This window comes from Diospyros lotus, chromosome 14 (assembly GCF_014633365.1).
Source record: "Diospyros lotus cultivar Yz01 chromosome 14, ASM1463336v1, whole genome shotgun sequence".
NCBI classification, from domain to species: Eukaryota; Viridiplantae; Streptophyta; class Magnoliopsida; order Ericales; family Ebenaceae; genus Diospyros; species Diospyros lotus.
This window is the reverse complement of record NC_068351.1, coordinates 12,603,053-12,706,771: the sequence shown is the minus strand read 5'-3', so window position 1 is coordinate 12,706,771 and position 103,719 is coordinate 12,603,053. Positions and strand designations below refer to the sequence as shown.

General features: G+C 34.3%; 8 protein-coding genes and 2 non-coding genes across 12 annotated transcripts; 5 read left to right on the top strand and 5 right to left on the bottom strand.

Annotated features, from left to right (window-relative positions):
• The first annotated feature begins 2,995 nt into the window (after positions 1 to 2,995).
• On the top strand, positions 2,996 to 23,958 carry LOC127790103 (homogentisate solanesyltransferase, chloroplastic). Its single transcript, XM_052319390.1, has 10 exons — positions 2,996 to 3,353; positions 5,220 to 5,341; positions 5,645 to 5,791; positions 6,135 to 6,360; positions 19,557 to 19,630; positions 19,988 to 20,080; positions 20,495 to 20,612; positions 20,776 to 20,838; positions 21,894 to 21,926; positions 23,713 to 23,958. The coding sequence occupies exons 1-10, from the start codon at positions 3,135 to 3,137 to the stop codon at positions 23,785 to 23,787; spliced, it is 1,170 nt and encodes a 389-aa protein (XP_052175350.1). The 5' UTR covers positions 2,996 to 3,134; the 3' UTR covers positions 23,788 to 23,958.
• LOC127790104 (uncharacterized) lies at positions 8,162 to 12,107 on the top strand. The gene is made up of 2 exons (XM_052319391.1): positions 8,162 to 11,659; positions 11,989 to 12,107. Exons 1-2 carry the CDS (start codon positions 11,056 to 11,058, stop codon positions 12,021 to 12,023), a joined length of 639 nt encoding a protein of 212 aa, XP_052175351.1. The 5' UTR covers positions 8,162 to 11,055; the 3' UTR covers positions 12,024 to 12,107.
• A 934-nt stretch (positions 23,959 to 24,892) lies between the features above and the next one.
• Positions 24,893 to 26,363, top strand: LOC127789745 (NADPH-dependent aldehyde reductase-like protein, chloroplastic). The gene is made up of 2 exons (XM_052318702.1): positions 24,893 to 25,254; positions 25,698 to 26,363. Exons 1-2 carry the CDS (start codon positions 24,997 to 24,999, stop codon positions 26,247 to 26,249), a joined length of 810 nt encoding a protein of 269 aa, XP_052174662.1. The 5' UTR covers positions 24,893 to 24,996; the 3' UTR covers positions 26,250 to 26,363.
• A 2,282-nt stretch (positions 26,364 to 28,645) lies between these two features.
• On the bottom strand, positions 28,646 to 48,287 carry LOC127790590 (eukaryotic translation initiation factor NCBP). Its single transcript, XM_052320161.1, has 6 exons — positions 48,035 to 48,287; positions 38,660 to 38,755; positions 38,408 to 38,512; positions 38,110 to 38,187; positions 29,412 to 29,531; positions 28,646 to 29,319 (listed from the first exon to the last, which is right to left on the bottom strand). Exons 1-6 carry the CDS (start codon positions 48,194 to 48,196, stop codon positions 29,188 to 29,190), a joined length of 693 nt encoding a protein of 230 aa, XP_052176121.1. The 5' UTR covers positions 48,197 to 48,287; the 3' UTR covers positions 28,646 to 29,187.
• Positions 48,288 to 58,312: 10,025 nt separating this feature from the next.
• Positions 58,313 to 60,348, top strand: LOC127789601 (uncharacterized). The gene is made up of 2 exons (XM_052318536.1): positions 58,313 to 59,093; positions 59,967 to 60,348. Exons 1-2 carry the CDS (start codon positions 58,491 to 58,493, stop codon positions 60,081 to 60,083), a joined length of 720 nt encoding a protein of 239 aa, XP_052174496.1. The 5' UTR covers positions 58,313 to 58,490; the 3' UTR covers positions 60,084 to 60,348.
• Positions 60,349 to 66,854: 6,506 nt separating this feature from the next.
• Positions 66,855 to 67,016, bottom strand: LOC127791247 (small nucleolar RNA snoR138). Its single transcript, XR_008020890.1, has one exon. It is a non-coding gene; the product is annotated as a small nucleolar RNA snoR138 (small nucleolar RNA).
• A 67-nt stretch (positions 67,017 to 67,083) lies between these two features.
• Positions 67,084 to 67,203, bottom strand: LOC127791279 (small nucleolar RNA U19). The gene has a single exon (XR_008020916.1). It is a non-coding gene; the product is annotated as a small nucleolar RNA U19 (small nucleolar RNA).
• Positions 67,204 to 70,972: 3,769 nt separating this feature from the next.
• LOC127790999 (glutamyl-tRNA reductase-binding protein, chloroplastic-like) lies at positions 70,973 to 78,063 on the bottom strand. Of its 3 annotated transcripts, none has more exons than XM_052320736.1 (13): positions 77,694 to 78,063; positions 77,477 to 77,545; positions 77,283 to 77,369; positions 76,839 to 76,937; positions 75,964 to 76,059; positions 75,793 to 75,858; positions 75,608 to 75,698; positions 75,266 to 75,333; positions 75,077 to 75,142; positions 74,049 to 74,099; positions 73,613 to 73,677; positions 72,415 to 72,495; positions 70,973 to 71,610 (listed from the first exon to the last, which is right to left on the bottom strand). In XM_052320736.1, the coding sequence occupies exons 1-12, from the start codon at positions 78,048 to 78,050 to the stop codon at positions 72,438 to 72,440; spliced, it is 1,173 nt and encodes a 390-aa protein (XP_052176696.1). In that variant the 5' UTR covers positions 78,051 to 78,063; the 3' UTR covers positions 70,973 to 71,610; positions 72,415 to 72,437. The 3 variants fall into 3 exon arrangements, with proteins under 3 accessions (XP_052176696.1, XP_052176697.1, XP_052176695.1); XM_052320737.1 differs by lacking the exon at positions 70,973 to 71,610 and adding an exon at positions 71,802 to 72,276; XM_052320735.1 differs by lacking the exon at positions 70,973 to 71,610 and having other exon boundaries at positions 71,802 to 72,495.
• A 7,094-nt stretch (positions 78,064 to 85,157) lies between these two features.
• Positions 85,158 to 93,901, top strand: LOC127790684 (uncharacterized). The gene is made up of 3 exons (XM_052320287.1): positions 85,158 to 85,503; positions 89,319 to 89,387; positions 93,091 to 93,901. Exons 1-3 carry the CDS (start codon positions 85,273 to 85,275, stop codon positions 93,706 to 93,708), a joined length of 918 nt encoding a protein of 305 aa, XP_052176247.1. The 5' UTR covers positions 85,158 to 85,272; the 3' UTR covers positions 93,709 to 93,901.
• A 249-nt stretch (positions 93,902 to 94,150) lies between these two features.
• LOC127790685 (uncharacterized) lies at positions 94,151 to 94,993 on the bottom strand. The gene is made up of 2 exons (XM_052320288.1): positions 94,573 to 94,993; positions 94,151 to 94,452 (listed from the first exon to the last, which is right to left on the bottom strand). Exons 1-2 carry the CDS (start codon positions 94,738 to 94,740, stop codon positions 94,357 to 94,359), a joined length of 264 nt encoding a protein of 87 aa, XP_052176248.1. The 5' UTR covers positions 94,741 to 94,993; the 3' UTR covers positions 94,151 to 94,356.
• Between the last annotated feature and the right edge of the window lie 8,726 nt (positions 94,994 to 103,719).

The following is a 103,719-nucleotide window of genomic DNA, read 5'->3' as shown; positions in this document are numbered from 1 at the left end:
TAGTTATACTTTACTTGCTCCATAGCTATTTTTTGAATGATCATCCTTGTCGGCCCTCGTCGCTCGTGTCTTCAATTTTAATAAATCGTATGTAGAGATTTTACTTTATTGCGCAGGACAAGAAATTAAACCCATGATCTACAGGTGCAAATCCTAACTTATCGTGATCCAATCACTCCATCTGTACCAAAAGAGTTGCTCCATTGCTATTCTTGCTCGTTTGGCACAATGGTCAATGCTCTCGTTGTGTCCTTTTTAAACAAAGTTCTAAAATAAAAAATGAAAGAGAAAGTATATGAGAGAGGATGATAGATATATGATAAAATAATAATTTTATATATTTTTTAATAGGGTAAATTGCAGGTGCGGATTTAAGGGGGGCAGGCATGGGTTGCAGCCCCTCCCCCAGATTCAGCCTTTCCCAAAAATTGCAAGATAGATCTAGTTCATTTGGGGGAATGAGAGTTGAAATATTCATAGAACTGAGGGCAGCCTTCCCCTTGTGTCTGCTCTTAGATCCACCATTGGTAAATAGCAAGAAAAATCTAAATTTTGTTGTCTCTTTATAATTTTATTCAAATGTTTTAATTTTAACAATTGTATCCCAAATAATTCGATTTTGTGTAATTTTATCTAAAATTTAAAATTAATTTAAAAGGTGTGTCATTATTGACGTAACACACCATTTATTATTAAAAAATATATGAGCGTACCTCACATGTATACATGTGAAAAAAAATACAAAATAAAATGATTAATTGGTCATCTCTTCTCTATTGTCAACTTTCATAATTGTTGCTTCCAACAGAACGCCCACTGCCTCCAACCTAACCCCATTGCTTAGATCTCTTCATTTGGCACAATGTATGTATATATATATATATATAATATAACATATATAGATAGTATATAGAGAAAGAGATAAGGAAAGGCATGGGATGAAATGACAATAACAATGCTAAACTAAAAGTGACAATAAAAGAGATGACGACATTGGACTGGAAAGTGGCAACCAATCTAGAAGTAGGAAACAACGATGGACGAGACGAAATAGGAGATCCAAGCAACAATGACGATGCTGGGCTAGAAGTGATGATAATGAAAGTTGAAATTGACGAGAGATGACTAATTAATTATTTTATTATTATTATTATTTTTGCATGTGTACATATAAGGCTCACTCATATAATTTTTTTATGATAGATGGCATGCCATGTTAGCAATGAGACACGCTTTTCAAATTAATTTTAAGTTTTAGATAAAATTATACTCTCTCAGTGCAATTGAAATACAATTGTCAAAATTGAAACATTTAGCTAAAATTATGAAAACACGTAAAGAATTAGATTTTTCATAGTATTTTCCCTTTTTAATAATAAGATAAGTTTATATAATTTTTCCTAAATTATGTCTTCAAAGTTTGTATAAATTAGGTTGAAGTTTTGGGGTAAATTGCACTAAAATATTTTACGATTTTGATCATTTGTACAAAAATCTCTAGTAGATTATAAATAGTTGTTGAGGGCTATGTGAATTGTATTTTTTGTTCATAAACCCTTTCCATTATTAATGACATTATTACTTAAGTCATAATTAAACAAAAAAAATTATTATTAGGTAATTTATTTTTATAAAAAGAATAGAAAGTAATTGCCACTTAAATCAATTGCTCCTTCTTATTGTCAATAGTGTTGTTGGCAATGGATCCTTATATTATTTTTCATCTCTATCAAATAAAAAATAACAATGATCTATCGTTAATGCTAGTGGGAAACAAAAATAATAGTAGCAATTAGTTTTTTCTTTTTCACTTTTTATTTTTGTTAAATTTAATTTAATTACAATTTCAATACATTTAAAAAAATTAATAAACAATTTGATAAAAATTTTGAAATGATTATTAGTCTTATATTGACTATTCCATATATTAGTTCAAAAAGTATTTAAATTTTATTTTGATATAATTTTATTTTACTCATTTTAACAAATATTATCCTAATAAATTGGTCAGATTAATAATTTATTAATCTATTTATTTTTTTAGTTTAGCAATGGCTAAATTACCTTTGAACTAGATAAAGAAATATCAAAAAATTAAGTAAATTCAACCCCACGGGCATAGTTTGACAGTTGAGACCGTACATGCGTTGATACTAAGAAGTTCTGGATTTAGCTGTTATATAGCTGGTGTTGGTCCTGTGTTCGAATCCTATCGTTGGATTTTGTAATTTAACTACCTTACAGAAATATTGGGATTGAGTTGTGGGGCTCATGGGATGAGGGATTTCATCGACACCAAAAAATAAGTGAATTCATACTAGTTTCTCATAAGAGGATAAAAAATAAATATGGAGAAAAAATATAAATATATTTTTATTATTTTAAATTTGTAACACATGTGAATTGACAATATGATAAAAATTATAAATAGAGTTATAAAATTAAAAAAAATCTTTGTTATTTCTCAATGTTACAAGTATATTTGTTTTTTACTAAATATAATATTTCTAAGCGTCAATTGATATTTCTATAAAAACAATTAAATTGTTTATAATAATATATACAACCAATCTTACGCTATGTATTAAAAAAATGTGAGATAAATAATGAATGATTACATAATATAACATAACATAAAGGGTAAATTAAGTAACATAAAATTTTCTATATTTTTATTATTTGAAAAAATAAAGAATAAATAAATAAAATATTATTTTACTTTGCATGGATAAAAAATAAAAAGAAACACAATAGTTAAAAATAAGATTACAATTATATAATTTTACTCGAAAATAAATAAGTAAATATAAAAATAAAATAATAAAATTAATAGTTATATTTATAAATATATATATATTTTTCTCATATGACATATAAATTAAAATATAAATAAAATAGAGATATAAAAAGAAAAGGAGAGAGTGGCATTTGCCCTCTCATTTTCATTATAAAATATTAATCCAAATAAAAAAGAAGTCACCCTTCAGTTCCCACACTCTCCACGTCCCTCGTCCAAGCACAGGCTTAAAAGGGATGGAAGAATTCTGTATATGCGTTGAGCGGCCATCACTCTTCACTGATTATCCATGGAATAGTTCCAAAACCTCTCTCCCCCTCTCTCTCGTTCGCTGAGGATGGAGCTCTCGCTCTCAACCTGCTCTTCCGTTCGAATTTCAGCTAAATCTCCTCCTGGAAGGTCTCGTGGCTACACAAGAATTCCCACTAAGCCTGCTTACCTGTCTTCCGATTTCTTGCCCAAATGCTCCGACTTCTTCCCTTCACCTGGACTGTACGCTCCCAGAAGATGCAGAACGGCTACTTCAAAGAGGCAACAGAAGCGTATTTCCATCTGGGTATGTCTAACTACTTCAGTTTTTGTTGGCACCTGAAAATTTTATATCATTTTGTGGGAATTTTGTTGGGTGGTATTACACTCATTCGGCAAGTGGTCAAGCTTGTTTTGAATAATTCAATTTCAATCATTAATCAGTTGAATATGTTTCTTCAGCTGGGTAGTTTCATTTATTCTCTTCACCTATCTTATACTTCTTGTCCTTTCCAGTTGCCTTTATGCAATGGGTACTTCTATCTGTAAGCGGATTGCATATTTTTATGATGATTTATTGAATGGACCAATCGAATTGCTAATCAACTGGTTGATTCTGGGGTCATTGTCTGACCCGGCCTCTGCATTTCTTCTCCTAAATCAAACTACAGGCTGTTACTACTCCCAACCAATCATGCATTTGCAATGCTCATCTAGAGATTCTGAACCAATGATAAGCAGCTCACCTTGCTATTTGACCTGTTTATAGAATTTGTTTTGTAGCCCCCTTCCACGCCCGCTTTGTCGCTTTATTTAGGTGGGGAACTGGTATTTTGGCTAACTCACAAACTGTTTGACCGACTTGAATAGAGTGATGACAAAGCCTTGTAGGACTATAAATATAATCTTTTGAAGGTTCTCAAGAGGAGAAAAAAAAAATTGTGTTTGGTATTTTGGGTGTGAAAAACATTCAGAAGTTTTTGGGAAACGCCTTGTGGGCTTAGGGTATTTCTTGTTCTGCAGGATTCTAGAGGGGTGACAGAATATCCTCTCAATTTACGCGAGTGGGGAATACAAGAAATTATGGGGTTTTTGGGTTGGTATTAACTCAAGAGAACTTACAATTTTCTTGTGTTGTATTTTGTTCTGGCAAGGTAAAGAAATGGTATCTCTCTGCGAACATAGGGAAATAAGTATCAAACTGGGTAAATCTTGTGTGCACATATTTTTCTGGATTTGTATTTGTGTTCTGCTAACTGGTATCAGAATGAGATTCAGTTAAAATTCAACATGCACGTTGAATAGTTTCGCGCACTCCATAGTTGAGAAGTTTGAATGAAGGTAATTGATATCGTGAACACTTTGTAGATGATCTTGTACAACATGGAAACACAACATTTTATGTTTACTTAAGTGCCTAGACTCAAAACTAATTGTAAGTCGTAAAATTTAAATCAAATGAAACTTGCTTCCCAAGTATTTTGGATTGATTGTTTGGTTTCATGTCAGTTTTACTCAATCCTATCTTCTAGGCTACACATAAAACTTCATGTTTATTTACAAAAAAAATGTCATTATCTTAAATGAAAATCAGTAATAAATTGATTTTAGTATCCTGACTTCAACGCCATCTAGTGGGATTAGGGTTTCTGATTGTTGTTGTAACTTAGCTTGTTGTTCTAATTTAAACTTGTAATTTCTCTTGTTGGCACTACTGAGATTTTGTTTTGAAAATTTAATTCCTCAAGATTGAATATATTAATAGCAACCATGAAAAACAAATGAGTATAATATTGAACTATTATAATTATGCAGTATGGGTATAGAGTGTACACCATAAACCCTGCCTCAGGTGAAAGTTAACAGAAATGTGTTAGCTGGGAAGACTTTGACAGCTAGCCATCATAGAACTTCAGATCAGGCTGATTGACAAGCCTAGTCTAGTTTCTATACAATTATCTTTCAACTTGTTATCAAAATGCTGCATAGAACATAGAAATATTGTCTCTTGCATAAAATCTTAGATGCTGCCCACTTCTTTTAGCTACAATCATTTCTTGCCAGTGCTGTGTTTCCTTTTACATGATTTAATATGGTTGATGTATTAGCTGACATGGTCTTTTGAGTAAAAAGATTTAATTTATGGCATTTATGTAAAAGTGGGTCCTTCCAGGCCTGTGCACAAGTTGGTGCAGCTGGATCTGATCCAGTTCCGAAGAAGGTTTTTGAGTTCAAAAATGCATTCTGGAGATTTTTAAGGCCCCACACCATACGTGGAACAACACTAGGGTCAATGTAAGTAATTGTCCATGCTAATGGTTTACTTCTAATTGTTTTTTGTTTAGTTATTGAGCTATTATTATTTTGGTTGAGGGTGAGCCTTGCGTAGTAATGGTAGTTGCTTTGTTGCTCCATTGTGACTACAAGGTCTCAGGTTTGACTTGTGAAATAACCTCAACGTAAGGTAAGCCTGCATAAAAAAATGACCCTCCCCCAACCCTTACAAAGTGGGGAGCGTACCTCGTGCACTAGGGATGCCTTAATTTGTTCAATTGAATTACTTCCATATTGACTATTCTATCTTCTTTGCTGTTGCAGTTCTTTAGTAGCAAGAGCTCTGATTGAGAACACAAATCTGATAAGATGGTCATTATTGTTTAAGGCCTTTGCTGGTCTTCTTGCTCTAATTTGTGGAAATGGATATATTGTTGGCATCAATCAGATATATGATATTGGAATTGACAAGTAAGTTATAACACTATGTCTTGATTGCTTTTCTGACTATACCTTAGTACTTGGAAAATCTTGAATAGTACCCTTAAGTAAGATATGAATTTCCATGAAATTTCATTCATCTAGATACAGAGATGGTTCCTTTGGTATCTGAAGGATTGGTGGTTTAATGAAATGGGATGTTCTTAATGTACTTCATTCAAAAGGGTTTCCCACTTGCCATTTACCTATTTATTGAACTCACATTCAATATTTTTTTTTCCAATACCACTTAATGCCTCCACCTAGTGGATTGAGGCTTGCTATTATTGTTGCTGTAATACTGCAAATGAATGCTCTTCTATTCCAATTGCAGGGTAAACAAACCTTATTTACCCATAGCAGCTGGAGATCTTTCAGTTAAGTCTGCATGGTTCTTAGTGTTGCTGTTTGCAGTGGCTGGCCTTTTGATTGTTGCAATGAACTTCGGACAATTTATCACTGGCCTATACAGTCTTGGTCTATTTCTTGGAACCATCTATTCTGTTCCCCCATTTCGAATGAAAAGGTTTCCTGTTGTAGCATTTCTTATTATAGCCACGGTATTTTTCTGATCTCCCCACCTCTTTTTTCTTCTTCATTATAGTGTATTGTCTTCATTTGTCTTCTTCTCTGCCAATACAGTGTGTGACAACTCTTGGAGTTTGGATAATGCTTTATCAATTGGTCTACCATCTTCAGACTCCATTTGAAGTATGAAATGGATTAAAACAATCATGAAGAAAGAGACAAAATCATCAATATTGCATGGAAAAAGCAAAAACATGGGGTGAATCTTCATAAATAGATTGCTTGAAAAACATTCTTCTTCGTGATATTAAAATATCTACCATCTTTCTTTCTTTTAAAGCAAATAATATCTTCATACCAGAAACAAAAAGAACAAGAATCGCAAGCCTTAATCTCCCACTAGGTGGGTATCTTTCAAATTATATAAAAAAATTGAGAAGAAATTTCTTAGTCATGTACCTATTAATGATTTTTAGCAGTAGGTAGTGCACAGAAATTTTAGTAGTAAACCTATTCATGATTTTTCATCATAAGTAGTGGACATATTTCTGAAATCTTTTTTATTGGCCAATTGAATAAGAAAGATTGAAGTTTCTCATCCTAAATCAAGGAGAAAGCACGAGAACCTTAACAAGGTTGTAGTGTTAATTGCTAAGCAATAGACAACTAGTCTAGTGATACAATGATTTTTAAATGCTTATGTGGAGAACTCCAAACATAACTAAGTAATAAACAACTCCAGCTAGCACTGTCCGCCACTAGTTTTGTCCCCATCGTTGGCCATCCTCACGTGCATCGTTAAGATTGTGTGGTCGGTCTTGTCAGTGGCCAGTCATCCTCACCGGTGTCGTGACCCTAGAGTTTCAACAGAGAATTAGAGCCAATTTTTGGAAGAATTAGGGTAGAATTGGAGAAAGAGAGGGAAAAATGGGAGAGAAGAGAGGAAGAATTAGAGAGAATAAGAAAGGAAAAGATAGGAAGAGAAGCCAAGGGAAAGAGGATATAGGACTGAGAGGGAGGGAGAATTTGGGAGAGAATAGAACAAATGTTTCAATTGATATTTTCTGGATAACCCCAACTACAACAGCCTAATATAGCTACTACAAATTACAAGATAACTACCTAACCACCTAACTGCCCCACAACTGTTTAACTCCTACCTAACAACCTACTATTATTTGTTACAACTATAGCTAACAACCTAATCCCACTGTTACAAGCCCCTAACCATACTGTAGAGTCCTGACAACCAGTTGCCAGTCGCCTCGCCAGTTACCGCCACCCAGTCAGATTGTTGGTTGTCAGTCATCCTCACTGGATTTGAGTCGCTGTTGCTATAACCAACCAGCCTTGATCGAGCAACTAGTTTGATCGAGCTTGTCATCCTATCAAGCCAAATATGTTGACCCATATCTAACCCAAATTGGACTCAAATCCTGTTGTCTTGTGAAATATCCTCATCATTGTCTATCTTTCACGCATCTTAGATCTTATCTCCATCCATGGCAGCCAAGGTCAACGATACCCCAGTCACTGAGATCCTAGTCACTGTCAATGTCTCACATTTTACTAGGACACCTATTATTACCATAGAAAAACTAAATTGCCATAATTGCTCCACTTCGTCTTTCATTATAGATATCTAGTTTGTTGGTCAAAGACTCGAGGATCACTTGACCAAGATGGTTGTTGATATTCCTACGAACCATCAACCAACATCGAAGAAAGTGGATGCCCAATTATTATGCTTTTTGTGGCAGACAACTGAACCCACCTTAATGCTTATTTTTTCCCCTTTTCGTGCATGCAGTGCCCTCTGGAATCATGCCCGTGAGTTGTATATGAGTGACATAACTCGTATATACGATATTCTTAGTGCACAATTTCGTTTGCAACATAACAAGTCAGACATGACGACATATTTGGGTAAGTTTCAGGCAACGATTATTGAATTCAATGAGCTTATGCCATTTGATGCAGATATCAAAAAACAACAAGAGTAGTGGGATCGAATGTTTACCATTCTCTGCCTTCGAGGTGTTTTTTTAGAGCTTGAGCAGATTCTAGGTAATACTTATCTTTCGCCCTTGACGAAGGTCTTTGCTAGATTACTTAGCACTTTATCCTCTGCTATTGATCGTGGTGGTTCAGTCCCTGGAGAATAGTATGCCCTTGCCACAACTCAAACTAGATCTCGTTCTAATCATGGAGGTAATGGAGGGGGCCGTTGTAGTGGTCTTCGTGGTCAATCTCAGTCCCAATGTACCTATTGTAATCGTATTAGCCACACCAGGGAGACTTGTTACGACTTTCATGGTTGCCCACCTCACACGACCAATACAACTCAAGTTGTTAGTGATTGTTTAGAGATCTAGGATTCTACCAATAGTGCCTGTGATAATACCAGTGGCTCCCCTTCAATGACTATCTTAGAAGGAGAGTATGCTCAATTCCTTCAATTCCATGTTGCACAACAAGCTACTTTATCTGTTGCATTGTTTGCCCACACTAGTAATCCCATAGTTTGTTTTGCCCAATCCTCTTCTCTTGGCCCATGGATTTTTGATTTAGGTGCTACTAATCACATATCTGGTAATAATTCTTTGTTCTCTCATATCCATAGCTTGGGGTCTTTACATATTGTTACACTGGTTGATGGTTCACAAGCCTCAATCATGGGTATCAAGAGTGTAAAACCCCTTCCTACATTGCCCTTGTCAACTATTTTACATTTATCACAATGTCCCTTAAATTTACTTTTTGTTAGACAACTTACTTGCAACCTAGACTACTCTATAACCCTTTTGTCTGATTTTGTATTTGTCTACTATTGGAGGATCGAACAGACGATTGGCATGGGGTGTGAGTATCGAGGATTATACCACTCGTCTCCAACCCACTTGTGATTTACACTACTACTACTTACATTGCTACAGGTTCATTGTTATCTAAGGCACCCATCTTTGGTCAATTTGAAGCATATGGTACCATATTTGTCCAATCTTTCATCATTAGAGTGTGAGCCATGTCAACTTGGGAAACACAGTTGTAGTCCGTTTCCCAATTGAGTCAATCAATGTGCCAACCCTGCTTTCTTACTTGTTCATTTTGATGTTTGGGAACTTAGTCGTATCTCTTCAAAACAAGGGTTTCATTATTTTGGTACCTTTATTGGTGATTTTTCACACACACTACTTGGGTATATGTAATGAAAAATCGATTCGAGTTATTTTCCATCTTCACTATTTTTTGTGTTGAAATTTCCACCTAATTTACTTTGACCATTTGTACTAATTCGTAATGATAATGTACTTGAATACCTATTGCCCATTTCAATCTTACATGTCATCTAAAGGGATTCTTCACCAAACTTCTTGCCTTGGCGCCCCCCCCCCCCCCCCAACAAAATAAGGTTGTTGAACGGAAGAATCATTATCTCATTGAGACTGGATGCACACTTCTTCTGCAGATACATGTTCCCCTTCAATATTAGGCTGATGTTGTTTTGACAAGATGTGATAAAATATATTATCTATTCTCCTTATTTATCTTGTATTTTATCTATCTTGTACTTTATCTTTATCTTATTTCTTTCTTGATTAGGTTTATTTGTATTTTTCTTTGTTGTAATCTAGTCCTATAAAATATGAATGTAATCTCTAAAATCTAGGAGAATTCTGAGGAAACTCTTGTATAAATATTTTTCATTCATATCAATAAAATACACGGGAATACGGCTTCCCTTCCTCCTTTTCTACATTACATGGTATCAGAGCCTCGTTAATAGGCTAATACAGTAAACCCTAGTGCCTTCATTGCACAGCTTCAAGTGCCTTCATTGCACCGTCATTGTTCATAGTCACTGTTCACGTAGAAACGCTTCTGTCTGGTCACTGCCTTCCAGCACCGCCACCACTATTAGGTTTGCTGTCATTAGATCGGCCGACCACTGGAGAACCATTGCCATCGGAGTCCACACGCACCCCCACGTGCCTCCCCACGCGTCGCTGTCAGTTCGCTTCCGACTCCACACGTCGGCGCGTGAAGGAGCATCTATAGCCCTTTCACCTTCGGCTGCTCTAGATCTGATCTCTAGCGTCTCTCTAGCCCATCCCTGGTGTCAAAATCTTCCTTTGCTGAGTGCTTCCATTGCTGTCAGTTCGCTTCTTCCATTGCTGGTTTCAAACTGCCGATGCTATTGCTGTCTTATTTTTCTTTCTACCGATATTGTTGCTGAGTCTTCACCATGACAGACATTTCTGAGACAAAGAATGGTGCTTCATCTGACATGCCAATGGGGAGTTTGTCTAACAGTGACCTTCCAGGGTTACATCAGTCTTATAGGCTTGATGGAAGGAACTACTTACAATGGGCGCAGCTTGTGCGAACTTTCTTGAAAGGAAGAGGAAAGATGGCCCATCTGACTGAGCCTAGTCCAGATGCTAAAGACCCTAATTTTGCTGCATGGAAAGTAGAGGATTCCTTGATAATGTCTTGGCTGCGGGGCTCAATGCACCTTGAGGTAAGTAAAAATTGCATGTTCTTGTCTACGGCTAAGGAGATTTGGGACACTACAAAGCATACTTATTCTAAAGTGCAAGATGCCTTGGTTATTTTTGATATCAAGATAAAAATAAGTGGTACTAAATAGGGTTCTCTAACTGTCACCGAATACTATAATAAAAAATGGATATTGGCTTGAGTTGGATCATTATCAAGATATCAAGATGAAATGTAGTGAAGATGTAGCCACCATAACTGCAATATTTGAAAGAGATAGGGTAGTTGAATTTTTAGTAGACCTTAATGCTGATTTTGATCAAGTAAGGGTGCAGGTCCTTGGGAAAGACAAAATTCCTTCTTTAAATGAAGTCTTTACTATTGTTCGTAGTGAGGAGTATAGGAGAATAGCTATGCTAAATGAGACTTCTCTTGAGGGATCTGCAATGGCAATTAACAAGAAAGATGCTTCTTGGTTTAGGTCACAACAAGGTGAGAATGTTTTTAATCCTAAAGCTCAAAATAAAGATGGTTTATGGTGTTCTTTTTGTAAGAAACCCAGGCATACCAGGGAGACCTGTTTTAGACTCCATGGGAAAGAAGCGATGCTAAATAAGGTAGGAGGAATGGAGAATCTTCAGAATTTTCAACCCCGACGGCAAATTCAAGCCTATCAAGCTACCAAAGAGGAAGAGACTGCATTGGAGAAGACAGATTCAGTTACAACCGATTCATCTATCATGACCGAACAACTTAATGCTGAAGAAATCAGCAAGCTTAAAAGCTTCCTAAAGACTATTCAAGGTGATTCTTGTTCCATGGCCCAAACAGGTATTTGCTTGAATTCTAAATCTAGTATTGCCTCACATACTATTAGGAATAATCTATGGATTCTGGATTCGGGGGCTACTGATCATATGGCCTTTGATATAAATGTCTTTGATTCCTATACCCTACTAAGTAGCTCCAAAAAAATAACGGTGGCCAATGGTAATACAATTCCTATAACTAGACATGGTTATGTAAATCTTAATTTCTCATTGCCTATGCAACATGTTCTTCATGTCCCAAATCTTTCTAGCAACTTGATTTCTATTCATAAGCTAACCAATGATCTAAATTGTTGTGTTGTCTTTTTCCCAAACAAATGTGAATTTCAGGCACTGGACACGGGGAAGAAGATTGGAGTTGGTGAGGAATGGAATGGGTTGTATTTTCTGAAGACATGCAATGCTGATCTTAAGGGGGAGAAACCTTCAGCCTACTCTTCTCAGTCAGCTTCAGCTTCTTTGATTCCTATTCAACCAGCTGTTTCGATTCATGATTTTTGGCTTCAACATTGTTGTTTAGGGCACCCTGCCATTAGTACTATGCAATCTATGTTTCCAACTATGCTTAGAAATTTAGATATTTCTAATCTTCATTGTGATGTGTGTAAACTTTCTAAACATCATAGAGTTTCATATCCTGTGAGTAACAATTTATTTTCTCTTCCATTTACTTTGATTCATTCGGATGTGTGGGGACCATCTAAAATTCTTAATTTTTCTGGGGCTAGGTGATTTATTACCTTTATTGATGATTGTACAAGAACAACTTGGGTTTATCTCTTAAAGAATAAGGTTGCTATTAGTTCTATCTTGTCTATTTTCTATAAGATGATATCTACTCAATTTGGGTCTCAAATTAAAAAATTCCGAATTGATAATGCAAGAGACTACTTCAATCATCACTTGCATAACTTCTTCTAGCAAAAAGGTATAATTCATGAGTCTTCATGTGTTGATACTCCTCAACAGAATGGTGTAGCAGAAAGAAAAATGAGACATTTGCTCAATGTTACTGGAGCTCTCTTACTACATCATTCTGTCCCTAAGTCTTTCTGGGGGGAGGCAGTTTTGACTGCTGCCTACCTAATTAACCAAGTTCCTTCTACTCTTCTAAAACACCAAAGCCCAATTCAATGCTTGTCCTCCTATTTTCCAGCAATGTTTTCTCATACTCCTCTTCCTTTGAGAGTCTTTGGTTGTGTTGCTTTTGTCCATGTATCCAAACATCATAGGGATAAATTGGACCCTCAAGCCCTCAAATGTGTGTTTCTTGGTTATTCACCCACTCAAAAAGGGTACAAGTGTTATCACCCTACTACTAAAAAATTTTATGTGACCAAAGATGTTACTTTTGTTGAAAATAAGTCATTCTTTGGTCCTCCTAGTGCTGATATTCAAGATACACACATATCTTAGGCTGATATAAATAATGATCTTCCCATTTTGGAAACCTCTCATGATTTGCAGATTCATGCTCCATCTAACTCTTTCTTAGATGAACAGAACCAGCCGAAACCTCCAGAAGAATAGCTGCCATCCACTCCAATTCGATTCAAAGGATCTCCCAATGTCTTTAAGAGGAGAACACAGCAACAGCAGCCCATTCCAGAACCTCTTCCAGCTCTAGTTTCCTCTCCTAATCCAGGTAATGAAACCTCACGTTGTTGTCCCTCTGATTCTTAGCCCAATTCTGCCACATCTAATTCGCTACCTGCATCAATTATTAATGATATTGATCTACCAATTGCCCTTCGCAAAGGGAGCAGAAGCTGCACCCAACACCCTTTGGCCAATTATATGTCCTATCATCGCTTATCTCCAAATCATAAGGCTTTTTTGACTTCCTTAGACACAATTCCTATTCCTAAGACAGTTAATGAGGCTTTCCAAGATCAGAATTGGGTTCAAGCAATGCAGGAGGAGATGAGGGCCTTAGAAAAAAATCAGACATGGGACATTGTCCCTAAGCCAAAGGGAGTTAAGCCCGTAGGCTGCCAGTGGGTTTTTAACCTCAAATATAATGCAGATGGGTCCCTAGAAAGGTATAAGGCAAGGCTAGTTGTTAAGGGATACACACAAACTTATGGTATTGATGACCTAGAAACTTTTGCTCTTGTAGCCAAAATGTCAACTATGCGTATCCTATTAGCCCTGGCAGCTCACTATGGCTAGAAGTTGCACCAATTTGATGTAAAGAATGCTTTCTTGCATGGAGATTTAGAGGAAGAGGTGTTCATGGAACCCCCTCCCGGCTTTGATAAAGGGTTGTTCGGACAGATATGCAAATTAAGGAAAGCTCTTTATGGCCTTAAACAATCTCTTCGAGCCTGGTTTGATCGTTTTTCTAAAGCCATGAGGCATATGGGTTATTCTCAAAGTAGGGGTGATCATACTCTTTTCTTTAAGCATTCTTGTGGGGGAATGGTACTAGCTCTTTTGATTTATGTGGATGATATTATTGTCACTGGAAATGATTGTGAGGAGCAGGTACAACTTAAGGATAATCTGTCCAGGACTTTTGAAATTAAAGATCTTGGCATTTTGAAGTATTTTTTGGGTATAGAGGTAGCTTATTCCAAAGCAGGTATCTTCTTATCTCAAAGAAAATATATTCTTGATCTATTGCATGAGACAAGTTTGCTAGGTGGTAAAGGTGCAAGTACTCCGGTGGAATTTAATGTTAAACTATGTGATCAAGGTCAATCGGTGGATAAAGAGAGGTATCAATGATTGGTCGGCAGACTAATCTACTTATCTCACACCAGAGCAGATATTGCCTTCGTAGTAAGTTTGGTTAGTTAGTTCATGCATTGTCCTACAGAAGATCATATGCAAGTTGTACGAAGAATTCTATGCTATTTAAAGACAACTCCAGGTAAAGGAATCTTATTTAAAGCTGGGACAGATTTGGATATTACAGGATACACTGATGTAGACTATGGAGGGTCTTTGGTTGATAGACGTTCTACCATAGGTTATTGTGTCTTCTTAGGTGGAAAATTGGTTTCTTGGAGGAGTAAAAAGCAAGGGGTAGTAGCGCGATCAAGTGCTGAAACTGAATTTTTGGCACTAGCAATGGGTCTATGTGAGTTGCTGTGGTTGCGAATTATTTTGGAAGATTTGAGGATTTTCAGCCATGGGCCAATCAAGTTGTGTTGTGATAATAAGTCAGCTATAAGTATAGCACATAATCCTGTGCAACATGATCAGACCAAACATGTGGAGATAGATAAACATTTTATTAAGGAAAAATTGGAAGCTGGTTTGATTTGCATTCCATATGTGTCTTCGAAAGAATAGCTGGCTGATTGTTTGACCAAAGGGCTGCCTCCTAAACGGTTTGAAGACTTGGTGTGCAAGCTAGGGATGGTTGATATCCATTCCCCAGCTTGAGGGGGAGTGATAAAATATATTCTCTATTCTCCTTATTTATCTTGTACTTTATCTTTATCTTATTTCTTTCTTGATTAGGTTTATTTATATTTTTCTTTGTTGTAATCTAGTCCTGTAAAATAGGAATGTAATCTCTAAAATCTAGGAGAATTCTTAGGAAACTCTTGTATAAATATTTTTCATTCATATCAATAAAATACCGCTTCCCTTCCTCCTTTTCTACAAGATGTTATCTCAATAATCGGATTCCATCCTCTATCCTTGTAGACCAAGTCCCTCATTCTATCCTTTTTCCTTCGTTTGACTTATATTCTCTTCCACCATGTATATTTGGGTGCACTTGTTTTATCAGTTTGCTCCTAACCTTGATAAAATGTCTACTTAGTCTCTCAAATGTGTTTTCCTTACTTATTCTCGTCTTCAAAAAGGATTCGATGCTATTCCCTTGAGTTGTCTCGACATTTTATCTCTACTAATTTCACCTTCTTTGAGTCCACCCTTACTTCCCTTAGTCCACTACATTGTCTGGGTCAGTGTTCGTTAGTTTACCATTGCCTATTCCCCTATTTGATCTCTTATCTCCATCTTCCTCATCCTCTCAACTTGATCACCCAGATCTTCAAACATACTAGCGTCATCCTCATCTTGTGGACCCACCACGTAGAGCCAATAGTAGATGCATCCATGGAGATTGTAACTAATCTTAATGGACCATTGCCTTCACCCTCTATGTTGATTAGTTTGCCCTCTCCTGGTTCTTATCTTGATCTTGACTTGCCCATTGCCCTTTGTAAAGGTACTTGTCGTTGTATTACCTAGCATCCCATCTCAAACTTTGTTAGTTATCATTCATTGTCCCCTGGGTATCATGTCTTTGTTTCTTTTTTGTCTTTGATTTCTTTTTCTAACAATGTTACAGAGGCTCTTTCTCATCCTAGGTAGCGCAATGCAATGGTTGAAGAAATGTTTGCCTTACATTCTAATGGGACTTGGGACTTAGTGCCTTTTCCTCAGAGTAAGTCCACTATTGGTTGTTGCTAGATTTATCCTATCAAGGTTGGACCCGACAACTGTGTTGTTTGTCTCTAAGGCTTGACTCGTTGCTAAAGGTTACACTTAAATTTTTGAACTTGACTATGGGTATACCTTTTCTTGTGTGGCCAAAATCTCATTTGTTTGGTTGTTCCTGTCTTTGGTTGTTATGTACAACTGGCCTCTCCATCAACTTGATATCAAGAATTCATTTCTTCACAATGACTTACAAGATAAGGTTTATATGGAGCAATTGCCTGGCTTTGTTGCTTAGGGGGAGTCTAGACAGCTAAGTTGTCTACAAAAATCCTTTAATGGCCTTAAACAATCTCCTCGGGCTTATTTTAGAAGGTTTAGTTCAATTGTCATGAGGGTTTGGTTAAGTTAGAGTGGAGTTGATCATTTAGTTTTTTTTTCACTCTAAATCTGGTCATCACATTCTTTTGTTGGTGTATGTGGACGACATTGTTATTACTGGGGATGATGATGTGGGCATAATTGAGTTAACGCATCTCTAAAAGCACTTTCAAACCAAGGATTTGGATCACTTGAAATTTTTTTGGGTATTAAAGTGGCATGATCAAAGACTAGTATCTATATCTCCCAAAGAAAATATGCGTTGGATATGCTTAAAGAAACAGCGATGCTAGGATGCAAGCTATTAGATGCTCCTATAGATCCAAATATCAAGTTATTATCAAGACAGGGGGAGCCTATTTTTAACCCTGGGCGCTATCATTGGTTAGTTGTCAAACTTAACTACTTTACAGTCACTCATCTTGATATTTCATTTGTTGTTAGTATAGTAAGTCAATTTCTGGATTTTCCTTGTGACAGCCACTGGGATGTAGTAATCTGCATCCTTTGGTAAATTAAAGGTGCCCTTGGTCGTGGTATATTGTATAAAGATCATGCACATAGTCAGATTGTGGGATAAACTGACGCTGATTGGACATGCTCTTCTAGTGACAAGCAGTCCACATTTGTATATTGTTTATTTGTTGGTGGCAACCTCATTTCTTGAAAAATAAGAAACAAAGCGTTGTTGCCAGATCTAGCGCAAAAGCTAAATATAGAACTATGACCCTAACAATGTGTGAGTTGATATGATTGAAACAACTAGTTGGGGAGTTGGGAGTAATTTAGATCAAGTCTATGCAGTTAATGTTCGACAATCAAGCTACTTTCATGGAACATAGGGTCAGAGGCAATATGCATATTGCCTCTGACCCTATGTTCCATGAAAGAATCACACATTGAAATTGACTGTCACTTTATTAGAGAAAAGTTGCTTTATGGAGATATTATCACAACATTTTTGGGTTCTCACGACCAGTTAGCTAATCTGTTCACTGTCTCTTAGAGGTCCTTGTGTGAGCTACATATGTACCAAACTAGGCATATTCAACATCTATGCTCCACCTTGAGGGGGTGTGTATATGATTTGTTTATAGTATTTCTACAGTACAATAACCGTATATTTTGTTAAGATATGATTTGAATATAGTGTCTTTACATTATAGTAATCATGTATCTTGAGATATATAGAATAGATATAGGATATAGAGAATATATGTAGGATATTTCCTTTTTTAGTAGTCTAAGTTCATGTATATAAATTTTCAGGAAAAAAAGTTCATGTATATAAAGACTATGCACACCATTCAATGGTAAAAGGGAAAAAATACATTGGATGATCTATCACAAAATCCATATGGGATGTGACATTCTCCCCTAGCCAACACTGGATGATCTTGTCATGCTAGCTCCCACATTTCCAAGGAATAGAGGGGCCTAGCTTGGCTTGAGTCTACCTTGACTCCGAATCTCCAATAGAGCCAACAATGATTGATAATAGAGGAATGACACTCATCTTACTCTAATACCATTTTTTCATGAGCTCACATCCTAAAAGCAATTGTTGCTAGGTGTGGCTCACCTAGGAATATAATACCCATGCAACCTTCCATCTCTAATTGATGTGAGTCGTGACACAAAGCTGTTAATGCTGATCAATTAAGAAACCATTAAACTGATGTAATGCATTATTAATAAATCATTATGTCTGTCAGCTGGGGAGAAAGAGGGTTCAGTGCCATGAGATAAGAGATGGATAAATAGATAAAGCAACATGTTGGAAGGGTGGAAAGTGTGGGAGATGGGGTCAGCATTAAGAGAAAATGCATCTACTACTGGAAGACCACCATGTATATGATTTTGAAGGGCTTGATTCACATGCATCATTTTGGTGCAAATATCTTATCACTACAATTGTACATCATTACACTGGCCTTCCACAGGAGTGTGCTGGAGTCATCATAGCTAGCTGGCATTCCTCAAAGATGCTGTGATAGAATTTGTCATGTCCTGTCTGTCATGCTGTTGGAGCAACTTCAATCTTCTTCATTGTTGGCGATATCCTGTCTGTCATGTCATGTCCTGTCTGGCATTCCTCAAGTTAGAACATCAAATTCATACCTTATTAATCTTAATCCTAAGCAAAATTGTTCTTGAATTCATTATTATTATCATATTGTTTACTAGTCTTTATGAAAATCTTGAGTTCACAGTGTTACAAGAAAAAAAAAAAAAAAACACACATATACCTAATTGAATCATGAATTGGCATGCATATTTGAAATATGTTACACTTCCACACCATAAAAATGAATTCAAAACTTTGTGTATTTTTTTTCCTTAAATTTTTTTTTGCACAGGGGACTCCCTTTGAAAGTTTTCTTTCGAAGAGAGAAGTAAGATATAATTAACTGAAATCTTGTGACAGTGGAGATGACAATATATGGGAAGAAAGGGTGCTAATATTTGAAGGATGTGTTTTTATATGATTAATTTGAAGAGAAGTTGGATTCATTTTTTTTATGTTTAAATGTTCAAATAAATTGACCTTAGAAGTGCCTTAGACTCTAGTGGTTATCCATACAAGGGCACCACAGTTTTACCTTACTTTAGAGCATGTAACCGCTGACCTACCATGCTTCTGATCCTGCTGCACGTAGTGGAATGACTATATTGTAGGTAAAATAGTCAACGAATGAGTTTCCTTTTCTTGTAGAACCAGGGACCATGCTATTTAAAGAAGGTAATTAACCAAAAATTTATTCCATCACCAGCAAAACTTGATTCATGAATAAAGTACTAGCTGTCAGTGATGTTCCTAGCAGTCTTACAAAAAAATGAACAGCTAAATTTTGTCTGTGGCATTCTGATGTCTGTGACGAATTACCATGCACAAGTAATTATCATATATGGGAATATGGCAATATTCTTGAAAGCCTAGAGCTCTGCTAATTTTAACTGTTGTTGGATTTTTGGATTGGAAGAATAGTTATATTGATAACATAGCTGCAATAATGCATTAACTGTGCCTTTGGTAAATAATAATTGGTCAGCTTTCTGTTCATGTGCCTGCACTAAACATGTGATGTAAAGTTTGACATAGTTAACCTCCACAGGTCCGAGGTTTCCTTCTTAATTTTGGTGTATATTATGCCACAAGAGCTGCCCTGGGTCTCACTTTTGAGTGGAGGTGAGTTGCCACTTACTAGTTCTTGGTTCATGCTGGCTTTTGTACCTTTGAGAAAGAAGACATATTGAAAAGTTAAACTCACACTAGCACACAGAAAAGTGGAATTATATCTTGGGGTTCAATAATGCCTCTGTGTATTACTTTCTACCATTTCTATTGCTAGACCACCTCCAGGATGTGAATGATGTTGAAGTAATACTTCTACTTTGTGCTTCTTTAATACAACCTGGAATATGCTTGTCAGTTCCATTTGAAGTACCTATTCTTGTGTTGCTGGAAGGCATGCTGTTTTAATTTTTCACTTATCCACTATGTTAAGAATTTTTCTCATTTGCCTGCTATTAAATTCTACTGCAGCTTACCCGTGGCTTTCATCACAACTTTTGTAACATTGTTTGCTCTGGTCATTGCCATAACTAAAGATCTTCCAGATGTAGAGGGGGATAGAAAGTAAGCTGCCAGGCCTATTTTCACAAAATTTCTGCTGCTTAATTATTTCTGTGGATTCTTTTTTTTTTTTAACTCTTAATCAAGTGTTAATACTTTTTCTCTCTTCTATATATTTGTTTTGAGGACATGTATTAATTAACACTCAAATTAAACTGAATTAAATATAGAATGACATTCTAACTATATTTCTGCCAACGTTTTTCTTAGAAGACTTGAGTTACTATATTTAGTCACCCATTCCTTGAATATTTGCTTCTTACATATTCAAACCTAACACTAAATACAGTGTTAAGGCTAAACTAATTTACTTGCCTATTCCTTGATTATATGCTTTCCTCTTATTAACTAAGACTATCATACTGAAGTATTGCTGAATTCTTTTTTTGCTTTGTTGTTTATATAACTTTTTCCTAGGTTTCAAATATCTACTTTGGCAACAAAACTTGGTGTTAGAAACATTGCATTCCTTGGTTCTGGCCTTTTGTTGTTAAACTATATTGGTGCTGTGGTAGCAGCGGTGTTCATGCCACAGGTGAGTATATCTTTCTGGAGTTATACTTACTAATTCTTTCCTGGTTTATTTTTGACATAAAATGCATGTTTTTACTAGCATAAGATGAGCATTTTTTTTTTAAATATTTAAATGTTGCTGTAACAACTGCTCCTCATCTATATCTTGTTTGCATGAATTGCAGGTTTTCAAACGCAACGTAATGATACCTGCACATGCCATCTTGGCATTGTGTTTAATTTTCCAGGTTTACTTCAAATTCTAACTTTTCTCACCATAATTACTAACATGAAGCTTCCTGATAATTTTTTGTTGGCTTTTATGTTGTCTTAATTTCATAGAAAAATGTATGTCCACTTTTTGTATGAATATGCTATTGTTATATATAAATATATATTAATATTATCTAATAATAATAACATTGGTAGTTTCTTGTGATTTTTGAAGTGGTTGTTATGAAAGTCGACTTTTAGAGAGTGGAAGTCGACTGTCATTGAATAGGAGTCAATTGTCTGAAAATGGTTCTCGGTCGGATCGACTATGTATAAAATGCTCTCGGCTAGGTCAACTAAAGCTATGTTGAAGTCAACTCTTGCTTCTCTGGGAGTCGTCTCCTGCACACTGGAAGTCGACTTTCACTACAGAAAGTCGACTCCCAATCCAAACGTTTGAGTTATAACGTTCCAAATTTGCAATAGTTTAATATGGTTTTTAAATTTTAAAGTCATGTCTTTAATTTGAAGTGTTGTGACCTTTCCAAAGGACAAGTCTATTTTCAAAAGACATGATCTTTCAATAGGTTGTGTTCTTTTGTTTATGTGTCTATTGGTAAGCACTCTTTTGTTGTCTATAAATAGTTTGGACAATGGGGGTGTAAAGTGTGTGAAAATATCAACACTTCTTCATTCTTTTGCTGTCAGCCATCTCTATATTTACTCTCAATTGTTGGGTTTGAGTTCTTGGTGGTAGAAAAAATCAAAAAGTGCAATTTTGATTTCTTAAGTTAGGCATTGTATCATGGGGTTAGAATTTCCATAAACCATTGCACCTAGTGGGGAAATTACTATCCTAAAGATAGTTTCCTGGAAATGCCTTGCCTAATACATTCCTCTCCTTATTTTTCATTTTGTCTTTCCTCAGTTGTATTCTATCATTTTTCTTATATTACTACAACAGCTGTACCTTCTCCTAGTCTTGGGATCATATCTATCTCAAAGTTTGTCTTTGATATTTACTTTTATTATGATAGTCTCTCTTCTAGATGGGTTATATCACCTAATGTTTCATTTCATGTTGTTTCAGGCATGGTTTTTGGAAAAAGCAAATTATACCAAGGTACCATCTGTTTCTACTTCTATGAATTGTTTTAGTAATATCTTGAAATTTGGTAAATTTGGTGGTTCATATTGCCCCCTTACTAATAAGTCTCTACTCTCTAGTTCAATATGTGACAGCATTTGAAGCACTTCATGAACATTAGTGCTGTTATATGTTGTTTTCAGGGAAGATTTATGTACTGCTCTTGTTCTTGGTCCATTTTAATTCTCATTATTCTTGCCATTACTGTAACCATTACTCCCAGGGTTAGATTATGGCACCTACCTGTGACTTTGTACCACCATTGAGGCGAGCTCTTTGGCTTTGCAAAGCTCTATAGCTTTCAAGTTGCTCCATAGTTATTGAAAGAATCCCATCTTGCGAATTATTGAAAACTTTTGACACTGCCCAAACTCTTGTCTAACTAATTAGTTCAACCACACACCTGTTGTTTACGAAACATATCACAAATCAGCATATAAATGGAGGGAAGTAAAGAATCATGCATGATTTGTCATGCTAGGAAACCCTGTTGCATAAACTCAACAGTGTGAAAACCTTAACTCTGATATGAGGACCAACCAAGACCAAGCACTGAAAAAAAAATGGTTGATAGATGCACAATTTCAACCATTACTTAACTCTGATATGAGGACCAACCAAGACCAATCACTGAAAAAAAATGGTTGATAGATGTACAATTTCATCCATTAGCCAAATTGAACTTTCAACTTTTGTCTAGTATCTATCCGTGTTGAGATGACCTCAATGGAGTGGTGCCAAGTCACTTGGAGAGTTGGAGTAATGGCAAAGTCTTGGAGGACCATAGACATAGTCTTTTGGAGGTTCTCATGAGGGGGAGAAAGGTTTTTGACTGCTGATTATTTTTGGGCGTGAAGCGCATTTAAGGGCTTTGGGAAACTCCTTGTGAGCTTCTTGTATTTCTTGTTCTCTAGGAATTCTGGAGGGGTGCGAAAGTATCCTTTCAGTTTGTGTGAGTGGGTATACAAGAAATTGTGCATTTTTGGGTTTGGATGAACTCAAGAGAAAGTTACAATTTTCTGGTATTTGTTCTCACATAGAGAACACTTGGCATCTCTCCGTGGACAGAATTAAGTGTTGGACCACATAAATCTTGCGTGCACTTATTTTTTTCCTGGATTTTGTATTATTGTGGAAATTGCAAAAGCTAACCATGTCTCAATTTTTTTTTTTTTTTTTAGCCACTTTTCTAGAAAAATGTTTTCAGTCACTCAAACAAATTAATTACACTCTATAGTCACTTTACCAGTTTGTCAACTAATTTTGCAAGTCCGTCATTTTTTTTTAAGTTTTAATCTAGCTAGTTTTGAGCATGTCACATTTCCAGTTAAGTACAGTTTTTGAAAAAAAATGAAAAGAAAATGACTATAGAGTGTAGTTAATTTGTTTGAGTGATTATAGAATGTAATTAGTTTGTTTGAGTGGCTGAAAATGTTTTTTTATTTTAAAAATGGTGAAAAACGATTGTGTGCATTTATTTTGTGTTAGTTATGAATTCTTTATGATGTGCCAGGGGTTTCCTCCCAACAATTTGAGATGTTGACATACTGTTATTGCCTGGTATCTTCCATAGTCTAGGTCATAATAATTCTCGAATCAAGTTCTTAAAGTTCCCTAAGTTCTCACCATGCATCTTTGATTTCATCAAGCTCCATCTGTAAATCACTGGAAGAAAAAGATAAGATAAGAAAAGAAAAACAAAGAAAAGAACATACAAATATGCTTTTGTGCGTCTCATAATTCTTTCCCTTCCATGTTTCAGGAAGCAATCTCAGAGTTTTATCGGTTCATATGGAATCTCTTCTATTGTGAGTATATCATGTTCCCTTTCATCTAACAAAGTATGAAATCCAGAAAAATGTTAGCCAGAGTGTAAAGGTATTTCTTGTGCCTGTCTGTCTGCGTCTGTCTGTCTGTCTTGTAAAGATGAATTGCTGCTTGTACTTCAACCAGACATTTTTCATTAACACAAAAGTATCTTAATAGAGTTTTAAGGACTGTTTCTTCAGTTCCTCTGGCTCTGGCCTCTGGGTGAATGTCATGCCATGCAATGCAACATGAAATGGTGGATTCTCTGTACCTGTTGGTTGGTTGGTTGGTTGGTTTTATTACCTTCTCATCTGTATTCATTTCATCAATCGGTGTTCAATTTTTTTTATTTTTTTTAATGAAAGTCTCTTCCGACTTCCATTCAAGAGAAGTGGCCCTATGATTATGACTTTCAACAATAATTTTTCTATTCGTATTTAAAAACTAAGAAGCTTGAGAAGCGAACCACACTGTAAATTTGTTTTAGAAATTATTTTCATTAATATTTTGAGAACCAACCAACAAAAGAACTTGCTTATTTATTAAGAAATTAAAAATATTAATAAGGTTTTGGTCAAAAAAGATTGTTTGCTAGGTAATTAAACAAAAACAAATGGACATAATTGTTTTTAATCCTTTTATATATAAAAAAAGTATTTTAATCTCATCAAATAAATTAATTATACTGTATAGTCACTCAAATAAATTAATTACATTGTTCAGTCATTTTTTTATGTCAATTTCGATTGTAATTGCGAGGATAACATATTAAGATAAATTTAAATTAAAAATTATGTGAAAGAATCAAAATTGAAAGTTCACTCTAATCGTATTTAATTACTTAATGATATTACATTGATAAAAGTGATTATAAAGTATAAATAATTTATTTAAAGGAGTAAAAATATTTATTTTAAAAAATTAAAAAAAATAAAATTACACTATAAAATGTAATTAATTTATTTTATTTAATTTTTTATTTAAAAAAGTTGTTAACTTTTGCAATTTCCACATTAATTGGGGCGGCTCTTTCTCTGTCTGCTTGTTTACGTATACGCTGACCTCCTCCTCTGCTCTGCCACTGCATATAATGATAAATTAAATGGTATAAATATTATAAATTAAATCAACTCGCCATCATTGAAGTCGATCACCTCTCTCTCTCTCTCTCTCTCTCTCTCTCTCTCACACGCGCGCGCGCAACATCTCCGAAAGTTACGGGCTCTCCCTCTTCACCATGGCCGGAGAAATAGCCGACGTCCAGCCGTCCAATTCCCTTCCTCTGGACGGCCAGGTGGCCATAGTCACCGGCGGCTCTCGCGGCATCGGCCGGGCCATTACTCTCCACCTCCGAGCCCTCGGCGCCAGGGTTGTGATCAACTACAGCTCCAGCTCCAACCACGCGGATCTCCTCGCCTCCGAGCTCAACTCCGCGGCCGGTTCGTCCGGGTCCGTGGCGATTCCAGTTCGGGCTGACGTCTCGGAACCGGATCAGGTGCTGCTCTGAAGCTCTCTTCAAATCCTATTAATAGTCCACAATCAAAATATAAGATAAAAATGTGTTTGTGAAATAAAAATATGGGTAGGAATAAGAAAGCTTAATTCTATTAGATTAGATGTTAAGTGTATAATTAATAAAACTACTAGTTTTCAGTATAGTTTGTTGAAAGCTTGCATCTTATTGCTCTAAGCGTAAGCGATGATGCTTTCAAGTTGCTTATCTTATCTATAGACGACTCCATGAATAGTGATCAATTATTTAAAATTATGATGATTTCAAGCTTTTTTCAATTTTATTAATTAAGTTAGGAGATGGGTTTGTGGTTGGTTGCATTCCCTCCCGTTAATAAAAAAGCCTTCCTGCTAATGCTAATAGTAGAGAGAATTATGATTTTTTTACCCACTCCAATTCGTTCTTCAATTATAATTCTGTCACAGGTGAAGGCTCTGTTTGAGCGGGCCGAGGAAGAATTCGGGTGCCAGCCCCATATCCTGGTGAACTGCGCCGGAGTTCTAGACCCAAAATACCCCGCGTTGGCCAACACGACGGTGGAGGACTGGGACAGAACGTTCGCCGTCAACACCAGAGGCGCGTTCCTGTGCAGCCGGGAGGCGGCTAACCGCCTCAGGCGGGGCGGCGGCGGGAGAATCATCACCATATCGTCGTCGCTCGTCGGGAGCCTGCTGCCGGGATACGCGGCTTACGCGGCGTCCAAGGCGGCGGCGGAGACGATGACGAAGATCGTGGCGAAGGAGTTGAAGGGCACGGGGATCACGGCCAACTGCGTTGCGCCGGGTCCGGTGGCGTCGGAGCTGTTCTTTGCCGGGAAGACGGAGGAGATGGTGCAGAGGTTCGTGGATGCCTGCCCTCTGGGTCGGCTGGGCCAGGCCGGCGATGTGTCTCAGGTCGTCGGATTCTTGGCCGGAGATGCCGGCGAGTGGATAAATGGTCAAGTCATTCGGGTCAACGGTGGATCTGTTGTTGTTTGAGTGGTCTACGAGTTTCATGGAAACGAAAATAAATAAATTGTCTCCATTTATGTTGACTAATACTATTTATTTATGTAGATTCGATCTTTTAGTTTATATAAATAATATTATTAATTTATGATTCTACAAATAATATTATTTAATTTAATTTATAATTTATGTTGTTATTTGTGTTAGATAACATAAAAATAATTAAGAAGACATGGACAAGTCCTTATAAGTTCGTATTGAGCAACAGTATATCGTCAGACGGGAATAACATATTAGCCCTATTCTATTATATAAGTAAATAAAATAATTTGATGTTATAATAAACTTATCAAATATAGTTGATTTTTAAAATAAATACCCTTCTATCATTTAAAATCTTTTATTTATGAAAAATTATACAAGATGTTTAGAATAATTATAAAAATTATCTTTAATATTTGAAAAATACATTAAATATCCTTGAAATTTAATGCTAGTCACAATTTTTTATGTCATTAGTTGATCCTCTTTAAATTTTTAAAAAATAATTAAGATCTCTTTATATTTAAATACATTATATATTTTTTCATTTTTTTGTTGAGTTTTTGTTCATGGTGTTTGTTCAATGAAGATGATGGAAATTGCATTCATTGTAGATCTACATGAATGATTGAATATAACGTCAATAATGAACCCTTGAGATTTATTTTTTTTTTAATATATATTTCTCTTTTTCATTAGGAACGACTAAAATTAGGGTTAAATTAAAATAATTAAATCGAATCAAAGCGAATGAAATTGACATTTTGGTTTGGTTTGATTTGTAGACCGATTTAGTTCAATTTCTAAAATTTGATTTTTTCAATTATTTTACTTCGATTTAATTTCCTTATTGAAAAAAATCAAAATAAATGAATTGACTAAAATATCAAAAACTGTCATTTTTGAAGAAATTATTCTTAATTGAGTAATATCGTATCTAGTCGAGTAACTAAATGTTTTAATCAATTAATAATTATTGGACCATAGTATTAATCAACTTAGAGAAACTTTTTAATCAAATAATATTTTTAAGTTGAAATTTGCTCACAAATGTTAATCAAGTAAAAATTATTGTTAATTGAGTAATATTTTTAAACTGAAATCTGCTCATAAAACTTAATTAAATAAAAATTATTCTTAATTGAATAATATTTTTTATTTAAGTAACACTTATTATTTATATTTTTTTTAATTTAAATAACTATTCAACCAATTTGATTTAATTTTCGAAAAAGGTTGAATCCGTACCCTCTTGGGTGTAGTAGCCTTCAGGTAGCATTGAAGATTGGTCGTTACAGCGATGGTCAGGAATATGCTCTCTTTCTCACCAACTCCCTTCTCACTAACTCCCTGCTATATAAGGCTTGTGAGCCATATAAGTATAACCTAGTGATCGAGACCGTAAACGTATTGGTCCTACAGTACCATAAATTCGCTGTGCCATTGAATTCTGTGATTTAATCCCCTTACAGAAATTTTAGAACTGAACTGTGAAACCCTCACGAGGGATTTCACCTTTTGATATTTTAATTTTATCGCAATATGTTTTTCATTTAGATATTTAAATTTTTTATTATTTTAAAATATTCTTAAATTTATAATTTTGAGTCAATTACCCCCTAGAATTTTTTTATTATTTTAAGTATACTCCTTAAACCATGTAATTTAGGTCAACTACACAACTTAACAAATTTGTTGAGAATAATAATTCAATGATGTAATTAAAATAATAAAAAAATTAAAAATACAATTAACTCAAAATTATATAACTCAGTAATGTTCTTAAAATAATAAAAAAATAAATATTTAAATCAAAATAAACATGTAACTAAGGATTAAAATATGTACTTTAACCCAAACTTGCAATAAGAGTAGATTTGCCTTCATGGTAGATTTATGATGAATTCTTTGCACAAACATAGATCTGCATTCATTATTGGGTGAACCCATTTGGTTTACCCTTCCCTTTTTGTAGCTGTTCATATAACGGTGACAATGGTAGCAGCTATGACGATGGTGGCGTGGACATTTGTTCTCTCTCTCTCTCTCTCTCTCATCAGAAATCTGCAATAAGATCGAATCTGCCTTCATTGCAAATTTTCCATGAATTTATCACACAAATGCAAATCCGCATTATCGCTAGCTAAACCCTAAATCCTAAAATCACTAGGTTTATCTTCTCTCTCTTTGTAACAACAAAAATAATTCATCACGATAATAGGGGCCTCTCTCTAGCAAATTTGTGATGACGAGCCTTTATGGTAGATCTACATTTGTAACAAATCCTAGGGGTTTATCATCTTTTATTTCCAATAGTGGTTGCCAGGCATTGGCCATCATCGGTTTCTATTTTTTTTTTTCTAAAATTAGAAGAGAAAAAGAAAGAAAATGAAGGGTAAAATGATCTTAATAGCAGAAAAGATTATTGCTATTTCAAAACATAAAGGATATTCCTGCAATTAGGACAAACCTTAAAGGTGGTAATTGCAATTTACCATCCTACATTATACATCATTAGGGTATGTGTGTCAGGCCTCGGCCACATGTATTGGCAAATGCTCACATGTAGTAGAAGGCTGGAAACTACAGCTTAGAAATACTTGTGAAAATCAACCATAATAGGCAGGATATGGAAGGAGTTATACCAGTTGAAACAAAGATAAACCCAGTAAATGGTCCCAAAAACAAAATGTTTAACATGACGATAACACGAACTTGATTATATCTTGGAAAGAATAGCATCGCCGATACATACCAGAGAGTTGCTAGGTCCTTTACAGGGTTAACTGGTTGTGATCCACGATCTTCAAGTGAAGCAAGAGCAAGCAACCCACCGTAGAGACAACACAAGAACTTGCTTGTCTTTGCAACCTCTGCTGCTATATTACCAAGGCTGCAAAATGAGAGAATACGCTGGGTGTCCTTCCTATCCTCTCAACCAAGTGTTTCTATACGAAGAGTTGTCACGCACAGAAGCATCATGGGGTTTATACTCCATCACATAGCTAGGGGGAAGCTTTAAGTGCCGCTTTATTGAATCTCTTAAAGCCATCACTGCCTGGTTAAGCCCAACACATTACTACTTTCTTCACTTGCATATATGGAAACAAACAAGCAGCAACAGCAGAATGATCAATAGCAGAAACTAACCTGATTATCAGATGCATTGTGGTTCCACACACTCAATATGTCTTCATTGAACCGAATGCTAAGTACCACACCACAGATGTTGTCACCATAATCAAGTTGGTCACCAACTAATGCTAGAACCTACATTATATCCAAAATGAAATAAGTTATTTTCAGTTTCAAAATATTCAGGGAACAGGAAAACTTAATTTTTCAGCTGTCGATGGCGTAGGTAGAATCTCAAATGACCTGTGTTCAGTCTTAACTATTCTATGCACAAAGATAGATTTCCAGCACCTAGAAATGAATCAAAATAATAGATTTCCATGGCTCGCTGATGAAAGTAATGATTCTTGACAAGCATAACATGAAGAACTTTCAGGTGTGGTAGAAGGCATGGGATTTGCCTTTTAGTACAAGGAAAACATATGTGGAGGCAACCTCACGTAAGATCTCCTCCCAAGTAAGAAATCAACATCTAAACAGGAGCAATAGGAGGACCACCAGCACGTGTTCATGAATCAAACCCCAAAAAGATTAGAAACACGTGGGTCTGGCCATAAAGATTTCATTGAAGATAAGATAGACCTTCCACAATCCCCCCAATGCAGAGACTGCTTGTGAAAAAAGGAGCAGTTTGTCCAGATCTTCCTAAGATAAAAGGTTACGCAATTCTAGAATAAAGGAAATATGAATTCATGAAATATCTCTCAACAAGGAATAACAGCACATTCAAGTCTTAGAATTTACTCTTTTTTTTTTTGGGGGGGGGGGGGGGGGGGGGGGGCGGCGGTGTAAATATCTTCTCCTTTTTGAACTGCTTATACAACAAGAATTTACATAGCCATGGGCCCATGGCATGAGATATAATACTCTTATAGGAAATACAAAGCATGGAAAGGGATGATTAGAAACCTAGAATATATGTAGCCGACCTTTCCTAGTGGGATTAAGATTTTGATGATAATAGGGAAGAATATAGCAAAATAATATCTATATGCTTTTTCAAGTGACTTATGATTGCATATGTCAGTATCACATCATTTTATATGAATTTCATTTGCCATTGTTATCTGTCTCTCTAAAACAAATAGCTTTAGTCACTTATTAACAAAGGCTGGATACTTTATTCCTTTTTCTTCGTAAGCTAGATATACATTCCACTTTGCTCAATCAATACAAGTAGTCTATGCCTCCATGGCATGATGACAGACATTTCAGACAAAATAAAACAATCCATCTTCAAATAAGTGGAAATATTAACTTGGATTGAAATAATGAGAATTGCGGTTGAACCAGAACTATGACATTTCATAAAGTGAAAATGGAAAGAGGATCTCATGCAAAGACAATAAACAGTTGGAAGAAAGGCTTAGATGAGCTGAGTTCAGTTTTGAGGTGTCACCCTGCTGGGCGACCACTAATGATTGAAAGGGGAATCAAGAGAATTTTTGAATGTAGTGCAAATATTAAAATATTTTTGATCCATAAACTCATCTGTAAAGGTGAACATGCACGCACGTGCACATTATATGTACATTCAGGGACCAGAAGATCTTGGCAGGCTAAATAAAACGGAGATAACATAATGTTGAAACATGCTAAGGCTTCATTTCAGGGACCACAGAGCCATGCAGTCTATACAAAAGTAGACCCCTAGTCAAAAGCAGTCAAGTTCAACATCCCATTCACAGCAGGATGCTTTGAAGGCCGTAACTTTGGGGATGGGAGGATATTCACCATCATCATCAACAACTGCACCTTATCCTAACCAAGAGGTAGGCTCATCATTCCCCAAGCTCATCAACCAAGGAGTCAGCTTCTCAAAGCGGACAATGATTCTCGATCAAACAGTAAGATCGAGATGATGAAAGAAATAGAGAGAGAGAGAGAGAGAGAGAGAATGCAGAAATAAGGGAGATAAATGAGAGAGAAAGAGATCAAAATATTCTTAGATTTTTCATATCCCGAGGAAGAGAATTCAGCACTATATATAGCGGGATTCTTAACCTCCCATGTGTTGTAACCACCTACATGTGCATGAGAATGTACCAGCTACTAAAGCAGCAACTAACTAAGGACAACCCTTACAGCTAGCTTACCATTATACTGTTTTCACCCCTTTACTATCTCTAATTACAGCAAGCTCCCCTTACCAGTTAATACATGACAAATACCCCCCCCCCCCCAAAAAAAAAAAAATTTCTTGTCCTCAAGAAATACTAAGAAGGCTTGCCACTCGCAGGAATTGATTGAGTAAATCTGGGAGGTATTCCCAGGTATTATTGTCTGAGTGTAGACCTGACCATTGGACTAAGACTTGAGTAATGGGAGCCCCATGCTTGTATATCACTCTTTTATCCAGAATAGCCCGAGGTTCTTTTAGGCTGGACTCCACCTTGTAGAGAATTAGGCAGTGTGGGACTTACTTCTTGTTCGGCTACCGACTTCTTGAGAAGCGAAACATGAAACACCAGGTGAATGTTGGAGTTCTCCGGAAGTTGTAGTTTGTAAGCCACACTTCCCACCCTTGCAGTTATGAGGAATGGACCATAAAATTTTGGCTGCAACTTTGAAATAGGTCCTTGAGATAGGGATCTTATATGCCTCGGGTGTAGCTTCAAATATACACTTTCCCCTTCTTGAAACTCCCTGTCACTCCTCTTTCTATCTGCAAACTGCTTCATTCCGTTCCTTGAATTGGCCAACTCAGTTTTGATCACTTGTAGAGCCTGCTGCCTTTGCTGGAGATAGGTGTCTAGGACTGCTACTGATGATGTCTCTCCAACTGCCGGAAGTAAGGGTGGTTTGTAACCATAAAAGGCTTCAAAAGATGACCTTTTGATGGCAATATGGTGGCTGGAATTGTACCACCATTGAGCTGTGGCCAGCCACTTGTGCCAGGATTTTGGTTGCAAGAAGCATAGACACCTCAAGTACATCTCTAGACTTTGATTAACCCTTTCTATTTGCCCATCAGATTCAGGATGGTAGGTAATTGACATATTCAGCTTGACCCTCAATAATCGCATCAACTCCTTCCAAAGTAGGCTAGTAAAAATCTTATCTCTATCCGATATTATAGCCTTGGGTACCCGTTGCAATGTTACTATATGATCCATGAAGATCTTAGCAACTTCTCCGGCAGTATAAGGATGAGATAGCCCAACAAAGTGACTGTACTTGGTGAATCGGTCCACAATCACCATAGTACAATCCTTCCCTTCTGACCTTGGAAGTCCTTCAATAAAGTCCATGAAGATGCTCTCCCAAGGCCCCCCTAGAATGTCTAATGGTTGTAATAATCGGGGATAAGCTACATTTTCTGTTTTGCACCTCTTGCAAATGTCACACCCCATCACAAACTCCATAACATCCTTCTTTAATCTCGGCCATTGAAAAAGTCGTCTCACCTTATGATAAGTATTGACAATTCCAGAATGCCCTCCCATGGGTGAATTATGCATATGCAAAGCTTCAATCACCTTGCATTTGAGCCTTCCATCATTTCCCAACACCATCCTTCCTTGGTACCTGATGATACCATTTACCAAAGTATACCCTGGTTTAGCCATCGGGCTGACCACTAACTATTGCAATAGCTCTTTAGCTGCCCGTCTGCTTCATAACTTGAACTAATTTCTTGGCACCAATCTGGAATCACCATAGTTAATGTAGCTGCTTGGCCCCCTTCGAAACACTGCGACAAAGCATCTGTTGCCTTGTTCTCCTTCCCCTTCCTATACTGTATAGAATAGTCCAGCCCCATTAATTTTGTCATACCCTTTTGCTGCAAGTGAGTATGTAGCCGTTATTGCAACAAAAATTTCACTCTCATGGTCTGTTTTAATCACAAATGTACCTCCTTCCAAATAGTGGCGCCATTTATCCATAGCCATCAATACAACCAGCAATTCTTTCTCATATATACTTAATCCTAGGTGCTTAGGTGACAATGTTTGGCTCAAGAAGGCTAGCACTTGCATCCGTTTCCAATATGAAGGGTTTGCTGAAATCCGGCAGGCCTAGCATTGGAACTTTGCTGACAGCTTCCTTAAGTTCAGCAAATGCCTGTTCTGCCTCCTGTTCTGCCTCCTGACCCCAATGGAACCCATCATTCTTCAATAATTTGGTTAAAGGCCGGCTGATAATACCATAATTTTTGACAAATCGGCGGTAGTAACCCGTTGACTTTAGAAATCCCCTAAGCCCCTTCACACTGGTGGGTCGCAGCCAGTCCAACATGGCTGCCACTTTGCTAGGATCCGTGCTTACCCCTGTTTTAGATATAATGTGGCCCAAGTACTCCACTTGCTCTTGAGCAAATGCACATTTTGACTCTTTAATATACAATTGATTGAATCTAAAGACCTCAAAAGTGGTTTTTAGGTGGTGAATGTGCTGATCAAAGGAAGGGTTGTAGATTAAAATGTCATCAAAGAACACCAAAATGAATTGGCAGAGGTATGGTTCAAAGATCCGATTCATCAAGGACTAAAAAGTAGCTGGGGCATTAATCAAACCGAAGGGCATTACAAGAAATTCATAATGTCCTTGATGGGTCTTGAAGACTGTTTTATGGATATCTTCGGGTTTTATCCGAATTTGATGATAACCCGACCTAAGATCTAACTTGGTAAAAATAGTGGCATACTTAAGCTCATCAAGTAGGTCTAATACTATAGGTATTGGAAACTTGTCTTGGATGGTTATGGAGTTTACGGTAGTCAATACAAAATCTCCATGAGCCATCTTTCTTTTTAACAAGCAAAACAGGCGAAGCAGAAGGACTGTTGTTGGGTTGAATGAGTGATTTGCTTAACATATCTCTGATAAGTTGTTCAATCTCAGTTTTCTGTTTAGGGGGGTATCGATATGATCTTAGGTTTATAGGCTCAACTTGGGGTTTCAGGTTAATCGAGTGATCAAAAGTTCTTTTGGGTGGAAGGGAGTGGGGTTCTGCAAATAGGTCCTTGTACTCAATCAAAAGTAGATTAAGAAAGTCAAGTTCTTGTACCTTTCTTTGGATGAAGGGTTGGCTACCACCACATGTAACTCTCCTTCTTGTCTAGTGGTTTCTTCAGCACATTCCACTGCATGGAGGGAGAAGAGTTGAGCCACCTTTGGAAATCGACTCCTAAACATTCTTTGCAGCCTCTTACCCGAGATGATCTTACACTCTCCCACCTTTGGATTGCCCGTTAGGACCTTCTTGTTGCCCTCTTTTTTGAAAGTCACCTCCATTTTATTGAAATCAAAACTGATTGGACTAACTCCCTTCATTCAATCCACTCCCAACACTACATCACAACCCCCCAACTTGAGCAACTTTAGATCAGTTGAAAATTTTTCTCCATTCATCTCCCACCAAAAACCCTTATAGGACGACTAGCCTTCTTGCCACAGCTTCATCCAAGAAGCTGTGAGTACTCCCACTATCTATGAGAACTATGATCAGTTGACTGCTTACTCTTCCTTCCACCTTGATAACCTTACTATTGTTCACCCCCTTCAAGGCATGTAATGAAATCTCCCCTTGATCCTCCCTCTCATTTTCAGATAATTCTTCTCCTTCCTCAATGTCCTCATCTTCTCTTTCCAACAGTAGTACTTGTCTCTTACACTTGTGGCCCACAAAATACCTATCCCCACATTTGTAGCATAGACCAGCTACTCTCCTTTGCTCCATCAATTTACCTCCAGCGGTGGGAATAGGGTTGGTGGAAGGTAAGGCCAGGACGGCTCTACCTTGGGACCCTCCTCCTCTTGGTGCCAATCTATTACCAGCCTGCCACCCTCCTGTGATCACTCCTGCCTGATTCCTTTGTTTTTTAATCATTGCCTCAATAATCATCTCCTATAACCTTGCGTTTTCTGCAGCCTGCTTCATCGTGTGGGGCTATATCATCTTCACCATAGGTCTCACCTCATCCCTTAGGCCACTAATGAAGCTCAAAACATAGTACTCCTCGGATAACTGGGAATTATGCACCATCATCAACGATCTCAGCTCTTCGAATTTCTGCTGATAAACCTGAACCGTCCCCTCTTGTTTGAGTTTGTTAAACTCTTCGATTATGTCTCCCATGCTTTTATCCTCAAACCTCACACATAGGTCTTCTACAAACACACTTCAAGGGCTTCCCTCCTTAAGCGCGAGCCACCCTTGATACCAAGCATCTCCCATATCATTCAAGTAAGCAAAAGCCATGGTGATCTTCTACGGTTCCAAAATTTGATATAGGGAGAATACTCGTTCACATCTTCTCGTCCACCACCTCGAATTCTCTCCTTCAAACAATGGAATCTCGAGCTTTGGCATGGGGTAATTTGGGTGGTGTCGATTAATCGGAGCTCCCTGCCTCCTTTCTCTTGCATTCTCCCCCATCGTATCCGTATCAAACTCAAACTCTGTGTCATGACCCTATGAGTAATAAAAGGGTATTATTGTAATAGCGTAGAATAGTTTGTTAGGGATATTCTAGCAATTAGTTAGGTGCACATGGCAGTATGTGCAAGGCTGTTAGGGGACAAATATGCCTATATAAGGCTGATGTAAATGGAGGGGATGTATGCTGAAAATTATTGATATTGAATCTCTATTTTCCTCTCTACATTTCTCTCCAATTCTCCCTCTCGTTTCTCTCTATTACTCTCTCCCTTTCTACTGATTTCTTCCCCCATTTCTGCCCCATTTCTCCTCCTACAATTCTGATTTCATTCCCCAATTCCTCTTCTAACCCATCATGAACCCTAGGTTCGTGACACTCTGTTGTTCCCACCAGTCGAGGTTCTACTCCCACTTCGAGAAAAATGGGCTCCATTCAATCTCTCGAAGGAAACTCGAGAGAGAGCCTTATTGGTTGTTGATTGGCAAACATTCGTGCAATCAACTACATTTGCTCCATCATCTATTCTTGAAGCAGGGTGCCCTGCTCACGAATCTCCATCCTCCAACGTTCCATTGCTTGGTCAATCCGAGAACCGACTCCACCTCCAATAGAGAGTTCGAGCGTTCCCACTCGGTTCTGCACCTCTGCTATTGTTGTCGTCACTTGTTGTAGCTGAGACTCCATTTGTTTCATTCTTGTTCTGTTAGCCATGGTTATAATTCTCGTGAGTATCGATCGACACCCAAGAGCGTTGCTCTGATACCAGGATTGTCAACTTCTCAAAGCGGACAATGATTCTCAATCAAATAGTAAGATCGAGATGATGAGAGAAATTGAGAGAGAGAGAGAGAGAATGCAGAAATAAGGGAGAGAAATGAGAGAACAAGATCAAAATATTCTTAGATTTTTCATATCCTGTGGAAGAGAATTCAACACTATATATAGCTGGATTCTTAACCTCTCATGTTCTGTAACCACCTACATGTGCATGAGAATGTACCAGCTGCTAATGCAAAAACTAACTAAGTACACAACTAACTAAGAACAACCCTTACAGCTAGCTTACCATTATACTGTTTTCACCCCTTTACTATCTCTAATTACAGCAAGCTCCCCTTACCAGTTAATACATGACACAAGGTTAAAAACCTAGATCTCCCATCCCTAGGTCATAGATGGCATCCACTGAACACCTAAAACACAGTCACCCTTGGTTTCACCAAAGATTCAATTCAAGGAACTTGAACCCAAGTTAACATCCTAGAGATGTCACCAACAAAGTGAAATGAAAGGAAGTAGGCATTATCACGTAACATCAAACAAGCAAGGGCCTGTTATGATCTGTGTGATCTTATTTTCATAATTTTTGTTGTTTGTAAAACCACAAAGGAATAAAATTTTAGAAATGCCATTATTTCCACACACATGCCATTTTTTGTAAGAGAGCAAATTTCATAAACAAACAAAATATCATATTTATTTTGTTTTCTAATATTATAGTATTTTAAGACAAATTTCTTAACAGTTCTCTGCCCCTCAAAAAGTGGGAGCCTCACACACTAGGGACACCCTCTTCAGTTCCCCACATCCACTCACTATATGTGTTCTTCTCTATTTCTTTTGTTCCCAAGCTAGAAAAGTCACGACCTCTAAAGCCTACTTTATTAAAATTGTATGAGAATGACCGTGAAACACCTTATATGCTAACTAGGTGTTTGTTAGGGAGCAATTGAGTTCATTGTGGTTTAGTGCTATATGGCCTAGGAGTATACCAATAGGTAACTTTCTTTACTAGCTAAAGCTAGCAGCAGAGTCCATAACAAGCTAAACCCATGTTCTGAGTTTCTGGCTGAAATTTAGGTATAATTAATAATATTTTTTTAATGTAACACCTCCTTCAGGTTGCCATATGTCCAGGACAGAAAACAAATTTTCTTCATTATTTTCCTAGCTCTAAGTCAACATAACCAGATCAGAGACACCAAGCCCCCCTAGTGGACCAGAATTGATATTTCCCAAACACAAAGATTTACACTTTAGCTAGAATGAGACCAAGACAACAAAGTTTATTTTATTATCAATTCTGCACAAGTATTTCTAATCTTAGAAACCAGACCAAAAATTGATTTTGAAAGACAGTTTCTAATTAGGCACTAGGTAAAAAAAATGTAAGATCTGTGAACTGGACAGAGTTGAGGCATGTCATCAATACTTCACAATTTGCCATCGTGATAAATGATATCAACAATAATCATTGGAATTGAAAAGATTAACTAAAGACACTAAATACACCGTGCTAAAGAAAATTATAAGTGACTTTTACTTACCAAATCCTCCCAAAAACGACCTGAGACAGCCTTTTTGAATCGTATTATCCACTTGCCACCATTGCAGTTAGCAGAATCCTGATCAACAAATGCAATCCAGCCAATGCAGAGAATTATGTAGGCAACACACTTGTTCGTTTGATTATTTTTACTTGTTATTTATTTATTCTACTTTTTCTTTAGGAGAAAAGGGAAATCAAAAGAGGGCAGGAATATATATATATGTATATTTGGCTAATAAACTTCACTCAAAATTAATTAGCAAAAGTAAATGCATTATCATCATATCTAATCTTACCTCCCATAGCGGGCGAATTCCCTCCTTGAAAATATGCAAATCAGTTGGGACTGGCAAAGATGATGGACGAGCCAAATGGCAATAGCAGACCCAAAAACCTTCAACCTACAAAAAATTAAAAGGTTGATAAACAAAGATGAGAAATCAAGTCTAGGCAATGCCTAACAATTCTTTATTAGACAAAGTAAAGCAAGCAAATTAAGGCAAAGCCTTTTACTTTGCATTCCTATAATGTTCAAATCCAAATCTTACCGTACTAAAGTCCACTATTTTCTTTATGTTGTCTTCATATGATGTTTGACTTCGAACACCGGGCGTCCGACGAGTGTACCAGAAAACAAACTTGTGCTGGTAAAATAAAGATTGAAATGAAGTGAGAGACAGAGTAAGCATGCTATCATAAAATGGAGGAAAATTATAAGAAAATGTAAAATTGATGAAGATCCATTAAACTACCAACTATGATAATATCATGCAGGTGAAAAATGCAGTCGCTTGATTCATCATTCACAACAACAATAACAAATATTAATTCCACTAGGTGGAGTTGTTAGATGAATTCTAGGCCTCTAACCATTTCTATCCACAACCATATCCTTTATCAACTTAAGTAAACCAATAGGAGCTTAATAATGGCTCCTACTGAAATTTGACTGCATGAAATGAGGCATAGGGTCCAAAAATTAGATTTTCTTGTCCCTCCAATCCATTCAAACACTTGATTATCCTTCATCCATGCAAATTGATCAATGCAAAAAATAGAAGTACTTCCAGAAAACACCTTGCAGGAAATTGTTTAGAAGGCTCAAAAATTTTTAAAAAAAAAAGAACGGTGACCCTGATTGATCTTTTTATTCAGGTTTTTAGGCCAAGCCATAGAATAAAGTGCATTAGTAAAGCCATCCCATGGTTTACTGTGTAATAGTCCAAATAGTATATTGCTGCAATATGTTTTCCGGATGCACTTCCATTTTTTGCATCGGTCCATTTATTTGTTGCTGTTTGAAGGATGATCAAGTGTTTGTATAAATTAAAGGAACAAGAAATTAAGGTTTTTTGGACCCTATACCTCATTTCATACTGTTGAGTTTCAATACCCATTGTTAAGTTCCTATGGCCCGTTTGGTATCCAAATTAATTATTAAACAGTGATGGGATTAAATAACATTGTTGCACATTGGTAAAGCAGGTAATACCTGAAGTTACTATAACTATTCCATGTTTGGTATGTCACATTGTGGATGAGGAGTTACTAGTCATTAATTGTCAAATGACCAATTTGCCCAAATATATTATAATTATAGAAAATATATTACAAAAATATGATTAGAAAGTCTAATTTTGCAAGAAAGCTTCATCAATAATAAAGCCTCCGTATCCAAAATCCAGAAATGGCCAAGCAATTTCACAGCAAAAGAAGCTAGCATTCATGCAATTAGAGATAACACTCAACCACTGGAGCACATCCGAACCTCAATCAACAAATGATTACACAGCTACCACAATAGATATAAATATTATTTTTATATATAGATATATTATATTTATATAAAAATCTAGAAAATAAAATTTGAAAGCAGCAAATCAGAAGAGCAGAACTGGAAATCAACTGGAAATAGAATTGAGGAGGAGGTGCCAGTGACTCCTTGGGGCTTCTCTCAATCGTCAGCAACTGCCATGGTTGCCAGAAAAGTGGAGATTTGTAACATTGAAGATCACACATCTGGAAAATCACAGGAAGAAGAAGAAAATTGCAGATCTGGAAATCATCGGAGGAAGAAGAAAAAGAAGAAAAGATGGCATCTCATTGCAAATCTAGAAATTGTACGAAGAAGAAGAAAGAGATGGTGGTGATGACTGTTCAGTCTGTTTTGAAGAAGAGACAAAAAAATATGTTGAATATTTTATTCACATGTTAGGTATATATACAACTCTACTAGGTACAACTTAGGAAAGCACTATGTACAAGGCTAAGCATATACAATACCATAAAGCTAATACTCCCCCTCAAGCAAGCACATATACATCATATGTGCCTGGCTTGGTGCAAATGTTGTCAAGCTGTGGGCCCCATAATGCCTTTGTAAGATCACCCAGCCAATCATTAGAGCCAACAAAGGAAGTACAAATTCCTCCAGAAATTAACTTATGTCTCACAAAGTGACAGTCTATCTCTATGTGTTTGGTTCGTTAATAAAAAACTAGATTAGAGGAAATATGAAACGCTGCCTAATTATCACAAAAAAGTTGTATAGGCCCTAAGTCTCCAAATCTCAACTCCTTGAGAAGTAGCTTGAACAAACCAACTCACGTATGGCTAAAGCCATGGCTAGATACATGATTTTGCGCTAAATCTAGCCACAACATTTTGCTTCTTATATGTGGCTAAAGCCATGAAAACTATCTCCATGTGTTTAGCGCAAAAGCAGAGTATTAGGCCATGGCTTTAACCATATGTGAGTTGGTTTGGCTCAAGCAACTTCTTAAGGAGTTGAGATTTGGAGATTCAAAGTCTATGCAAACCAACTCAAATGTGGCTACAGCCATGGCATGATACTCTGCTTTTGCACTAGATCTAGCCACAATTCACATGTGGCTAAAGCCATGACTCATCTTCTATCTCACAAAGTGACAACCTATCTCTATGTGTTTAGTTTGATCATGGAAAACTAGATTAGAGATAATATGAAGGCTGCCTGATTATCATAAATAAACTGCATATGCCTTGAATCTCCAAATCTCAATTCCTTAAGAAGTAGCTAGAGCCTAACAACCTCACATGTGGTTAAAGCCATGGCTGATCTTCTTGCTCACAAAGAGATAATTTATCTCTCTATGTTTAGTTCACTCATAAAAAAACTGAATTAGAGGTAATATGGAGGGTTGCCTAATTATCACAAATAAGCCACATAAGTCCCAATCTCCAAATCTCAACTCATTAAGTAGTCACTTGAGCCTGACCAACTCACATATGGCTAAAACTATGGAGCAATACTTTACTTTTGCGCTAGATCTAACCACAACTTTTCATAGGGTATGTACCAATCTAGATTTCCCCTGAGCAACGAACACAGGTGGTTGCTCCATATAAACCTCCTCTTAAAAGTCACCATGAAGAAAAGCATTCTTGATGTCAAGCTGAAAAAAGGACCATTGTTGAATAGTTGTTATACAAAGAAAGACACAAACATAAGCAATCTTAGCCACTGGAGTGAATGTATTACCATAATTAAGACAAAAAAATCTAGTATAGCCCTTGGCAACCAACTGGGCTTTCAAAAGATCAATAGGGTCATTCGGACCAACCTTGATGGTAAGCACCCACCAACAACCAACAATAGACTTTCCTAGAAGAAGAGGAACAAGATCCCATGTCCCATTAGCCAGCAAGGCAAGCATCCCCTCCTCCACAGCATGGCACCACCCAGGGTGGGCCAAAGCCTTTACATCAGACTTAAGAAAAGAAACAAAAGAAAGAGCAAAGACAAAAGCAGAATAAACAAGTGATAAACGATGATAACACACAAAAGTATAAATGGGATGAGGATTTCGAGCGAAATGTGTATCGTGGCGAATAAGAGCATGGGGAGAACTAGAGGGTGAGTGAGGAATGGCACCATCTAGAGAAACATTATCATCTATAATAAGTGGTGGTGAACGGACAACAGGAGGGGTATAGAAGGTAGCTTAGGAAGATGATAATAAGTTTGAAGAGGAACAAGAACAATAAGAATAGGAATAGAAGGGGGACCAAAGCAGGAAAAGATGGGACAGGAAGAACCTCATGAAGAGAGGAGGAAGAGACATTGGATGAAAATGACCAAAAAAAAGGGGTAGACTTAAAAAGGTGACATTAGAAGAGAGAGAGTCTACCGAGATCAGGGAAGTAGCACTTGAAACCCTTTTAAAGTTTATAGTAGCCTAAAAACACACATTTGATGGAGCAAAGAAACAATTTGTCAAGACTAGGGGAAAGAATATGGACAAAACAAGTTGAGCCAAAGACGCCGGGGGGGGGGGGGGGGTAGATGTGATCACTAGGAAAAAGTAAAATATGTGGAATGACTCCAATCAAAATAGAGGATGGAATATAGTTGATCAAATAACTAGAGGTGAGAATAGCTGCATCCCATAAGGAAACAAGAACATGCATGTAAAGAAGAAGTGTTTGAGCAATCTCAATGAGATGACGAATTTTATGTCTTGCCATCCCACTTTGTTACAAGGTATAAGGACAAAAGACCTGATGAATAATATCCCAAGATCAGAGAAAAGCCTAAAATTTAGTAGAACAATATTCCTTAGCATTATCACTTCGAAGAATTTGAGATGGACAATTGAGTAGAAATTCCATTACAGTAAGAAGTGAACGACGATTGCAATTCAGTATGATCTTTCATTAAGTAAAGCCAAGTACAATGAGAGTGATGATTATCAATGAATGTGAAAATAGGACAAGCCCTGTTTAGACTTGACTCTACTAGGACCCCAAATATCAATGTATAAGATAAAAAAATGCCTAAGCTTGTTTATTAAGACGACCTGAATAAGAAGTATAAGAATGTTTTCCTAATTGACAAGAGTCGCATTCTAGAATGATCAGGGAGGACAATGAAGGGACCATCTTGCGTAAAATGGATAGGTAAGGATGACTAAGGTGGGAATGAATCTGGAGAGGAGAGGCCCCCCATAATAGAACAAGCAAATGTTATAGGTGATGGCAGAGTCCCTCAAACTCACGTTCGATGCCAATCATTTGTCCTATACATCGGTCCTACACAATAACATAATTAGAATCAAAGATGACACGAGAATTTAAAGATCAAGTGAGGTGGCGAATAGAGATGATACTTTATGGACAACTAGGACGATGAAAAATAGAATTAAGAGAAATAGATGAGAGCAAATCAACCCTACTGGTACTAATTGGAATGGTTTTAGAACCATAGGCCATTGTGATAGACAAAAGGGAGGCAAATAAATCAAAATGAGAAAAATAAAGATTTATTACCAAAAGTATCATTTGAAGCGACAAAATCAAGTGGAGCATAAGTAAGGCACATAAGAGGATTACAAATAGATAACCAAGTAGAAGGAAAAGATGCCTAGCCAACAAAAGCTATAGGAGAAGATGCTTGTCAAGCCGCTTGCAACTAACGATGCTCTACTAACTCCTCGACAGAGATCGTGTATATAGGAGTCAATCTCATAGTATGAGAAGAAGTATCAAGTATCACTGTTTGCACTTTTGCACATGAAGAACTGCAAGATTGGCCTTAAAAGCCTGACCACGGAGTACATAACAAATTCCCTTATACTAGGGCGACAACAATAGTCGCAATAGGGTCGCTTACCAACCTAACCACACCCAATGTCCTTACCACAACCACTTCCATGTCTAATCTCAGAAAAAGGTCGTCCATGAGTCTTAGAGGCAACTATGGATCGCTTTCCACTCAAAACATCAGAAAAAGTTAGTGTGCTAGATAGAATTCAAGCAAACACCTTTTCCATAGTAGGTATAGTGGTATTACTCAAAATTTGGGTACGAAAACCCTCCATATCAACCCTAAGGCATGCTAAAGTAACCACCATAAACAGTTTATGCCTTTGTTTCTTTTGCTCTATAAGATCAATTGTAACAAAGAGCATTATATCAAAATATGCCACAACGGATTGAATACAACCCAAGTATGCAACCACATCTGAATCTCCCTTCTGAAGATAGAATAAATTACTGATCATATTGTATAAGCATACAATATCATTAGTATACAGCTATTGGGCATGGAACCAAATATCAAAACAATTCTCATAGACACAAAATAATGAGATCAACTCAACATCTATCAACTACCACAACAAAGTAACCAATTATGCATCCACGTGTTCCCATACGAACCTATTAGACTCAACTATGTCAAAGAGTTTCATAGACAGATGGTCACTCACACCGTGTCCTCGACACCACATGCAAACAAAGGTTGATCATGATAAATAGTTGTTGCCATTCAATTTTTCAATATAATGGTAGGAATACCAAAAATGATGACATAATCATAAGAATAGTCCGTCAGCACCTTAGAGCTGACAAGGGCGGTTTCAAATATTGATAGAAAAATTATGAAGGATTCAAAGAAGAAGAAGAGAGAGAGAGAATCAGATTCTTTCATTCCATGATTTGGGCTAATGCCTCAATACAAATATAACCCTTAGCTGTATCTTTTAGAATGTACTCCAAGAGATGCCTAGTTGATAACCGTCTGGGTACATCCCCTAATAGCTTGCAAAATTATATGGACTATTCTACCCTTAGGAATGTGACATAGTCGTAAGTGAAAATGAACTCACCACTCCAAGATTTGACGCACTAGGATTAAATGATGCCACATTTCACAAATCGAAGCAACAATAACAATCACCCAAACCAACCATAAACAAACCCAAACCAAATTCGAAGGAAATATCAACCTAAGACCACAACTGACAAAGACAAATTTGAAGATCGCAGATGGAGAAGGAACAAAATTGAAGGTCATAGGTTGCAAATATGAAGATCACAAATTTGGCCGCTAGGTAGGTCACTGGATAATAGAGAAAAGAGGGTCGTCGAACAAGTCACCATCGTAGATAGCCTTCATTGTTGTAGGTAGGTGGCACTAGATAGCTTACTATCACTATCACAGGTAGTGACGCATGATGAAGAGAGACACGACAAAGAGAAAACTACCATCGATGGATAGGTGATAGGCCGTAGAAGGCAAAGTTAGGGTTTGGTTGCCGACGACAACGACTGGTTAAGAATTAGGGTTAGGGTTTTTGTGGCTTTAATGGCTTTGATACCATGTTTTGAAGAAGAGACAAAAAAATATGTTGAATTTTTTATTCATGTGTTAGGTATACATACAACTCTACTAGGTACAACTTAAGAAAGCACTGTGGACAAAGTAAAACTTAGGAAAGAACTATGTACAAGGCTAAGCATGTACAAAACTATAAAGCTAACAATCGATGGAGAAGGGCAAAGACAACGAAGTGATGCATACGAGGAGAGAGAATATAGAATGATATTTATAGCAAGGACAAAATGGTCAAAAGGATCCACAATTTTGAAATACCTCTTTACCTTTTGTACCAAATTGTCAATCCCTTGAATTAGGGCTAGCAATTTCAAAAATTACAAAATGTAAGAATGAGGGAGAGAGATAGAAACAGAGAGAAAAGAGAGAGATAGGAAGATGGAACGAGAAAGAGAGAATAATGACCAGTATTATTCATTCCATCCCCTTCCATCTCGTCAAAGGTCTCTATTATAGACCCTCTAGCTATTATCAATCCTCTAACTAACCTAATAGCCATGCTAGCTGTTGTACAAGTTAGTTCTTCTCTTTTCCTACCTAACATCTTAAACCTTTTCCGTTAGCCCTCCTAACAGCTGATACCTAAACTAATTTCCCCAATTACAAACATACCCCTAGGGTCATGACACAAACAAGGTATAACTCAAACACAAGGTAATACCACCTTGTTATCCGTCAAACAAAACGGGCTATAAATGATACATTGAGGAAAAAGTTGACAAGAGGTGATAGGATTAGGAGCTCTTAGAAACTCACTTCAATACTCTTAGTTTGCCAATCTCTCTCCACTCCTCACCCAGAACAAAGGCTGCCAGTGCTCCCAATTATAACAAGAGGATATGCCCATGGGTAGAGATGTAGAATTCGTCTAAGGTTTGTGAAAACCAATGACTACATTTATCACCTGCATGATGTTAATCATATTTGGTAGTTTAATGGATCTTCAATTTGGCATTTTCTTATATTTTTCCTCTATTTTAATATGGTTATGTTGCCTCTCATTTCTCAACAATCTATGTTTTACCAGCACACCAGCACAAGTTTGTTTTCTGGTACACTTGTTGACATCAGAAAGAACACAGTTGAGTTCGAAGTAAAACATCATATGAAGAAAATATTAAGAAAATGGTTGAGCTTAGTATAGTAAGATTGGATTTGAATGTTACACGGCTCCCATGAACAAGTAAAAGGCTTTGCCTTAGTTTGATTTCTTTGCTTTATAAATATATAATGTTGATAAATTTAGATAGGAAATCAAATTCAGGCAGTGCCTACTAATTCTTCAATAGACAAAGTAAATAAATCAAATTAAGGAAAAAACTTCTACTCAGTCATTGCAGCCCAATAATATTCAAATCTAATTTGTACCATACTAAACTCAATTATTTTCTTTATATTGTTATCATATGATGTCTGACTTTGAACTCTAGGCATTTGATGAGTGTACCAAAAAACAAACTTGTGTTGGTAAAATAAAAATTGTAATGAAATGAGAGACAACATTGTTATAAATTGAGAGCACTGGCAGCCTTTAAACCCTCCAAGAAACCGATCAAACAACCCTCCAAACACTCCTAACTCACTGGCAACACACAACCAACACAACAGTCTATAAAAGAACAGAATTTAAGTGCAAGAACAAAACAAGAAAGAAAATATTCAAACCATATAAGAAGACAGAATTTATCCTGGTTCGTGCCAATTGAATTGGCACTATATCCAGCCTTCAAACCACCACCGAGCGCAGCCTTCTTTATTGATGAAAACAGTACAAGACTTATCTCTTCTCTCTCTCACGATACAAGCCTCCCAAAAGAGTACAAAACTATAACTCACAGCTTTCTCACTCTCAAAGCTCTCGCGAAATCATAAGAGAACATGCGGTTGACTTTTCCTCAGCCCCCCCTGCCCTATTTATAGAGAATAGGGTGATATTTCTTAGGGCTGGACATGATATTACCGGTTTTGCCCTTCTTTAATAACTAATTATTACAAAAAAGCCCCCAGCCTATCAACTAATCAGAACCGCATACAAGACTGCATATTTAACCTATCACTAACTCTAGACAAGAATTCTTAACAAACATAAGCATATTATCATAGAAGAAGATCCGTTAAACTAAACTACCAGATATGATAATATCAGGCAGGTGATAAATGCAGTCATTGGCTTTATCATTCACAACAACAGCAGCAACAATCTCAAATCCTAAGACAATTTCTAGATCTGCAACTATCTCTATCCTTGGCAAAATCCTCCATCAACTTTATCATTCATGTAGGTAAATCGTTAGGAGCTTAATAATTGCTCTAATTGAAACTTGACCTCATGAAATGAGGTATAGGGAAAAACTTTAATTTCTTGTTCCTCCAATATATAGAAAACTTGAATATCCTTCATCCATATAAATTGACCAATGCAATACATAAAAGTACTTCCAGAGAACACCTTGCAGCAAATTGTTTATAAGGCTCAAAAAAGCAAAATCAAAAAACAAAAAGAAAAAAGGAAGAGAATTCCCAGAGTGACACCACAAAAAGCCCTACTACGATGCAGAAGAACAGAACAGTGACCAATGCACCCATCTCTGATAGAATTACATGCCCGATTCCAACAATTTAACGCACAACTCAACCAGAGATAAATCCGAAGACTTCCCGACGTTATTATTACTGCCATAGGGCAGTTCAGAACAAAACGAAAACAAAACAAAATTCCATAGAAACAATATCGAGAATACATGGAGAGTTAAGGGGGAAAAGGGACCTTGAGAGGGTGTAAACCGGCTTTGAGGTCCCGTTCTTGTTGGCGTCGGCGCTCTTCTTCGGCCTCTCTATCTGCAGATGGGAGATCGCCAACTGATTGAGCGTGTCGGATGGCGGAAATCTTGCTCTCGGCTTCCTTCTTCTCCGATGCAGCTGCTTCCATCTGATCTTGGATTCCGAGCACACCCTTGATCTCAAACCCTAGTCTCCTTTTCTCCTCTTCTGCACTCCTTTTTTATATGAAATCGTGTTTTTGTCCCTCAACCATATTAAAGACGAAAATAATTATTTCTCTATTGTTCGAGCGATTACATTTAAAAATAAAAATAATTTGTACTTATATTTACTTAAATAAATGATAAAATATATATTTATATTTAATTGAATAATTATTTTTTATTATTTTTATATTTTAACAAATTCATTGGACCGTGGACCCATAGCTTGCCACCTAGTTCGGCCCCAAACTAGATCTTAGTCTAAGAGTTCGAATAATTTTTTCATTCAAGCCAAGATTCTTACACCTGTAACAGATTTCATCAACCCTAGACAACTTGTGCATTAATCCTCATTAGTTCATAATTTTCATCAAATCCAATATCCTAAAAGATGGTCCCTATCACTATTGTGTATCTCGGCTCTGTGTCCTTCCACAATGATTAGCAACATGCAAAGTAGTTTCATCTTTATATAAACTAGCATAATCACAAATCAAGATATGTTATTTTCAACCCTCACTCACACTCTGACATTCTGAATCCCTATTGACTTGAGCATAAAAGTGTTTGTAAGTGTCAACCACCTTACTGTGCAGATTACCAGATCATGACTCTCCGTCGCCATTACAATCATTCTGATCAACCTCGTTAGGCCAGAAAAAACAATATTAAAAATTATATTTACAAAAATTTTATATTTTTTATTTACATATTTCTTGTATGTTTCGATTTTTTTTAAAAATATATATATTTCTTTTATTTTATATCATATTTGTTTTTTCTTTACACAACCTAAATATAAAGTTTAGTAAATAACAGTGATTTAATATTTTGGTCCGAAAATGAAATGTGGAGTTTACCCCTTTACCACTTGGCATCTTATTTTCAAACAAAATCTCTATTCTTGAAATTTTTAAGATTCATTTTGGTGTGACTTATAGTGAAATTTAAGTTTAATTTTATGAATATTTTTGATAGACGAACTTATAAAATGTTCATAAAATATTTGGTACAAAAATATGATAAGTTGTTTAATAAGCCAAAATCTCCTTTATAAAGTGATGGCAAAAATCCAAAAAATCGACTTAGCTTTTCATCCAATAAAGTGTCTATAATACTTTTCATTTTTAGTGTGTTATTAAATAAAAAATTATGAATTTTTTTATTGAATAAATAACTAATTAAACTTTATGCTAAATTAATATTTCTCCCTCTTGACACATTTATTAAGTAAGTTTATAAGAAATAAATCTTACTAGAGAACTTTACCTCTAATCCATTTCGAAATATTACAATTTATTTTAAAATATTGAATAAAGGTAACAAAAACTCACATTTTAATGCATCTAAATATGTTTAGATCAAATTTTACTATTTTTGTGATTTTATATTATTTTTTATTTACTTTTGGGAGAGACATATCAAATTTTTTTTTTAACATAAATATTATACATTTGATTGTTTCTAGTTTTGCTCATGGTGTGACGCATCTTAATTTTGAGGTATTTGACTAACCAAATCTCTTTATTTGTTCGTGATTTATATACCATTAGAATGTTTACTCAATGCTTACAACATATTAAAAATTTAGTTAATTTTGTTAATGCTTCAGTCTCCTCAAACTCGATTCAAGATTAGTTGTTTTTTAAATTAATTTACAGATAAGAAAAAATAATACATATATCCTCTAATATATTTCAAAAAAATTAACAAATAATTTAATAAAATATTTTTAGTCTTATTTTGGTTATTTTATATTTTGATTTGAAACATATTTCAATCTTATTTTAATATAACTTTATCTTATTCATTTAAATAAACGTTATGTTATTTATTTAATCTCTATTTTATTTAAATTTTTTACTATCACTCAACTTAATTTAATTTATACTTAATTTACTAAATTAAATTAGTCTCCCAAGTCCACAACTTTTTAATAGATTGCAACAATTCCTATTAAATTTTTATTTGGAGTCCTATTTAATTAACTCAAATTAATTATTTCAAAATAAAATTCCTTTGAAATTAAGAGAAATTTCTTTGTGTTACACTATTTATAACTTTCTAACCAAGAACTTTAAATTTTTAATGAGTTTCTAGCATTAGGTCGCAAGTAAAAAGTTGATACCAAACACGTCCTAAAAGAAGAATAATGATATAAATAGTAATATATGAATTGAAGTTGATAGGATGGCTAATTTAACTAACTAAAGGGATAAAAGGACTATTTTTCGTCGTATCAAACAAATATTATGTTAGACGACATAATATTATCGATTTTACTCATTCAACAAAGTGAGTTGGCTCACTTTATAAATATAAAGAAAAAGTAATCAATTTAAATTTTTTAATTTTATTTAAAAATTGTAAATTTCTTACCCATGATTGTTTTTGAATTTATTTAAACAAATTAATTTTGTTATAAGAAACAATTTTTAACTTTTTTTTTTGCATTTACAAGCCCTATCCCCTTTTATTTCTTTTCGTCTGGGGGGAGAGAATTGAGCTTGATAAGAGAATTGAGAACGAACTTAAAAAACATAAAAAAAAAAAGAATTGAGAACTGTTTTTGACATAATTGTATAAATTATAGTCACATTTCACAAAATGATAACAACTTCCGTTATTGTTTAAAAATAATATAATCTTGAAATTATCACTCTTACACTATCTCTTATCAGTTGTGTTCTCGATTTTGACAAATGAAATAAATTGTAAGTGAAAGTTTTGTTTCACTGCACAAGATAAGAAATCGAATTAATGATCTATTGGTGCAAATTCTAACTTATCATCTCCCAATCACTTAACCTGTGCATTGGGAATAAAAAAAAAAAATTGATTAATAAATTATATGATCTTCGACCCTTTTCCCACCCTTAAATTTTAAGAAATAAATAAAACAATTTCCATTTGTGGCTAGCTAGTGGCCACGGTCGGCTCAAGGGTTAGTGGTCTTAGGTGATAATTTATTTAATTTTAAAAAAATAATAATAAAAATTATAAGATTTTTTTTTTTTAGATGTAAAATCACTAATTAAATTTTTGTATTATAGTTTATAAAGTAAGTATTTTTTTAATTGATAGTATAGTTAAATTACTTAATATTTTTGGTGGCATAATTGAATATAAATAAAATTTTATTAATTTTAATTTTAATATTTTATAAATTATCCATGCATTTAGAAATATATATATATATATATATTTATAAAATTTAGTCCTAACAGGTGGTCGGCAACCGCTGCAATTTTTAACTCTGAAGCAATGAAGCTTTTAATTGATATTATTTTATAAAATTAAAAAATCATTCTTTTTAGTAGTTTAATTGATAAAGACTTCATCAAATACTAACACTTAATTATCAGATTGATATTAACACATTACTCATCCGATTACTTAATCTATGCCCTGAAAACAACTAGAGGTACATAAAAAAATAAATAATTAGAGCAAATAAAAAAAAGAAAGATAGAGAAACAATCGCAACCATAAATGAGAGTTGCATGTTAAAAAATTAAGAAAAAGGAGATAAAGATAAAAGGTAAGTCATTCACAACAAAGACAATGACAGTTCATAGGATATTTCAGAAACCATATAGACAAGTTATAGAAATAGGGTATTCGGGGTTGTCCTAGTGATTAGCAAGGAGTGGTGGGTGGGTTAAGTTTTTTTTATTCGAATTCACTTTCTATGTAGTTATTGTAGATCAGACTTAGATTTATCTTCTCTGTTAAAATCGTAAGACCGAGCGGTGGAACCCCGCGAGGATGGGCATCTCGAGTTATAGAGATAATAAAAGATAATGGCTAGCTATGCCATTATATATGGACAAGGCCAGCGAGCTATTGAATCCAAATAAAGAGAAAAATAAATATCTCGAACTTAAAATATGGCTATGTTCTCTTTATTTTTCAATTTTCAGTTTTGAGTTTTAAATTCATTTTCAGTTTTCTGTTTTGGTAGTCTGTTTTTAGAAAATTGAAAATACGTTATCTTTGTCATTTTAAAAAATTATTTCTCAAAACATAAAATTAAAAAATACGTTCTCTTTTAAAATTTGAAAATAATTTTGTAATGATATTTTATTTAGTAAATTAAAAGTATTTAATGTTAATATATTATTAACAAAACTATATATATTTTAAAGTTAATAAATTTTGTAATATTTTTTCATTATAATAATAAAATATGAATAAATAAATAAATGTGTTTTGATGAAAGAGTTTGTTTTAGATGAAAATACTCAAAATAATTTTTTATTATTGTGAGTTTTATTTTTCTTTTTTTTATTTTTAAAAATATCAAAGATAATGCGTTTTTATTATTTTAAAAAATTAAAAATTAAAAATAACAAAAAGAACGTAGTTTAAATCTTTCCCAAAAATGATAACAGGATAAAACTTAAAAAGAAACCACAAAATGTATTGGTCCATTTAAAAAATTAGATATGATTTTAAAAATTATTTTTTATTCTATGTCTAAGTACATAATAGTCAAATGCTTTAACATTAATTAAAGCATTATACATGGCTCCATTCGAAGACGATCATTTTCCTTGGCCATAAATGGTCTATCTGAGTTTAATTATAAATTATTGGTGAAGCGTGTGATACACGGAAGAGTTTAATTTAAAAATAAAAAAATAAAATTATTATTTTAAATAATTTTAACAGAATTAATAATTATAATTTTTGTAATCTTTAATTATTTATCAAAAATTAAGTGTAATTAATTATTCGTTATTTAATATATTAATGAAGAACACTTTTAATTCAATGTACTGTTATTAATGTGTTAAAGAATAATTAATACAATAAGTAGATCATTTGGCAAAATATTTATAAATTTTTGTATTCATTATATTATATTTATTTATAGATAAATATTATAAAATCTATAATATATCCACTCAAAGACGTTTATTATTTTCTATTTATTATATTATAATTATAAATATAAATTAAAACTCTTAAATATGAGTAAAAATAAGTTTTTTCAATAATAACAAAATTTTAAAAATATGAATTTTGATTTCTTCCATAGTTTTAAAAATGTGATACTTTAAATATTAATTAGTATTGAAAAACCCTACCATTTGACAACCTTAAATAATTTTTTATGAATTTGTTAAAATATCACATTTTCAAGACTATAATATAATTATTAAAATAATTAATAATTAATTAATCACTACCTTTGATTTAATGCAAGTTTTTTAGGGAAAAAATTTACCATTGATTGACACTTGGCAAAATACTTTGTTTGACTATCATATTTTAATATTATATAAATATATATAGAATAAAGATATAAAGATAATATTTTAAATAAATGGACAATTTTTTATAACTTAATTAATAGTTTAAGTTGTCTATTAATATATCTCATAAAATCCATGCAAATTTAATATAAATTTTAGAAGCAAAAAATAGCTTGACAGAATTTTGGAAGAAACAAAAATTTGCAAACTATTCTACTTTAATATAATATATTATATATTATTATATTATAGAAATATAATATTTTATTTAATGGATAATTTTCGGTGACTTAGTTAATACTTTAAATGTCTATTTATATTTTTCATAAATAGTATTTATTTTTGATTGATCGACGAATTAATTGATGAGAAGATGTAACATAAAATATTTATTTTTGATTAATTAATAGTATTGAAAAATTCATGCAAGTTTAATACAAATTTTAGATGTAAAAGTTAGTTTGGAAAATTTTTGGAAGAAAGAAATATTTGCATATTATTCTACTATATATTATTATATTATATTATATAAAGATAGAATTTTATATAAATAAGTAATTTTCTGTAACTTAATTAATAATTTAAATGTCTATTCATATTTATCATAAATAGTATTTATTTTTGATTGATTGACGGATTAATTAAATATTTAATATTCACGTAAGAATGTATTGGAAATTCCATAATTAGTATTAAAAAACTAATGTGTTTGAAATTCATTATTAATTTTATAATAATTAGTATATATTATTTCAAAACATTTGAAAGATTTAAATTATTAATGTAAATTATAAAATGTAAATTATTAATACAATAAGTACTAAATGCAAATCATTAATGCAAGTTTTGGGGGAGAATTTTTATTACTACTTATGTAACATCCCGTTCGAGCGATAGGAAGGACCGGAACAACATACCCTGATGGGTCTACACGAACTTCCCAGGGGGGTACCCATCCCTGGATTACCCCAGGTCAAGCACGCTTAACTTGGGAGTTCTTTGCCAACATTCAGCCCAAAAGGTATCCAGCTAGTGTTGTTTCCTTTCTTACACTATCCTCGATATATACTAACTTCTCTGGGCTCTCGGGGTATTACATTCTTTCCCCCTTGAGCACATGACGTCCTTGTCATACGACCTTACAACCGGTCCCAGATCTCCCCCGATGCATGGCCGATGTGAGATTTGCCTAAGGTGCCTACACGCACCTCCCATCGGGGACTCAGCGTCATCGCTGAGGTTTGCCCCACCACTGCGTTCAGAGGCTCGGGAGTCGGCTCTGATACCATTTGTAACATCCCGTTCGAGCGATAGGAAGGACCGGAACAACATATCCTGATGGGCCTACACGAACTTCCCAGAGGGGTCACCCATCCCTGGATTACCCCAGGTCAAGCATGCTTAACTTGGGAGTTCTTTGCTAACATTCAGCCCAAAAGGTATCCAGCTGGTGTTGTTTCCTTTCTTACACTATCCTCGATATATATTAACTTCTCTGGGCTCTCGAGGTATTACAACTTATTATTTCAAAGCAATTGAAATATTTAAATTATTAATGTAAATTACAAATTATAAATTATTAATGCAATAAGTATTAATTGTAAATAAAAAATTTCTTTTTTCACGACTATTATACTTTTATATATATAAGGATTTGTTATGTTTTTGAAAGTTAATTTTTAATTTTAAAAATGGTAAATTATTTAAAATTATTAAATTGTTGATTTTGATTAGGCTTTAGAGTTTATAAGAAACTTTTAATTTTAAAATTATTTTGTTTCAATTTTATTATAAAATTTTCATTTTTCAATAATATAGCTAATTTGTGTAAATTTTTTATTTTTTTCAATAATATATCAAATTTAAGCTTCATTTCAAATTTATAATAGATAAATTACCTTAAATCGCTATAGTTTGAACCATTTATATGGAAATTCCTTGTGATCTAAAAATATTTTTAGAGATTCTTATAATTTTTTTTTTAATGTGAAGTGTTAAATAAGTCACTTTACTTTGCCCAAGAGTCAAATTAGCTACTATATTTGAAGAACGGCCAAATGAGGCTATCTTCTTACTCAGAGTCAAATTAGTCAATGTCCTTTTAAAAAGTTAAATAAATCACTATATTTTTAAATTCAATACTATATTAACCAATGTAATAGATACTATTTTAACATTTTTCAATGACATTTTAATTTATTAACACCATCAACTTTATCCCAAATCGAAAGAATTTTCACAATCGAACATCTAAATTGAACCCTAAATCTAGGTTCGAAGAACCACACAATGTCATAACTTGATAATTTTTAAAGTATAATACTCTATTTGCCTTTTAAGTATAAGATAATATTTATTAATTAATATATAAATAAAAAAAATTAAGATATGAAAAACATTTCAAACTTTTATCATTTCTAATGTGTTTATTAAATTTATAAGACGATTATTAGAAAAGAAGTCACATGGCTTTTTATTTGATATTTTTAAATATATTTATCTCTCCTCTTAAGATAAATATATCTTGGATTTTACAAATAAAAAAAAATAAAGCATACGTCTTTCAATGTATTTAAAAAAATTTGACAAACAATTTGATAAAAATTCTAAAATGCTTTCCAGTCTTATTTTAATTATTTCTTATATTAGTTTGAAAAACATTCAAAAGTTATCTTGATACAATCTTATCTTATTCATTTTAATAAAATGTTACTTAAAAGTATAATGACTTATTTGATAATTTACCCATTTATTCTTTTTACACGGATATTTCTTCTATTATCATAAAATGTTAATTAAATTTTAATTAAGTTAATTATAAAAATGTATTTTAATTAAAAATGCAACTATAAACTAAAAATTATAAATCCATTACAATATAATAGTTTTAATTAAATAATATATTATATAAAATCTGTATAGATATAGCATATTTAATATCTCTATATATGCATATATATATATATATATATATAGAAAAAATAGGACGACAAACGTTGCCCCCACCGAACACCAGGGCTTGGGTTCCCCCACCGAACACCAGGGCTTGGGTTCTTTATACGCCTAAAATTAAGTATATTATTAAACAATTCAAAATTAAAATTCTTATTTGTAAAATTAAAATAAAACTAAAAGTTCAATATATATATATATATATATATTAAAAAAAACTAAATAACCATATTGGAAGAGTTACGGTGCATTCTCTTTACTTTTTAATTTTTAATTTTTAATTTTTAATTTATTTTTAATTTTTTGTTTTGATAGTCTGTATTTAAAAAATTAAATACGCGTTCTATTTGTTATTTTGATAAATTATTTTTTAAAATAGAAAATTAAAAAACATGTTTTTTTGAAATTTTGAAAATAATTTTTTAATGATATTTTATTCAATAAATTTGATTATTTAGTAAATTATAAATATTTAATGTTAATATTATTCAAAAATATATACATTTTCAAGTTAATGAATTTTGTAATATTTTTTCTATTACAATAATAAAATATGAATAAATATATAAATAAATATATTTTGAGTTTAGAATTTATTTTAGATGAAAACACTCAAAAACAACTTTTTATTGTTTTGAGTTTTCTTTATAATTTTTTTTATTTTTAAAAATGTATTTTTAAAAACAATTAAGAGAACACGTTTTCATTATTTTAGAAAATTAAAAATTAAAAATGACTTGAAAATAGTAAAGAAAACGCAACCTTATTTTTTATTAACTGATGTGAAACATCTCAATTTTAGGGAAAAAGGAACAAAAGATATTTTTAATATTTCATTTATTATCATACAAAAAATAAAAAAAATGAATGGAAACGTAAAAACAATAAATTAGGTAAGGATTCTTAAATTGAGCTTTGAATAGGATGGATGGGGAGAGGGAGAGGGAGATGACCATCACTCCTGTAGTCGTGATACGTGTGGCCAAATCAATCACTCATTTGCATGCCCAAAACTCTTCACGTCTCTCCACTTTAAAATGCACGAAACATAATTAAAATAAGAATTTTCTTTTTTGTGTATAATAATAGAAAATAATTATGCATAATTTAATTATGTATAATAGAAAATAATAAAAAAAATTATACGTTGAAGGCTACGAATCATTAGCAAGGAAATTAAAAGGAGAAAATTAAGAAAAAAATTAGTGATATATGAGCTATAAATTTTTATGATTTGACAACCGATACACAAAGCAGGCAGGTAGGCCACTGTTAAAGAGATGAATAATGCTATTGATATACTTTTGTGTACATCTTACGCTACACAAAGCTGTACTAATGACAAAAATATCCCTCATGAGGCGCATAGAGACGCATGGAGAGGCGCAAGATATTTTGATTATATCCCTTATGTAGTTCGAGATGTAAAAAATAATGTATATATAACATGATTTTAGAGAGATGATATTTGCAAGCATCTAGAATTATTTTGGGATGGACGATGGATCTAATCTAACGGATACACAAAGCGCCGCTTTGGTCCTGATAAAGTCCGTGTCATTCCAAGCCAACCCGTACAAGCAAACCAAACCAAAGCAACCTACACTTTTTCCATTTGCTCTTTCCCTTGGGGCCCTGACTGACTCACTGAAACAACCAAATTGCTCTCTCACTGTCTCTGTGTCTCAAAGTGGGTCCCTCCTAGGCCCATGAACCATTCGTTGGCTTCCCCCAGGATAAATATATAGTAATGCTTTTGAGGGTTGCTAAAGTCTAAAATTTATACTGGACACAGTTTTAGATTTTTTTTTTTTTTTGTTGTATTTATCAATCAATTATATATTTTTCTATCCCAAATGTGCACTCAACAACAGGGAAGTCACCTTCCTTGAGCCAATAATTCAACAGCATCACCGCCAGGCGCCATCCCTATAATCCATGCTTTGAACCACCCTTCTTGCTTACTACACTACTACACTACGCCTCTCCCAGAAAGAAGTAGTTCTTCTTTCCGGGTTATGAGAACATGGATCTTGAAGAGTGGGAACTCCTCCCCGACCATGGATTTCTCCAAATCCATGACGACGGAGGCAGAAAAATTTTCTCCAGAAAATATGGGCGCCCCGATCCAGAAATTGATTTCAACATGAACTACTTCATCTGCCCTTCTCCAACGTCCCAGAAAGTCGCTGATTCCACGGAGAAAGTTCCGGTCCCGATCCGATTGGAACAGAGTAGTAGGGTTCCAATCGATCCTGGACCCGTGGAGCCTGATCAGGACACAGTTTCGCAAGTTTTCTTCAAGAAAATGAAGGAAAATGAATTTGTCGACATGAAAATGGACTCTCCCTCCCCCAAGTCCAGTATTGGATCGAAGATGAAAATTGAGAAAGAGACACTCAGCAGCAAGAAGAACAAAATTGATTTACCTGCAGAAGAGGCCGGCGGCGAAGAGAAAGGCGGTGGCCGGAACCTATGGAAGTGGAGCATGACTGGAATCGGCGCAATTTGCTCGTTCGGCGTCGCCGCCGCCACCATTTGCATCATCGTCTTGGGAAGCCACCGGAGAAACCAGCAGCAGTGCCAACAGAACCAGAAGCTCCGATTTCAGATCTACGCCGATGAAAAGGTTCGTAACTTCTCATAATTGCGATAAATTTTGTACGATAGCAATTAGGGTTTCTTCGTTGAACATATTATATTCCCAGGAGTTTCATGCTGGCAAGCTCAATGTTGTGAAACTGATCGGAATAGATAGTTTCTTGTTCAGAAAGTAAACCGCAGACCATGAAAGTGATCAGAATTGTGAAATCTGATCAATTAGGTTGCCGCTGAACCATTCATCAATCATTCAGATCAGAACCTTCAATGAGGACACATTCTTCAATCATGTCAAAATAGAAACAGAGGCTAAAAGAATGTGTATTCTCTAGCCATTGCTGTGATACCGGACTCTGCACAGAAATAAAGTGAAAAAAAAGGAGAATATAAAAATGAGTGGGATTTAGTTTTAAATAACGAGTCAAGATTGATGGTGTTATCATCAGTCATGTGACGTCTTTTTGTTTAATGAATTTAAAAAGATCATATGTCGTTATTTTTTCTGCCTAACACTTCTATCAATAAGGATACAACATATGACTGTCACGACTACTAGTATTACTCTTTAATTTTTACATATATAAATTCATAATAATGAATAAATTTGCTCAATCGACCATACATAGTGTAGTTTTTGCGCAAAAAAATTACAAATCATTCATAACATACTTTTAGCACGAAGAAAAGAATTGAGTACCCTCTTATTTCTCATAACTCTAAATGACTAGTCATTTGGTTACACTAGTTATTAAATATGGTTGCAGCATCTCTTAAATAGATTGTTGAGAGGGTTATTATATTTGAATTAATTCTCTTAGCTCTACTCCTAGCTTTACTTAACATCAATTGAATTTGATGAGATATGGAGCTGAAGTAGGGAGATATGAATGGTGATTTGCAGAGGATCAAGGAGGTGGTTCACCGTGCCACTAAATTGAATGAAGCAATCTCAGCAGCCAGAGGTGTGCCCCTTACTAGAGCTCACATCACAGTTGGAGGTCACTATGATGGGCTTTAGGGCTCTCATCAGCTTACTATCAGAAGAGAGAACCACCAGGAGGTGAAGTTTGGCATTTACTATTTAGATGTATTTTATTATGTTAAGTGGGAATGTAGGGCAGAACCTTCAATGTCACAACAACCAGTAGCCTGCTATTATGATTGTCGTTTTATGCATAGTATTGGGGATTTCATTTCTGATTTTAAGATAAAAATGATCACATGTCTATAAACTCATTGCACTATATATATATATATATATATAGTAATGTTCTGCTTATTAATTTTTTGCGTCTGCGATTACTTTTGATAGTTGTGCTTATGAACGTACATCCCGTTCTCACAAGACAGTAATTATATGATTGTTAAAGTGATGTATAGTCATTTTAATGCCTATGTAGTCCTATTAATTTATACCTAAAAATAAGCTTAAATTTATATTTTTATCCTTGTATTTTTACGTTTTTTTTCGTGATTACTTAAACTTTTCATTATTTCGATTATACCTCTAAATCTACATTTTCGAGTCAATTTAACCTTTGTAGTTTGATATTTTTTTTTCTCAACTCAAAATTTTCATTATTTTAATTACATTTTGGACTCAATTTAAATCTTGTATTTCGACGAGAATAGAGTGTGACGTGTACTTTATTATCTTATTTTTTTTCAAAATAAATAGTAAAAAAGAGAAAAACTTAAGACTTTTCTCAAATTTGTAACTTTATTCAATAGTTTCAATTTTAGCAATTATATCTCAATTGGCTTTATTGTGTGCAATTTTGGTCAATGCTTGAAATTGATTTGCAAAACGTGTGTCATTGTTGACTCGTCATGCCATGTTTCATAAAAATAAATATGAGTAGGACGCACATGTACACATAAAAAAAATAATATAAAAAATAAAACTCTGTCCATTAACTCGAGTTAGTCATTTTATTTTTCATATTATTTTTTTATTTTTTCTTATATATACATGTGAATCTCATTTATATTTTTATTTTTTTATTACATGTTGCATGTCACTTTAACAATGGCATACGATTTCAGGCGTTGGATAAATTTGCACCAAATTGAGCTAATTAAAATATAATTATCAAAATTGAAAAGATTAGATAAAGTTACAAATTTGTGAAAATATTTGGATTTTTTTACTATTGGCCATTTTTTTTACGCATGAAAATATATAAATTAAATTGATTTAAAAATACAGATCTAATTGAAATAACAAAAAGTTCGAGTAATTATATAAAAAAAAATTATAAAGGTTAAATTGATTCAAAAATCAAATTTAAGAGTGTAATCAAAATAATGAAAAATTTGAAATAAACATGAGAAAAAAACATGAAAATGCATAAATAAAAAAATACGAAATAGGCCCATAAAAATGCCTATAATGCAATACATACGTAATATTAGATGCAATACATATGTAATTCTAAAGAGGGTCTAATTCGGGTGGCGTCGTCCTTAGTATCATAATTACACAAACCCCATTTGTCAACAATTAAAAGACAAACGAAATGCATTACAAGCAACTTCGCGGCGGCCACACTCAATTTATCTTTGACTTTGATAAATTATATATATTGGCTAATATATATATATATAATATAATAATAGTTTATTAGAAGAATTTTGAGCATAGTAATTAAGGTTCGTATTTTAATTAATTAATTCAGTCGATGAGTAATCAAACTGAAAATTCAGTTGATCAATACAAATAGTAAAAATGAACAAAACTGGAATTTATCTATACTACCCAAATTAGCAATTGACCAAAATAACAAAATTAATATAAATTTTCATAAATCAAATATTCAAACAAAAATTGGAATATTGAGACTCCATTGTTTGAGTATGATCAAATTCTGAAGCTCTATTAATATTTTGTGTTCCCAAGGCATAAAACATTTTTTTAATTCATTAAATTAATGAACTACACACCATTTTCCTTTTGGGATCATGCTATTTATATATTATTTATGTACACTTTGAACTACAACACATAAATGATATAAATATTTCTCGCTTCATTATGCCTTGTCATCTTAAATGAGGTTATTTTAGACATTGGTATATCATTGTGTAGGTTAAGACATACACAATGATATACCGATAACATTTTTCTTTTCATCAACGGGCATACAAAGTTTTCTATAACCACCTAAAATAACTATTTTTATTACAAAAATAAAAAAAGCACTCTAATTGTAATATCCCAAATTTATTTATTACTATTATAGTAAATATAGATAATATTATTATTGTTATTAATATTATTATTATTATTATTATCGTTATTTGGAGAACATTCCCAGCAGCTTTTGTTTGCCCACCGCCATTTGCTCCCAAGTTCCTAAGCAATTACGTAAAGCAAATTGAGGCGGTGAGTTTAGTGGATAAGTGAGTGGAAAGAGAGAGAGAGAGAGTGTGTGGGTAGAAGAAGAAAGGATCTCGGCTAAGCAGAAAACTGGGGAAGAAAAGCGAAGAAGAAGCAGAGGAGGAAGAAAGAATTGCATAACAGAGAGGGTTCGGGTGCGTTGCTGTTGCTTTCGATTCTGCAAATAGGCAAGCTCTTCTTCTCTCCCTCTTCGATTGCTTCTCCATCTTTAGTTGTTCTCGGTAATGGCCGGATTAAATGGGTGCAGTGGGTTTGTTATTCAAGACTGATTATACAACGTTTATATATTCATATATGTGGCGACGTGTTGCAGAGTCTCTATTTGGTCGAGAAGGAGATGACTGTTTTTCTGTTCGGTTGCTCCTCTCATGTTCCTCTAGTATGCAAGCTTCTCTTCCCTCTTTTCTTCCTTTTGGGTCTCGGATGTCAGATTGTGAGTGTGTGCTTTGAGCAGTCCAAGTGGGTTACTGTGTGTTTATATATGTAACGAAGATATATATATATATATATATGAAGTGGCAGTGAGTTTCGGTGGCCATATCTGTATGCATATCCGATTTTTACAGCCTTTTTGCATGAGATCGTGAGGGGTACTGAGGTGTTTAAAGGTTGGGAATGGAAGTTTCGATAGGTTCAAGTGGCTGCCATGGCGTGTAGTGATATATATATATATATATATATTGAGCTAAGTGAGTTCATTGTGTGTGCGCGTTCAGTGGAGAAGCTTAAGATAATTAATAGGTGTGTTCATGAGGGGAGAAATTGAAGTGATACATTTATATATATATATATATATATAATGTCGACGGATGAAATTGGAGGCAGCAACACGTCCTTGTTCACTTGGAGCTTGAAGTGCTTATACATATATATATATATATTATTTATGTAAATGTTGCTTAAGGATTATAAGTATAATTTGAGTTATCTAAATAAATAATAATAGTAATAGGCATGATTTAATTTAAAATAAATATGAGATTTATTGAGATTTTATTTACGGTGTGCCTACGTGGGATTTTAGACGGTTAGATTTAATTAATGCGAGCCACGGGTTTTATTAATCGCTATTAAACGTTTTACTTCGCAGCGGGAGTGCAAGAAATATAAGAAACGGCCGTGTAAAGGCAAGCTTCTAATCCTCTCATCGTGTTCTTTAATTCCCGTGAAAGACCCATTGATTTCCTGTATTTTATCTTCTCCCTTACTCTAATTCGGTGCATAGCTTAATTTATTGAATTGTTATCCATTTGTTTTAATTTAAATTAAATCCGAGACTTCTAGAATTTTATTCGTTGTGAGCCTATAGGGGTTTGTACCACCCCCACTCCTTTTGAGAATGATGCTGAACTAGCTTAGGGACTAGGTTCATAGACGTGCGGGTTTATCTATGATTATCTCGGATTTATTTATGGTTCGGTTAGAGCTATCGAGCAGTGGGGCAGGGGTCGACTGTTTGGTGACTTTGGGGTAGACTATTGTACGGCCCTAATGTGGACCGTTGGGGGGACACTCCTAGTCACTGGCCGTTGATCGGTGCTGGGCACTGTTGACTAGCACTGCTGGTATGTGATTTACTGCATGATTATATACATTGTATTACTGCTCATGATTTGATATGCACATGGGTACGGGTTGCATGTTGGGATATTTGTTTATTGAGTATGCTTGGACACGGATATTCTAACTTAGTTAGGTTGCATCCAGCACGGGCATATGCATCGCGTGTGGTTTACTATGTGGGCGGAGCATGGCCTGATGCTGGATGTATGGGCGCTATGTATCACGTTGATGCTCACTACGCCATTGTATTGTTATGTGCATTGCATGGTTACTGGTAGTATTTAGTTCTCGGATGGGAGTACCGTTCCGAGGGAGCCTATGGCTCGGGTGTTGGGAGTACCGACATGGACGGGTGATGGGAGTACCGACCCGGGACAACGCGCACAGGTTTGTTGGAGATACATGTTGCCTCTTAGAGCAGCGACATGTTGGTATGGGACTTGGGTGCCAGGTGTCTTATGTGGGCCCCAGGGACCGGTATGTGCTTTTATTATGCTATACCATTGTGTTGTAGCATCTCATGGCTTGTGTGTATTTGGGGGTTGGTGTTCTGGGAGAAGTTTATTGGCTTTGTGCAGCCTTTAGCCTTTCTTTTCTTATGATTGCTGAGTCTCTCGACTCACCTTATTTTTCCATCATTCCAGGTAGTGGCAGCGTGGACCATGGCAATGGAGTCTTCTTTTAGTGGCAGAGTCGGTATGGTGTACAGGCAGTCCCGTCAATCCTTATCAACTCTGATGTTTGAGGAGGGTTTACTCTATTATTTTGTACTGTGCCAGATCTTTTCTCGAGTCTCGTGTATGTCGGCACAGGAGTCTATGTTTGTTTATTTATCATGTGACCGCTGTGCTAGCGGGGTACCCGTAGTGAATGCATGTGTTTAGCTTTGCTTCCGCTGTTCTTAATTTTGTGTATGCATGCCAGGGTAGTTTTTGTCTCGTGTTTCATTCTTTCTCCTTCCGTAAGCGCTCCCGTTCGAGTGGTCCAGGTGGTTGGGGATATCCGGGCGGGGTGCTTATACTAATATTTCTTTCTACTTATATTTATTGTATAATTATTTATTTATTTGCACAAAACTAGCTATTCATATTAAAAATACTAACGAAAATAAGAAAGCATCCAAAATTTGTTTGTATTTGTATTATATAATTATTTATTTACTTCCATGTTTATAGAGCGTACATGCACATCCCTACTTATATTCAAACCTAACCTTTAGAAATGACTTCATATCAATTTTTACTTTATCATTTTGTTCAATCTACCGACAATTGGTCAACGAGAAATTTTATACTACTTATGCGTATTCATATCTTGTATAATGTTAAAAGTGTTATAATAACTAAGAAAAGATAAAGGCAATTAGTAAATGATCAAAACAATCTGACGTGTGATAGATGTCATCAAGTTTAATGATAATTTTCACCTCTTGAAAGGTGTAAAAGGCATACATGCACTCACGATTTCGAAAACAAAAAAGCAATAAGTTATGAATAAAAGAACTCGGTAAACAATAACAGTAATAACGAACGAGTTGGTATAACTAAATGTTTTGTATCTCATAAGTGCAACGAGAGACTATATTTATATGCAAAGAATGATAACGTTAGAGAAAAAATCGATAGAAAAATGATAGAGGAGAAATACAACCCAAATCCATTCACAACTTTTATAAGATTATAAGAACACAATAAATATAAAAATAAGTGAAAAGATATGTAGCATAATAATCAGGGATTGAAAGTATTAAAAAACTATTTGAAATATCATTTAATTTACAACCAAAAGTGACATATAACACTAATGCATGGTGTAATTTTCACATAAAATATGTATTATATAACTATTATATAGAGACTCTTGGCATGTATAATGTACCATTTATCTTATATAATACATTTTTTATATTATTATACATCATAATTTTACATTATAAATGCAAAGTACCAACCCTTTACATCACATCTCTGTTGAACTTGCTTTGTTAAAATTAGAAAATGATAATTAATGAACTTTTCAATTATTTGGATGGCACTAATTAATTTTCATTGCTTTAGAGTTATTATCTTATAGTTGATTTATCGTCGATTGCTATTAAATAAAGTAGCTAATTATGACGAAAAAGAAGAGGCCCATGACTGGAGAAGACGAAGAGTTACCGTGAAAAAATTTGTTAAATAATTTTAATTTTATTTTAAAAATAGATTAAATAATATTAAAATTATATATAATAATATTTATTATTAAATTAGAAAATAAATATTAATTTATTATAATAATAAAAAATATATATAAGAAAAAAATTAAAATTAAAATTTATTAATAAATAAATAAAATAAATAATTAAATAGAGAATAGAATATGAAGTGTGATCGGAGTAATTATAGTTTTTGAGATAAAAAAGTAAAATAATTTTTTTATAATATAACATAAAAGAGAGAACGTGTTTGGAGATAGTTTGTACAAGTTGAACAATTTAATTGCTTCAAAAAGTGTCCTTTCATCAGGACTAGGATGAAGATTCATGTCGGGGCATAAAGTATCAAGATTTGAATTAATATGATAATTTAAAAAGTAGAATTATTACTGGAAGATAAGTTTCATATGAATTACGTCAAATATTCGGTTCTGAATGTATATAGATTATGTCTGGATCCGAATCATTTATATCACCCACCCCTAAGAATTAATCCAAAAGCTTGAACACCCCAATATGAATAAAAGAAGAATGAAGATCCATTGCAATTTCTCTGTCACCAATATATTAATGCATGATTAAATTATATACAGTTTACAAATATACATAAGATCCATTGACAAACTGAGAGATATCCGAAGCTACCTATAGGAAAGGTCCAGGGAAATGGATAATTAGTTCCTTTCCCTCGAACAGATTCGGGGAGAGAGAGACACTCACTTATTTTGCGCCTCTGTCTGAACCAAACGGCGGAAGCATGCCTTGCTCCTTTCGGTTATTCAAGAGGCAATGATCTTCATCATTCTTTACGACATTTCAAGCAAAAACACAGAAACCCTAGTTTTTGCAGGTAATTCGAAATGTCTTAAGGCTATTTCGAGGACAATTTGAAGGTTTATAGGAACAAAGAGTCCCTGGAAGGGCCTTAGTTGAGAAGAGAAAATCACAATCAGTTTCTGCCCCGTAACTAAGCCAGAATATGAGCTCTGTGTATAGTGATTCACATGGCTACTTGAAGAGGCAGCTTTAGTGTAATACGCTATATAAAATGAGAATAGAAAGGAAACCCTAGATAATAATGGAGAGAAAGGAAGAAGATAAGGAAGGCATTTGTATTGTTACCTTGGAGAGGATCTGTGATCTGTTAGAACATACTAGATCTTCGGCCCCTAAGGCTCTCGTTTCCTAGGGTTTATATAGGCCTCGTTTCGAAGTACTGTTACCAAAATACCCATCCTCATATGTTTAACAAAATCTGTGTTTGTTATTTAATATATGAATTAGAAAAGTTGTGAAATGAAAAATATTACAAAAATAATTTATAAAAATTTAATTTTAAGAATCAAAATCCTCTCCCTTCCATCTTAACGAAAATATAAATAATTATTTATATAAATATAAATAATTATATCTTTTGTTATTTTTTTTACAAATAAACGTGAAATTTACTAACCATTGTTCATGAGTTATAATATTGATACAATCCCTTGCTTAACAAGAACATTTCTAATGACAAAAATAACAATCCAATCATTTATAAGTGAATAAAAATAAATACCAACTTATAAAGTCTTGATCGATAAATACAAAAAAAATAAATGTTATAAGACCACAACTCATTCAATGCTTCAAATTCAAGCTTCAATAAGATTGATCGGGTAAATCACACTGAAGGTCACAAAATTTTGGCGTTCTTTTCAATTTGGTCACTAAACTTCAATTTCATGCAAAGTGATAACAAAACTTTAAAATGTTTTGCAATGTGGTCACTAAAGTGATTTTTTGATGATTTTTAGTTAAAATTACTGACATGGCGCTGATGTGACCATTGCTATGTCAGCAATTTTGGTGAAAAATTATCCAAAAATTACTTTAGTGATTATATTGCAAAACATTTTAAAGTTTTGTTATCACTTTGTAAGGAATTGAAGTTTAGTGACAAAATTGAAAAGTACACCAAAGTTTTGTGACCTTTGGTATGATTTACCCTGATTAGTCCCATTTTTCGTCTAGACCATAGTATTGGTGCCTTTTAGTTTACATAATGCATGTAAAATGTTAAAAATACCTCTCGTGCCTCAATGTCTCGTCCCACCGCACCTCATCACATTGAATGAGAGGTAGTTTGGTCATATATCTTACTGCCTTAGATGAGGGGTATTTTTATCATTTTGCATATATTATATAGTTCAAAGTGTAATTCAAGGGATACCAATAACATTTTCATTTTCATCTACAGTCATATCTTAATAGCTTTAATATAAGTCACTTTAATGCTTCAATCTCTTGGTTTTTCAAATTAAAGACTTCTTTGAGCTTTCTAGTTGTTGAAGAGTTCAAAATTCAAATTTCTACTGAAGAAAAATACTATTGGTACACATTTGTGTATATCTTGAACTACATAAAAGTGTATCAATGACAAAAAAGTCCCTCATGAGGCACATAGAGACGCATGTGAGGCGAAGGGTATTTTAGTCATAATATCCATTTATGTAGCCTAAGATATACAAAAGTAATGTGCATTTAACATGATTCTTCTAATAAATCACTTTCAGTTATGAATGGGAGATGAAGTCTTCTCTTTGTAGGGTTTATTCTCAAAAGATCAAACCAAAAAATGACTTAATAACAGGTTAGTAGCAAGTCAAGGATGATAATGCTCCAGTAGTAAAGGAAATGATAGGTTTGACGGCAAACCAAAGAAACAACATGATCATTAAAAATTATTTTAGCAAAAATGTTGGGTGATTTAGTTAACTTTTTTAGGATTATTTGTCTAACCTAATCAAAAAAATTTGTTCTTTGACTAAAAACAAATAGTCTATACTCTAAAACTTGATGAGAATAGGCACGTAAAATTTAAGCGTTTAAGATATACATATGTTAATTGAGTTGTGAAATTACCAGTTGACTAGTTGTAGCTCTTTGTCACGAAATTAAATTGAATACAAACAATAATCAAATTGATCAATCACACACGAACACCAAATTTAACATGAAAAACTCAAATTAAGAAAAGCTACGAGTAAAAAGAATAAAATATCACTAATCAAATATTGGTAATACAAAAATAATATAGTTGCAACTAATAGATCTAAAATCATCTATAAATGTACATAAGAAATTATATCCTGATCAGAAGATTTATGAGGATATTTCTCTAAATAAGATAAATCTCATATAAAATCGAATTTGACAACATCATAATTACAGTCAAATTCGAAATCATAATTACGGTCAAATTAGAAGTCACAATCTCAGTCAAATTTGAATTGTGAATTACAATTATGACAAGCTCATAGATAAACAAGAATTTTGAGTTATAATTATCACACTCTCAGAACATCAACCAAGCATTCTATCGAGCTTCGTTAGGCTAGAGGAGTGTCACTAGTTGGCTAGTTAAATATCTTCCAAAAGACTTATAATTTATTGTCAAACTTTAGTTTATTAATGTAAGCAACTAGTCAACTACTTGATTTTTTTAAAAAGAACTAAAGGTTTATGTCAAACTTTTGTAGATTAGTTTGGATCAACTAATTAGTTGACTACTGTGGTTGTTCTTTTTTATTTTTGACTCTAATTAACTAGAGTTATATATTAATCGACTACTTGTAATTCTTATTTCATTCTTTATAACAATGATCAATTTTAATTTGTCTAGTTATAAGTACAAGTCGACTACCTAATATAGTTAAACCTAAGTAACTTTATTTATTTAAACACTATCAATAGAGGTTGTTCTTAAAAAATACAAATTATCTTCTTTAACACTTGTTAAAATGACTAAAATAAATTTATATCGAAATAAGGTAGGAATACTTTTCAGACTAAAATATGAAATGATCAATATAAGATTGGAAAATATTTTAATTTTTTAATTAAATTATTTGTTAAATTTTTTAGAATGCATTGGAAGACACAATCGTCATTTTTTCTTATCTATAAGAATTAAAATATGCTTATATTGAGAAAGAGATAAATAAGCATATTTTGAAAAATTCAAATAAGAAGTCACGTGAGTGAGTGTTGTCAGATAAATTTAATAAATACATTAAAAAAGACAAATATGTTAAATATTTTTCATATTTTATATTTTTTATCTATATTTTTATTAACAAATATTGTATAATTTAAAAATATTTTATTATTATCCAAAACATGAGTAAATATGTACCCTTATAGTCAACCAAACTAATCTCAATCATATTTCTAATTTTATTTTCAACTATGTTATAATTAAATGTTTATGTTATATTTGAAAGTATTATTATAATCCATGAATTGCCTTCGTGGAGTACCAACCGAAAATATAAATAAATAAACAGCCATAAGTCCGGTTGGCTATATCTAGGGCCGGCGCTAGCATAGTGTGGGGTTAATTGACTCTACCAATTTTTTTATTATGTATTAATTATATGGAATTTTAAGTTAATTATAGTTTGATTTATCTGTCCCAACTCCCTTATATATGACCTTATTTTGTGTTTTCTTATATAATCAAAATTTTATTTGTTTATAGAATAAATTAAAAGATACTTATGTTAATAATTTGAGGCAGTGATTAGTAAGTCTCAAAATGATCAAAATGTTATTGTATTTTTCAAACGATCATCGTTTTTCTGTGATTCTCTTGCTGCTCGTACTCTTAATTTCGACAGAAAAAATAAGTCGCAAACAGAAACTTTGTTTTACTGCGTAAGACAAAAATTCGAACTCACGACCTACTGATATAAATTTCAACTTATCATAATTCAACCACTTAACTCGTGCTCTAAAAACTTTTTTAAAACAACTTAATCTATACTTAGATATCCAACCCACCCCCTTTTAAAATATATTTATTTTGTCCTATGCTATGTTATATGCTTATTCATTCAAAACAGTTTTCCAGAGACGGAAGAAGCCGCCACCGCAACAACAAAAAGATTGATCCTCGTCTTGGTTGCCTTTGCCTCCGTTGTTAGGCTGTTGTGTTAATGCAAAGGCGATTGGGATGGGAAATTGACAAAGAAGAGCGAGGGATTGAGATTGTTGGTGTTATTTATTCAAAGGCCAGGCCACAGGCCAACCCTATGGCTATGATGAGACCGTTAGTCCAAGCCCAAACACATGGATGATGGACGGCCTAAGCCTTCCTCTTTTTTTGTTCTTGTTTTTGTTTGCTTGTGCTTCAAACTTCAGTGCCACTTCATTGGCCTAACGGCTTTCCATCCTCCTGAGGTCCATCCAATTCCAATTGAAAGAGGAAAAGGTTCCACAACCTTTGAATACAATATTTATCCAAAGCTAATGCGCAAGCCTAATCCACACCGGCTAGAGTAGTTTTCTCATTCCCATTCTGCTATATCAAAAGAAGAGGTCACTCTCCGTGCTTTCAAGATCCTGCAGAATGATGAATAGGGGCAGTTGGATGAATGGAGGACCCCTGAAATGATCCGTGGCTTAAGAGGATGAAGAATGTGTGTTGCACAGAATACGTAACACATAAAAATGAAGTACGACTCCAATCCAAACGTCAGGACCAGTATGGAATGGATGACATTATATAGCATATGAATAAATGCTCTTACAAATCTGGAAAGGACACGAGCGCGGTCGCGCCCTCAACATTTGTGACAAATTTGCATAAGAGGAAAGAGAATTCACAAGTACTTTCCAAGGATAGCAGATCAAGAAAAAAAAAAAAAAAAATGAAGCATGAGAGAACTCAAGAAAAAAATAACTAATTCCTAAGACACAAAATAACCATTGAGGTTATATGCAGGAAAATTTTATGACCTGTCGTTCTAAACACTATACAAACATATTAACAATTGTTGAAAAAAATCAATATTTTATATTTTTTGTACAAGGGGGAGAGAACACCCCATTCCTCCATCTGTGAGTAATTTTGCAAAAATATCAACAAAATATGCAAATGTTTGTGTGATATGAAAAGAGTACGGGGCTGCGTTGAGTGGAGGAGTGACCTTCCAAGGGGGAGAAAGTAGATAGTTCCATGCTAGAATAGCTATCTTATTATTTTCCCAGACTTCAAAGAATGAGCTTCTGATTTCACCGCAACAAGATGGTTGGTTGAGTTAATATGCTATTCAAAGGATGTCCATGAAAAGAGACAGGAAAACACAAGATATTTTATGCAACGTGTCATATGATACAAAATGCATCAGGTGTTTGGAACTGAACCTCATCATCCTTCATTAATAGAATCAATTAACTTGAGACTTTGCAGCTTGAAGCATTTCAACTATAAGGGTCTTCACATCTCTGCAAAAGTAAATAGAAAAGATACTGATGGGTCAACATGAAAGACAGCTAGCCAAATATTAACACACTTGGCCATTAGTATCATAATCAATTTATCAACTTCTATCATCACTTTAGAGCCAAGTCACAATGCATTGGGGAACATAAATGTGGGAAACCGCACACTGCTAGTCTGTGGAGGCAGCAGCCAGGTAGCTCTTCTGTAGGTAGTCTAATAAAACAGGCATCGGAATGGGGAGAAACCATTACCTAACCCATTCCTTCAAATGGAAGCGTGAATTGTGTAAGTCATTATTCTTTATCACTGGCATTCATGGATATATACAAGAGTTCACACACAACAGCGACATGGTCCTATCTATGGTCTTACAATATGGACCACATCGGTTTAAGTAAAATCTTGGGATACCAGTTTAGAAAAATCCACAGCAGCACAAGTACTAGCATGTCAGCTGATAGGGAGTGATTCAGCCCTTGCCACTGGCATTACTTTGTTTTTTCATTTGACACACTTTCATAATATTACACAATTGTCCAAAAATGATGAGGAGTTTATTAAGGATGATATTTAAAGAATTACGGTGTAATGTTCAAAATGAAGAAATGCATCCTGTGTTTTATGCAATAGTAAAATCGATAAGCTAAAAGGAAATTTTATCGAACGGCAATTAAACAACTTCATTATATGGCATCAAATATTGGCAAAAGCACCATTATGTGCAAAATATAAGTGTATTAGAGATGAGAATATTAAGGTGAAAGTGTCATACAAAAAAAAATGATAGAATTAGAAATGAGATTATAGTCAATAAGGTTGAAGTGACTCCTATAGAAAATAAGATACTTGAGCATGATTCAGATAGTTATATGAGAAGAAGAGCGAAGACCGTTAGATATTCCTGGGAACAGAGTGGACACAATGTAACAAGTTTTTGCAAAAGAGGTAGAGAAAGAGCTAACAAAAACGGCAGAAACTTTTAAGAATGATGTGCACTATAATGGCGGAGAGCTCATGGAGCTATGCTGATGGTGATCAGATGTAGTGTTGTTGTGTAGCAGGTTAGATCAACACACAAACATCTAAGCTGTAACAGATCAATTAAAATAAATGACTTACTTTCTATCAACTGCACGTCTAGGGAAGGGTACTCGTAGCTTAAAAGTATCCCCTTGATAGCCAGCCTAAATACACATATTAAGCACAAATGAGCCTTGAAGTGGCAGAACTACATAACAAGAGGGGGAAAACCGGAAAAAAAAAAAGGTACAAATCAATAGACTCTGTCTTCAATAAAGGAAAAGTTTTCACTTAGTCTCTAAGGGAAAAGCAATATTGATTCAAGCATTCAACAAAAAGGAGCTACTTTCAATTTTATGAACTTGGAGCTGAGAAAAGTCCTAGCTCTTTAGGACAAGACAATAATTTCAACTAGAAGTTACATCAATACAACAGAAGGAAGATTTATGTATATAAAATATTTTTTCATGATAAGTGCAAAGTCATGCACAAAATTAGGAATGGAAAAAAAAGATAGTTGCAGGTACACCAGTACCTTAACATTGAAGCCAAGACTGTCCAAATCCAGCATGTGAGCAAAATCCACCTAGGGAATGGAACATTAAAATGTGAATAAAGAATGCATATGCTGTCTGCAACCACTTCAACACAGTTAATTTGCCATATAAATTTTTTAAAAAAAGACACATTCTTGCATAAAAGAAGCAGTAAGGTTCAACATCCCAACCTATTGAACAAAATTTGACACTCATAAGTAATTTACTACTGGAAAATTTTTGATCTATGGTAACTGTGCAGAAAAAGAAGGAAGGTTGAAAAGTTGGTAGGATTCTGATGTAATCCATCTTTTCAGCAGAACATCATAGAAATTAAGTGATAAGAAAATGATCCTGCTCCAGTGCTCCTTACCCAGAAAAAGAAAGAAAGAAAGAAAGAGAAGTCCCTTCTCCAGTGTAGTGTTAACAATATTCCAGGACTAGAAAAAAATGCATTTACAACAGAAAAGATAACTAATATTGGTGAACTCTGTTTGCATTTATTACCAGATCAATTGTTGGATCCACCTCTGTTATAAAACCCGATGTCATCACAATTTCCTAAGTAGTTGGCACAGAGGAACCAAATTTCATTTCATTCCTATTGAAATGGATGAAAATTTGTATCCAAAGACATAGACACAAAAAATTAGTGGAAACTGAAATTACAAAGTTCCCACCGAAACAAATAAAAGAAAACTGAAACCTGGCAAAACATTAAAAAAACATTCTGAAACAGCAGGTTTTTGGACATCATGAAGAACTCCTGAACTGAAGATCTATTGTCCCTTCACTTGACTTTTTCATATATACATTTATCTTCTTCTTGTACCTTTGCAGGTTGGTTTTTGACATTCATTATTCTTGAGTTTAAATATATACCTTAGTCTCTTAAAGCTTAATCTTCTGATTTTATGTTTAATGATCCAATTCAACCCCATTCTTGGATTGCCTAGCTAGTAACAAAAAACCCTCCCAGCTACTTGTCAAATAAACATAAGTTGTTTAAAGTAGTTATCCTGATTACCGGAATTGATGTTGAGTGCTGCACAATCAGTTTGGTATCACCGCCATGATCTTTATTCATGTGAGACTGCCAAAAAATTAGGCAATGAATGGAGGAGGAGGTAAAAATAAAATATGATGAACAAGAAATATGCGCCAAAAGCAGAGGAGAAGGGAGGGGGGGCGGACAATGGTATCAGTCATTTAGTACCACAATAGGCTTGGAAAACTGATATATAGGATCCACTTTTGTGGCTCTATACTCCTCTTTGCTAAACTCTGGAAGTGGGAAGAGAAGTGAAAACAGAAATAGGTGGTAAGTAGAAAGTACTAACATGGCTGATCAAATATGTAAAACAATGAATAAACAAACAGGCTGCATAATCATTCAGCAGGAATAATCTGTCATCATTATCATTGCTGCCTTGTTGTGCTCAACTCAAATGACAATGAAACCATCAAATTGTTCCTACCTCAAGTAGGTAGTCTTTATATTTTTCCAATGGACTTACAAAAATAAAAGAAAGCAAAATTTGGTAGATCAAACACAAACCTCCTGAACCCAGTGAAGCTGTTGCAATCCCTGAAACATAATGTATGACTTTGGGCTCAATACGCAAAAATTGGAAGTCACCAAAGTCAACCTTCATATCAGTAGGGTCGTCTTATTAGTTCTTCTAAATGACTAGAGAAGTAGACTATCCCATGTATGCTAAAGAATAGATACACAAAAGTTACCCAGAATGCATTGGGATGCCTAGCCAAGTATACAGTACGTATTGCTTCTCTATCTTTGTCAGAGACCTACACAGTTTACCAAAAGAAAAAAAAAAATTTAATGCTCCAAGTAGAAGGTCTTGGAGGGAATGCATAACAGAATAAAATGTTACTGAAACGTTATTGACTTACATAAACAGCATCACCATGCAGGGTTATAACTAAATCAGTCCTATCCTCGGGATCTTTTGCTATGAGCAATGAGCATTTTGGATTAGCTAAGAGGTCCTGTGACAGGAAGCCAGTATCAAATAATCTACTTCCCATGAACTATAAGATCACTAAAAACAATGTTAATTAAAAAAACAAAAAAATTAAGAAAATAAAGATACTCCAAGTATTTGCTTTAAGTCTTGTCACAAATTGACAATGAGGAAAGAGAGTATGAATAGGACATTTATTAAAGAAGAATAGAGGGATTACAATACTCCTATAGGGTTATTGATCCGATAATGGTTGCTTTGAGTAATGGTAAAGGTTGTTGCCCCATTGAAATCTGAAGTTGCATATTACAACCACATAAATAATCTTCTCTCCACAGAGTGAGGATACATAAATCCAGTGAACTAGGTTATCCTTTTAGTGATCAAGCTTATCAGTAACATGTAAGAAGGCATATTCAAAAATAATGAATTCAGAAATTAGTTGACCATTTTAATAAGACCGACCTAAAAGTTACTTGGCTTTTTTGCATGAATAATAGTTTAAAAATAACTCCAGTTCCTCATTCCCTTTTTGCTGTCTGCTAACATTCAGTTAAACAACAATTGATTAACTTGTAGGGTCTAGAAAAACATACCAAGCGTTTTATCCTACTATATGGGGAGCATGCAGGATCTACAAGCACATATATTTCGAATTGTTTAACCTAACTGTATTTTTGAACCAGATACAAAACACTTCAGAATCATGGACATCTGAGTCTGATCTGAAGCTGTCATTTTGAATAATCCCTCATATGTGTGTGTGTGTGTGTGTGATAATAAAATTTAAAATCAAGAACAAACCTTGGTATGAACCGCCAAGCTGCTGACAGCCAATATTGGAGACCCATAGGCATCACAAGCAAAGTCCACCATTGAACCAGACGGGTAACCTTCGTGCTTCTACAAATTGAAAAGGAATTTCAATAAGCTCTGAAGGTAATGAACTAATTGTAGAAACAAAAAGGTAAATTATGTCTGCATGAATCTGTCAGCATTCAGAAAATAAAAATACAGCAGATATGGCCCTTCTAGGGTATAGTTATACACAAAAAGTTTGCTTTGGACCATTAGAATGCTGATTAATTATATTAGTTATCCAAAAACAAAATAGCATACGTTCTAATGCATATCAGACACAATAACACCCCGGGGCCCTTCTTTTAAGGAAAATAAATGAACAAATTGGAACATAATCATGACAACCATTTGAATTTGAGCATCAAACATGAGGATTGGAGGGAAAACCTGAGAGAAAGTAGAGAGCATGCCGCGTGAACTGTGATCTAAAACAGTCCGAATTTCTTCAAGAGGAGGCAGCCTAGCAGCCTTTTCCTGCAGTCAAGACAAGCATATATAGTTCCTTCTAACGATATAAACTCCACATATACCTTAGGCTACACATATTACAAGTTTAATGGTAGAAAGGAAAATAAAAGTACCTGATGATACTGAATGAGCTGGAAAACATTTAATTCAGAACTAGTAGAAGAATCCGCAGCTGACGCACTCTGAAACAACAAATCAACAATTTCCACCAAAAGATTACATTAATAAATGATAAACTTGCTAAAGAAAAGGAGAATTAATTGGGCGAATTGAAAATGGTAGAAAGTAAAGATAAGTGATGAAACCCTATGATAGATAGATCATGGGGACCTGAGTTGAAGAAGAGGCCATGGCGATTGTTGTCGGAGAGAAGGGCTCCGAGTGGGAAAATTGAGAAGAGAAAGGGCTGAGTCGGGGTTTTTGAGTGCCGATGCTGATATTTATGATGCCGCGGGCATTAATAATACGAGGAAAGTGGCGGCGGCCAATTGACCAGCGACGAATTACGCAACAGGAAGGAGCAAGAGCCACCATTGTCTTCATTTTCGTCTTCCTCACTCTACAATTCAATCTGGCGCACCGACCGCTTTCCTTTGTTTTTTTTTCAGAGTTTTCCGGTTCAACTTTAATGTCCAGCTGCTTGGAGAGTACACTGCGTTTCAGGCGATAGAGAGAGAGAGAGGGCATGGAGTGGAGTATACGGAAGTAGCTCTTTCGTCCATGTTTTTGATAAATTAACGAGCTTTCATTCATTATCTTTAACCTCCATAATTTTGTAATTTCTTAATAAATCTTTTTATCTTTTTTATTAAGAAAGTTGATGTGGCTAAACCAGCGTCAGCTCGGATTGGGCCCAACTCATTACTAATTTAAGGGTCTTTTAAAATATAAAAAAAAAAATTCTTTTATTTTTAATTCTTTTTTATAACAAATAAGACTAATTTTTGAAAATATCTTGAGGTCCCTTTTTGTTTGAAGGCCTTACACAGATTTTAGTGACCTTACCCTTCAATGATAAATTTGGCGCATTTATAAAATAGACAGGTTAGGTAACTTCATTAATTTCTTAAGGTAGTTGTTAATAAAGATATAAATTGAAAAAAATAAAATATAAACTTATTCAGTAATCGTTGAAAAAGAAGTCACGTGATTTATTATCTAAAATTTTTCAGATAAATTTATCTTTCCCATTCAAATAAATTTATCTTGATTCTTATAGATAAAAAACAAATGACATATGTGTCATCTAGTGTATTCAAAAAAATTTAACAAACAGTTTAATAAAAATTTTAAAATATTTCTCAACTTTATCTTGATCATTTTATATTTTAGTTTAAAAAGTATTATAATATTATCTTGATACAATCTTATTTTACTCATTTTAACAAATACTATTCAAGTAAATAGCATTTTATCCAATATTAGTATAAAAAAAATCTAGGCTAATAACTCATGGAGACATTTATAACAATTTATAAAAGCAATCCTCTTCAAGGTATGAATATTTTAGATCAAAATGGAAAATATTATTTGTCTGGTCAAGAACACATAAATAAGATAAGTGACAACTATTTTACCGTACCATTAGTTATGGTTAAGATATACAAAAGTGCACTCGTTAATAAACTAAATTCTTTTGTATTTATTATATACTTCCATCACATTTTCTATGATGACTTAACCATCAAATGACCCTCTTTGCAATATCATAGGGTCTTTTTATTTTTTATTTCTTTTGAGTGCAAATACCTCAATAGTCAATACACGACACGAGTCATCACTATTTCTCTTTTGATCAAATTTTGACCATCATCAAGAATATTAATGGTAATTTATTATTTAATAAACTTACAATTCATCCATTTCCATTATTATCTCCAATATGAAAAAAATATCATAAATTAGTTTTCTCTCTCTACTTTTTGAAATCTTTTGCATTTTATTCTCATTTGCAATTGAATAAATATTACTTTCTTTCAAATAACACTTAGAGATACCCTTTTTATGTGAGTAATATTTTCTAGTCAAGTGAATTTATCGCAAAATTGTAGGCATTAGGTAAGGGAACTTATATTCATACCAATTTTTTTTTTTTCATTTCGCTTTTTTTTAGACTAAGTTCTTTATTTTGCTATGGGTTAATTTAAAAAAAAAAAATTAAGGACTTATTTAGTTGTTGAGGGCATTTTTTTAATATTTTTAACTCTAATTTCATAACAAATGACCGCTAATCTTTCATGCTTTAAAAACCAATAGCATTCATTTTTAAAAAAATTAAAAAATATATTTTTAATTAACGATATTAGGGACCAATCGCCATAATTCAATATCGAGCCAAGTACCTGTAAAATAACTTGTGGTTGAATCCTCGATTTATCCTCCAAAGGTCAAGTCAATCAATAAGAAAAATAATTATGTAGAACGTTTGTATTAGTTGAATATAAAAAAGATTGAGATTTTTATATAAGTTGGGTTAAGAGTTAGTTGGGTGAGATATCTGGAGTTGGTCATCGAGATTTATTGTCGAGGTTCTCAGAGTTTAGCATATTGTATGGTATAGATGGCAAATCTTCTTTGGTTGGTCGCAAATCCCCAAGATTTAAATCTACCAGCTATCTCCAATATTAGTCGAATAGAGGACTCATGCCCTTCCCTTTTGGTTGTTAGCAAGGATATGTACTAGGAAGAGAGTGGGTTATTCTTAAAGGTAAATGAGTAACCCTACGTCCCTTAGATGTTCCCTCATCACTTGTCCCCCATTCCTCAAGCTAAGTTGTATGTTTGGTTCAAGGAGTACAATGCTAGTCATTTTAGCTTTTCATTTAATAGTATAAAATTTTTCCTTTGGGCATTAATTCTTTGTATTTGGGCTTATAAGAGTAGTATGGCAACTCACACCCTTCCATGGTGTCTTTTGGCTTTTAGGAGGGGGTGGCCAAAATATAGAGCACGGAGGTTACTCTTCCCATCTTATATAAATCATTGTCTTGTTTTTGCAGGGGTTCGCTTGCATCTCAACAAATTTCAAGAAATGCTTAGTTCAATCTAGTTGATCATATGGCTCATCTTTTTTTTTAGCTTGACTTTCTTTCTTTGGTCTTCAACTAGTCTTCTTTATCTCTCTTGGTTAGTTCTCTTCATTTCCTTTCTTTTTCCATAGCTTAAGCAACCCCTTAAGATGTTTTCTAGTGATTCCCAAGCCATAGAGTCCAACTCAATAGGGAGTGGGAGCTTAAACACTTGGTTTGGCTCATTCTCTAGTAATAATGACCCCTTTAATAAAACTCTAAAAAAACCAAGGCTGGGAGAAGCGAAGGTGTAGGTGTCTTCTCACCTCATCAAGTATAAGGCCACGACCTATAGGCTTAGGGAGTTTGATCGAGCTTCCAAGAAGGAAAAGGTGGATATTGAGTCTTAGGTGCTCCAAGAAGGCCTCACAAAAGATAGATTGGTCCTAAGTGAGTAAGATGTTTGGGCCTTACACTAGAGGTTTTATCTTCCCTGAAAAAACTTTTGGTACACTATTCCAAAGAGGGTCAAAGGCTCATCAAAACTCCTTTTGGTAGCTTAGTCATGTACAAGTATGCACTCGAGGTGCACTCGAGGTTGGCCTTGGATTCCCTCTAACCGAGCCTATACCTAAAGTATTCTCCTTGTTCAAGATAGCTCGCCCCAAACAGTTAAAGGAACTTAGTTTCCTTAATTATCTATTACTGAGCCATGGGCATTACCCTTAATATTCGACTCTTCTTGAAAATGATGTTTCAAGTTTTTGTGATCAATAAGGTCGAGTGTGGGTATTCCTTTATGGCCATTCCCTATATGAAAAACCCATTTTCTCTTAATAGGTGGAACATGAGATTATATTTCATAGGCCTTAAGGAAAAATAGTTCAGTATCCCAACTTATCAGAGCTTGGTGTGGATTCAAGGCCTTAACCACCAGTCTAGCTTAGAAAAGAGAGACATGGAGATGCTAAAGTAGATAATGCAAATCAATGTTGTCCAGCTTATCTTTGATCGAGCATTATTCTTAAGTGAAGTGCCCTTAGCTCCTTGCTTTAATTTTTCCACTTCTTTAGGTTATTAACTCAATTTGCAACTCTTCCTTTAGGTTTCCCTTATTTTCTCTCTCTTTAAGCCAAGCTAACCTTTGATTTAGTTATTGCAAAAAAGATGGTAAATGAGGCTTGGTTATTTGACTCTAAAAGGGCCAAGCAAAATGAGGTAAAAAATTAGTGTCGTTGACCTTGGAACAGGGTTGAGAATGTGTTGTTACCCCATAATAAGTCAAAAGCCCTTATCGAGCCTTTAACTGAGAAGGCCTTGCCTATCAAGCCATCATCGAGAAGAAGTACTAAAGTGCTAATGAAGTCCCTAGTGCTTATGATCGAGATGCATGTCCTCTTATTCACACATCTCAATGGAGGGTTAAGGTGAACAACCAAGGTGTTAAATAGAAGGCAGCTCGACATTGATCCACAACCTGCCCATGCCTACCTACCTCCAAGTTACGCTCAAGCTACCATAAAAAACTCTTAAGGATACCTTCTACAAAAACTTGTATGCTTACCCAATTGCTTTTCATTCTTTATGCCCCTTGAGTCACATCTTTACCTAGTTACTAGCATACTGAGTTTTCTATCACAATCTTTTTTGAGTTGTCCCACAAGATGGTTAAGAACTGATAGCAAATGCTAGAACTGGACACCCAAATGAGCTGGTAAAGTAAAATTCTCAAGGGCAAGGAAGAGAAGTTGGTTGTGCTCCAAGCCAAGGCAAATCACATCTTTCTCCAAAAAGCCAAGTTAGAGTAATTGAAGAAATGCATCACCCTGTTAAAGGTGGACCTTGGTTTTGCAAGTGCCTAGGTCAGTGGTGGAGTTAAGACCTTGGGTTGGGGGAGGGGAAGGGCAAAAGGCTAAGTCTGTATACTAATTTTTTTATAACACACTAATTTTTTTTGTTCTCTCCCATCTTAATTGGCATTACTTAATTGCCTCTCATATTCAAATATTATAGAACATAGTAATTTATGCATAAAATGAAGGGCGGTGATAGGCTATTTTAGAAGTTGGGAAGGGGGAGAGGGGGAGGCAATTGCCCACCTTTATGAAACTGTAGCTCCGTCCCTGGTCTAGGTCATGCAGTTGAAATGCTTAACAGCTTGGCTCATCAAAAAGTTGAGGAACTCGAATCCCAACTAATGGACCCTACTTTGCTTCCGATAGTAGAAGACTATCTTTGAGACAAGCTCTAGAAGTGGAAATAAAGGTTCCACCATCATCAAGCTAAGGCAACTCAAGCATTTCTTGAACTCAGCCTTTTAGTCATTCGCTCTGTCAAGGATGTTATTACCCAGCTAGAGCAAGAGCTAGATAAGATAGGGATAACCAATGAACCTGAGACAAATAATACTCTAATTCAACTTGCAAATGATAAGGCCTTTTCTAGTTAGAATTTTTTCTTCTTTCCTCTATAACATGAATTTTGTAACTTTTTGAGTGATTGAACAGAGTTTTAAAATTCACTTGTGTTTAACCTAGTCTTATTTCTCTTTTTTTGTTGCTCCCCACACCCTTTATAAATCGACCACAAGTCGAGTAAAAAGGACCAAGGTAACATAGGCAACTTAAGTTGAAAAAAGATGGGCCATGATTGCCTTGAGCTTCTAGCACTTGCATTCTTATAATTTATCCAAGGTCTGACTAAGGGTTGCCTATCGGTCATTCTCAGCCAAAATTTTGGGGGGTTAGCTCAATTACACATGCCCACCTTTTTTAAGTTTTCATGTCACTTTTGACTAAGCTAACTGGGGTGGTCTCCTAATTGCTCAACTAATTCCCCATTATCTTGAATGTGGCCAGACTGATAGGAGTAGTCCCCTTATTGCTTGATCAATTTCCTGTTAGCTCAGGCATGGTCAAATTGATAGGGGTGGTCCCCTCATTGCTTAGGGGCTAGCCTTTGGTTGTTTAAGATGGTCCCCAAATCCTTCAATCCATCTCGGTAAGAGACAAGAATAATCTCAAACATAATTTCATTAAATGTGGTGAGGATATTACATGGAGAATAGGGTAATCCCTTTCCTCATTACTAATGGAACTTTCCTAGATTTTGGATATTCCAAGTGCACATAATAGGTTTTCCTTCTAGGCCCTCCAAACGATATATCCCCAAACTAAGTCCCTCAACGAAAGACATGATTCTTGAGTAGAAAATTTATTGCTCAAACCCTTTAATTGTAATATTGAGTGATTCACAAGTTGTAGGTTGTTTATCTAATCCAAACTCGAGTTCACAATTCATTTAATAAACTAGGTTGCATTGCTGATTTCCAAGTAGTGGTCAACCTTATAGCTTGATAATTCCATCTCAATCAATAGAAGGCTTTCTAAGAATATGGTGATATTCTTAAAAATCATTTCAGAAGCTAATGAGTTGGCTTTTAGTCATGCCATCTATCAAGGCATTGACCCTTGGCAATGGATAGTTATCCTTAGGGTTGTTTAAGTTGCTAAAATCTATGCAAAGTTGTTACTTACCATATCCCTTGGACAACAAGACCATGTTGGTTAGCCATTCAAGATAGTTCACCTTTCGAATGTATTACATTGCCATCAACTTGCTCACTTAGACTTCAATTGTCTTTTCTTTTTCCTTTTAGGGTAAACTTCCTCTTATTCTACCTCACCTATAGCCTACGCAACTTCAACCCAAGCTTGTGTGAGATAACACTTGGGTTTATCCCTGCCAATTCTTTGGTCGAGTAGGAAAACAAGTTTGCATATTAATGGAGCAACAAGACCACATTGGCTCTAAATGTATCTTTTAACTCATTTCTAATCCTCATTACCCTATTTGACGACCCCTTATTTAGAGGTATATCCACAATCTTGTCAACAAGGTCAATAGTCTTAGGTTTTCTTGGTCCTTTCAAGAGGAAGTTGATGATCACACCCAGTAGCAAGGATTTCGCCCCTACTTAAGCTTTACCATTAATGTTCATACCAGCTCATTGTTAGCCTCTTACTTAGGCTTGATCATAGATGTGGCATTAAGGGATACTAAACCATACTCCTAGTTAACCCTTTGGTCTTTCTAAACCTCTCATTCTTCTATGGGAGCTGGGAACTTCATCATCATATGGTAGGCGCTTGAAACTTCACGAAAAGCGTGCAAGTATAACCTATCTAATATCATGTTATAACTAGGTGGAGAATCAACAACTAGGAAGTTAAGTTGACTTGGGACTTCCAAGATGCGTTGCCTACCTCCATTGACAACTAGATGAGCTAGCTAGTCTACGTGGACCATTTCTTCGCCATACTTGCCAGTTTCATTTCGTTCGAAAATTGCCAAAATATATCGATTTAAAAGGAAAATCAAAATAAAATTGATGTTTTTTTCTCAAGCAATTTCTCAACTATTTTGCCCCGTATTTATCGAAATGGGCTTAAAATACCCCATTTCAAATGAGATGGTTCGAGTCTTTTTAGGAATTAGGATATGATCAATCGTATTTTCTCTTCTAATCTTATTTCCTCTTTTTTTGTTGCTATTTTTTTTTTTTTTTGACTTTTGCTTTCTATAAAGGTAAAAAATAAAAAGATTATATTATGGAAAATGTATTCTTTCTTATTATAATTATTAAAATCATATTTTAATATTTTATTTACAGAAATTTAAGCAAAATAAAAAAAGGGTTTAGAAATGTATTATTAATATATTATGTACTTTATATATATATATAATATTATATATAATTTTAAAACCAAAAATAAAAATGTTTCGATATCGTCACCGTCTGCTATTCCCAAGTTCCAAACCACTCCCCATTCTCAGTCGCTCAAAGAGGTGGTGATTATAGTCCAAAAATCACGATGAATGCCTGAGCAGAGCAGCCAAGCATGCAGGCGTACTTGTTTCTGGGAGGCGCCTACATCGACGGCGGCGCCAATCGGAGCCTCCTGATCTGCCCTTTGGTTTCTCCCCAAGGAGTCCGGAGCCGCAGTGGCCACCGCCAGGTTGTGGCGTCGGCCGCGGTCGATGGCCGCCATAACCACTACGATGTCCTCGGCGTTTCGCCCACCGCTTCCTATTCCGATATCAAGAAAGCATATCGCCTTCTCGCTCTCAAGGTACCGTTATTACGGGTTTATAATTATAAACACAAAATCGCTGTTGGTTTTGTTTATTCTGTTGTCAATTAAGTTCTTCAATAGATGGTATACGCCTGTTCCGGGTCACGGAGAGCAGTGAAATCGTCTTTAATCATCCGTTTTTGAATCAATACTTTGCGGTAGAGGGGTCGTGGAGTATACAACTACTGAAGTCTCGCTGTTAGGGTAAAATTGTTTGGAAGAAAGCAAAAATAAAGCGGTTAAGAAATGGCTCTTATAAATTATTGAACTAAAGTCAGTTTAGGCTTCCGTCGTAATTTTAGGAGGCTTAGCAAAGCTTTGCAGTTTCTATTCTCACCATTTAGAAGTATGCTTCAGTTTACATGAGCAAAGTTACCGTTACAAACCTGAAGGATTTTCTTATATGTGAAACAAATGCCCAATTATCTTGTTCAAGAATGTTGTCAATTGAATTATCTAGGTATAATACATAAAAGAACTTGTGTATGGTATGAGTTATAAGGGCTTTAAAGAAGATATCACCATAGGTAGAAATGATTGGCAAGCTATAATTCATTCAGCTGACTCCACCTAGTGGGGTTAAGGCTTGATATCTACTTCTTGTTGTTGTTGATTGATAATACAACATTAACCTCTCAGACTATCTCCTACAATTATTGCTGTATGAGTCATAACTAATAACTTTTTCCTTAAGTGAGAATGAACAATGGGAAAAATTGGAGCAAAGCAGCTAAGGAAACATTCAGATCTTGGTATCTGGAGATTATCCTAATTTGTTCATTCTGTTATAAAAGAAGTTAGTTGAAATCTGTTAAACATATTATCTTTCTCATCTTAATCTTATAGGCGTTTTCACAATCCATAATTGTCATTCAAGCATCTATCCTGTATCCAAACTGTAGAAACCATCTCTTTAATGTGGGATGGGATAAAGCTGCTGTTGAATCTAAGACCAATTATTCACACAAGAACCACCACTTTCTCACAGCTAACCCTCACCCAATATGAACAGAAGTAGAATAACGGAAGTTAGAATAAATCAAAGCAATAACAGAAAAGTAAAGAGACAAGAATCTTATCCTGGTTTAGGAATGAAAATGCCCTACATCCAGACTGCCAAAGCCCTTTGATAGAATCCACTAGAAAGCAATCAAGAATACAGCACTCCCTCTCGCACACTCTTGGCTATGAACAATAGCCTCCCTCCCGAGAATACAAGGACTGAGTCTTTCGCTCTCTCTCTATTCTCTCTGGAATTCGTGCAAGAAAACAGAATGAACAATTGCTGAATTCCCTACCCCAGAGCCTATCAACCTCTATTTATAAGAGATAGAGGCGGTTACAAAACAGGGACTTAGATGTAAATATAAAGGAATAAAAGGACTACCGGAAATAACTTACAACAAGTTATTTCCGTTACATTTAAAGACACATAAATAATAAACATACAAATTATTTCCTAGTTACATACAAAGCCCTATACCGAGACTTGACATTTTAACTAATGCAAATCCTAACAGCTGCATTCTTCTGACCCTTCCCACATTGCCAAAATCCCTGTGCAGTTGCTTACAATTTTAGAAGAGTGCTGTAGCTCAGCAAGAAAATCTTTGAAAACAAAAGAATTTCATAGTTTTTAGGAATGATCTTTAGATTGATTTTTGTTTTGATGCTGGTATATGAACAAATAGATTTTCTAATTTCTTGTAATGTGTAATGATTTTTATATATCACAAGGATATAGAAATAAGTCATCAATTAAATATTCATGATGTTGACCCTTTGTGACTTCAAGACTTTCCTTCCTTTCTTTCTTTCTTTATTTATTTTCTTTACTTTTTTCTGAGCAATTTCTTAGTTGTGTTATGCACTAAACAGTCCAATCCAATCATTGGTGGCTAGGTATTGGAATGGTATTTGAGTGTTTGGGGGGGAATGATTTGAATTAGGGAGGGAAAAGAAGTGAGAATGAGAGAGAGGGAGAGAGAAAAATAAGAGAATTGAGAGGGAAAAGATCAAACCCTTCTAATGATGATCCCCATCCTCCAATATGGCATATTTATAGCCATACATGCACGGATCTGGAGTGTTCCTCCAAACGACCTAACTGCCATAACGGCTAGGCCTCACATCACTAACAATCAAAAGAAATGGAAAAAAGGATTCAATTACAATAATGCCCCACTAATGCCCTGAGGACTGTGACAGTGAAGTATGCAAAGTATTGTGCACTTCAAGCCAGAACATCAAATTTTTGCTTTAAGGTGAGAAAAAATGTCATTTTGTAGTGTTAAAATCCCAAGAGAAGAGATGAAAATCAGAACATTGCTTGTGGTAATTTCATGAAGAAAATGTGTATTGCAGATTAGTGGCACAGAAACTTTCTTGGGGTTGTTCATATTATGTAGGGTTCTTGTATCACTGCTTCTAGTGGCCTTGCTTTTATGCATTCATATAATATAATGTAACCTACTTTCAAAAAAAAAAAAAAAAAAATTCAAGTGACACTATCAAAATGAAAATAAGCACCACATGGAGTGTGGAACCCTTGATTATGTTTTAAATATAGGTTGAAATATGGTAGTTCAAAAATCGTAAAATGCCTTCTGGTGGATCAATTAGTTGAAAATGAAAACATGATTGGCTGAAAAACCCTGATAATGTGTAAAAAAGGGCATCTCTTATGCATGAGGCTCCCCACTTTGCAAGGGTTGGGGATAGCTGTTTCATGTGTAACCTGACCATTGTTTTACAGAAGGATTTTTTCACAACTTGAGCCTATGACTTTCCAGTTAGAAAGGAGCAGCCACTCCATTGCTATCAAGGCTATTGCCCTGATCACATGTCAAAACTAAAAATAAATTGGTTTAAAAAATGAGAAAAAAATTAGATAAATAGTTGACAGCTTAACTAATTGAGGACCCATATCATTGTCATCAACATCGCTGGGATAAAGGAGCTTATTTTTTTATAGCATTTCCTGTGCCAAGCATTGACTCATCTGCTGCAGCAGGAGTCTCAACCAGGAAAAGCCTAGATTTGTCTTTAAATACATCTTTTTCCCCTGCATTTCAGATGGACTGAAAGTGAATTCTTTTGTCAAAATTCTAGAGCACTGGTCTAGCATATCACCATAGTTGCTTGAATGCTAGGGCAATAGCCTAAGTGAATTGGATGCATACAGTGTGCAACAATTTTCTTTTTCATCTAGAAAGAAATGCAAAATAAATGAAAGGGATTAAATGCTGAAAAATATGTCAGATTATGCTGAATATGTGAACATCACACATTCAGCCATGCTGTTGTCTATATTTTGTTTTGGGTTATTATGTTTGATAATTGATGCATTTTATTGTATTGAGAATGTGGTACCCTTTTTTGCATTCTGGATCATAGCTAAATGTCTACATTTTTCTCAAAGGAGGTGCTCATGGTATTGTGGTTATTGTAGATGATTTAGGAGTCACACATATACAATCATCAATTGTTTATGATGATCTGTGCTTTTGTCACATGTGCTGGCACAAATGATTTTGCCCAAGAACTCTATGTGGAGAACCTCACCTCATAGTTCTGAGCTTCTATGTTGTTTTTAATATTATTTTAACTGTGTGAGCTGTAAAATAAGTGTCCTCCTTACTTGACTTGTTTGTGGTCTGCAGTCGTGTAATTATGTCCTAGATACAGTTTTATTTGAATTTAATTTGCACTTATTTTGTTTCCGTTTTCCTCTGAGATTATGATGTTTCTCTAAAAGACTTAACAAGATGGATACTAATGGTTATTTCCATCTATGCTCATCGTGATTGCAGTATCATCCTGATGTTTGCAAGGATTCACGAGCTGATGAAGTGTTCAAGAGTGTCCGCGTTGCATATGATGTATGTGAATCTTATTTTTCTTGGTCTGGGGCTCACTGACAATTGCTCTTAATGAAAATAAGTTCTTGAGAACCTCATTATTGCTTTCATTCAAAATTTCCTATCTGTTATTTATGCCTTTTTTATTTTTATTTTTTATAAATGATATATTTGAACTTCTTAAGGAAATTGTGAAGATCTGTGGGTCATATAGTGTTCCGTCACTGACCTCATATACTCATCTGTATGCCACATTTGACATGCGATTGTTTATTAAAAGACCTCTCATATGAGTCTTATATTGTCAATCACATGTTCCTTGCACCCCACATATTTTGTTGGTATAACTTGTCTGGCTTTTTACTATTTTTGACTTTGGAAAGAACAATTAGATCTGCCATTTGTGCAACTTAACAGGTAAGTGGCTTGTAATGTAGTTAAGGACATCCTAGCTCACAATGTTTCCACCATCGGTTGGGTTTGATATACATAATCTTATAGCTACATGTGAAGCGATCGTAATGTGCTATGTTGTGCTTCTATGTTTAGTTGAATATGCATCCCATTATCTCCCTTTCTCCATAGAGTTTGTTTGTTCAGTTTATTCATGAACTTTCTTTGTAAGTAGTCTTTAGGGTTCTGTTATATGGGTTTGCTCCCTTGTGGAAATCTTCTATAAATTCTATTGCTGAATTAAAAAAAAAATCAACAATACAATAAATACTGAATCTGGTTGAATTTGGTCGTACTAGACTTAGCACATGCAACACAAATGCATAAATTCTGATCCTTTCCCTCTTTGCTGTAAAAGCATGAAACTTTAACTTCATATGTGAATTGTACGTGGACCATGACTTGGCTTCTTTGCTAGGTCATGCCATAGCTCTTAATGACAATTTTAGCATCACTAAACAGACTTTACTGGGTACAGTTAGTTGAAGTGTTCTAGTCATTCTTGTTATAATATTCTTTGGATGGTGGAGAATGTTCAACTAAGTGATGGAACACAACTATATCAATTATTTTCATTCACCACCATCTCATGAAACTTCTCCATATGAAGATGGTGTTGAAACTTCATTTCATCATTACTTCCGCCAGGGGATATTATCTACTGTCGATCCCAAGCCCGATAAAGGAGGAGGGTTGCGTTAGGTAGCTGATAGCCAGCGTAAAACCTAGTCGGATCCAAATATGAATTCTAGACAAATTATCTGTTGGGATGTAACCCACATAAAAGTCTAGAATTCATGTAGCCAACCCCATATAGTGGGATAACGGCTGGATATGTTGTTGTTGTTGGTGGTGGAGAATGTTCAAGGATATCAGGAAAGTGAAATCATGGATAAGAGATAGTAATTACCTCTTGATTCACTTATGAAAGAGATAGTTATTACCTTCTGGTTCAAAGTAATCGTATCGTCAGATGGTGAGTTGTTTTTGCATAATTTTCTGTTCGAAGATATTGACAACTGGACTAACTGATTTTCCTTCCATAATTTCCTAACAGGTGATTGCATTTTAAGTTCATAGCTTTAAGTCTTAAAATCAAGGATGTGCAAATAGTAAGTAGTGTTTTTTCTGATTCTTGAAAGTGCTTTCTAGACTTCTGTATTCCTTTTCTATGACCAATGAGCTTGCATTTGGTGCACCAGGGTTGTCTATGAACCTGATATTAAAAAAGCCTATGACACAAGTGAAGTTTATTTTGTAATTTGGAATGGATAGGGTTTGGAGAAAAGTGTGAATGTTGGATTCAGTATTGCGTCTATACTGGTAATTCTCTATCTCGTGACTAGAACTTTCACTTAGTGAGGCCTTCAAAAGGGGGATCTATTTCTAGTCATCATTATTATGGAAGTATGACCATATGCTAAGAGGTTGGAGTTGATTAAGGGTTTCCAGTGAGTAGGGTTGGCATGGAGGTGGTGTTTGTGTTGTGCATCCTCTTTGCAGATGATTTAGAGGGGACTGGTTGTTTCATTTGGATGGGATTGGGTTGAATGGTGTCAAGTGTTGCATTTTAGACTGGATCAGACTGATGAAACAATTCATCTCTTTCAATCTGATATTTATATCCTTGATGATTAGATTGCAAACCTGATGCAGGACAGCTAGAATTTTGTGAAGGATTGAAGACGAAGATAAGAATTAGGAAAGAAATGAAGAGAAGAAGTTGGAGAAGAAGAGGGAACCAGGTGAGAGAAAAGAGGAGAATTCTTAGGAAGGGGATAATCAGCAAGCTTTGTATTCAATAATCTGATTTTCTGATTACATTCTAAGCCTCTTTATAGGCTAAGACTAAAAGATAAATATCCATGTTATAATATTCAAATAAATAAATAAAAGCTACTAAAAACTTAAATCTAACTTCCAAGATTTAAATAAAACCTAAATCCTAATATCAAACATTAAAATTTAGCAATTCTAATTTCTCATAAATGCCCCCTTTGAACAAACTGAAGGGATTTGTATTACCAACTTTTGCTATCTATCATTGCTTCTGATTTTCACATTAGATTTATATCCTTGCAAGACAATATCTATGGTCACAAAGAGATTGTCTAAAAAATAAGGGTTTTGTGGGACTTGAACAATGAAACAAGAGTAATTGATATCTCACTCAAGTGGGATGAGTTAATGCTTATTCTACGCGATGATCTTCAACTAATTCCTCAAATTAAATGCCACATGCAGTATGTTAAAAATTATGCTGACCTTCATAATTCATCTATGGGTTAGAGGAGACTATTGGCAAGTTGCTGATCATGTTGCAAATATAAAAGCTGTATAAACAGCCATCTTTCCACGTTTTATAGCAGGCAAAGTGTTATGATCCTGATCCTGTTTTTGTATCCTGGTCACATTCCTTTTGAGAAAATACTGTTTATTCCAAAAAATTTTGAGTTGCCTCACCTCTAAAGCATGATTCTGGATCTTTTGGTGGTTGTTCAAGTTTTAAGGCCTTAGAAACTGTACACATACTTGTAATTTCGTTGGTTTCATCTAATTTTCCTGGATTAGTGTATGATAGTGGGGGTGAAAGGAGAATAATGCGTCTTATTTTCCAGGATTCAGCCAAATTTTGCCTGCAGTACTCAGTTAACTAATCCATCTATTTGGAGATGAGACCTTGTTCCATCAGCATCTTAGAAGCCATTTGATAAAGTTTTCAGTTTCCATTTTCAATTTTTTGTGTTATTTTTTTTTAAATGAAAACTGAACATGTTTGGCAACTATTGATTGTTTTCAGTTGTGTTTGATTTTTTTATTTCCCTTTTTTTTATTTTTGTACTATTCCTCCCCTATCTCTCCTGATGGTGGTGGCGATCAGAGTTGTCAGAGGTTGGGGCAACTACTAGATGCCTCTGGTAGGTGCCAGCATTCCGCCAATAGCCAATGGGGGTTGCAGGTGGTGAGAGGGAGAAACTTAAAAGGCAACGAAACTTGGGAAAACACCTTCTTGAAAAGTGTTCAGAAGTTTTGAAATGAATACAAGCAACCAAATGCTATTCGTTGTTTTTATTTTCAAAATAATGAAAATAAAAACAGAAACTGAAGTCTGAAGGCAAAAGGCCAACCATAATGGACCGATAACAAATAGAAAGTAGGTTTCATTATATATGCCAAAGGGAAATTGGGTGTACAGTACTCGTGACTTTATTTTTTGTTCAAACTTTATGTAATCTGATGACATTTTTTTAACTTCTGCTTTTTGTGACAGATATTGTCTAATGAAACGTCAAGAAATCAGTATGATCGAGCACTTCAATTTCAAGATGATACTGGCATATCATTGAGTGGAAACTGGGATACAAAGCATGAATTTGAGGATGATATAAGGATCTATAGGTGGGCAGATCTGAGGCGGAGAATGAGACGTGAGAGATATTGGGAAAAATATAATGCTAGAGAGGATGATTTCTCCTCTTACGATGAAGTGGATGAGGTATCTGAAGAAGAAACCGTAGATGAAGAGAGAGGGTCCTTCATTGAAGTGCTCAGATCGGCTTTTCTATCTTTGTTTCTAATGCAGACCATTGGAGCTCGACTCTCTCTCACATTGAGTAGTCTAATGGCTTTGCTTGACCGGAAGCTGGATGCTGGGTATAAGGTGGGTTACCTGATTGCATGGGTTTTGGGTGGGAGAGGTGGCATTTTGCTTACATTGTGCCTCTCATTTGCAAGTTGGGTTTGTGGCAAAACCAGTAGCAGCGTAGTTGCTCTAGTAGTTGTGGCAATGTGGGTTGGCTCAAATCTTGCAAGATGTGCCCCACTCCCTCAAGGTGCACTTCTGACGCTCTTGTACATGTCTATAAAGCTACAAGCTGATCTAAGCTAAAGCCATTGCTATTGTTGCTGTTGCTGCTGCGGTGGCCAATATCTTGTTTTCCTTTCTTGAAAGGTATCCGTATTTGTACATACCCACCTTTATGCAATTAATACTCATGTTCTTTGTTGGGTGTATTTGTACATTTCGACATAATTGTAGAAATTCAGATGCAGCTTGGTAACAATATCTTTCCTTCTTAAAATTGAACGCTTGTGCAACTGTTTTCAGAGTTGTATTTCCCTGTCGATTTTCTTAGAAACACAAGAAGAAAAACTGCCCTTTACAGTTGGTCCCAACCCAGATAAAGGAGGATTGCGTGTTTGATACCAGATAGTACAGCCAACGTAAAATTTATTTGTTGGATTAAACAAGATGAATTTTTAAAACAAATGAGCTTATGCTTCTTCAAATCTTGAAGGTGAGAAGGGTGTTATATTAGAAGACATGAGCCTACACATGAATCAAATTTCATTAGTTGCGTGCCTCAGTTTCCATGAACAAGTACATACGTACTGCTCCCTGGAATTGGTAGAAAATTAGATACAACAATACATTGAGGAATGTTTCTTGTTAGTGCTGATCGATGAGTGGGTGGAAAGAAGGGAAGAAGAAGAAAACCAAGCTTAGATTTGATCAGATACAATGAACAGATAAAACCTAGGAGCTCTTGACCTTCTTCATCTCTCCAAGATTTCTCCATAAATACCTCCCGCTGGCCATGTCCCCAAATACCCAGAGGCCATTCAGAATCGTCTGAAAATTCAAGAAATTTCATAGAGTTAGAGTTTGTAAACAAGACATCCCAAATTGAAAAGGAAAAAAACTTCTCTTAGCAAGAAAACAATCAAAGATGGCTTGCCATTCATTTATTACCTTCTTGAGCTCAAATTCTTTGTTCTCTTTGGGTGATATTTCTTCCGGCGTTGACGAGCTTCCTGAATCCATGAATCCCACACCCGGCGAAGAGCGGAGAGTCCTCAATGCCAAAAATCCGGCCAGCATGGCCGAGAGGAAGACCAATATAAACCTTAGAGGGCACATAACGTACGGCTCTCTGCTCTTGGCGGAGGAAGAAGGGGGGCGCTGAAACTGAAACTGGAACTTTTTGTTGTTGTTGTTGTCTCCGGCGAACGGCGGCTCTGTTGTGGGGGAAAGAAGGGGTCTGAACGGTGAAGCTTCTAAGGAAGATCTTAGTTGCTGGTTTTCTGGTTGTTGTTGTGGATCGATGGCTAATCAATGTATGTTATATACAAGAGAGACGACCAGACAAACAACAATAGGTGAACTGGTTAGGAAGAAAACGCGGGGGGGCTGGGTATTATTATTATTATTATATTATTATTATTATTGTAGCCAAGGTTAGAATTGCCAGTTGGGTTGGTGAATGGGTCAATGGAGCCAACTACTTCTATTATTTTATTCTTACACCAACTTTGTCAAAAAAAATTCCATGAATTATTCAAACCCTCCCCCCCCCCCCCTTTGGTGGACTTATTCGCTCTGTTAATTCCTAGCAGGGTCTCTAAGAGTGGTAAAAAGGAGTTGTAAACTATGGTATCATCTTCTGAGATGGTGATATTATATTTTGTATTTTATCTAATGTGACATAAAATAAATTAAATTTAGAATAATCCCACCTTAATAAAATTATATAAAACTTAGGAAAAGGTAATTTATATAAGCCCGCCCCACCTTAATGGGATTAAACCTTAGTATTATATGGACATCTTTACCCTTACCTATATTTATATATTTGTAATTAAAAATATATATTATATAATTTTAAAATATTTTATTCACAACAAAAAATATATATATATATATATTTTATAATTGTAATCTATTTGGATAAAGGAGCACACTTGTGTTTTAATAATTAATTCACAATAATACTTCATTCACAATTTGACATATCAAATATGGAATTAGTATAACTCTCTCTAGGTTATACTTTTTCTTTTCTTTTTTAATCAAGAAGGGACCACTGTCTAAGTGTCAAACAAGGCTGGTCCGTCTATCTTTGAATATTCATCTTATCTTTTCAGCAATTACAAGCCCTACGCAAATGACCTCTTCAGGGCGGCTAACCTAACAGACATCATGGACTTTTGGAGCCCTAATCTTATAGACAAGGCCACAGTTCAGTTAGCCCAATTTCTATTAATTCTAACCTTTCTTGGAAATAAAATTACCTCAAAACTATCTGATCATTCATTACTCATTTTGCCCTCAGACAACAAGATAGAAATGGCAAATGGGTGGGGCGGGTCGTGAGCCCTCTCGGATTGGGTTGGCCAATTAGTGTAATGAGTCGAGCTTGGTTCGGTCCACCATTTATGTAGGGTTGGGCCAAACCCAACATTTTTGGGCCCACAACAGGGCCTGTCTTAGCTTGGACCTGTGGGCTCGTAGGCCCAGCTCATGGGGCCGACCTGTTGAGCCCAATTGAATTTTAGTTTTATAAAAAAATAAAATTACAAATAATATAATTTTAAATTTGAATTATTAATATTTAATTTAATAATTATAATACTTTAAAAATTGCATATGCAATTTCATAAATTGACATTGACAATTAATAAATTTTAAATAATTTACATCTCATACATAATTTTTTATTTTTTTTAATAAACTTTATATAGCATAATCACATTAAAAAAATTTAAATATATAAATAAATATGTATTCCATACAAAACTTCTCGAGTTTGAATACAAAAATATGAAGTATTTCTTATAAATTTTAAATATTTATAAAATTTAATACTACTTTAAATATGAAATTGTAAACTACTAAGGCTGCGTTCTCTTTGATTTTTAATTTTTAATTTTGAATTTTGAATTCATTTTTAGTTTTTTGTTTTAGTTGTCTGTTTTTAGAAAATTGAAAATACGTTCTCTTTATTATTTTGAAAAATTATTTTTGAAAACAGAAAATTAGAAAATGCATTCTCTTTGAAATTTTGAAAATAAATTTTTAATAATATTTTATACAAAAAAATTTGATTACTAGTAAATTAGAAATATTTAATATTAATATATTATTAAAAATATATATACATTTTAAGGTTAATGAATTTTGTAATATTTTTTTCCATTACAATAGTAAAATATGAATAAATACATAAATAAATGTGTTTTGAGTTTAGAGTTTGTTTTGAATGAAAATACTCAAAATAATTTTTTGTTGTTTTGAGTTTTCTTTATAATTTTTTTTTTTTTTTTCAAAAATACATTTTTAAAAATAACAAAGAGAACGCGTTTTTATTATTTTAGAAAATTAAAAACTAAAAATGACTTGAAAACAACAAAGAGAATGCAACTTAAAAGTTTTAATTTTTAAATGTTTAATTTGTACATTTAAATTTTTTATTTTACAAGTGGATTTTGTATTTTTAAATATATATGTATATCTTAGATATTAATTAAATAAATATATTTTTCAAACTATTTTAAAAATTTTGTTAAGCTCGACTCATTAAGATTTGTAAGTTTGGGCTCATTTTGGTTTAGGAGCTTGACAAGTCTGGCTAGCTCGGTTTGCCATAGGCAGATTTATGAGTCAAGTGAAACATTATTTTTTTGTTAACAAGATGAAATCAAACTTTGTCTGACTTTTTAAAATCAATGACAAGTTAATCAGCCTATTTGACATCACTACGACAAGAGTATCCGATGTCTCTAAAACACAATACCACACGACACATCAGCATGTTTCATGCATTGATGATAAGAATAAATTTGTAAAATGCCTTTCTTCAATCCGCACTTAGATGCATGAGGTGAACCAAAAAGAAAGATATTTGATATGAAAGGAATCAAATTCTAATTCTCCCTTCACTTCAATTCTCTCGTACATATATTCCTTTTATAAGGCATAAATATGGGCAGTGGTACAAAAGTATAAAGTCATGTTGATTCTTTATGGCATTTTTTTAGTTAAACTCTTATACAAAAATATAGAATAATAATATTTTTCATTTTACATTTCTAATAACGTTTTATTCTAAAGACGAGAACAAGAAAAAAGACTCAAAAATGATAGTATTTTTAATTATATATTAATTTTTTAGTTTGTCAATATTAAATTTAAACTTTTAATTATACTTCAGTCAGTTTATTGTTAAGGGAGACTATTAATTTTTGACGTATTATTATCAATTAAATAAGATGGTCTTAAGAAAAATAAAGTGACTTAAATTTTTTTTTTTCTCAAAATCTCTTATTTACTAAATAGGACGGACTGAATTTAAGGTTTGAGGGATATAAACTAAGAATTTGATACATTCGGCAAGGTGAATATACATAGCATTAATTTAAGATTGTTAGTTTTTTTAACAAATAATTTTAATAGAAGATGGACAATGATAAAGTTGGGTTCTACTATTAAAAAAATTAAAAATAAGTCTTCTTTACTAATTAATCCAAATGATAACACAAAAATTGTTAATACAAACCGACTTAAAAGTATAAATCGTCGTTCTTAAAGTGATATTTGTCCTCTATAACGCAACAAACTTAAAATAGTAATAAATTTTGTAAAATTCAAAAAATCTTAAAAAATAGAGTGCACCGTGAGAGAGTGAGGCATAGATTTTTTAAAGCCAACGATAGAACGAATCCCAAAAACTCTTAGCCTACACGACAAGCAATTTTCATGGTTATGACTTATTAGGAAGAAAACATATAAATCTTGCAACTCTTTAACTTTCATGTTAATATTATTTTCAGACAGTAGCTGTTGGTAGTTGACTGCGAGCGTGGCTATACCATGTTTTCACCTTCCAATTTATTCCAAACTCTTGTTGACATCAAAAGATAACTGTAACAATTCCCCACTTAGATTGTGATGCTGACAGGCTTGTGCATGCGGGAAGTCGTTTTCGAGTTGAATTTACTCATAGAAAAATATTCCAAGATCTTAATGAAATCAATGGTAGCAAGAATTAGCTTCAGACTACGATCCCTAACAAAAAATTGAGAACATTATTATACACACAATCCCTATCTGTTGTCTATGGATTTTACTATATCTTAGCACTTTTATAGCCTTGTCCTGTATCCTAGTTTTCATGGATATTTACAAAAGTTATCCTCACTTTTACTAGAAGCTGACTCCGTTCTTAATATTCATATATAGGTGAAGTTAATTTATGTTCTTACCAAACTAAACTCCATTAATCTGTTCTTAATCACTTATCATTTGCTTGTTTGTATCCATTAAACCATTAGATTGGGTGTTCCTACTGTTGGTGACTCAAGAAAAGGTTTTAAACCCCATTTCGAAAGTTGTACTTTAAACTTTATTTCTCGAGAGTGTTCTTGTGAATGGATCAACTAAGTTGTTGTTTGATTTAACATAGACAACTGTGATTATACCTTCAAATATTAATTATCTAATGCACTTATGTCGTAAGCAAATATGTCTAGATTTGTCATTATAAATCTTATTTAATGCTCTAAACATTGTTGCTTCATTATCACAATTCAAAGAGATTGCTAGCATCGGTTGTGGGTACAATTTTATATCTAATAACAAATTTCTCAGCCATTCAACCTCTTTGCTTGTAGCAACCAGAGCTATAAATTCTGTGGAATATGTAATATGAGTTTGCTTTATAGAAGCCCATGATCAAATTGCTCCACCACCCAAAGTAAACAACCACCTGGTTGATAATTTATTATCACTAGTACTAGTCCAACTAGCATCCAAATATCCTTCAAGTACTACTGGGAACTTATTATAGAACAATCCTAAATTCTGAGTTCTTTTAAGATGTCCAAGAACTCTTGCTATTGCCTTCCGATGATTAGCACTTGCATTATGGGTGTACCTTGCAAGTTTATACACCACAAATGGTATATCAAGTCTTATACAATACATAGTTTACATTAAACTTCCTATAGCACTTGCATATTCAACTTGTGCAATCCACCTGTCTGTATTTTCGCTTGTTTTCATAGAAGAATCAAAAGGAGTATTAGCTTCTTTAACAACTAAGTGATTAAATTTCCAAAGCACCTTTTCCACAGTGTTCTTAAGTCTTAACTATAATACCTAACATAGTATATATCCACTTCTCCAAAAGTGGATACTATGTTAAATTAAGAAGTTAGATTTTTCTTAGTTTCAATCACTTTTTGCATGAAAGTCCCTATTATCATCACGTCGTCTACATATAAACATATAATCGCATAATAATCATTTGTAGACTTGAGAAAAAGCACCTATTAGTAGACATATGCACAAAACAAAAAGAAAGTATGACAGTATATCATATTTTTTATGCTATTGTTTGGGAGCTTGTTTTAATCCATACCAAGATTTTACCAACTTATAAATTTTGATCTCATTTCTAGGTAGAATAAAGCCTTTTGATTGTTTTATATACATTTTTTCATCTAAATCCCTATTTAAAAAATCTATTTTAACATCCATTTGATAAATGTATAAAGTATAGATGGATGCTAAAGGTAGTAATACTCAAAGGGATTTACAAGTGCATATGTATTAAAGTAAACAATGCCTTTTTTTTAAAAAAAAAAAAAAAAAAACCATTGGCAACTAACACAGACTTAAAAGTTTGAAGAGATCTATCAGTGTTATATTTCCATTTACAACTAAGAGGTAAATCCACTGATTGCCATGTGGTATTTGATAAAAATGGAATCCATTTCAATGACTAGATGCCATGTTATAGTCTCCTTCCAAAATACAACATCTATAGATGCCATTACTGCCTCAAACGACTTGGGATTTTTTTCAAACTTGAAGTATAATAAGGATTTTATTTAATACATTCTTTCTATATCCTTCTAAGAAGATAGCGTTTGTTAATTAAAATATAGACTAAAAAATATGGGATATAAAAAATATTCTGAAGAAAAGAAATTTCTATTGTATTTGTTAAATTTTTTAAAAAAAAAGTCACGTGACTTCTTATCTTGAACTTTCAAGATAAATTTATCCATTTCCCTCTTTCGAATAACTTATCTTAAACTTTACAGATAAATTATTTTAATAAAGACTTACCTTACTCATTTTAACAAACACTACAGAATACAATGATTTGTGAGGAATGTAAAATTAAGACCTAGGTTCTTTGGTTTCTTAGCCCTTTCACTCCTTCTTGGAGGAGGTTCAACTCTCTTCTTATTTATACTTGTATCTAGGTTGGTGTCAAATATACATGTATATATCTACTAAAATCATCTATAGATGTGATAAAGTATCTATTACCACCTCTAGTTAATAGACCATTTAATTCACATAAATCAGAATGTATAATTTCAAGCACTAAGAAATGTCTTTCTACCTTTGGAAAAGGTTTCTTAGTCATTTTAGCATGCACACATATTTCACATTTATCTTATTATGTATATTACAAGAAATATAATCACGAGTGTCCATAAATTTTAAAATAATACTAAAAGTCATAACTAATAATAGTATCATCAATTATGTGGCATCTCATTATTGGAGGAGACTATGTGTTATTATCTCTTTGTGTAACACTCCCTCTAATAAGGATGTAACACATGACTTAGTCATGACTCCTAGTATTACTCTAAATTTTAATTATAGATAAGTAAAAACATTATTATTATTATATATTATTGATGCTTAACTTGAACATCATCCCTTTCCAACAAACACTCCATTCTTAGACAATTAATTTTTTTCCCCTCTGTTACAACCTTAATGCCTTTCTTACCCAACTTAATTTGTTAATACAAGGTTCTTTCAAAGATTAGGAACATATAGAGCATTCACTAGCTAAGATCAATTTCTTTTCAAATATAAAGAAAAGTTCCACTGTTCCTTTGCCAACCACTTTGAATTGAACAAATAGTAGAGAGACAATCTAAAAGATGATTCAGAATACATCCTTTGCAACAGACCTCGTCATCATCATTCATGCTTTTTGTGTGCAATCCGTATAGCATTAAGATCATCGGGTTGTGGTGGAGGTAAAGGAGGGGTTCCTATAGCTAGCATATCACCGATAGCCAACTCAATCAGGATCGAGAAATTGCATCTTATCTCTCCAACACGTAAAATTTGTGCCATCAAATCTCTCAAGTTCGTAGACGTCTTGATTCATCCATTTGGATTCCATAGTCAAATATCACTTTAAGAATGTTTGTGCAAATCGACTTTAAGGACTGAATCACTGTCCTTAAAGTGATAATTCACTCTATAATGCAGCAGACTTAAGGCAAAGTCACTCTCAGGATACAACAAAACCCAAAAAAAAAATCTTAGCTAGCCTGCACAACTAGAAATTTTCTCTTATAAATTTAAGATAGCAACAGATTTTTTAAAGAAGACGAGAGTTCTTTTTATAATAAGCATTATCAACTGCCAACAAATAGCTGTTGTAGCAGCTACTTGCTTGAATGGTTGGAACTTATCAGGTAGAAAATGCATGTTAGTTTGACAAGTAAAACTATAACTCCTGCAACTGCATGCATCTTCCATGGCATTATTATTTTCATCCCGTAGTTGTTGACAATCAACTATGAGACCTCATAATCAGCTGCGAACATGGCTATATATACTATGTTTTTGCCTTCTAATTTATTCAGTTATCTCTTAATGATACAAGTTTGTAAGTAAGATTATCAAACCAATCATGGTTCCATCAAACTTTTAATTTCTAGATAAAGCTGATAATTAAGTGACGTGAAAGAGTCAAAGGTCAATTGGAGTTAGAAAAGAACAAGAGCAAGCACTCCATTAGTAAAAAGATGACAACTTTTTTTCTTTTGTTTTAAATGTATAAGAGATTGAAATGGACCAATTAATTATTGTTGCTTTGTTCAGTATCTTTAGGGCTTCCTCTTAATTTCTTGCATATATATATAAAGCTAGATATATATCATCACTACCCTTCTACCTCTGATCACTCTCTCGCGTAGCTCTATATATATGTTTTAGATAACTAAATGATATAATTATTACTAGACCTTTATATATATATAAAAAAACATCTTACTTTAAATATTCTAGTGATTTGATTTCTATATATATAGCCACCAGCAGTGCATTATATGGCTTGGCAGCAAGTGCAAGTGCTTTAGGAAGAAGATGGAATCTTAAGTGGCGGCCTCCCAGACACATGAGCAGCGGATTCCGTCCGAATAGACTTCCATCGCCACTAAAAGATTCTAATAGCATGCAATTTCCATCGGCATCGTTGATGATGAGGTGCGCATGCTGATGCTGCTGTTGCTGTCAACGGTTCGGGTCGGACCAACGGTTGTGGATCACGTCTTTCTCATGAGTCATGATAATGGTTGTTTGGTGAGACTCGCAATTCATGATAAAGCAGGGGGAGACACTCCTCCCTCAATTTAGGACTTATCCCCCAAATATATTTTCCAAAATTAAAAGTATCTCTCATTTGATTCGATTCTTATTCTTTTTTATAATAATTACTTGGATCAAACATTTTGGAAGTAAAATACTCGTGTCGGGATCACATTTTTATAATTTGTCGTGCACGTGGTATTCTCTATTCACGATTATATTTAATATTATTTTTCATGCTTAACTTGTTTATTGGGTTTATCATATCGTTAAAGTAGAAATTGATTCATTTTATAAAATCAACAGATCTAGAGCAACCCATCTCTCTAAATGCCAATTTCTACAATTTTTGTGAATGATATAAAGTCATTTTATATGAAACTCTAGATGTCTACTAGGCCAAGTCCATTAACAATTCTCATCTAGGTCATAGTTAAAGGAGAGCAATCTAAAAGGCCTAAAAAGTTGATTCCTCGACTGAAAAATCTCGAGAGACCCTCTTGAATCAACTTCACGAAAGAAGAGTCAGAAGCCCTTTCAGTCATCTAGAGGCACACCCTCTCGGGTATTTCTGTACAAAAGCACAATTATTTCCATCTCAAATAGAGCTTGAAATAGTCAAGATGTCCTTCTTAAATCAGCACCTCTCTATAAATAAGGAGTCATTTTCTTAAATAAGACAAGCGAGATACAGTAACTCTATAAGAA

What these genes read in the sequence shown, in the direction of transcription:
- LOC127790103 (XM_052319390.1), top strand. Translation starts at nt 3,135, where the DNA reads ATGGAGCTCTCGCTCTCAACCTGCTCTTCCGTTCGAATTTCAGCTAAA. An exon ending in GGAACAACACTAGGGTCAAT is followed by an intron (nt 5,342 to 5,644) that starts GTAAGTAATTGT and finishes TTGCTGTTGCAG; the next exon opens with TTCTTTAGTAGCAAGAGCTC. An exon ending in CAGCGGTGTTCATGCCACAG is followed by an intron (nt 20,613 to 20,775) that starts GTGAGTATATCT and finishes CATGAATTGCAG; the next exon opens with GTTTTCAAACGCAACGTAAT.
- LOC127790104 (XM_052319391.1), top strand. Translation starts at nt 11,056, where the DNA reads ATGAAATGTAGTGAAGATGTAGCCACCATAACTGCAATATTTGAAAGA. An exon ending in TTGTTCCATGGCCCAAACAG is followed by an intron (nt 11,660 to 11,988) that starts GTATTTGCTTGA and finishes TGTGAATTTCAG; the next exon opens with GCACTGGACACGGGGAAGAA.
- LOC127789745 (XM_052318702.1), top strand. Translation starts at nt 24,997, where the DNA reads ATGGCCGGAGAAATAGCCGACGTCCAGCCGTCCAATTCCCTTCCTCTG. An exon ending in ACGTCTCGGAACCGGATCAG is followed by an intron (nt 25,255 to 25,697) that starts GTGCTGCTCTGA and finishes ATTCTGTCACAG; the next exon opens with GTGAAGGCTCTGTTTGAGCG.
- LOC127790590 (XM_052320161.1), bottom strand. Translation starts at nt 48,196, where the DNA reads ATGGAAGCAGCTGCATCGGAGAAGAAGGAAGCCGAGAGCAAGATTTCC. An exon ending in CCGGTTTACACCCTCTCAAG is followed by an intron (nt 38,756 to 48,034) that starts GTCCCTTTTCCC and finishes TTATTTTACCAG; the next exon opens with CACAAGTTTGTTTTCTGGTA. An exon ending in GTCGTTTTTGGGAGGATTTG is followed by an intron (nt 29,532 to 38,109) that starts GTAAGTAAAAGT and finishes GATATAATGTAG; the next exon opens with GTTCTAGCATTAGTTGGTGA.
- LOC127789601 (XM_052318536.1), top strand. Translation starts at nt 58,491, where the DNA reads ATGGATCTTGAAGAGTGGGAACTCCTCCCCGACCATGGATTTCTCCAA. An exon ending in AGATCTACGCCGATGAAAAG is followed by an intron (nt 59,094 to 59,966) that starts GTTCGTAACTTC and finishes GGTGATTTGCAG; the next exon opens with AGGATCAAGGAGGTGGTTCA.
- LOC127790999 (XM_052320736.1), bottom strand. Translation starts at nt 78,050, where the DNA reads ATGCCCTCTCTCTCTCTCTATCGCCTGAAACGCAGTGTACTCTCCAAG. An exon ending in TGGCCTCTTCTTCAACTCAG is followed by an intron (nt 77,546 to 77,693) that starts GTCCCCATGATC and finishes TTGTTGTTTCAG; the next exon opens with AGTGCGTCAGCTGCGGATTC. An exon ending in TGCTCTCTACTTTCTCTCAG is followed by an intron (nt 76,938 to 77,282) that starts GTTTTCCCTCCA and finishes TTCAATTTGTAG; the next exon opens with AAGCACGAAGGTTACCCGTC.
- LOC127790684 (XM_052320287.1), top strand. Translation starts at nt 85,273, where the DNA reads ATGCAGGCGTACTTGTTTCTGGGAGGCGCCTACATCGACGGCGGCGCC. An exon ending in ATCGCCTTCTCGCTCTCAAG is followed by an intron (nt 85,504 to 89,318) that starts GTACCGTTATTA and finishes TCGTGATTGCAG; the next exon opens with TATCATCCTGATGTTTGCAA. An exon ending in GTGTCCGCGTTGCATATGAT is followed by an intron (nt 89,388 to 93,090) that starts GTATGTGAATCT and finishes TTTTTGTGACAG; the next exon opens with ATATTGTCTAATGAAACGTC.
- LOC127790685 (XM_052320288.1), bottom strand. Translation starts at nt 94,740, where the DNA reads ATGTGCCCTCTAAGGTTTATATTGGTCTTCCTCTCGGCCATGCTGGCC. An exon ending in AAGAATTTGAGCTCAAGAAG is followed by an intron (nt 94,453 to 94,572) that starts GTAATAAATGAA and finishes TTGAATTTTCAG; the next exon opens with ACGATTCTGAATGGCCTCTG.